The sequence below is a fragment of the Salvia splendens genome, chromosome 2 (genome assembly GCF_004379255.2).
Source record: "Salvia splendens isolate huo1 chromosome 2, SspV2, whole genome shotgun sequence".
In the NCBI taxonomy this organism is placed as follows: domain Eukaryota; kingdom Viridiplantae; phylum Streptophyta; class Magnoliopsida; order Lamiales; family Lamiaceae; genus Salvia; species Salvia splendens.
In genome coordinates, this window is record NC_056033.1 from 15,710,104 (window position 1) to 15,839,861 (window position 129,758).

The window sequence follows — 129,758 nt, forward strand, 5'->3', positions numbered from 1 at the left end:
CCTAGACAACTACACACTCATAAAAGAAAACATCACACAAAGAGAAAAACAAAACACAACAGATAAGCATGCACTAGTTTCAACTTTTTAGGCGACTGTCCCCATAAGCTCAAGTTCTCTCCGGTCGTTTACAATCTTCAAATCCTCCCCCTTCCTTCTGCTACCTAAACGGTCCGTCAGTTTGTCAAGATAGCCTATTGATTTTCCAGCGGTTAGGTTCGCTCGATCACTCATGCCTCACCAGGGATGTTAGGATCAAAACGCTCCAAAGTTAAAGTTACACCACTGATGCGCCGGGTTATGAGAGTTTCTCCTTTCTATCGTCTCCCTTTTTTTCTATATATTTTTTCATTCCTGGGTCAGGTAATTTTTACTTCCTGCCCTTAGGTAATTAATCTTCTTTTTCCCTCTTTTTTATATTTTCCCCCTGGACTTAGTCCAGCTTATACCTCCGATTTGTTATTTTATTCCTCCCCTGGACTTCGTCCAGCTTATACCTTATTTTTCTGGACTTTGTCCAGCTTATACCTCCAGTTCTGGACTTTGTCCAGCTTATTCCTCCATAACCCATTTTTCTCCTTTATACTCTACTCCCTAAGCATCAAGTGGCGGCCCATTTTTTTACATGTTAGCTCAAAGTGTTTAGGCTTATAACTCGCTCTTATAGTAGGACTGTACAGCTAGGTTATCTAAGGCATATTCTATCGTCCTTACTTCATTCGGACCGCTTTTAGTTTATTAAGGAAAAAGGCATCAAAGTTGACGTGTATCCTTCTTCAATCGCTCTAGCTAAGGGAATTTTGCCTTATTATCTCCACTAGCTCATGCAACATACAAACACAAAAACAACCATTACACCTAAGCTATACCTAAAGACTCTAAGACACAAAAACAGACACAATACTTACTCCCACCCCCTCCCACTTCACTCAAACTTGTCCCCAAGCTATCCTTGTGAAGGGGGGAAAAAGGGAAGTATGAACAGCAGACATAAACATTAAACACAAACAAAACGCACAGACAAAACAAACTTCTCACACTTAGACCGAACATCGGGCTAAGTGGGAGAATGCGCAACATACAAAACCAAGGCATGCAAAAACAGAACAACCCCTTCTCACACTTAGACCAAAGATTGGGCTAAGTGTGGGAAGGTACAACACATATAAACAAAAACAAAGCATGCTGGCACACATAAACATAAATAAAAAATGAAAAAGAAAAGAAAAGACAGAGAAAAAGTTACTTGGTTTGGGGGAATCAATTCGGGGTCTGGCCCCCGCGGGAGCCAGCCTTGAACGGGGCAGACGGCTGGGTCACTTTAGCTTTCTTCTTTGCCGCCAAATCCGGCGTCTCCTTCTCTGTCTCACTCGGTCTGGGGACTGTCTTCTTCATGATCATCGGTCTAGTAGAGGATGGGATAGTCTAGGGCTTCGACGCCTGAGGGGGTTTCTGAACAGATATACTTCCTGGACCCAGTGATTTGGAAACGCTGCCAGGTCCAGAAAGCGACTTCGGTGCGTCAGTGAATCTCTCACAAAACCACTTCGTCATCATCATCATTAGTGAGACGGCTTCTGCCATCCTATCAGTGTGCCGGGACGCCGTTGCCACCAGATCAGTAATACGCCGCTTGAGGGCCACAACCTCCTCTCTGACCTTCCCGACTTCCGTACTCTCTCAAAATCGACGTTGTCCCTTCCTTTACCCCGTATTTCTGCGGTGGTTGTTTCTGCGACAGTGGTAGCGGGTTCTGCAACGGCATGAACGGCCTCTGGTTGGGGTGGTGAAGCCTCTGAAATTTTTGGTGGTGGTGGTGCGGCAGATGTTGAAACGGCTGGTGTGGTTTTTCCCATCGTGGCGGCGAACATGGCGAACGCCTTCATCGCCTCCTCTGGCCCCCCAAGCTTCTGTAATAGGTCGGCCATGAACGCCGCCACGTTAGATTCGGCGGTTCCAGAGGTGCTTCATGTGTCCTTTGTGTTGTCCAGGGCAGATTCTGTAGAATTTTAACAAGAACTCGGAAGAAAATTGCTCCGATTAGGGTTAGAGAAAAATAGGGTTTGAGAGAGAAATTGGGGAATTTTTTTGTAGAGAGAGTGAATATGATATGGAAAATAAAGGCTAAATCACGGTTATAGCTTGTGGGTATGAGAGAGGACGGGTTGCAGGCAGTTGCAGGTGTGACGCTAGCAACCGTACGCCTCCCCATAAAGTTACCTTTTGAAATTCGAACCGGTGCTAACTCCCTCCAAAATTTTACTCCTCAACTCCGTACCCCATGTGAATATCTCTGCAATACCATACTTAGAAAAACGCCAAACTAAAAATGAAACGCCAGACTCTCAGGTCAAGGATATGACAGTATAAAAATTCCCCTAAGGAGTCTAGTATTCCGAAAAATATTTTTGGAAATTTTTTTTTTCTGATTTGTTTGGGTTTTCTTGATTTAAAGAAAGCGATTAAATATTTACAAATTTTGTTTCCAAGTGCCCTCAAGATTCCGTAGGTCAAGGTATATATAAAACCATCTTAGTCACCTGACCCAGGAATTCTCTGAGAACACTTCCTTCCCAGACCGGTTGGGCGATATCAGGGAGTGCGCGTAGCGGCACTTCGTCCACTACACACACTGCCCAGCTTGTAGTTCCTTGGTCCGGATATTCTTGTCATGCCAGAGTCTCGTCTTTTCTTTGTACCACATTGCCAATTCATATGACTCCAGCCTTAGCTCCTCCAACTCCTGTAGCTGCAATTTTCTCTCTTCTTCGCAGGATTGGGGTCTCATGTTGATCACCTTGACCGCCCAATATGCTCGGTGTTCTACTCCCACGGGCAAGTGGCACATTTTGCCAAACACAAGCCTGTAGGGTGACATCCTATAGGCGTCTTGTATGCTGTCCTGTAAGCCCATAGTGCATCTCCAAGCCTCTTGCTCCAGTCCTTCCTAGACGGATTAACCGTCTTCTCCAGTATCGCCTTTATCTCCCTGTTGGAGACCTCCGCTTGCCCATTTGATTGAGGATGGTACGGTGTGAAAATGCGGTGGTGAACTCCGTACTTTCTCATTAGAGCTTCAATAGTCCGGTTAGTGAAATGCGTCCCATTGTCAGAGCACTCTGTACCTGTTAAAGATGTTAGTTCTAAGAAATTTTGCTACCTCTTTAGCTTCACAAGATGTGGTCGCTTTGGCCTATATCCATTTCGAAACATAATCAACTGCCACAAGTATGTATGTATTTATGTATGAAGACGGAAATGGACCTATGAAGTCCATCCCCCAGACATCGAAGATCTCACAGACAATCACTGGGACTTGCGGCATTTCGTCTCTCCTGGAGATTCCCCCTGTCTGTTGACACCTTTCACAATTCTGACAGAACTCGAAGCATAGAAAATCACCGAGCTTTTCCCATCCACTCTTTGACCTAGCACCGCTCCCACTGCGTAGTCACTTGCGTCGCACATTATTTCAAACGGCAAACTCCAATCTGGTGCTCTGATAATGGGAGCAGAAACTAATCTATCCTTCAACAACTGAAAAGCTTTCTTGCACTCCTCATCGAATACAAAATCAACATCGTTATGCAACAAGTGAGTGAGTGGTTGAGCAATCCTTGCGAAATCCTTTATAAACCTCCTATAGAATCTTGCGTGCCCAAGGAATCCTCTCACTTCTTTCTGATTCGTCGGGTAAGGCAGTTTTGAGATAAGATCGATTTTTGCTTGATCTACCTGTATGCCTCTTTCTGATACCACATGCCCTAGGACAATTCCCTCAGGGACCATAAAGTGGCATTTCTCGAAATTCAAAACCAAATGCTTTTCCTGGCACCTCCTCAGCACTATATCCAAACTTGTCAAACATGAGTCAAATGAATTCCCGTACACAGTGAAGTCGTCCATAAAAATTTCGATGCAATCCTCCAGGAGGTCCGAGAAGATACTCATCATACACCGATGAAAAGTGTCTGGCTCATTGCACAGACCAAACGACATTCTTCTGTAAGCATACGTTCCAAAGGGACACGTGAAAGTTGTCTTCTCCTGGTCCTCGGGATCCACGTAGATTTGAAAATACCCACTATATCCGTCCAGGAAACAGAAATATTACTTGCCCGCCAACCTCTCCAACATCTGGTCAATGAAAGGTAACGGGAAGTGATCCTTCATAGTAGCCTCGTTCAGCTTCCGGTAGTCAATACACATCCTCCACTCAGTAACAAGTCGAGTTGGGACCAACTCATTCTTATCGTTCTTGACCACCTGTATTCTCGACTTCTTTGGTACCATATGTACTAGACTAACCCATTCACTGTCTGGTATGGAATAAATGATTCCTAGGGATAGTAGCTTTAATACTTCCTTCAGCACCTCTTCCCTCATGTTCGGATTCAACTTGCGTTGCGGGTCCCTACAGGCTTTTGCTCCTTCTTCTAGCCTAATATGATGCATGCACAAATCTGGACTGATTCCTACCAAGTCAGATAGTGTCCACCCAATAGCCTTCTTGTTCCTCCGAATTACCTTCAACAATTCATCTTCTTGTCCCTCGGTCAAGCTGCTGTTAATAATCACCGGGAAATTTTCATTCTCCTCTAGATACGCATACTTGAGCCCAGGTGGAAGTGTTTTCAACTCTTTCTTGGGGACATCCTTTTCCTGGGGTAAGGGATTTTTCTCTGTCGACTCAGTTGTTATTCCCTTCGTAGACTCAGTAGAATTTTCCATGCTCGCCACATATGGTGTCCTCCTTGATCTAACTAGCTCCGGGTTAGTGCAGAATTCCAGAATCGCTTCAGCTAGTTCTTCATCTGATAACTCACTCGTCTTCATGGCTTCACACCAACTGGCTACTTCTCTATCAATGGCCAGACTCATCTCGGAATTCTCGATCTGTACCTGCATTAATTCGGTCTCAAGATACTCCTGGACCAAGGGGTTAATAACATCTATAGCATGCAAATTTTCAACGTCAAGAGGTTTCTTCATTGCCTCATCGATGCTGAATGTATATTTCTCCCCATTGTAATCAAGGCAGATGGTGCCGTCGAAAACATCAATGATAGTCTGTAACGCCCATATTTTTTTATAGTACTTGGAATGACACCAAATTACTACGAGACAAATAATAATTTGTCTAAACGAAAGAAAACGAACAAAAATAAATATAGGAACTTGGACCGATCCATGTAATTATAAATAAAGTCCCAATGTCCTTTTTATTTTATTATGTTGGGCCATCAAATCCCCTTATATTTTAGCCCAACTCCACAAATAATGTGTTGGGCCAATTCACTCCTAGAAATTGTTGGGGCAAGCCCAAAATCTTCTTCCTTCTTTCTTCTTCTTCCTTGCGTCGGTTCTCTCACCATGGAGACCCTCCATCTTTCAACTCTTCCACCTTCAACCTTCCTCATTCAATCCTACAACCAAAGGACACACCATTTAAACATATCAATCCCTTCACTTCTCTCCTCACAACACACACCTTGCAACAAGAACAGAGAGAGAGAGGGAGATAGCCGAGAGAGGGAGCCGAGAGAGGGAGCCGAGAGAAGGAGAGGTAAAAGAAGTTGCTGCCATTTTTTTTTTCCACAACCAAGTTCAAGTCACTGAGGTATAATCTCTACCCATTTCCAAAGCATGAATTCTTAATATTTTGTTCACAGCATATTTCATACATCCACAAGTAATTTAATCAATCAATCGAACACCACAATTGAACCCCCACTGGGATTAATCGGAAAATGCATAGCTTTGTAATAGACTTATCTTTCGGGGTTTTGCGGGGCTGTTCGGGTTGGGTTCGGGACGTTTCGGGGCTGCGCGGTGGCTGTTCGGAGTTGTTTGGGGCTGCGCGGTGTCTGTTCGGAGGGAATCGGGGCTGTTCGTTTGGTTTCGGGGCTGCACGACCGCTGATGGAGCAGCGGCGAACAGCAGCCGCCGGCTCTGTGTAGACGGAACAGTGGCGAGCAGCGAGCAACGGCGACAGCAGCAGCGTCCTCCCGGTGACAGCAGCGATAGTATTAAACCGACGCAAGGACGTCGTGGTTGAGTAGTGAACGGAGCAGCGAGGCGGTGGCTTGAGAGATAAACCGGGCAGCAGTGACCTCTGATTTTGGGGAAGGCGACGGAATTAGGGGATTTCGCTTTTGCGGGATGTTTAGAAGAAGATAACAGAGGAGGAAGAAGATGATGTCGATGGTGGAGGGGGGGAGTATTGTGGGCTCCTTTTCTTTAATTGTTTGGGCTACTTGTTGGGCCTCACAAAATTTAAATGGAGGAATAAGGTGGGCTAAGTAAATAATTAATCTTTGGGCCAATATTTAATTGTGGGGAATTACTTAATTAATTCTTGATTAATGTCAAGGATGAATAAATTATCTCAAGTCCGAAATAATTAATTCGAAGGAAAGTATTCGGTGAAAGTGAGTTAAGCGCTTAATCAAAATCTTGGGATTAAATCCTATATCATGGAGGAAAATTTCGATGAGTCAACGAAGGAGTTATAAGCGTAAACGGCCGACCGGCGCCGCACGCGACTCCTTGGGCGGCCGCCGAATAATCGAAAATGCACAAAAACCGAGAAAACGAGATAAAAGACTTTAATCAGAGTGCATGCATTCTAACTGTCTTCTTTCTTGAGATTGATGTGTACTTCAATTATTTTTCAAAAAGGTGGTTCGCACGCTCGCTAAAGTTGGATCAAGAAGTTTGTTAAGGAAACTACTAAGCTTTTGAGATGGGCTTTATTACTTAAACTCCTTTATTTGCAATGATATGTATATGGTGAGATAAGGGTGATTTAAATGTTATGTCATGCCGTATTTTATGTTTTTAATTGCCTATCTGATTGTCTACTAGAATAATGTTCTACTAGACTTTGATGGTTAACGAATTCGGGTCTGATTAGGGAGTGAGTCCCTACTCAGACTAGTGCACTGATGGGGATCGTGAGCCGTCCCTTGGGTCGGCCGGTCCAGTGATCGAGTTTGTGGCTACATTCTCGTTTCACATGATGGTTCAGATATGGTACATGATGGAGGATGACGATGATGTTGGCATGCGCATGCACCTTTTTATGGAAATGATTTTAGCGGTTCTCGGCATTTTAAAGTAATACCCGAGTTTCACTCAACGGTGACTTGACATAACTTTACTGATGAAATGTATTTTGGGCATGAGTTCACTGAGTGCATCAAGTACTCAGCCCCTGCATATGTTTTCCCTATGTGCAGGTTGAGCGTGGATGGGGGACGGCGGATGTTGAGCATTTGGACAAAGACAGTATTCAATAAATGTTCCGGTTGCTATTGTGTCTTCATACATAGTAGTAGCTAACTCTCGATTGCTTCCGCTACGTCAAGTTTTTAGAACTCTTATGTTTCCTTAGTCTGTTGGACTATTTTCATATCAACTTTGTTGCTTAATGCTTTTCAACTATGATTTGGTAATAAAGTTTCATCCTTTGATCTATATGTCGTACCCCTTGATTGTTTCCCCTTTCTTCCCCGCTTCTTAATGCCCCCATTAGTCGCGACCCACCGTGCTTTCTATCCTTAGGGAGTGCGGTTGTGACATAGTCTTAGCGGTACGTAGGAAAGGTCTCCCTAAAAGTACTCCGCCAGACTCTGCAGACTCACTATCACTCATTTTAATCACATGTAAATCAGCTGGGTACAAGAAGTCATGTACCTTTACTATCACGTTCTCAAGCACTCCCTCGGGACAAATGCATGACCTGTCTGCCAATTGGATCACAACTTTCGTGTCTACCATGCCTACCCCTACTAACTTCTTGTATATAGACAGTGGTAACACATTTATGGATGCACCCAAGTCACACATAGCATGCTCAATTTTTACATCACCAATAGAGATGGGCAAAGTAAACATACCTGGGTCATTACATTTCGAAGGCATCCTCCTCTTTTGAATCACCGCGGAGACGTTCTCGCCTATCAAAATTTTTCCACTGGGTCTAGCCTTCCCAGCTATAAATTCCTTGATGAACTTGCTAAACACCGGCAATTTCAAAGCCTGTGAGAATGGTAGATTAATCTCCAGCTTCCCAAAAATATCCATGAAATCTACCGGCTCTTCCTTCTTCTTCTTGGCTTCCCCCCCAGTTTGAGAAAGGCTTCGGTCGCTTCCCTGCTCCTGTAGAACTTTCAGCCGAGAACTCTCCAGTTTCCTCCCCTACTGCCTCGTTCTCCAACTCCGGCTCTGGATCGAGGAAGAATGGTTCATTTGACCTAGGCAAGGATCTCTCCAAGTCTCGTGCCTTAAGGTCATCCTTGAGCAAGGAATTATCACCCTCTAAGTTCCTGTTGCCTTCCTTGGGATCTGTCGCTTCCTTCGTTCTTACTACTGGCCTCTCATATCCTTTCCCGGATCTCAAGGTAATCTGACTTATATTCGCTCTATCAGGTGGCCTAACTGAGGCGGGAATCTTTCCTTCATTTCCCCTCATATCACTCAAAGAGGTGGCTATCTGAGATAATTGCTTTGCCAGCATATCCATTGCTGCCTTTTGCTCCTGCTAAGCGTCTTGAAGCTTGTGCACTACGTCATTGTTCGATTGCAGGTTGTTTTGCATATGTTGTTGAGAACTAACGAGGCCGTGCACCATATCATCGATACTCTTTGGTGGCTTTGGCGGCTGACTGGGCCCTGGCCCTATACTCAGAGTCGGTCCACTCACTTGATTCTGACGAGCGTTTCCTTGACCTCCTGAAGAGTTGTTGTACTGATTTCCTGGACCCTGGTAATTGTTTTGAAAATTCCTTTGGTGCGGTGGTACATAAGAGTTCCCTTGATTGTTCTGATTTTTGTTTCCCCAGCTCGAGTGGTCTCCTTGGTTCCGATTGATCATTTGCCCTGCCCCTCTTGCTTCCTTCCTGACCAGTTACCTTGTCTCTCGGGCTGAGGTGCAAACTACTGATTCTGTTGTGGTGCTGGCTGGTTCTGTTCGTTGTCGGTCCATCTGAAATTTGGATGGTTCCTCCAAGGTGCATCTCTCTGTCTCCCTGGATTCCAGCTCCCATCGGGATTCCAACTTCCCATTGCATTGACTTGGGCCTGATAATCTCCTTCCTGGGTCCCGTAATATTGCTTAATTTGATTATCTCCTGGACCAGGAGATTTCTCCTTCCCTTGTGAAGCTAGTGGAATTGTCTTTTCAATAGCGTTCAAAAGAGCCTTCTCGAGCCTGTCAATCATTGCTTCTACTTTATCATCTTCTTGCTCTCTTATGGCATTCACCGATCCTCTCCTCACTGCATTCCTAGGGTTATCGTACGCCTTCTTAGCGTTGATCAACTTCCCCAAGATTTCTCTTGCTTCACTTCCTCTCTTTCTTGTGAAATTCCCCCCACTCGAGGAATTCATTAAGTCCTTCGACTCAGGAGTCGCCCCTTCGTAAAACTGAGAGTAGGTCTCTGCCTCTATCATTCGGTGATTCGGGCATGCATCCAACAACCCCTTGAATCTCGACCAATACTGACTCAAAGATTCGTCGTAATCTTGCTTACACTCTAATATTTCTTTTTTCAGTGCTTTCGTCTTGCTGGATGGGAAGAAATAATCTAAGAATTCTAACTTGAAATCCCTCCATGTGCGGATAGAATCCGGGGGCAACCTCAATAACCACGTGTTGACTTTCCCCTTCAAGGCAAACGGAATTGCACGTAGGCGATAATCCTCATCTGTTGCATCACTCGGCCTCTTCTGAATGCCACACAACTTACTGAATTCATTTAAGAACTCGTACGGACACTCATTTCTACGCCCAGAGAACGTTGGCAAGATGCCGAGTACGTTTGTCTTGATCTCAATAGTCCTCTGGCGTGGATTCGTCACTATAGCTTGAGCTGGTTCTCCATCTAAATGGGCGGTTAACGAACCGATCTCTGGATCTGGATCTACTGCTTGCGCCATGACTACTTCCTCTGTTTCTGACTTTGTTTCCGACTCTGTTGGTGACTTGGGATCCTCCCTTCTGGATGAACTCCAATCCTCTTCACTTTCCGAACCGAACGGAAATGGATCTCCCGTAGATAACCCTGATCTGGTGGTGACCGTGGATGCTGTGTCCTTGATCTGCCAAATAAATCTATCGTCCATCCACCCAGATGAGTTACTCCAGAATCCAGTCCGCGAGCCTCTGCTCATAAACTGAAAATAAAAGAAAAATAAATCAAAACTATGTATGCCAAAAACCTCTAAAAACAATCACAAAATACGTCATCCATCCCCGGCAGCGGCGCCATTTGAAGTGTCGCAGAGTTTGTTACGTGTTTTCGTTTGTTGTGAAATTGCGATGCTAGGTCGAGACACCAAGTCCTATGAATCCACTAGATCACTTGGTCTAGGAACTCAATGTAACAAGGAAAACTCTGTCGTTGTACACACAAACTCTCCTTCAAAGATCCCTCAACCCGAATACTATGGATTAGTATAGAGAAGCAGGGGTCGATCCCACGAAGATGGATACGTAAGAAAGCATTTAGAGACTCTTGACTAAGGCGGCTGCTGCCACGCAAACAGGGTTGAGGTATAACTACTACTAGACCTAGGCAGGAAATATAAACGCTAGACCTAGAAAGCTGTAAACATGCTGAGATCAAACATCATCAAGACTTCGGTGTATTAAGCTTACTTCCTAGACCGTGTAAACGACTATCTAATTTAGCTAGACAGAAAACAACTAACAGTGGGGACCATGACCCAAAATTAGCAAGTACGGCAGAAAAGCTGCAAATAACTAACTGAGCATTCAACTCACAACGGCATGCATTTCTTCAACGGAAATAAACACGAAGATGAAGGAAACAGAGCACATACCCAGATTCGAACAGAATGTAAAAGTTTGGTCGTCGGAAACTTACGACATATACTAGACGAAGAGAAATGAAAACTCGAAGACTAGTCATCAAAATAACCAACTCTGCTCAGATCTCACGTCGAATGCTTAATCCACTTCGGATCCAAGCAATTCGAAACCAACAACAACTTGATTCCACTCCATAACTTCCGATCTAACAGATCTACTCCGATCAACTCCAATTTCCAGCAATCGCACACAACTTAGCAACAACACCAAACTTAAATCTCCGATTCAACCACCAGCAAACTCTGATCACCCAGATTCAACCATTAACCTGCATAGTTCAGAAAACAATTGCGAAACGCATCCAACACTGGCAAACTAACGCAAACTCCAGAAAATCTCGACAGCCAAATCAGAATTCAACACCAATGTCATAATAGAAAATGAAACTTGCATTAAACACAGAAATATTCGGCAAAATCGGAAGGCCGAGCTTCGAACAGCGAAGCTCGGTGAAATACGAAATACGAAAGTAGTAAAGTGGAGCTTGTTTCTTCGCCCTCAACAGGACGGTATTACAACCCAATTTGAAAATACGAGAAAGCGGAAAATGAACCCAAGTGCGAAACCCCTGAATTTCCCTCTAAGAACCCAAGTGTATAGAAAATTGAACTAGCAGCAGACTGTTAGTGAGGCCTCCACCGAGAAGGTCCCTCCAGAATGCATGCAACCTTCCTTTTATAGACACGGACATAATCTTCTAGAACCTTCGTAGAAATCTCCATTCTACCCTTCAGTTCTGAGATTTACTCCTTCTTGCAATTTCTTTCACAATGTTCACTTATTCGCCAGTTTCCTCGGGTGTGTGATTGCCTCCTTCTTTTCCTAGACCTGGCGAATTTCTTCTATACACCTGGCTTAAGACATGTGTTAGACCCAGCAAATTCACGAATTTATCCCCTAGACCTATGCATGAAATTAGCCTTATCAGGCATCCTACTATAAGCGTACGTGACAAAAGGGCAAGTGAATGTTGTCTTGTCCTGATCCTCTGGGTTGACGTAAATCTGAAAGTAGCCACTGTAACCATCAAGAAAACAGAAGTATTGTTTCCCTGCTAACCTCTCCAGCATCTGGTCAATGAAAGGCAGGAGAAAGTGGTCTTTTCGAGTGGCTGTATTCAACTTCCTATAGTCGATGCACATTCTCCACCCCGTGACTAATCGCGTAGGTACGAGCTCATTCTTTTCATTCTTCACCACATGTATTCCCGACTTCTTCGGCACCACGTGAACCGGACTAACCCACTCACTATCTGGGATCGAGTAGATGATTCCCAAGGACAGTAACTTCAGTACCTCCTTCAAGACTTCTTCTCTCATGTTCAGGTTCAATTTCCTCTATGAGTCCCGGTAGGCCTTTGCGCCTTCTTCCAAGCGAATATGATGCATGCAGAGATCGGGACTGATTCCCACCAGAACTGATAAAGTCCACCTGATAGCTTTCTTATTATTTCTGAGCACTTCCAGTAATTTACCCTCCTGCTCCTGGGTCAGGTTGCTGTTGACTATCACAGGGAAAGTCTCATTCGCTTCTAGGTAAGCATACTTCAGGCCTGGTGGAAGTGTCTTCTACTCCTTCTTTGTTGAACTAGACTCCTGGGGCAGGGGTTTTTTTTCCATTTCACTTGTGGTTGACTCCTCTAGGTCGGGTAACTTTTCCACGCTGGCCAGATGGGTTGATCCCATTGATCTGGTAGACGTCGGACACTTACAGAACTCCACAATCGCCTCTGCTATCTCTTCATTTGTCAACTCCGGTGTGTTCATTGCTTCGCACCAACCTGCTACCTCCTTACCAATGGAATGGCTCAGTTCTGAATTATCAATCTGTTTCTGCATTAATTCAGTCTCAAGATATTCCTGGACCAAGAGGTTAATGATATCCACAGCATGAAGATTTTCCACATCTAAAGGATTTTTCATAGCCTCATCAATGTTAAATGTGAATTTCTCCCCATGATAATCTAGACAAATTGTTCCATCAAAAACATCAATTACGTTCTTAGCGGTGCGTAGAAATAGTCTACCTAAAAGCAGTCCGCTAGACTCAGCATATTCATTTTCACTCATCCTAATCACATGGAAATCGGCTGGATACAAGAAATCATGCAACTTAACAATCACATTTTCTAACACACCTTCTGGACTAATGCATGACCTATCCGCTAACTGAATCACCACTTTCGTGTCAACCATTCTTACTCCTACCAACTTCTTGTAGATGGAAAGCGGTAAAACATTTATCGAAGCTCGTAGGTCACACATAGCATGCTCAATTCTAATGTCCCCAATTGAAATAGGCAGAGTGAACATTCATGGGTCAGTGCGGTTTGATGGCATCCTCCGCTTCTGAATCACTGCTGAAACACTTTCTCCGATCAATATTTTGCCATTTGGTTTAGTCTTCTCGGCGATGAATTCTTTGATTAACTTGCTGAACAGAGGCAGCTTCAAAGCCTATAGGAACGGTAGGTTGATTTCCAGCTTGCCGAATGTTTCCATAAAGTCTATTGGATCATCTTTCTTTTTTCTAACTACCCCTCAGTAGGGAAATGGCTTCACTTGTTTGACCGTGTTGATGGAATCACCTTTGGAAGACTCTCCAGTCTCTTTCCTTACTTCTTCTTTCTCCACTTCAGTTCCTGGGTCTAGGAAAAATGGGTCAGCCATTCAGGGTACTGGTTTCCTCAAGTCACCGATCTGGATATCACCCTCTACTCTGGCTTCCCTTGTTTCCGTTTCTTTTGTCCCAGTGTCTTCCTTCTGATGGAGCATATCATATATTTCTTTGTTCACCTCAGTAGGTGTCCCTTCATCCATCATCATTGTCGGACCTTTGTACTCTCGTCCGGACCTAAGGGTGATTTGACTGATGTTGGCCTTATCGGGGGGCTTAACTGTTGCAGGAATTCTTCCTTCATTCTGTAACATCCCAAATTTTTTTTTTTCGATTTTTATTTTAATATGTCGATTGGAAATTTCATTTATGAAATTTAATTGTTGCTACTTGATTGAGTTGACTATGTGGAATAAATTGTCATGAGTGATTTGGAATGAAGTGTTATTTATATTATCCAATGTGGGGAGTCAATTTAAATAAAATCATGCATCTTGTTCTAGCAAAAAAAAAGTGGCTATTGTCGGCCCCTCCAATTAATGGGAATTTTATTCTTTCTTGGATTTAATTAATTGTTTTGAGATATTCATCCAAATTAAATCCAATTAAATCTTGCCACATTTTATTCCCTCACCCCAATTGAATTAAGAGTTGAATTATTTCCTTGTGGCTAATTAAGCCAATTTTCGGCCTCCCTATTTGTAGAGGAGAATATATTTGTTTCCTATTTTGTAGAATTCCTTTTATTCAATATCAAATTAATACCTAAGCCAAATTAATTGGGGATGTGAATATTTTCCTTCTATTGTGTCTCCATCCCACACGTTTTTGGCTTAACTTCCTTGTGGAAAACTTATTTAATTGTTGCCTATTTTGTGGGAGTCTTTTCCTATAAAGAAATTACCAAATTTAAATCATATTCTATTTAATTGAGAATTTAAATAATTTTCTTGTGCACACCATCAAGATTTTCGCCCCTCCCTCATTATTTCCTACTTGGAGATTTAATTTATTTTGTTCCCTTGTTTATGGAATATTCATCGTTTTATTTCCTAAATTGTGAATCTATTTCTCTCCAATTAAATACCAAATAAATTCCTTATTGAATTTCTAGCCATAATTTTCGAAATACTTGCCTTCCTTTTAATTGTGGGATTTTATTTATTGGCCTCTATTTTATTCCTCCACAATTAATTAATTAATTAATTGGATTAAACCTAGGACTATATATTCACCTAAACTAAACCCTAGCCCCCATCTCCCTCATAAATTTCGTGCCTCTCCTCTTCCTCTCCATATTCTCTCCAAAAATCCTCCATTCATCCTTGTTCTTGCATCCGTTGGAGTTTATTTTCAAGAGTCTCCGACGAATCGCCTTCATTCTTGTTTTCTACCGTTCGTTTTCTTGATTCAAGAAGGTATAACTAAGTTTTCTTCTCATCTCCTTCATTGAAACTTTAATCTTGAATCCTACATGCATATAGAGGGTGTAGGATTGATAGATCGCAAAATTAATCGGTGGGAAAGTGTGATTGCATGAGAACTTTGATAGTTATGCGTTTTTTATTAAGTTTATGTGAAGTTTGATTTGAATCATTGGTGAATGATGTGGGTTTATATGCAAACATGATTATGAGGAACTTTTAAGCATGATTGTGTGTTATAAGCATGAAAAATTGGTATTTGTTTGATTGAAGAAGAAACCCTAAATTCGAAATTATGAGCCTCAAATCTGTGACGTTCGAACAGTGGCTTCTGATGTGTGATTGACCTAGCAAAAGATCGAATTTTGATATGAAATTTTTACTGAGTGAATTTCAAGGTGTTTTCTGTATCTCGTGTGAATTTCAGCCCTTTTGGTCGAAAAATGAAATTTTAATAAATTTTTGAAGTTGACTGCGCAATTCTGCCAGAAACTTGTGTTCTCGCCAAGAAAGTTTCGTATTCTGTTTGACCAACCAAATTACCTCCGTTTGATGTGATTCTTGAACTATATGAATATATGAAGTGCCTTCTGAGTCGTGTAAAAGTTTCAGCCTTTTTGGGCATTGGATGAATTTACGGTGAATTTTTCAAATGAACTGCGCAGTGCTGCCAGAAATTTTATGTTCCGACCAGAGAGTTTAATTATTGATTTGACTGACTAAACGACGTGATTTCAGTGTGAAAATTTTCCTAGATGAACTTGAATGTGTCTTCTGTGTTTTAACCAAAATTTAGCTTCATATGAGGTCGGGTGAATTTTTAGTGATTTTTACAACACGGTCGCGCAGTTCTGCCAGTTTTCTGCCTTGATAAAATGACACTTATTTTCAAGTTTAAAAGTATTATATGATGTATGTATGTCCAAGGAACGTGCCTAATGATGTGATCACGTGTGATAAGTTGAAATATATTACGGTGTGTTTTTCCGTCTTTGTGAACGTTGGGTTGGGTTAATTGAGAGAAATGATAGGACATGCATAGTAGTATGATTTTTGTGGAAGGCTGACTTGTGTTGTCGTTGACAAGGGTGATTGTGTATTCGTGAACTCGAGGAACGAGAGTTGACATAAGTTGGATTGTGAATTGTTAAGCGAACGAGGTGGGCTTTCTTTTCAAATCTCTTTATTTTTCCGAAAATACTATGTGGCGTTATAAGGGTGGTTTAACTTGTTATGTCATACCATGGTTTGTTTTGATTGAGATTGTGTGCCTGATGCCTAGTTCGTCTGAGTTTACTCCGTTAGGCTATATGGCTGTGTTGTGAAACGAATTCGGGTCTGAGTAGGGCCGCAAACCCTATCAGGCTGTGTACACTGGTGGGATCATGAGCCGTCCTTGCTAGTCGGCCGGTCTCGTGGGCGAATAGTGTGGCCACACTTTCGTCGCACATGGAATGATGATTGTGATTGATGGATTGTTGAGAAAGTGGGGAGATTATTTGACTGGCCAGTCTATGAAATGTTTTTGTGTTCTCGATGATATTTCTTTAGTACATATAAAACTCGAGATCACTGGTATGGATGACATAACTGTATAAATGTTTTCGGCATGAGCCCATTGAGTACAACAAGTACTCAGCCCTGCATATTTTTTTTCTTATGTGCAGGTTGAGCGGGATGTTGCGGAGGATGTTGACTTGGTCTAAGAACTTAGGATGCGTTGTGTCGTCATACATAGGCGTTATCCTTGACTCTCTTTAAACCTTATTTCCGCTGCTATATTTTGAAACTATGTCTCAAGACTTAAATCTTTTTCGTACTATGTTTGAGTATGTTTGGTCGTGTTAAGTTTTAAACGAGTGTTTACTTTGTTATCTGAAAATGGTATTCCCGTGAATTAAACTAAATGTTTTTCTTAGAAGATGATTGGGTTTTTAATAATTATTTCTCTTCGCTGCTTTCTTTTAAAGGTATTTATTATGAGTCGTTTTTATTTAATAGAAAAGTTATAACTTTAAACTTCTTTAAACCAAAATGTTTCTCTTCCTTTAAGCTAATTTAGTTTTCATAAATGGTTATACTTGGTTAATGTTGTCCCTTGGTCGCGATCGTCGCGCTTGTTGTACCCCTAGTATGGGCGGTCGTGACAGAGTGGTATCAAAACTTTTACCTTAAAATTGAGATGTGGAAAAAAAATTTGGAAAGTGTGAAAGTGTAAAGAAATTTTGTTTCAAAAATTTTGATTATAATGTGAAGTTCGAAAGTGTTTTGCTATGGGATGTGAAAATGTGGTGTGTTTATCTTGAGGTATGAATGACGTAAATTGAAGTAGATGATGATCTATGAGATGATGAATTTTGTTGTGAACTTAGAGTACCTAAAATATAAGCCTAGTTGACCGCGCGAATCGTAGTTCTAAGTTGAAAACTTAACAATTGCTTTTCCGAGCAATGAAACGTACGAGAATATGAGAGTTTAGGCAAACGCTTAAGTCAAGGTGCGAGACAAGAAGAACCGATGCTAAGAGATATTTTCATGCAACGACGGGCGATCATACTCGCGATTTAAAATAGTATAGTTTAATCTTGCGTAAGTGGAAGCACGATGGAGATGATCTTCATACCCTGCTAAGGAGCACGAGGATGACAACAATATCCTACGAGGATAATCATTATGACATGCAGAGAACTTTATGAAGATATGGACTCCGACTATCATTATTAGTGGCAATGACACGTAGAATCTCAGCGTGGAATCCACAGTTCTTAGAGCGATGTTACCAGTCTCGGCTTGCGAAAGATGAACAAGGTGGTACGACTTTAATAGCTATAACAAACTATTTTAATCAACAGTTCTTACTTGGATTCTAAGAAGTTATTTCTCAGGACCTTTCAAATAACCATGAGCCCTTGTCTACTTAACGGCTTGTTTCATTCACCCCTTGCAAGTGATGCATATTATTTCTTTTCCTCCATTGAGTCATAACTCACTTTCAATTCTTGGAAAGTGGTGTTGCCTTCATAACTTTGGACAATTGGATTGATTGTAGTCTTCTTTGACTTATTATTTATACAAACAATATTTTGACTTTGTGAGCCTTTGCTATTGAACTTCATTCCTAAGACTGCTTGCAGTTATGTCCTTCAATACAATCACGTTTCGCAGACATGTTTTTTGTGGGATATTTCTCTTGGAACTTTTGTTCAACTTTTCATTTGGTCACCATGTCTGTGTCAAGTTCTTTCTTACAGAGTGAAATTCTTTTGGTTCAGTTCCACTATATGTATCCTTTCCATAATAGGACCTTTCTTTCTACAAAACAAAGTTAAGGCCTACATTTGTACCTTGCCTTAACAAACTTAATACACTTGATTTTTTATTCAAAAGCCCCTTTGACTTTGGTTATCTTTCACAAACTTATGAACACGTGAATCTATCATTCCATATTAAGATTTTCGTTGAACCATGATCTGTACTGCTTTGTGACAACTGCCTACATTTCTCAATCCTTACGCAACTAATCCTTTTTATCCTCAACTCTTTAAGTAATTATCCATTGATGTGTGGACCTTCCAAATTTGGTCGAACAACTGGATTATCTTTTGGTAGCCTACTATGAGAATTGACATTTATTTGATTCCATCTCATATTCATGACCTATCTTATGTTCTTTCAAGCTCCGTGCGGATGATCATAACCAATTGTTATATTTCAAAATCGGTCCATATCTAAGTTAAGACTGTTTGACTAAAGTTTGTGTTAGGAGAGTTAGGAGTAGTAGCTCGACTTTTACACGTCATGCATTTGGAGAACGTTGACATAATTTTGAGAATGGTTTTGCTTACCGAGAACCACGCAATGATTCGCTGTAAAGAGACACAGATTTCTTTTCAAACCCCTGGTGACGAGCCGGTCATCTTGTATGGAATCTCCATGAACCGACGAACCTCCATAATCTCTGCTATGCAAGCAACCTCGATGATAAGAAAAGGGCGTCCGGCATATTTTGTGTATTTGAACGGATAGGAGAAGAAGGAGTTGAAAGTGAAAGACGTGGCAGTAGTACGAGACTTTCCCGATGTGTTCCCTGAAACCTTACCTGGACCACCGCCTGACAGACAAGTGGAGTTTACCATCGACCTAGAACCCGGATCTGCGCCAGTGTCGAAGGCACCATAACGAATGGCCCCTAAAGAGTTGGCAGAGTTGAAGATTCAGTTGCAAGAAATGTTAGATTTGGGTTTTATTTGGCCTAGTGTGTCACCGTGGGGAGCGCCAGTGTTGTTCGTTAAGAAAAATGATGGCACGATGAGGATGTGCATTGAATATCGTGAGCTCAACAAGTGGACTTTGAAGATTAAGTACCCGCTACCAAGAATTGACGACTTGTTTGACCAACTGCGATGAGCGGGTGTATTCTCGAAAATGGACCTGAGGTCGGGATATCATCAACTAAAGGTCCGACGAGAGGATGTGCCTAAGACTGCTTTTCGCACTTGTTATGGCCATTATGAATTTGTCGTGATGCCATTTGGGCTGACCAACACCCCGGCCGTCTTCATGAACTTGATGAACCGAGTCTTCCACAAGTATCTCTACAAGTTCGTGTTAGTCTTCATCGACGATGTTTTAGTATACTCAAAGAACGAGGAGGAACATGGATGGCATCTACAAACAGTGTTGGAAACGTTGCGAAAGGAGAAGCTTTATGCCAAGTTTAGTAAGTGTGAGTTTTGGTTGACTCGAGTGAAATTTCTTGGTCATATTATGACGGCAAATGGAATTCAAGTTGACCCAGCAAAGGTGGAGGCCGTACAGAATTGGAAATCGCCGAAAACGCCGAGTGAAATCCGCAGTTTCTTGTGATTGGCGGGATACTATCGACATTTTCATTGAAGGATTCTCTAAGATTGCGAGACCGATGACGCAACTGTTAAAGAAATGAATCAAGGTGGTTTGGACGCCAGAGTGCGAGGCGAGTTTCCAACTGTTGAAAGAGAGATTGACTACAACACCAGTCCTAGCGGTACCAGAACCCGACAAGGACTTCGCCGTCTATACTGACGCGTCGAAAGTAGGACTAGGATGCGTGTTGATGCAGGATGGGAAGGTGATAGCATATAAATTTCTGACTCATGATTTGGAGTTAGCAGTAGTGGTGCATGCACTGAAAATTTGGAGACACCATCTCTATGGAGTGAGATGCGAGATATATATACAGATCACAAGAGTCTCAAGTACTTTTTCGAGCAGAAGGAGCTAAACATGCGACAGTGACGTTGGTTAGAGATTGTGAAAGATTATGATTGTGGTATTCACTATCACCCGGGCAAGGCAAACGTAGTAGCCGATGCTTTGAGTAGGAAGAACCAATCTCAACTGGCTTATTTCCTAACGCAAGAGGAAGCGTTGATTCACGAATTCGACAAGAAGAGATTGGAAATAGTGAAAGCGCCCGAGACAGTAGAAGCGAGATTGGCGACGCTAGTGATTGAGCCAGATTTGAGAACCAAGCTCATAGAAGCCCAGCGACGTGATGAGAAGTTGGAATAATTACGTGTGAAGGTGAGAGCCGAGAAGCTGGATCATTACCGTGAGGAGGCGGATAATGCTTTGACGTACGATGGACGATTGTGTGTGCCGAGCGATGAGGCGCTAAAAGATGAGATTTTGAGTGAAGCGCACGACACGCCTTACACCGCACACCCCGGAAGCACGAAGATGTATCGGGATTTGAAGCAACGGTTTTGGTGGAATGGAATGAAAGGGGACGTAGCGTCATATGTGGAACGATGTCTAGCATGCCAACAAGTGAAGGCCTTACACCAACAGCCATATGGAAAGTTACAACCGCTTGAAATTCCCGAATGGAAGTGGGAGCATCTAGCTATGGATTTCGTGACGGGTTTGCCAAAGTCACAAAGGGGTAACACCGCGATTTGGGTGATCATCGATCGACTTACTAAAAGCGCGCACTTCTTACCGATTAAGATTACTTATGGCGCGGACAAGTTAGCAAAGCTGTACGTGAATGAGATTGTGCGTTTGCATGGAGTGCCAAAGACTATTGTGTCCGACCGTGATACGAAGTTCACATCGAAGTTTTGGATGAGTTTGCAACGAGAATTGGGCACACAATTGAACTTCAGCACTGCTTATCACCCGCAATCAGATGGGCAGTCAGAGAGGACGATTCAGACGCTTGAGGGTATGTTGCGAGCCGTTGTCCTAGATCGAGGGGAAAGTTGGGAAACTGTTCTACCGTTGGTTGAATTCGCTTACAACAACAGCTACCAAGCAACGATCGATATGACTCCGTATGAAGCGTTGTATGGTAGGAAGTGTCAATCTCCACTTTATTGGGATGAAGTTGGCGAGAGAAGATGTTAGGACCCGACGCTATAAAGGAGATGACCGAAATTGTGCATCAAATCCGCGCAAGGATCAAGGAAGCTCAAGATAGGCAGTAGTCGTATGCTGACGTCCGTCGAACGGAAATCAAATTCGACGTTGGTGACAAAGTGTTCTTGAAAGTATCCCCGACGAAAGGAGTTGAGAGGTTTGTAGTAAAGGGCAAGCTGAAATCGCGTTTTGTAGGGCCGTACAAGATTATCGATGAAGTAGGTCCTGTAGCGTACCGTTTGGCGTTACCTCCCAGTTTTGGAAACGTGCACAACGTGTTCCAGGTATCGCAGTTGCGCAAGTACGTGTTCGACCCCAAGCATGTGATTCATCAAGAGAAAGTGATCCTGATCCCCGACATGAACTATGAGGAAAGGCCCGAGGCAATCCTAAATCGGAAGGTGCAAGAGTTGCGAAACAAGTCGATAGCATCCGTGAAAGTGTTGTGGAAACACTATGGTCCCAAGGAAGCCACGTGGGAGATAGAAGATAGAACGAAAGAAAAATACCCCGGGTTGCTTATGTGAGACGGTCAAAATTTCGGGACGAAATTTCTGTTATGAGGGGAAGGATGTAACATCACAAATTTTTTTTTCGATTTTTATTTTAATATGTCGATTGGAAATTTCATTTATGAAATTTAATTGTTGCTACTTGATTGAGTTGACTATGTGGAATAAATTGTCATGAGTGATTTGGAATGAAGTGTTATTTAAATTATCCAATGTGGGGAGTCAATTTAAATAAAATCATGCATCTTGTTCTAGCAAAAAAAAAAGTGGCTATTGTCGGCCCCTCCAATTAATGGGAATTTTATTCTTTCTTGGATTTAATTAATTGTTTTGAGATATTCATCCAAATTAAATCCAATTAAATCTTGCCACATTTTATTCCCTCACCCCAATTGAATTAAGAGTTGAATTATTTCCTTGTGGCTAATTAAGCCAATTTTCGGCCTCCCTATTTGTAGAGGAGAATATATTTGTTTCCTATTTTGTAGAATTCCTTTTATTCAATATCAAATTAATACCTAAGCCAAATTAATTGGGGATGTGAATATTTTCCTTCTATTGTGTCTCCATCCCACACGTTTTTGGCTTAACTTCCTTGTGAAAAACTTATTTAATTGTTGCCTATTTTGTGGGAGTCTTTTCCTATAAAGAAATTACCAAATTTAAATCATATTCTATTTAATTGAGAATTTAAATAATTTCCTTGTGCACACCATCAAGATTTTCGCCCCTCCCTCATTATTTCCTACTTGGAGATTTAATTTATTTTGTTCCCTTGTTTATGGAATATTCATCGTTTTATTTCCTAAATTGTGAATCTATTTCTCTCCAAGTAAATACCAAATAAATTCCTTATTGAATTTCTAGCCATAATTTTCGAAATACTTGCCTTCCTTTTAATTGTGGGATTTTATTTATTGGCCTCTATTTTATTCCTCCACAATTAATTAATTAATTAATTGGATTAAACCTAGGACTATATATTCACCTAAACTAAACCCTAGCCCCCATCTCCCTCATAAATTTTGTGCCTCTCCTCTTCCTCTCCATATTCTCTCCAAAAATCCTCCATTCATCCTTGTTCTTGCATCCGTTGGAGTTTATTTTCAAGAGTCTCCGACGAATCGCCTCCATTCTTATTTTCTACCGTTCGTTTTCTTGATTCAAGAAGGTAAAACTAAGTTTTCTTCTCATCTCCTTCATTGAAACTTTAATCTTGAATCCTACATGCATATAGAGGGTGTAGGATTGATAGATCGCAAAATTAATCGGTGGGAAAGTGTGATTGCATGAGAACTTTGATAGTTATGCGTTTTTGATTAAGTTTATGTGAAGTTTGATTTGAATCTTTGGTGAATGATGTGGGTTTATATGCAAACATGATTATGAGGAACTTTTAAGCATGATTGTGTGTTATAAGCATGAAAAATTGGTATTTGTTTGATTGAAGAAGAAACCCTAAATTCGAAATTATGAGCCTGAAATCTGTGACGTTCGAACAGTGTCTTCTGATGTGTGATTGACCTATCAAACGATCGAAGTTTGATATGAAATTTTTACTGAGTGAATTTCAAGGTGTTTTCTGTATCTCGTGTGAATTTCAGCCCTTTTGGTCGAAAAATGAAATTTTAATAAATTTTTAAAGTTGACTGCGCAATTCTGCCAGAAACTTGTGTTCTCGCCAAGAAAGTTTCGTATTCTGTTTGACCAACCAAATTACCTCCGTTTGATGTTATTCTTGAACTATATGAATATATGAAGTGCCTTCTGAGTCGTGTAAAAGTTTCAGCCTTTTTGGGCATTGGATGAATTTACGGTGAATTTTTCAAATAAACTGCGCAGTGCTGCCAGAAATTTTATGTTCCGACCAGAGAGTTTAATTATTGATTTGACTGCCTAAACGACGTGATTTCAGTGTGAAAATTTTCCTAGATGAACTTGAATGTGTCTTCTGTGTTGTAACCAAAATTTAGCTTCATATAAAGTCGGGTGAATTTTTAGTGATTTTTACAACACGGTCGCGCAGTTCTGCCAGTTTTCTGCCTTGATAAAATGACACTTATTTTCAAGTTTAAAAGTATTATATGATGTATGTATGTCCAAGGAACGTGCCTAATGATGTGATCACGTGTGATAAGTTGAAATATATTACGGTGTGTTTTTCCGTCTTTGTGAACGTTGGGTTGGGTTAATTGAGAAAAACGATGAGAGAGAAACGATAGGACATGCATAGTAGTATGATTTTTGTGGAAGGCTGACTTGTGTTGTCGTTGACAAGGGTGATTGTGTATTCGTGAACTCGAGGAACGAGAGTTGCCATAAGTTGGATTGTGAATTGTTAAGCGAACGAGGTGGGCTTTCTTTTCAAATCTCTTTATTTTTCCGAAAATACTATGTGGCGTTATAAGGGTGGTTTAACTTGTTATGTCATACCATGGTTTGTTTTGATTGAGATTATGTGCCTGATGCCTAGTTCGTCTGAGTTTACTCCGTTAGGCTATATGGCTGTGTTGTGAAACGAATTCGGGTCTGAGTAGGGCCGCAAACCCTATCAGGCTGTGTACACTGGTGGGATCATGAGCCGTCCTTGCTAGTCGGCCGGTCTCGTGGGCGAATAGTGTGGCCACACTTTCGTCGCACATGGAATGATGATTGTGATTGATGGATTGTTGAGAAAGTGAGGAGATTATTTGACTGGCCAGTCTATGAAATGTTTTTGTGTTCTCGGTGATATTTCTTTAGTACATATAAAACTCGAGATCACTGGTATGGATGACATAACTGTATAAATATTTTCGGCATGAGCCCATTGAGTACAACAAGTACTCAGCCCTGCATATTTTTTTTTTATGTGCAGGTTGAGCGGGATGTTGCGGAGGATGTTGAGTTGGTCTAAGAACTTAGGATGCGTTGTGTCGTCATACATAGGCGTTATCATTGACTCTCTTTAAACCTTATTTCCGCTGCTATATTTTGAAACTATGTCTCAAGACTTAAATCTTTTTCGTACTGTGTTTGAGTATGTTTGGTCGTGTTAAGTTTTAAACGAGTGTTTACTTTGTTATCTGAAAATGGTATTCCCGTGAATTAAACTAAATGTTTTTCTTAGAAGATGATTGGGTTTTTAATAATTATTTCTCTTCGCTGCTTTCTTTTAAAGGTATTTATTATGAGTCGTTTTTATTTAATAGAAAAGTTATAACTTTATACTTCTTTAAACCAAAATGTTTCTCTTCCTTTAAGCTAATTTAGTTTTCATAAATGGTTATACTTGGTTAATGTTATCCCTTGGTCGCGATCGTCGCGCTTGTTGTACCCCTAGTATGGGCGGTCGTGACACATTCCCACCCATTTCACTCAGGGAAGTGGCGATCTGGGATAATTGCTTCGCCAACATATCCATGGCTGCTTTGTGTTCCACCTGAGTTTCTTGAAACTTATGTACTACATCATTGTTGGACTACATATTATTCTGAAGATGCTGCTGCGAACTGACAAATCATTTACCATCTCATCGAGGCTCTTCGGCTGTCTGGAACCCGGCTGACTGGCACTCGGTCCTTGATGGTGGCTAGGTCCATGTCCCTGATTTGAATGGAAATTCCCTTGAGGCCCCTGATTGTTGTTGTACTGATTACCCGACCCTTGATTCCCCTGGTAATTGGGTTGAGGGTTTGAGTTATTGCCTTGGTAATTCCTCTGATGGGGTGACAGATAGGAATTCGCTGGATTATTCTGATTCATGCTTGCCCAGTTAGACCGGTTTCCATGATTCCAGTTGCCCCAATTGTTCTGCCCCTCCTGATTTCTTCCAGACCGGTTGGATTGATGTTCCGGTGGATTCGAATAGTTGGTATTTTGCTGCTGAGGTGGTGGATTCGGGTTACCTTCAGTCCATCTAAAGTTAGGATGATCCCTCCATGGGGCATCCCTTTGCTTTCCTGGGTTTCAGCTTCCATTCGGATTCCAACATCCTATTGAATTTGCCTGGGCTTGGAAATCTCCTTCCCCTAGTGGACCGTAGTATGGTTGAAGTTGCAATTCCTCTGGACCTGGCACATTTGCCTTCTCGGGTGGGGCGGGTTGATTACTTTTCTCTATAGCACTCAAGAGTTCCTTCTCTAATCTGTCAAATCGGGCCTCCACCTTCTCGTCGCCTTGCTCTATGATTGAATTAGTTGATCCTCTTCTGAGAATGGCACGTGGCTTCCTAGCATCAATCAGTCTTCCTAGAATCTCTCTAGCTTAGCTCACACGCTTCTTAGTGAAATTCCCCCCGCTCGAGGAGTTCATCAAATCTTTGGACTCTGGATTCGACCATTCGGTAGTTAGGACATGAGTCAAGCAGCCCTTTGAAGCGTGGCCAATATTGGCTTAAGCACTCATCATAATCCTGCATGCATGCTTGAATTTCCTTCTTGAGGGCATTAGTCTTGTTCGCGGGGAAAAAGTAGTCCAAGAAGACCAATTTGAAATCTGCCACGTGCGGATAGAATTGGTCGGTAACCTTAATAACAATGTGTTGGCCTCACCCTTCAGAGCAAATGGGAGCGCACGTAATCTGTAATCCTCCTCAGTCGAGTCATGGGGTCTCTTCTGAATACTGCAGAGCTTGCAAAACTCATGTAGAAATTCATATGGACACTCAATCTTCCGCTCGTAGAAATGCTGCATCACGGACATCACGTTTGTTTTGATGTCGATCGCCAGCTAGGCCTGGGTAATGACAATGGCTTGGGACGGATCGCCATCCAGATGGGCATTGAGCGAGCCAATCATCGGATCATTATCAATTACGTCCGCCATATCCCCTGTACTTCCTTCCTCTGTTTCTGAATTTGACTCTGGTTCCTTCTTGATTGGCGAGGTCGGGTCCTCTTCACTTCCTGAACTCAACTGGAAGGGGTCAGATGTTGTGAACCCGGATTTGGTGGTGACTGATAGAGGCAAGTACTTCCATAGGTTGCCAGCTGAACTGAGAGTCTCTCCAATTGGGCGTACAATTCCAGCATCTGCTCATAAACTGAAAACAAAAGGAAAAAGCAACAAATCAAAACAATATACACCAAACCACTCTAAACACAAACATAAATAACGCCATCATCCCCGGCAACGGCGCCATTTGGAGTAGCTAGAGAGAGCGTGTGCAATCGATGTATCACAATCCAATAGGTGCAGAGGATTCACTAGATCACAGGGTCTAGGAGATCATAAGTCTATCAAAAATGGTCGTTGGATACGCATTCCCTGCTTCAAAACCTTAACCCATCATACTATTGGCTAGTATATGGAAGTAAGGATCGATCCCACAGAGTGTTTGGGAAAGATCGGTTGTTGCCACGCAACTCATGGGTTAAGATTTCTTTAAAACTACTGGAGGCAAGAGAATTGAAAATACTAAACTAACTACTGGACCTAAGAAACAAGAAAAACACGTACGCATGCATGACTCGTCAATCGTAAAATTAACTAAGAACAAATTAAACAAACTACTAGGTCAAGTAAAAAGGTTTCCTAAAAAGGTTAGACAAAAGAGCAAGAATTAGCAGTGGGGCAGATTCCCGATTTAGCTATTGTGATAGGTAAAGCTGCAAAAGCAAACAAACAACGGATCTGGATCTAACTACCAACGATCTTCATCTTCTTCAGCAAATAAACATGAACATGAACTAAACAAAGCATTAAAAACAGAGCAAACTTAGATCGAACATCAAACATTATGATTAAGCAAAAAACTATCATATCTAAGCTACCAGGTCGAGTAAATCGAAAGCAATAGTAAAAACAACCATAACCATGCAGCTCCACGCCAGTACGTATCAAATCTTCAACTCCGGACAACAATTCACATCAGATCCCACCAATCCAAACTCGACCACATTCAGATCCATTTCCATCAACTCCGATTCAACAACAACACAACTCCGATTCAACCTCTCTCAACTCCGATTCAAACACCAATTACGAAAAACATCCAAATCAGTAAAAACCAACATCAAGAAACAAAACCGAAGTAAAACAGAAAAAAGAAACTTCCTTAACCACTGAAATAAGTTCAAGCACAAAAGCGGTCGCCGAGCTTCCGGTAAAGAAGTTCACTGCGAGGAATAAAACGATAGAAAAGTAAATGATTGTATCTTCGCCCCCGTGAGGACGGTGTTACACCACAGAAACTACACTAAACCGCCAAGTTTGCTCAGAATTATCCCATTGATGCCAAGTGCGTGTGTGAAATGAGCTAACTAAAGTGAAACTAATAAGTATGTGGAGCTTCTCTTCAAGATAGTTGCCCCTTTTATAGATGAGGCTCAGATCCCTAGGGCTTCTTTCTTCATGATTTGTCACTTTTGCCCTCTGAAATAGGATCTTTTAGAACTGCTCCTTGCTTCACTTTTGCTCCTTTTTCTCTTCCCCAGGTAATTTGTATGCATTTCCTGGGTCCGGCAGATTTTTCACGCACCTAATCTTACAAACACTTATTAGTTTATTGAATTTACAGAATTTAACTCCATAACCAATGCATGAAATGAGCCTTATCATTGCCGTATCCCGAGTCTCCATAGCCGGGGGAATCATCATCTCCACCTTGCATTTTTTAGACAATAAAAATTGTAGAGAGTGAAAATTAGTGTTGTTATTTGTGTGAAATGAAAAATGGGTGGAATGGAGTATATATAAGAATTTTTGACAAATATTAAAAAAAATTGTAGTTGGGCGGGCACCGCGGTCCCGCGCCAAAACGCCCTGACCAGGCCACCTGTGTGGCGCTCCCTTGGGCGAACCCCCCGTTGCGGCTCTGTGTGGCGCCAGCAATAGGGAGCCGTTGCCCAGCCACCCCCGGGTCGGGAGCCGCGGCTCCCCTATTGTGGACGCTCTTAGAGATGAAGAACAAGTGTGATTTATATGAGGGGAGGCGGGTCCGGGATTTCAATCACCCGTCGTACGAGGAATCAGACTGCCCGTACATGGACCAACAGCTGACGTGTCTCCGCCACGGCCGGACGGATAAGGACTATCGCTACTGGAGATGGCAACCTAACGCATGTTCTCTCCCTAGGTCCATTTTTTGGTCTATAGTACTATAGTACTCTCTCGGTCCCAATAAATATGAAACATTTGGTTTTAGGTGTATGATTTTAAGCAGTGTTTTTTTGTAAGTTAATGAAAAAAAAGTAAAGTAAGAAAGTACAGATGGAGTTTAATGGAATAATCCAAAAAGAAAAAATGTTTCATTTTTAATGGGACAGATAGAGTATAACTTTTAAAAATTTCTAATTTGAAGTGTTATAGAATATACACGATACGTTTTCTTTTATCTTATATTCTTATTATCTATGCATAGTAACAAAATCAATGCGAACGTTTCATACAGAATGTAGATGGATATAAATGGGTGTTAATGATTGTATATGATTTATTATATGAGGAAATTAATATTAATATATACTCCTCACATCCCATAAAAATAAGGACATATTTTTATTTTGGAATGACCTATAAAAATATCTCCTTTACTTTTGGTAATTTCTTCCTCTCTAATAAGGCGAGCCTTATTTTCCTTTAACAATAATATAATTACTTTTTCTTTCTATTTGTCTCTTACTTTAACAATTGTGCATTAATTCTCCTGCCGTCCCAGATATGCATATTTTCGTGGAACGGAGGGAGCATTAATGATGAAGAATACTTGCTGTAGTTTTAACGCAACAATGATGTTGGAAGAGCTTAGAGGGAAGAGAATGATTTTGGTAGGAGATTCTCCTTTGAGAGGTCAATTTACCTCATTGGTTTGTGTTCTTCACCGAGCCATACCACAACATGCTCAATCCTTGGGAAGTCATTCATTCCCTATCAATTTTCACAGCCAAGGTCTCTTTCCATTTACTTATCTATATATAGTAGTACTACATTCTTTAAATTATAGTAGTTCCATTTTGCACATAAATGAATATTGTGACATTATATTGCATGATAATTTATACATTAATCAGGATTATAATGCAACAATAGAGTACTATTGGACTCCATTTTTAGTAGAATCAAACGCAGATGACCCCAAAATGCACAAGGTGGATTACAGAATTATCCGAAATGCATCTATTGATAAGCATGGCCAATATTGGAAAGGAGCAGACATAATCCTCTTCAACACTTACATTTGGTGGGTCGAAGGCGTCAATGTATTATTGTAAGTCATTGTTTAATTTCAATTAAATCAAGATAAATCAAGATAAAGTTAGTACTATTATGGTGTGTTTGAATTGGTAGATAATAATATTTAAAGTGTATTTAATGGTCCAATCTAATGTTTGATATGTTGATTAAATTTTCTATATGGTATGTTCAATAGGTAAGGACCGTTGAATAAAGGCTGAAAAATTAAGTGATAATAATATGTGCAACACTATATCAATCTTAAACTACGTGAAATTTACTAATATAGCCCTCAACCTTGGAAGTATAGAAAAATACATAGGATAGTTTTGGAATTTCCTACTATAGTGTGGCTTTAAATAACAAACCAAACATGTGATATTAAGGACTATAGATAACATACCATCAATTCAAACACCACAAATAGAAATGGAAAACCAAGAAAAGCATTTCTACAAAATAATTGTGTTCTTATCTTAATGAAAGATAAACTTCAATTCAAACACACCCTATCAAGTCAGCACATCTTACCTACCACGCGGTCGTTTCGCTTATCAAGGAAAGGGTCTTTCGACGATGAAAAGAGGGAGACTGTTAAGTTATCGATGGAGACGGTTATCGCCTTGCGCTGAAGAAGTTGATAGAATGGATAAACGAGAATATTGATTCCAACAAAACAAGACTATTTTTCGCGGGCTTGTCAGTTACTCATCAAGGGTAATATAATGTTGCTTTAAACTTATCATGCCTCATTTTATATAGATGTTTTTTTATGCTTGCCACTTTAATTTGTGGACAAAGGAGCTTCAAATGGGGCGGAGCTCGAAAAGGCAAATGCTACAACGAGACAACGATGATCGAGGATCCAAGCTTCGTGGGAGCATCACCAAGCTTGTATCCCATAATTGATGAAGAATTAAGGTTCTGAAACTGGATTTGAAACATCTACAAAGCATTATGGACTGCTATTTCATCGAATATGAAGCGGAAAAATAGAATAAAATAACGTCAAACTAGTCTAACAAATTCATTATCAATATCAAATACGTCCTGAACATTTGAAAATCTAAGCATGGCCAGTGCCGATTGATATCAAAAAACCTATGGCAAACAACTATCCACCATAAAAAAACAGGTACCCACCATCCAAAAATCAGTACCACCATAAAAAAAAGTAGCTAAGAACAAAAACAAGTATTTAGAGTAATATGAACTAGGGTTCGTCGTCGTCCTCCTTGCTTTATCTTCTTCCTGTGCGACTTCGCAGCCGGCAACCGTCATCGTCGGCAACGGGACTTCTTCCATTTGCTTCGGTGGAAGAGAAATCAAACCATCACAATCAAGCTCCGACAAGTCCGCCATTGGAACGGAAGTAAAGATTCGGCTAGTCCAACTTATCTCCAACAACAATTACTCGATTTTGATTGGAATCGAACGACGGATTTTGGGTTTCGTCGAGAACGACGAGAGAGAAGAGAGAAAAGAAATCTGTTGGTTTGATTTGGTGGAGACCAAAAGTCGCGATATTTATTCGTTTTAATTAAATTTGAAATATGATTTTTTAACAAAATAATTAGAAAATAATTAAGCCTAATCCGGTCAACAAAACACTAATTGACAGTTGACCGATAGAAATTGACGGCGCCGTTAAAAAGGATTGGATCAACACGGATTTCATTTGTTATGGACCTGTTTTCCATAAAGTGAATGTTTTGGACCAAATTCGTATTTTGGTCATATGTTAAGGACCAAAATTGACCCTTACTCTAATAAAAACCAGCCAATTCAGAATTAATTCAATGGCAATATCGATTCAAAAATTATTGAAAAAAATATTGTCCGTTATCAACGTGCAAGGATTCATATCGCATATCTTGGTTCCTCGACGTGCAAGTTTCTGTTCCATTAAGATTGTGCAGAAGAGCTACTAAGAAAGCTTGTAACATAATATAATTAAGAAGATATTTTTAATGGGAATGAAAATCAGTATAACTATATGTAAGTAAAGTAATTAAATGTTGGGTAAAAACAAACAACAATAGAACTCATATGGTGTGTGGTTGAAAAATATTGGTTGCCCTTCTTGCAGGACAGAAAGAAATGATCGAGGTTAGCTAGCACGCTGGAAGACCGGGTGGAGGCGCCTCAAGTGTCTCCAGTTCGCCAACACCGTTGTCTACTAGGAAAGCCGTTGCTAGACCCCACCCGATGTGAACATCCAAGTGACAATGCATCAACCATACCCCTGTTTTGAGTTCCAAGTTTTTGTTAGAGCATTGGAAATTTATACACTGCTATGAATTAGTCTCATTCAAAACCAACCTGGATTGTCTGCCAAGAATCTGATTACTGTCCATCCACCAACAGGAACACTTGCTGTGTTCCGTAGAGGAGGATCTATGAGATTGAATTTGCCTGAATCACGACTTGGATTGAAATTTCCGAATCCTTCAGCAAGTATGTAGAAATCGTAGCCGTGGAGATGGATTGGGTGGTTTTCGGCTGTGAAGATGCTTGTTCCCTGTACAACCACCTGCACTGTTTCTCCGTATTTTAACTTGTAGAGTTTAGTCCCCGGAACAGGCTGCCAAAGTGAGCGGCTGACGTTCCCGGTGTAGTCATATCTTACGGGAGGGGTTGCTGGAAAGTCTGTGGTGAAGACACCAGGCACGCGCTGTTGATGCGCTTGAAGCAAGGATAAAGTGGATGGGAGTACGAAAGATACGTTGTTCATGCTGGCGGTAAAACGAGTGCCATTCGGACCCTGGCAGCTACTACTACTGGCGCCAGGCGGACAGTTGTTGAGGCCTAGTCCAACGGTGAAGAAGAGATTGTGGTCGATTTTAGTTGGTACTTCAACTCGTCTCGGGCTTCTGAAGCTGGTTGTGAAGGCTGTCGCGGTAGCAGTGTCGTTAAAACCCGGCATTCTTGGCATGACTGGCTTAACATTGGGACCTTTAGCCGGGCAGGGGGCGGATTTGTATTCTAGTATGGCTGTAGTTGTGGTGTTATCGAATGGGGCGCCTTGCGCACTAGCGTAGGCTTGTGCTGCGATGTAGTATCTCGCAGGCGGCTGATCAGCGGTGATTAGGACGTCAGTGGTCTGGCCTGGCCCGAGCATGAGCACTGAGGTGGTGAAGGGCTTAACGTAAGAGGCGTCAGCTGCAACCACCGTCAGCTTGTGATTGGCGACTTTCAAGAAGAGTTGCTGGTTCAGCGCGGCGTTCACAACTCTGACGAGATTCGTCTCGCCAGAGTCCAACGGCACTATCACTGTATCTGCATCATATGGATAATCAAATGTGTCATATGCAATTAGTTATTTCAAATTCTATCGTTTTCCATAAACCAACCTTTACTAGAGCAGTTGTAGAGGTCACCAGGCTGGCCATTGATAGTGTAAGCATCGGAAACGTTGGGAGCGGCTCCTGTTCTTGTGGCTTGTCTAATAACCGCGATCGGATCAGCATTCCACCATTCACCTGATCAACATTGACATTTAGTCACAATCTGAGCATTATTATTCAGAGGTGTAGTTACTTTTCTTACCAAGAAGAAGGGCAGTTTCGCGCTTTGGCTTTTGGAAGGGATACGAGTCTCCTTGTTTCGGGCGAATGATCAAAGCTCCATAGACTGTAGCCCTGATCCATGAGCTGTGCGCGTGCCACCAAAGAGTACCTTCTTGTCCTCGGATGGTGAACCGGTAAGTGTAACTCCCTCCCGGCCTTATAGGGCATTGAGTCACAAATTCCGGTCCATCAGCCCATCCGGTTGTAATCTGCCTCACACCATGCCTATGATAAATACGAAACAGTTAATCGCTTCATTTCAGATTACTGATTTTGATATAGACGTAATGGTTTATAAATAAGTACCAGTGAATGGTTACATTGTACTGGGCTGTGTTGACAACGTTAACCACGAGAGTATCGCCATTGTTAACTTCCAGGGTAGGCCCCGGGAACATTCCATTAACAGTGATCGCGTTCTGAGTCTTGCACAGCCTCTTCACTGGGGTTGTTTGCACCTGTTTCACAAGGCATATATAATAAAGCTCATGAATGAGCAAATGACATACGTGTTAGTTAGAAACATACGACGAAATCGTGGTAGCGGACTTTGGCATTTGCTGTGGAGAGGAGCAATAAGATGAAACAAGAGCAGAGAGAGATGCTGACTCCTCCCATCTTATTCACTTAATTAGATTGAACATTTGGGGTGTGAGAGAGTGGGAATTTCTATTATATAGTATACACAAGAATAGGGTGGATTTGAGGTTGGCAGATTAGGTTAAGATACTCAGATTATAGTTGTTGCACCCACTTGGTAAGAAATTTCCATTTTACAACTCCTGTTCTTGAGTTACAAATTTCTCATCTTCATTTTTCCCACCCAAAAATTGATCTTCTTAAATCTACAAAATTGCACACGCACATACAAATTAATATTTGTAGAATAACATATGTTTGAAGTGTGTGTATTAGTAGTATATTGAAATACGAAATGAGATATCGTTTTATGTTGGAAAACTTGTATTTTGGTGTCTTAAAATACCAAGTCAAACGATGATATAAGTTAGCTTATCTAAGTGTGGAAAAATAAGTTGGGGGTGAGGAGAGGCTATGGTACCGATGAAATTATTGGATTACTCTAAACCAAAACAAAACGACAAGTTAATTGTAAATATTTGTGTATTCTTGAAAATTTAGAGGTGATACGCAAAATCAACACTTTCAAATCAACTTCTTTGTTTCCTCCAAGTTAAATACACATGTTACACTATAAGGGAAAAGGGGGGAAATAGTGATATTAAAATAGACTAAAGGCCGATTTTGGTCCTTAACATATTGCGATTTTTTTTATTTTGATCCAAAACATTATCTTTTGAATTATACAGTCCCTCACAAATAAAAACATGTCACATTTGGTCCATTTTGGACGGTTCCGTCAAAAATTTGACGGTTAACGAATTTTAAACCTATTTTAACTGAATTAACAAGTTATAATTAATTTATTTAATTTACCAGAAAATAAAATATACAATTATTCAACAAAATTTTTTTATTATCGTTGTTTTTCTTCCTCACAAACTGAAATTAATGAAGCATCCCTCATCCCTCAAGTCAGCGCTCCTCCTCTACCCCTTTCTGTCAATTTTGCCGACCGCCGTTCACTGCCCTCATACCGACTCCAACGGGGCACTAACCGTGGCCGGCATGTGAGCCAAAACTCTCTCTGTTTCACCACTGCCGCTACTTCGCCTCACTTCTCATCTGGTCCATCGCCGGCGTGTGGCGGTGAGGCACCTCCCTCCTCTTTTCCCAGTTGCCCTCACTCTATCCCTCTCTCTCTCTCAACCCCACTGCAGCGCCTCTCGGACAGCCTATTCGAAACCACCCCCGTCTTCGGTGAGCGGTGGCACGCAGTGTTGGTCTCATTCCTCATCGCGAATCAGAGATGAAGCTCAACTGTGGCAGTTCAGCCAACGCTGTCGTGTCCTTCGTGCTTCAGCCGTGGGGTGCTGCCTACCGTCAGTCCCTAACTCCTCGCTGGTTCTCTCTCCATAGCCACTGCTATTCGAACAGCCGGCTCGCATCTTGGTCCGACAGCCCCCAAACTTCGATTAAAGGTTCGTTCTTAGCGACGGGGGATCCCCGAACTTGCGTGCTGACTTGAGGGAGGATCAATTTTATTATGCATGTTAATAAATATATTTTATTATGCATGTTTTATTAAATATATGGAGTGGGATCAATAATCTTTTGTTGCATCATAAAACAAAGTGTAATCTTTACACTCCCTTAGTTGACCGTCACGAACGCACCGTCACGAACGTATAAATAAACGTAAGTAGGGACTAAACTTTTACAATTTTACTTAAAAATAAACTGTTAGGTATTTTAGATTATTAATAAGAGTTTTTATATAATGATATGCATAAAATATGAATAAATTATAAACTTTATAATAGAAAAAAAAATGAATTTATTAGAGGCTAAAGCCCCTCCTCTCCTATACATGTAGTTCCGTCCGTAACATCAATAGGCTTCAAGATCCGAACACAAATAATAAATAAAAACTTATAATAAGACAAAAGAGAAAATGTAGTTTTTGTTAAGGATGTATTTATCAAAAATAGAAAAAAAGAAGGACTAATAATAATAATAATAATAATAACAATAATAATAATAATAATAATAATAATAATAATAATAATAATAATAATAAAAGTAAAAGAGAAATAAAGTAAGTGTAAATAATTAGTTATGTTGAAATACTGACTAATAGGATAATGATCAATTGCTAACTAATTAGCAATCTTAAATTAAGATCAAATTTTTAGCTATTAGATTAAGAGATCTAGTGGTTAAAAATAATGTCATTGTGTATTATATTTTAAATAAAAAATTATTAAATAAATTTAAAGAGTTTTAATGTCAATTCTTATATATAGTAGTTAAAATTAACTACTTTCTTTTTCCTCAAAATCATCTTAAAATTTTAAATTTATGTAACTCTCTCGATTTAAATTGTTTTTTCGTAAAAAAATATATCAAATTAAAGGTGATTTCATAAGGATTCTAACAAGATCGTAATTGCATATGTTCCGACGATGATTGAATGATGAAATTTTATAATTTTAATTTTCGTATATGTTGATTAACACATTTTATATCAACAAATGCATCAAACAATCTCAATATAATGTATGTACAATATCAATAAAACTGTGTTGATATTTTATGGTACTTGTGTTGAGATTTTTATGTCATTATGTTGATATAAAAAATTTGTGAAAATTATTATGTTATAACAGATTGATTATTTTACCTTTTTGTGATATTTTATCTACTATTTATAGATTTAATCTACGAGCTTTAATTTCATCCACTCATTTTAAGATCTAATGGTATAAAATTGGTCTTAATTGTGGATTGGATACTATATGCATTTTATTTTAACATAACCTATGACTAATATACACAGATATGTACTTACATTAGTTGTCTTACATATAAACATAACACATACTCATTTAACATCATGCAGAATGAATAAATGAATAAACAACGAATTGCAATTTTACATTCAACAAGTTCCAGTCATATCATAAATTGCGAAAAAAATCACAGTTCTTATAACAATTTTTATTAATAGTATATACTGTAAAGTTGAATCAAAAGAGAATACGAGACTAAAACCATAAACAGGTATGTAAATAGTTGTATGTCCTTAACTTCATGCCATGAGCATCTATCTCGGCTGAAACTTGAAATACTCTCATTATTACTAAATTTTTGAAAAATGCGACTGTTATAAAAAAATATACTCCTCCCAGGTTAAGCGTTTAAATTAAATTATTTGAAATTTATTAAAAGTTTTAATAAATTTTCAAAAGACAAATATGGGAAAATATGACAAAATTTTCAAAAGTTCAAGGTAAATGGTATTCATAATAATTTCAATAATTTGCTCAACCAATATATAGTTTCACTTTCAAAGTATTTTGGAGTTTTATTGTTAATGAAAAGTAAAATCAAGAATCATGGACGCCTCCCATATTTCTTATCAAATTGTAGTGAAGGCTATTCGTGAAATAGGTGGATGGTTAGCCAAATGGAATTAATTTTTTCTCAAACAAATTGAACTTCAAATTTTGGTGTCAGCTCGATATCGGTTGAACAAACTTTTACACTGCATTTCATTTCAAAATTTTCCCAATAGTAATCTGGAAATAATTAAACATGTTCACAAAGGACGAGGGAAATCCGTGAATTGATCTAAATGACTAATAATAGTAATATCCAATTTCAAATTTTGTGCTGATTTAGTTCCAACCCAATCTATATATAACTGGCATAAATTTAGAATTTTGTAAATTTTTTTGAAAAGGGTGTACAACGTAACTAATGCGAATTTTATTCAATTTTCACAATGAAATAACTCAAATATTAAAATGAAATCCACCCTATAAACGTGGTTGTTAAGTGACAAAAAAATATAGACTAAACACCAGATGGATTTCGCTGAACAAGAAAGGAGAATGCATGAAACTTTGTTGCATGAAACTTCAAATACACAATAAGATTAATTCGTCAAAATAAAGTCGTTAAAGCTAAAGTGCTAAAAAAAACCCCTAAAGTGGTAAAAAGAAAAGTTATAAAATTGACAAAGCAACAACGGAAATAATCATAAAACCTATTCAAAGAAAGGTGTAATTAATGTTCCACAAGCGCTGACCGACAAAGATAGTCGATTATTTCTTACCAAAGGAAGTTGTTTTCCGATAAATTATTTGACTTTATATTAAATGAAGATGTGTAGTTGTCACGTTGAAGAGATTGATGGTGTATTTAATGTCTATTTTTGATAAGATTTCAAGTGTGACAAACTTTGTGTGACATACGAAAATGGTAAAATGGGACAAACTTTAGGAGATAGAAGGAGTATAATTCATAACTTAGCTAATTGTAATTTATTCCACGAATAATAGATAAGAATTTCAAGCTAAGTCTACTATTAGAGTAAAAAAGATACTCCCCATGTCCCATGTTACTCGCATTTTTCTATTTAGGTTGTAACTTTGGCATTGAATTTTTAATATAATGAAATTAGTATTTTAAGTTTAATGAGAAATCACTTAATAAGGAAACACCTAATTAAATAGATATAATATAAGTAGTTTGGAACGAGTCGAAATAGAAAAGTGCGAGTAACATAGGACTGAGAGAAAATTAATTAATTAAGTCAATGGCAGACTTTAATTAATTAATGAACATTTATATCTTAAGTGCGAAAAATAATTAAATCAAACAGGAAGCCCGTATTACTTGTAATTTCAAATTTGGATGGACAACAACATTATTTTATGGTAGTGGTTGATAATAATATTTTATTATAATTTATGTTAAATTGGGGCTCAATTTAATTATTTAGAATCAAATAAGTGTGATCCAAATCCAAACTCCATAGATCCCTGACTCAAACAATATATCATAATAAGTAGATGAATAAATGAGAGACCGATGTAATGAATTACTCCTTATGGCATACTAAAACTATCATGATATTCTACTTCCTCCGTCTCCAAAGAGTATGAACTACTCCCTCCGTCCCTGAAAATTTGTCACATATTTCCTTTTTCGTCCGTCCCTAAAAATTTGTCACATTTCACTTTTACCATTTTTGGTAGTGGACCCTACATTCCACTAACTCATTCTCACTCACATTTTATTATAAAACTAATATATAAAAGTAGGACCTACATGCCACTAACTTTTCAACCCACTTTCTATTACATTTTTTAAAACCCGTGTCGGGTCAAATGGTGCCAAAATTTAAGGGACGGAGGGAGTATTTCCTTTTTTGTCCGTCTCTAAAGAGTATGAACTTTCTAATTTTAAAAAATTCAAACAACATACTACCCATAGATTTCATTTTATTTACAACTTATATCATTATCATTAACACTTATACAATTATAATAATATGGGCTTCACTCTCCACTAACATTATTTTCACTACTTTTTCTCCATCTCTCTTACTTTTTCCCTTATTTATTAAAAACCCAAAGTTCATATAAATTGATATGTTTACCAAACATACCAATTAAAAATATAAATACATACTCCTACAAATCAAAATCTCAATGCGGTTTTGAAAAAAGAAATGGCACTTTCATCATTTATTGCTTGCGACTGCGAATTAAATTAATAAATTCTCACATGGTTTGTTACAAAAATACTTTGACTTGCAAACGGAATCTCAAAAGCAAACCAAACCACATCATGTCTTCAACCAAATCTCTGAGAATAGGGATGATTGGATTCGGCCCTTTCGCTCAGTTTTTGGCAAAAACTATGATAAGGCAAGGCCATATTATTACCGCAACCTCCAGATCAGATTACACACACCTCTGCACTCAACTGGGCATCTCATTTTTCAGGCACATATATATATACATAACAATTGATGATATATTACTTGAGAGAGACATAATTGATGTGCTGAGCAGTATAACATCGTTGCCAGATTCAAGGAATGCACTTACATCTCTGGTTTTAGTCAACAAATAATCCCAAATCACATGGTATCAACATCGATTGATTCACGAAAATGATCAATACAAAAATTCATCTCAATACACTAAATACTGACCTTGAGATTTTCCCCAAAAACACGGAGGGACAGTTTTAGGTTATAGTAGTATAAAATTCGGGTCTGAGGTCATAAAATCATTTTAGATAATAACCTAAAAATACACTAACACTGGTCTAAAAATGACTTCCATACTTGGTCCTGTTAAGATTGAGTTTTGCATAGATCAAAACTCAATTGATACATATATAATAATGAGGGAACATCTTTTTTGGTCCACGAACTTTACCAAAGTATCATTTTAGGTCCGTGAACTTTGAAAATATCATTTAAGGTCCACCAACTATGAGTTAATATCATTTGAAGTACTTTTTACTATTTCCAAGTTTTTTTGGACAAAAATACCCTCAATGCCTTAAATGGTGTATATTTTTAATAAATTTATCATATACTCATATTTTTTTTATAAATATCTTTACAATATATTTTTGATAAATTTTCTAAATATAATTTGACCTTCAATATTATCATTTAATTTTGTGACATGCAAGAAAAGATCTTTATTCAATTTTTTATTATTAAAGAAAAGTTCTTTATTCAATTTAAATAAAATTAATATAAAAAATTGAAGAAGCAATTTTACTTGCATGTCACAAAATTAAGTGATAATATTTAAGGTCAAATTATATTTAGAAAATTTGTCAAAAATATATTGTAAAGATATTTATAAAAAAATATGAGTATATGATAAATTTATTAAAAATATATACAATTTAAGGTATTGAGGGTATTTTCGTCCAAAAAAACTTGGAAATAGTAAAAAGTACTTCAAATGATATTAATCTATAGTTGGTGGACCTCAAATGATATTTTCAAAGTTCACGGACCTAAAATGATACTTTGGCAAAGTTCGTGGACCAAAAAAGATGTTCCCTCATTATTATATATGTATCAATTGAGTTTTGATCTATGCAAAACTCAATCTTAACAGGATCAAGTATGGAAGTCATTTTTAGACCAGTGTTAGTGTATTTTTAGGTCATTATCTAAAATGATTTTATGACCTCAAACCCGAATTTTATACTACTATAACCTAAAACTGTCCCTCCGTGTTTTTGGGGCAAATCTCAAGGTCAGTATTTAGTGTATTGAGATGAATTTTTGTATTAATCATTTTCGTGAATCAGTCGATGTTGATACCATGTGATTTGGGATTATTTGTTGACTAAAACCAGAGATGTAAGTGCATTCCTTGAATCTGGCAACGATGTTATACTGCTCAGCACATCAATTATGTCTCTCTCTCTCAAGTAATCAAGGCCTTGCCTTTGGAATGCTTGAAACAACCAATGCTCTTCGTTGATGTTCTCTCAGTTAAAGAACACCCCAGAGATCTCATGCTCCAAGTTTGCATATCATTTTCTTTTACTGCTATTGCTTTGCTAAGTGTGGGTTACACAAAATCCTTAATCATGTACATTGTCAATAGGTATTGCCCCATGATTCGGATCCAATGTTTGGCCCGGAGAGTGGCAAAAATGGGTGGAAAGATCTTCCTTTCATGTTTGACAAGGTCCGGATAAGGAACGAGGCTGCTTGTTCTGATTTTCTGCAGATTTTCGCAACTGAGGTTGGACATGAATTTAATAAGATTATCGTCGTTAGGCATGGATAATGGGAGTTATATTCGTGCAAACAGGGTTGCAAAATGATGGAGATGAGTTGTGAAGAGGATGATGAGTTCTCTGGTAGAAGTCAATTCCTCACCCACACCCTTGGCAGGTAATAATATGTTTTGAGATTCAAGCAAATCAGGAAGAGAGTTTAGTTTAAGTTTTTATGGAACAGGGTATTGGCGGAAATGGAGGTCGAGCCAACACCAAGGGGTTTCAGAAGCTAGTTCAAGTGGTACAGTAGTAAACATGTTTAGTGTTCTTGCCTTGCTTTGTTATATATCGAAGCTAATAGATTAAAACCAATGCAGAAGGAGAGTACGTCCAGAGACAGTTTCGACCTCTTCAGTGGCCTGTTTGTTCATAACAGATTCGCCCAACAACAGGTAATGGGTATGATTTCTCTTCTTCGTATTCGACAATTTGGGTGCAGCTGAGAAACTTGGAGCTTGCACTTGCTTCGATAAAGCTAAAGCTGGAGAGTAGGGGTGAAGAGCAGGAACAAAGCTGACTCGCTAGTTCGATCCATGTATTCAACGAAAACTTCAACTCGTGTGTATCTGAGATTATTCAAAGCCACCAAAATTGGTAGATACCAATTGAAATGCTTCAGGAGAGCTTATTTCAACAAGTTACTCCCTCCGTCCACGAATAGGAGTCCCGGTTCTCCTTACTATTTTTGGACATTATTCATACCCTCATTTTATTACTCTATTTACACCCATGCCATTACTTTTACACCCCCTCCCACCCTCTCACTCCCTTCAATCATTCCCCCTCTTCGACATTTATTCTCTCTCTCGCTCTCTCACGCGGAACCCTGGTTCTCTACTCGTCTCCTCCTCCTCGTCGAATAGGAGTCCCGTTTCGCCTCCTCCTCCTCCTCCTCTCTTGGACTAGATGGATCGCACACCTCCGGAAACCCTAACCCCTCTCTCTCTCCGAGAATCAATCGGAAACCCTAACACCAGCCGCCTCTTCCTATGTCGGCTTGTTAAATTCTCTAAATTCTGTCTCACATCGACTTGGTGAAGATCCCATCTAATCTATATAAGTGTGGATAACCCTCCCCCTTATGAGACCTTTTAAGGGGTGAGTGGCCCATTTCTAATATGGTATCAGAGCGGGCCCAAGTCGATGATGGTTTTCTCTTTATCTCTTATCTACCTCACGAGTGGAAGACCGATGTCCTTTCCGGCCCACATCGATGATGGTTTCTCTTGCATTGCCTACCCACGTGATGGAAGACCGATGTCCTTTCCGGCCCACACGTGAGGGGGTGTGTTAAATTCTCTAAATTCTGTCCCACATCGACTTGGTGAAGATCCCATCTAATCTATATAAGTGTGGATAACCCTCCCCCTATGAGGCCTTTTAAGGGGTGAGTGACCCATTTCTAATATCCTGCTCGAGAGTGGATGTTTGACACCTCGGAGGGGACGATCTCGGCTCCTATTGCCACTCATACCGTTACAATACCCACATACTCATGGGAGAAGACTGATACCCAGGAGACCGTGGTTCCTAAAACCCCTGAGCTCGAATTGGCTTCGTGGATGGAATCCCAGTCCTCGGTGCTCCCTGAAACTCCGGATCTCGAAGCCATTTCTAAGGGTTTCGACCTGCAGAGGAACTCTTTTTTAAGAAATTTCAATTCTGTATAACTCAAACTCTTACACGCGGCTTTTAGAAATTGCTATCATTAAAATGAATATGTTGAGTTCTTTAGGCATAAAAAACGGCGACCTAAAATGAACAGAGGATGATACTTGCATAGCGGGATCAACATGTACAGTTATTTTATCAAGCATAGTTTGAAAATTTGTCATGTGTCTAACCTAGGTTCCCCAGTATGAGAAAGAAATCATATTTACGAGTAATGTATTGTCTGATAGCTGGTCGGAAATCCTATGTTCCAGCAACCCTGCTATTATCTGCAAGACAAAAAAGAATATTGATCTCAGCACTATAGGTGAACTGATTATGTTCACGGCTCATTGGGTGAAGAGAAGCTTCGTATCTCTTGTTTTACCAAGTTCATATGTGTTTAGTATTTTGTTGAATTTCACTGAAACATCAAGAATCATGCATGCATCACTCTTGTATATATATCCAGTTGTATCTCCATCCCTCTCTACCTTGCAATCGGTCCACTCACCAGAGTGGTATCAGAGCCACGTTCAGTGGCAAGGTATGTAATAAACAATGTAATATTATCTAGAGTTTTGTGTTATTTGATATTTGTATTTTCTTGCTTATTTTAATTTTGTTGCACTTTTTTATCCTTTCTTTTCCGGTCTTCTGCCTCGAGAATTTATTCCTTGAGAAAACGGCTTTGGCCACTCGTCGCGTTGCCTGAATAGCATCCTGTTGAGCCGTGAGGGCATTTTGGATGTTGGCATAAATCATTGACTGTTTATCAAGCCATGAATTCTTTAAGCAGAATATTGTCGAAAAATAAGGATAATTTTGGAAGCAGTGCTTCTAGTTCTAGTAGTAATAAAGAAATAATAATTTCAAAATTTTTTGAAAAATCAATTCAAAACTGGAAAATTCCAATTGAACCTTCTGTTTATAAACGGAAAGGAATTTTTGATATATCTCCTTGCGATTATATCGTAAAAACTGTTGAAGAATCCCTTACATTAGGAACAGGATTTAGCTCTTTTAAACTTCTTTCTAAATCTTTAATTGAAAAACATAGGAAGAATTTCAAATTCCTCCATCTTGGACTAGTTCAAATTGGACTAAAACCTGCAACTAGAATTGGTTTAAACACCTCTGCTTTAATTGCAGTCCGTGACAAAAGACATATTAAGTTTCATGATTCTTTGTTAGGAATTGTAGAAACTAGTCTTTGCGATGGACCGATTTACTTTAGTTACTTTCCCAACTTTGTGTTGTCTTTAACAGACATGACCTTAATGCATGCTTTGTGCTTAGATATTAAAACTGAAGGTTTTAATATGACTAATGAAGCAAAAAAATGTTATTCTTACATACAGAATACAATATAAAGTGATGAATACTGTTTTTCCAAGATGTAAAGAAATTTCTCATGGGTCTGAAAATCAGACTACTCTCTTTATTACTAATTTAGAAAAGAGTAATGTTAAGATTCCCCAGACTATTACTTGGGATCAGGTTTGAAAAATGGCTCCTTGAAAAAGCCATAGAACCTGAAAAACCAGAACCAAGAAAACTTGCAGACATTATTGAACACCCAAACGGTGATGTCGAAATTAGGTTTTCTGATACAAGAATAGCTCGTCTAAATTTAATACAGCCAAGTAGAGTATCTACCTCTTCTGTTCTTTTGTCCGACTTTGAAAAGGAAAATATTAGAGGAACAGCTTTCTCTCCTTCGGGAATAAATCGTTTTGAATATAAAGTTGAAATTCCTTCTTCTAGTGCTTCCAGGAGAAATTCTCCTACTTCTTCTGACATGGGCTGGAGTGATTACTCCATAAATACCCTTACAAAGGATGAAAATCCTTTTGAAGGAGAAGCTCTAAAATCGTTTAATTCGAAAGATAATTCTGTCAAACGAAAATGGTTTTATTTAAAAGGTCAGAATAGCCAAGAAAAATGGATCAATCTTTATAAAAAATTCCTAAAAAAGGATATTGGTTGCTTTCTTTTTTTTTTCCTCAAACACCATCACGGCGGGGGGTTAAGGCGGACCCCCAACCTGTATATATCAAAAATCACCAAAGGAACATACATCAGACGAGCCCAAAAGTGACTCGGTCCGCACGAGAGATACAAATCACAAGAGCTAACAAAGCTACTATGGTATCCCCACAGACCGGGTACTAACCATCTAACTAAAGAGAGAATAAGCATAACAAAGCTATACATCATAAAAAGAACAAGGATGATGGCCAAATGCGGGCCAAATCCAAAGGAAATCAAAACCACGAACCAAGTAAAGTAGTCATCCATCTCGATATCTGAATCTGAAGTTCGGATAGCCCAACTGGTCCATCCTGACGAGCGACTTCAAATACCGAGGCCCTGAATCCGCATCAAAGAAGGTGATGGCAGGGGTCTGGACCCCCCTACCTGCCAAAAAGTCTGCTGGTCGGTTGCCCTCTCGATAGATGTGAGAGAACATAAACTGTATCTGTGCGAGCAAAGTACGAATGCGAGCCATATGATGTCTCACATCCGCTGCTCCTCCGCGTCCTGAAGTGAACACCGCGACCACTGCTGCCGCATCCATCTCGACCCAAACTGCGATGAGAACTGCATAGCCAGTGTCAGCCCGTGAAGAAGAGCTAAAAGCTCCGCCTCGAAGGCCGACCCAGCTACGAGAGGCGTACAAAAGGCCCCCAAGAGAGAACCATCTGAGCCCCGAACCACTCCCCCACCGCCTGCCTGACCCGTCGAGCTAGTAAAGGCCCCGTCGGTGTTCAGCTTCACCCAAGGATCGTCGGGTGGATGCCAAAGCACTTGCAGGGACCTCAGAACTCGCCTGCGAGGAGGAGCCAAAGGCATGAAGTCAACGGCCGGGGTGCAACCGCGCCAATGAAGGGGGAGTAGCACACCCGCCGCCACCAAGATCCGCAGGTGCCGAACAACCTGCCAAATAACATGTGAAGAACGAAAAGAAATGCCGCGATGCTTGCAGCTATTCCTCTCCGTCCAGATAAACCAGTATACCAAACAGGGAATAATGAAGCTGATGTGCAAGGCGGTGGCCCTGTGAGAGGACCTCCACCAAAATCCTAATCTATGTGCAATATCAGTGCACGTGTGAATGTGTGTGCTGATGTAAGGGAACCAGCCATCAAAGTAATCCCAAACCGATCTCGCCAGAGGACTCGACACAAACAAATGCTGAAACGACTCGACTGAAATAGAAGAGACACAACAGAGACACTTGGATGCTAGAGAGATACCACATGCCTGAACATAACACTCAACAGGGAGCCTCTGGAGGAGGAGGCGCCAGATGAAGACAAAGATGGTAGGGGTCAGCCCAGCATTCCAAACCATGCGAAGTCCGCAATGTCTAGGGGACCGTGTCCGGATGAGCTCCCAAGCTGAGGCCGTCGAGAACTCGCCATCGCCAGTGAGGCTCCATCGCATCACATCTCGCCTGCCCACCTCAATCGGTACAGCCCTGATAAGATCCAACACATGCAAAGGCACACCATACAAAGCCAAGTAATCATGCAGTTTATCAACATGCCAAGTATGATCATGCCAGAACCAAGAAACCTCAACGGCAGGAAGATCAGTCCCGGGCAGACAATAGGTCCTAAGGGGAAGGTCCCCGACCCACACGTCGTCCCAGAAACTAATCCGCCCTTCACCGAGGGACCATCTAATGAGACCATGCACCTGACCCCTAATACCAGTGAGGCGACGCCAAATAGAACTATCATGCACAGAGTAAGGGGAAATAAAAGCACGCCCAGCATGGAAACAGTACTTGCGCATAGTGAACTGCGCCCAAAGTGAATCCTGTGCGAGGAGTCTCCACCAGAGCCTGATGCTGAAAGCTTTGACGACCTCGCTGAAACGACGGACGCCGAGGCCTCCCTCATCCAACGGCAAGCAAATCTTCTTCTTCCAGCTAACCCAGTGAATCTTCCTCTGCTCCCCAACCGTGCCCCAAAAGAACCAGGCCAAGATCTGCTCCAACTCCCTCATCCAATACTCAAACGGCTTCAGGACCTGGAAGATGTGAAGAGGGATGGTGACAAGGGTGCTCTTGATCAGAGCGAGTCGCCCTCCAAGAGAAAGATGTATGTGAGACCAGCTGTGAATCCGGTCCACCATCTTCTGTCGGATATCTAAAAGATAGCCGGCCTTCAGCCCCCCTTATAGATAGGGACACCAAGGTAAGTGAAAGGGAGGAGTCCCTGCTCGAATCCACTCGCCTCTGCCACCTCAGCCGCCCAAGCGTCGAACTTCTCAAAGAGGTAGAAATGACTCTTTCCCCTGTTCACCATCTGACCCGACACGACAGAATAGTGCTCGAGACAATGAACCAGCCTCTCCACGACTGTCTGTGCGCCCTGAGCCGCCCAAGCGTCGAACTTTTTTGAGTTTATTGAAAAATTTTACGCTCTTCATAAAAGGAAATTTCCCGATTTTGAAGATAAAAATTTTGTTTCAAACATTAGCTCTTCCTATAAGCAATTTGTGACTATTTCGGGGAAAATTGTCAAAAGCATCCATCCTCCCGAAGTAAATCTTTCTTTTAAATACAATGAAGAGGATATAATTGCTGCTCCTTATAGAAAAAGGGATAGGGGGAAAAATTGAGGATATAATTTCACAAAATAATTATACCAATCTATACCTCAAAACCGTAGGAGAACAGTTGAGTAGAATTGAGAAAATCCCTAAAACTCATGTGGAAAAGACCTCTGTGAAGAGAGACGATAAGGTTTTATTTAAACCTATGTCTTCTGAAAAATTAAAATTAAAGGTAATTCCAAACCCCTCTTCAGAAATGATAGAAGAGTTAGGAAAGAGACTTAAAAGTCTCAATATTGAGGAAAACAATTGTGCTCCTTTAAATCAAGGAGAAGGATTGACGTCTGAATCAGATCAAGAAGATTAAAGTTTAGATGCTTCAAGCGAATCTGATAAACAGACAGACCTTACTGATAATCAAATAGATCAGTTTAAAAAATTAAGCATAGAAGGGAAAAATAATCCTTTTGAAATCAATAAGATATCATCTTCTTATAAGAAGAGAATGGTCTATAATATTCCGGCAAAGCCTTATTATCATAAGCCAACACCAGTTGACATGCAACTTGAGCAATTTGTTGAATATAATGCATGTTCTTATGATGGAAAATCCATTAATGAATGGAATATAGACGGATTATCTGAATATCAAATTCAAGCAGTCATTAATTATATGACTATGTATGCTTCGGCTTGCAGAGTTAATGGTACTAATGACAGGACCATTGCTCAAGCGATTGTCCAAGGGTTTACTGACCAACTAAAAGGTTGGTGGGATTTTTGTTTTAATGAAACAACTAAACAACAGATTCTATCTGATGTTAAGGTTGAAAACAGGAATGACACTCTTGTCAATATTCCTGATAGTGTTAATACACTACTATACACTATAACCAAACATTTTATAGGAGAAGTCTCTTTACAGCTTGATAAAACTCAAGAACAATTGATGAATCTTAGATGTCATAATCTCTCTCAGTACATGTGGTACAAAGATGTTTTCTTTTCCAAAGTTTTTACGAGAGAAGATTGCCATCAAGATTTCTGGAAAGAAAAATTCTTATTAGGATTGCCACACTTCTTTGCTGAAAGGGTCCGAAATAGGATTAAGCAAAAGAATAATGGGGAAATTCTCTACCATATCTATACATATGGATATTTATCTTCAGAAATAATTTCTGAAGGAATCAATATATGTAGTGAAATAAAACTTCACAAACAAGTACAAATAGAAAATGTACTTAGAAAAAAGATTATCGGTGCCTTCTGTGAACAAATTGGAGTACAGCCGATTAATCAGGAAAGCTCTAAAAGAGTAAAAAATAGAGAAAAGTTTAGAAAACCCTACAAGTATAGGGAAAATGAGTTTAGAAAAATCAGAAGGAAGAAAAAATACAAAAACTCATTTTTATTAAGGAAAGAGAGTATCCTTCCAAAAGGAGTAAAACTCCGGTATGCTATAAATGCCATAGGCCAAGGCATTACGCTAACAAGTGTAAAATAAAAAAGAAAATCAATAGTCTATCTATTGATGAAGGATTAAAAAGATCCTTAGAAAAAATTCTCTTATCTGATTCTAACGAAGAAGAAGATTTGAAAATTTTAATTTTTAAAAGTCTAAATGCGAATAAAAACATGAACTTATAAAATAAATAAATAAACTATTCTATATTTCTATTTCATCGGTGATTACTTTATTAATTATTCCTAATTAATAAACCCGCTGCAAACCAAGTTCTTCGTCGGTCATCTCTCACACCTCCAAAAAGTGAAAAACACACACACACCACGCGATATTTCTCTCCTTTTCTTCTGCTCCCTCTCCACAGTGTATATATTATTTTCAGCGATTCAACATTCATGTAAGGTCTTAGCAATTCAACATTCATGTCAGATTTTATGAGTTAGTTTTGATTTTTTTTATGTTGACGATTTTGCGCTGAATCTGAGCCGTTGAAATCGACGATTCCACCACCAATGCTACTCAGATCTCTTCAATTTAGTCCGTCTGCTTACCTTTCGTTGAGCCCTAGTAGATCCGTGCAGGATTCTCAGTGAACTCGCCGTAGAAATTCTCCGATTTTCGATAGGATCTGGGGATTGCGTAATATTTGAGGATTTGTGAATTGAATTTGGTTGAAGATGGTGGCGGCGAAATCCCAGGGGCGGCTGTTCACGATCGGGCTGGTGGCGTCGTGGTACTCGTCGAACATTGGGGTTTTGCTGCTGAACAAGTATTTGCTGAGCAATTACGGGTTCAAGTACCCGATTTTCCTGACGATGTGCCACATGACGGCGTGCTCGTTGCTCAGCTACATCGCGATCGCGTGGATGAAGATGGTGCCGATGCAGACGATAAGATCTAGGGTTCAGTTCATGAAGATCTCGGCGCTCAGCTTGATTTTCTGCGCTTCGGTTGTCAGCGGCAACATCTCACTCAAGTACTTGCCGGTGAGCTTCAATCAGGCGATTGGCGCCACCACGCCTTTTTTCACTGCGGTGTTTGCCTACTTGATGACGCTCAAGAGGGAAGCGTGGTTGACTTATTTAACGTTGGTTCCTGTTGTTACTGGAGTTGTCATCGCGAGTGGGGTATGCCTCTTTCCTTTGATTCAAGTTTGGTTTGGTGAATTTGATTTGTTTATTGGCATTTTAATTTCTCCGTTGTACGGGTTCATTGGATGAGGTTTCTATGGGGAAAATATGAGCAAAAGAATGATCTCCTGTTATGTGTTGCAATGAACCTGTCGAACAATTGTTCTGCTAGTTTAGGGCGTGTTTTTTATTAAATGCCCCTCTTTTTGCATTTAGGGAAAATGAGCTTCTTTTGTGTTCTCATCAAACTGATGTCGATCAATTTAGGTACTATTAATAAGTAATTTGTGTATTTAAAGCCTTGTATTCTCTGCTGGTGGAGGCTGCTTTGTCTGGATCAGATAGATCATTTTTCTGGGGCCATTATGATTATGATGTTTCCATGATACCATTTTGTGCGAGTGATGTCGTTGAAGTAAGGTTGCCTGATAAGTATTTAAGAGTCATGTTGATTCTAATTTCCTCAGCACATAACTTTTTTTCATTTTACTATGTGCCAGTGACACATTTTGTTCTAATTGTCTACCTCTTTAATTGGTGTAGGGCGAACCTAGTTTCCATTTATTCGGGTTTATCATGTGTATTGGTGCAACAGCTGCGAGGGCTCTCAAGTCAGTGGTTCAGGGTATTTTGCTTTCTTCTGAAGGGTAATGATTCTATATTCACGCATAGGGCTAAGTTGACAATGTGCTATATTATTACATTTGGATTCTGAAAGTCCTCCTTCTGTTTGAAGGGAAAAACTGAATTCAATGAATCTGCTCCTCTACATGGCTCCCATAGCTGTAGTATTTCTACTTCCTGTAACACTCCTCATGGAAGAAAATGTTGTTGGTATCACATTGGCCCTGGCAAGAGAGGATATCAAAATTATATGGTTATTGCTGTTCAATTCTGCACTTGCATATTTTGTGAATTTGACCAATTTCCTGGTCACGAAACACACCAGTGCCCTCACTCTTCAGGTACTTCTTTCCCAGTAAAAGTACTCTTGTTGGGTTATATGTATTAATTTTCTTTCCCAGTAAAAGTACTTCGTTTACTCTTGTTGCTTTGAGCCTTTGTTTTCTTTATCTGCTGATCTCCGTTTTCAACTATTGCCTATCTGTAAAATCCAAGCTAACCGTGCCAGCAACATTTTTTCTGCATTTATATATTCATTTAATTGGAGAATAATATGCCCAAGGCTGGTTTGTACCAGTTATACACTTTGATAATGACTTGTGGATTCCTTCAGGTTCTTGGAAATGCTAAAGGGGCAGTGGCAGTTGTAGTCTCCATATTAATTTTCAAGAACCCCGTCTCTGTGACTGGAATGCTTGGATATTCGTTGACAGTATTGGGCGTTATCCTGTACAGTGAAGCCAAGAAGCGTACTAAATGAAGGAACACATTGAGTCTTTGAGCCATAACCATCTATGTTTTGATATGAAAAGGTGATACTGTTGACTACCGATGCTTTGCTTCGGGCGTATGAAATTTTGGCCAGGAAGGCGTGGGTGGGGGTGGGTGAGGGCTCCAAACACCTCATTAGCTGTGTAGGAGTTTTTATTGCATACAATCTCGGTTACTAAATCAGATCCTTTTTTTAATCACTCTATTCTTTCCTCAACTCAGACACTATATGTCACTATTATAATTCTTTTTACATCAATCAATTAGTGAAAAGAAATTGAAGTTGTGGTTATACATACATTTTTCTTTGGGGTTCAAAATGATGTCTCCGTGACTCTTTATGAGTTAGTAATGTATCTAAAACAGAAGCAATGTTATCCATTCTGAACACTTTGTTATGGACATGTTTTTTTTAAAAGATAATACTATATGGTAGGAGTAATAATACAAGAGTTATGTGGCACCTGATTGAAATGGTCTCACTTTTGTGGTATAAAATCCTATGGTGATTTCACTGTAGCCAATTATCATAAAGGATTGATAGATACCCTATTTTGGGATATACAAAAAGCTGTGTGGTTTGAAACATAATTTAACATCTAGATTCCCGCCAAATTACCTTCAACACCAATTTAATGTAGAAATTCACATAGAAAATGGCAGTGATCGGAATCTCAAAAAAGCTGGTGAATGAAATCTCAATGACATCTAACAACAATCCAAAATTCACAAAAAAAGAACATCAAATGTTACACAACTCCAATCACAAACAGGAATCATCTCAATTTTTGAATAGGATATCGAAAATCTCAAGAGCTACTTTACAATTGAGTAAAATGAGCAGAATGCAAACCAGAAAAACCAGGCGAACCAAGCTTGGGCCAAGATTCGGCGACGAATAGGAGAAATGGATCCTGTACTTCATGGTCATGTTAGGGTACATGATCCCCCACTGTTTCCCTCCCACTCCCAAGGTGCGGCCGCCCATCGCTGCATCACTGGTTGTACCATTCGTATTGTTGAAGGTACTCTTCTCATCAAATAACTCATACACATACGCCTCCGCCGCGCCTTCCTTCCTCAGAGGCGTTCCCAATCCAGATCGCAGATGCCTCAGCAGACCTCCCAAGTACATCTCGGCGTAGTTTCCTTCCTGCGCCTCCGATTCGCTCGGCCAGCCGGTCTCCGTCACGATCACCGGCACGTTCTCCTGCCCTGACACCGCCATGGCCGCGACGATTGCGTCTACCATCATGTCGAACAGGTTCCGGTATCTCACTCCGGTGACCACGTCATCGCGGAAATTGAACGGATTCTCCTGGAATAGAACGAATCCGAGCGGAATTTCGGAGTTGATGCTGAAGATGTTGTAGGGGTAGAGGTTGATGAGGAAGGATGAGTTGGTTTCGTCGAGGAACTCGAGCAAGGGGCGAACGACGAGCGATCCGATCGGTTCCTGGAATTCGGCTGCGGAGGGGGGAAACGACGTCGTCATGATGTCGATGAAGGAGAATGTGGTGGAAACGGAGATTGTGCGGATGCCGAGGTCGAATAGGGCGAGGCGGAGGTTGCGCATCGCAGGGAGGAGGACGGCGGAGGGATCGACGGCGGCGGAGGTGGTGGTGATGACGTCGGCGCCGGCGGAGATGATTGAGATGTGAGTGCGGGGGTGGTAGGGGAGGACGTGCGAGTGGAGCCAGAGAGCGGCGGCCGAACGGTTGGCGGCGAAGGAGGGGATGAGGTGGTTGGGGGCGGTGAGGAGGAGTGTGATGTTGGTGTAGGCGAAGGCGCGGACGGCGGCAGGCGACGGATCGAGGAGGCGGACGGCGGAGACGCAGAGGGATTGGAGCGTGGAGACCACGCGCTCCGGCGGGGGGAGGTTGGGGAGGGAGGGGTTGTAAGTGACGCCTACGGTGGTGGCGGCGGCGGCGGAGTGGAAAAGGAGGAGGATGGAGGTGATGAGGAGGAGAGAAGGCATTTTCGCCATGTGTGGGTCTCTGTTTTGTGGGAGAAGAGAGGTTTAATGCGCACTGCAGCGGCGTATGTTAGCTGTGGTGCCAAAATTCGGTTATTTTCTGTTTGAAAGAGAGAGAGAGATGCGCCAAATTCAGTTATTCAGTCTCTTTTAGTTGAGCTAATTTTTCACTCTCTCTTATAAATCATCTTCTTGAAACTTTTATTTTCAAAATTCGCTCAAACTTTTCAAAATCATCTCTCTCTCTTGTTTACTACTGATAGTGATAGTAGCAATGGCTGACGATGAGCCGGAGAAAGGGTCTACGACGGAAGAAAGCAGCGAGGCGGAGAAAGGGGATACGACGGAGGAAAGCAGCGACGCGGAGAAAGGGAATACGACAGAAGAACGCAGTGAGGCGGAGAAAGGGTCTGCGACAGTAGAAGAGAACACCGCTAATCTCTTAGAAAGGTGAGAGACATTTTTCATCCCCCTTTCTTGATTAACCGAAAATTGGCGCTAATCTCTTTGCTTCGTCGTTTGACAGATACTCGGAGCAGACGGTGCTTCAATTGCTACAAGAAGTAGATAAATCAGCTGCACCGAAAATTGACTGGCATGAAATGGTGAAGAACACTAGGACTGGGATTTCCAACGCAAGGGAGTATCAAATGCTTTGGCGCCATCTAGCCTATGGCCACGATCTAGCCGATCAATTGGATGATTCAAACCCTTTGGTGAGTTATAATTCCCCTATTTAAATTGACTGCTTGTTTCTGATTTCTTGTTTTTGAATGTAGGACGATGATAGTGATTTAGAGAAAGAAATTGAGGCTGATCCAGAGGCTAGCCCTAAGTCTAAAGCAGAGGCAGCAGCATGTGTCAATGTTAGTAGCCTTACTTTCTCAATTCTTGGTTTCCATATTCTTACTATTGAGTATTTATTTGATCTTTTGTAGATACTAATGTTAGTACTTATCAATATTTGTCACCAAATTTAATCAAATGTAATATAATGATGGTCCAATGCAGGTTTTAGCTACTTCTGAATATCCAATAATTCATGAGCCAAACTTGTTGACTGTAGAAGCTCCATTGACAATGAAAGTAGCAAAGTGGAAGAGGCATGCTGATAGTTCCCGTCCTGATACGATAGTGGAGAAACATGTTACGATTACTGTTCCCCTACCAAACGACGAATTATCTGCAAGTGAGACATCAGGAGCTGATGCTTCCTCTCCAAGAAAAACAAGGGTGGTTTGGACTGCAGTAGATGATTTGAGACTCACCAATTCAGTGCGAAAATATGGTGAAAACTGGGATCTCATTTCGAGTGTAAATTTCAAACATGAAAGAACGGCACATGAGCTATCTCGGGTGGGTACCATTAACGCTTTTGTAGGCACTATTTGTTTAAGTATATAGGCACACAATGAAAAATGGATGATGCATACATTTCATCTGCTTTGGGAACGCATATATCATCTTGGTAAATTGTCAACTTCTTTATGTTGCTTCTTCTCAACTATGCTTAGGATTTATGCTGTATATTATATTTGATGCTTCATCTGTCATTCTAGGTAATAATGAAAATTTGCAATTATCTTTACATTAAGCTACTGCCATTGTCTCATACAGATTTATGTATTCATAACATCTTTTTCTATTGTTATTTAACCGGAATACAATTAACTTGTCAGAAATGGGCTGCTATCAAGAGGAAAAGGGCAAGTGCAAGACTTTCTCCTGGTCGTAGGGCTTCTACTCGGGCCATTAATCTAGTCCTAGCGCGACGTCGTCAGATGAGTACTAGTAAGTCTCTGCAATAACTTTGTTTATATGGGACAGCATGAAATACTTTGGTAAGTTTCTCATTATAATTTCTCTAATATTTGTCTATATGAATCTGAAATAGCTTCTGCAGCAGCACCAAATCCTACTTCAACGTTCGATGTCAATGCAGTTGGTGGGAGTGGCAGCATATCTAGCCCATCATGTTCTCAGGATGCTGTTGTTCCTGTCCACATTACTACTGGACCTAGTCCACTGACAACTGCACCCATGGCGAATCAACCATCCAGTAGCCCAACAGAGGCACAAACTAAATCTTTTATGGTTCCAGTCTTTGAGCATAGTGCTGCTGAGGGAAACCCTGATGGAGATCAAGCTTCTTCTTCTCTCGATCAAACTCTGGACCTTAACCAAGCTTTACGAAGCCTGGCAACAGACGACACTGGTAATTTCTACTACCTTATGCTTTAAAGATGCTAACAATTATGGTGAGTGGTGAGTTGCAAATAATGATAGGTGTTATTGATCTGCAAGGTGATCAAGTTTCTATGTCCTCTTCTCATCTCCCTCAAACTATGGACCTTGACGTAGCTTTAACAAGCCAGGGAGCAGAAGACACTGGTAATTTCTACTAGCCAATGATCTTACAAGTATGATGAGTTGCAAATATTGATATGTTTAATTGATCTGCAAGGTGAAAAGCATGGTGATACCAGCAATAGCAGCATAGATAAGCCGGATGCTTAAAGCTTTCAAGGTAACATGGATGGCCCGGTCCTGCTCTCTCTCTCTCTCTCTCACACACACTATATATATACCTCTTAAAAATTTCTTTACTCGTTTACATTAATTTTTGCAGGCAGGAAAGCACTGGTGAGAGAGAAGATAAGAAAAGAAATGTGCACAATTTGTGATGGAAAACAATATACCTTGAAATGTGATTGTAGTAGAATAGTACTCCCCTAGCTGGTTCTTTTGCTCAGCTGAGTTTTAGCTTACCAGTTTTATGATTCAAGAGAAAACGAATCTCAAGTGAAACGAATCAAGCTATTGCATTTGATGTCACCAGCTTTACAATTCTTCCAAATTTTTGTGTTGTGCATTTGATGTCACTAGCTTGATCATGAGTTCCAATTATCAAATACCTGCTTTTTTTTTTGCTGCCAAACTGTTTTCTTTGTTTGTTTTCAGTAGAGAGGGAGAAGAAAATAATGCATATATTCATTGTAAATGCCAGTTTGAACTTTGTCATTGTAGTTTCCAAAGCATTTCTTGTGCTAGGAATCATCTTGCAATCTCAGATACAACCGCGTATTCGCGAACACGATATGCCACTACAAAACCAAGCTGTCCTACTAGATATTTCTTGGCTCGAAACTATAATTTTCTTTCAAGAAATTCTATGGAAAAGGCAAAAGAGGTGATGAAATGGCATAGATCAGTAGGAGGCATTGTTGATGCACCAATAGACAAGGTGTGGGACATGGTTTCCTCAAGCAGCAAACTACAGGAATGGATGCCGATGGTGGAAACATGCACTGATCTATCCGGGCAGGAAGGCGTTGCAGGCTACACAAGGCTAGTCTCGGGGTTCATGTTCCCACAAAAAGACGAGGACAGGTCATGGATCAAGGAAAGGCTCGTTGCCATGGACTCCGAGTCCCACACTTACACGTATGAGTTGGAAGCAAGCAATGTAGGCCTTGATGGATCTTCAAACTCACTCAACCTCACATACTACGGCTATGGCTCGACTCTGGTCGAGTGGAAATTCAAGATCAAACCACTCGAAGGCGTCTCCGAGGAGCAGATAATGGACTACTTGGGATATCTGTATAAGTCTTGTATCAATAGAATTGAGGGCGCTATTGAGATCGCATCTAGAAACTGCTTCCACCAAGAATTTGCTTGCAACGGACAAAAATGATGTGCAACTTCGTTGTGTTAACATTTTTCGTCGACAAAAATACATGGTTAAAATAAAAAATCGCGCCAGGTAGGGGTCAAACCTACGACTTTCTGCTTAGGAAACAGACGCTCTATCCACTGAGCTACAGGCGCTTCTTATAAGCTTCGTAGCAAATGATTTTAATTTAATGTGAGTTGAATAAGTTGGTGGAATGTGAGGGGCCTAATTGCTATTTATGGTAAAAGGGAAATATGACTCTTATTATGGACGGAACGAAATGACAAAATATAACTCTTATATATTGAAAGAAATACAGTGGATCGCACATCACACGAGTGAGTGAGTTACATAGTTATAATAAAATGAGAGTAGAGGAGTTAGTGGAACGTGTGATCCATTTATTAAAAATAGTAGAAAGTAATTTAGACAATTATTCGCAGATGAACGCAGGAAAAAAAACGAAAGATAATTACTCATGGACATAAAAGAAAATACTATGTGACAATTAATTGAAAACGATAATGCAACCATTCATCTCTTTGATAACCAAATCAACAACCTAACATTGTAACCATGCAAAATAGAATCCACAAGAAATAAAAAAAAATCGACAAACGAAATAAAACAATTCACATGAAGATCTCCGCGTAATAATTATGATGATTATATTGACATCCATGTTAATCAATTAAATATAATTCAATTAACAGAATTATTTACTTGCTCCAAAATTATTTTCCATCCGTCTTCCCTATAGCTTTATACTGATAATAACGGTGCAAAAAAAAGGATTCGAAAAAAGAATATTCATTCGCCCCTAATAAAATCTTAGTAATCGTAGAATCTTGCTCTAGTGGCAATATAATTGGTATACAAATAGTTTGGAATCATTAATTATAATGCCAATTGAGTTGCGCCATTTTATTTTTTAAAGGCAAACGAATCTTTGTCTAGTTAATCATACTCTCTCCGCTCCTTGTTAATAGAGACATTTCTTTTCAGCACAGAGTTTAAGAATAATTTGTTAAATGAATGGTGGAAAAAGTAAGAGAAAATAAAGTAAGAGAGAATAAAGTAAAAGTGAGAATTATTTTTTGTCAAAAATAGAAATGACTCAATTAACTTGAAACTTCCCAAAATAGAAAATTACTCTATTAACATGGAACGGAGAGAGTAATATATACTCACTCCGTCCCATAGAAATATGGTAATTGAGGATGACATGGGCTTTAATGCGTGATTTGTATAGTAAGAAGACTAAAGAAAAAGTAGTTGAAATAATGTAGTAGATAATGGGGTTCCATAAATGATTAAGTAAAAGCAAAGCAGAAAAAGTTGTCATAAATGGATATCGGCTAGGATGTCAATCGGGCCGGCCCGTCGGGTTTCAGGCCAACCCTACTCTGGTTGCGGGTCAAGTGGGTGAGAGCTAATCGGGTTGCGATTTCTTTCGGGTTATAAAAGCTCAGCCCTAACCCTAAAAGCTCGGGTTTCGGGCTAGCCCAGTGGGTTAATCGGGTTGCTACCGATAATATTAACATGCGATCAATCCAATAAATAATGATTAAAATTACTAATATTCATACAATGTAAAACATTTAATTATGATATATTTAAGATATATGCTTAAACTCAATCATAAACATGATCAAAAACTAATATTTGAGATATTTCGTAGAATTTTAATGCATGTTTTAGAAATTTAAATATTTTTTTTGTGAATTTGAAGATTTTAATTTATTTATCAATTATTATATTAATAAAAATTCAATATATAATTTGTATATTTAATATAAAATTGAAAGTTATTTTTTTAGTTAAAATTAATCAATGAAATGTCGAATTAGGAGTAAAAAAATAGAATGATAGAAATTTTATCGGGTTTTCGGATCTGGCCCTAATGGGTTGCGGGTTAATCGGGTGTGGGCTAATCGGGTTTTGATTTTATCGGGCTAGAAATTTCCAACCCTAACCCTATAAATTTGACGGGCTTTTCTGGCCAGCCCATGGGTTACGGGCTACATTGACATCCCTAATATCGACTATTTGCATAAGACGGACGACAAAAAGAAATTCGGCTTTTTCTGGGATGGAGGGTGTATGTAAATTATACTAGTAATAATGAATGTGATGTCAAATTTAGGATTTCTACTAAAATCAATGATATGAATTGAAATATCATGGGTATGTACTTTATTTTTGGAAATGGAATCCAGCTGAATGTGATTTAGGTTACACTTTTATACTCTCAACTTGAATAAGATATTCCGGTATCTTTTTTGCCCACTTGATCTCCCCCTTTTTATTGATTTAATTTCTACTTTTAATGGAAATGGCATAAAGAAAAAGTTGAATGGCATATCTCCATATAGCTAGCTTGTGATGGTTGATGGTTTGTTTTCACAAAGAGTGGTATATATATTTCCCTTGCAACTCCAAAACCACCTATGTATGTTTGGAGCTATAATACTATCATTATTACTACTAGAAAATAGAACAGGAATACAAATTTTGCTGTAATATCTCTCCCTAATCTATATGCATGTTTTTTCAAAGATTCTGTTTCTTTTAAAGATTCTCCTCTTGGAAAAGTTGGGATTCTTGATTCCCATTAAAAGATTCTCTGTGTTTAGCATAGATAGTTTATATTAATCTTACAACATTTCATTGTGAAGAAGGTAGAAAGAGGTGATGTGTGTGAAGAATATGATGTCAATGAAGTCAAGGTGGACAAACGAGGAAAACAGGACATTCGAGAGCGCGCTTGCCTTATTCGAGGAGGAGAGCCCCGAGAGATGGTTCAAGATTGCGGCCATGATCCCGACCAAATCCGTGTACGATGTGATAGATCAATACACACAGTTGGTTTCGGATGTGAGTGATATCGAAGCCGGTTTAGTTCCCATTCCTGCATACTTGTCTTTCAATCTCTCTCCAAACAGATCCTCGCCTTCCCACCGCAAGAAAGGCCTCCCTTGGACCGAGTCCGAGCACAGGTACATCTCGCTATTTGAGTCTAAATACATGAACTTTTTTACCTAATTCTCATTTACCACATCAACTTAAAACTAGTAGTATTAATTGTTTTGATTTTCACACTTTTGTTAATATGAGTTGAAAATGATGTACTGAATTAATAATATAGTTGGAAGTCTACAACATGTTAACTAATAATGATGACCTTAGTATGTTACTCCATTTTGTCACAATAACATTAATTCATTGAAATTTGGTAATACTATGAAAAATCAGAATAATTGAAAGTTCATGTATTTATTGACAAATTTTAACGTATGATCAATTTAATTTTATTTTCTTCTTTTCCACTAATTTTGCAGGCGTTTCCTATTAGGGCTTGAAAAGCATGGCAAAGGTGACTGGAAAAACATATCACGAAACTTCGTGGTGTCGAAAACTCCAACACAAGTGGCTAGCCATGCTCAGAAGTACTATATGAGGCAGCTCAACGGAGACAAAGACAAACGGAGGCCGAGCATCCACGACATCTCTATTCATCTCACCGGAGATTCTCAATGTTTTCATGACTACAACAACCAAGGGGACTTGATGATGCTTTTCGACTCCGGTTATAGCCATGGATATCCCTACACAGACTCCTTATATATATAGTGCATACTTTAAATTAGGTTGTGTATTGAAATGCTCTTCTCAAAAGTGACTAGGCGACTTGAATTATATATATCCACACATGCTTAAGTTGTAGTAGTATAATTCTTATGAAGAAATAATTGATAACTATCTCTAAGTATAATATTATGTTCATCACTTTTGGTTGTTTAGACAATATGTTTTGAAGTTTATTACTCCTTTTTTCAGCTCAAAATACATTTTTAGTATCTACTAAAAATGAGAATCAATAACCATATTTCATGTCTTAGTAATAGCTTTAATAGTAATCCCTTTTTATATTAAATAAAATACTCTAGCTCCAAGACCAACAAAACAAGACAAAAACCTCAAACAAAACCCAACAACCAACAATAAACAACGAAACGCAAGAACAACAAGACCATCAAAGATGGGTACTTCCAGACAGTCAAGCAAACAACAAACACCTCAGCACACAAGGCGATAATTCAAAGAGCCTCAAGAAAACAATACAACAAGCCACAACTACTAAATCGAATCAACATACTCGGATTAATCAACTTAAAGTGTGTTCTACCACCTTGTCGATCATTCTCAAGCATTCCTCAAGCCCTCCTTGAAGAAAAGAAAGTTAAAAAAGTTTCTGACACCACCCTTTAATCCACGTGGTCACGTATTAATCTGCCAAAATAGTGATTTCTTTTCTATCTCTCAATTGGGTTGGTAATTTTGAAAAGTAACTTTGTTCCTTAGGCCATCCACAACGGGGCGGACGATAGCTCGCCCGATGCAAAATAGTGATTTCTTTTCTATCTCTCAATTGGGTTGGTAATTTTGAAAAGTAACTTTGTTCCTTAGGCCATCCACAATGGGGCGGACGATAGCGCGCCTGATGCATCGGGAGCGCTATCGTCCGCCACTGTAGCACCGCGGACGACGGACGATGCGTCGTCCACGGGCGTGGACGATAGGGCATCGTCCGCGTCATCGTCCGCCCACTGTGGGCGACATGAACGATGGCACGCGTTTTAGTTTTTTTTTTAAAAAAATTCAAAAATTTTGTTATATATATACCCCAGCTTCACTTTTCATTTGTAACTTTTCGATTAACTTTTAAACTCTCAAATTACGCTATAAAATGGATGTTGGTGGATACTCAAGTCCTAGTAGCCCGATGTTTGGAGATGGCGCACGGTGGCCGGGTACACAACCTGGCGAATATCGTTCGTTCGACGCCAACACGCAGTACGATTCGGACTTCAGTACGGATTCGTACGGTCTCTCCGACATGGAACCGTCTCCAACTCGCCCTGCCGCCGCTTCCCGTCGCGCCGTCGCCGCCGACACTGCCTCTGTCCCGGCCAGAAAGAAGCGGACCAAGCACCGGGCGCACAAGTTGCCACCTCCGACAAGTTGTGAAGAGTACGCCCCCGGCCGTACGAACTACTAGCCGGATGAAACCCTCGTCTTGGTGAGGTGTTGGGTGGATATATCGGAGGACCCGATATTCACGAACAACCAGAAGCAGCTCGCGTACTGGGAGCGCATCGCTGAGCGCTACAATGAGGCGAAGCCGCCGAGCGCATACAAGCGCCAACGGGAGCAGCTCCGCAAGCACTGGGATCAGGTGAAGAAGCAAGTCAACCTGTTCGCGGCGGAGTACGAGAAGTGCTCGAGGGATCAGGGAAGCGGCAAGAGCTTGAGCGACGTGCGCGATAGAGCGTTGTTGTCGTACCAGTCCATGTACGGCGACTTCAAGCCTTTCAACAACGCTCTATCGCGCACGTCGCTCAACGCTCTTGAGGGACAAGCAGAAGTTCCAAGGCGGGATTCTGCACTCCGGTGCGGCAAAGAGGACGAAGACAACCGACACTGGTGGTTACACAACCAGCGAAAGCGAAACTCGTCCGGTGGACCTCAACCAGACGTGCACGGAGGAAGAGAGTTCCGGCACACCGATGTCCTCCCGGCGACGTCCCATAGGCGTCAAGGCTGCGAAGAACAAGGGGAAGGCGAAGGTGACATCCTCCTCGGCCGCCGCCCCCCCATCGCTGATCCCGACCCCGGCGACGATACAGGCGACACTTGCCTACGCGGATTTGGCAACGGCCTCGATGGCGCGGACGTTGTTGGATACGCACGACGCCCTTATGAAGTGTACGGATCCGGCCCAAGCCGAGCGCCTCCAGAGGTTGAGCGATGAGTTGAGCCGGAAGTTGGGGCTTTTGTAGGATAGTCATTTTTTTTATTTATAACTCGTGTAACTTTTTTTTTAAAATCAATGAATTTTTTGCCGTTCTTTTAGTTAATCGTTGTGTTTTTAATGAGTTTGCATTTATATATTTGAAAACATTTAAATTAAATACCAAACAATAGTAAAATGCTTAGGGCGCTCCACTGCAGGTGGAAGGACATGAGGATAAAATGTTGACGTGACAGTGCATAGGGCGGCTTTAAGGCGCGCCTTAGGGCGCCCCACTGTGGATGGCCTTATATCCCAAATAAACCAATCTAAGATAGAGAACATATTGAGGCAATATGTAAAATTCAAATATATCAATGAAAAGTTCGTGGTGGTAACTTTCTAATGGTACTATAATACCTCATGCCAGCCTGGAACTGATGTTACTTCATTAAACTTACACTAAGCTTGATTTGTTTCGATTGAGATGTTAAAAAGCACCACTTTGCCAACTTAAAATCAAACTAGATTTACGATTGCATAAAACAAAATTTTTTTTTATTTCTCTATCGTTTACTTTCCTGGGAAAAAGAAGGGACGAAATTAATGGAAAAATTCTTTTTCTAGTAAAGCATGTTAATTGAATTCCATTTTAATGAAGAAGATTAGATTTATTCTGAATGGGGGAGTGACGCACAAGGGTTATGCGTCGTTATTAATGCAACGCACAACCCTTATGCTTCTTTGGTTAATGACGCACAAGGGTTATGTGTCGTTGAACGACGCATAAGGGTTATGCGTCTTACCCTAATGATGCATAACCCTTGTGCGTCACACTGGTTAGTATTCTTGCCTGTCACGTGGGTGACCTGGGTTCGATCCCTGGCAACAACGCAATTTTTTAAGTGATTAGTATTTGGTAAAAATGAGTTATTCTAAACATTTGTTTTTGGCAAATACATATTACTCTTATTGTCTATGTTTATCACCCTCGATTACTTTAAAATCAACACAAACTTTAAAAAGTAACTATAATTATAACAAAACCATTAAATGAAATATACTTAAATTCATAATTAATCTTATTCCACGATACTATAATTAATTTCTGAAATAATAAAAATTATGAAGTTTGATTCCATTGAAACAAAATCAAAAGCATGCCCTCTTTTAAATAAAATTCCCACAACGTGTAAAAAAAATAATGCGAAATATCTTATAAATGCATTAATATGACACAAAAACTTGTGTGAGTCTATTTAAGCATTGAAATAGATAAAACATCGGTGACTCCAAAAATTGTTAGATTCCATCTTTTAAATGGAGTTTGGCCAAGTCAAAGCCATTATACAAATGAAATTATTTGAGACATGTTTGTAACAAAAGAAGCTTATGCGAAGTGTCTATCAAATTCATAAAATAATTCCAATTAACTTCTTTAATTAATTCTTTTATAAGAGTAATATGTATTTGCCAAAAATAAATGTTTAGAATAACTCATTTTTATCAAATACTAATCACTTAAACAAATGCACTGTTGCCAGGGATCAAACCCGGGTCACCCACGTGATAGGCAGGAATACTAACCAGTGTGACGCACAAGGGTTATGCATCATTAGGGTAAGACGCATAACCCTTATGCGTCGTTCAACGACGCATAACCCTTGTGCGTCATTAACCAAAGACGCATAAGGGTTGTGCGTTTCATTAATAACGACGCATAACCCTTATGTTTCACTCCCTCTTCCGGAATAAATCTAATCTCCTTCATTAAAATGGAATTCCATTATTCGGCTAGAACAAAAGTAGAAAGACCTCCGAAATTAATCAATCGCTATATGGTCTTGTCTTTTCTCTATTACCTTTATTTCCTCCAAAGAAAATATTTAAAGGATTGTTGTCACAGTACTATTTTTAGGCTGAGAATAATCATTTAGTGAGTATCATTAAAGCTAAACATGAATTTACCGTATGCAATTATTCGTAATAAATTGTTTTTTATAATATAAAAGTTCAACATTGTCTCTCATGAATTCGTGTTATAGGAGAATTAGTATCTTTCTGTTGTATTTTAAATTAAGTAGCTTTTGAAATTTTAGTTTTTATTTTTGTAAAATTTTATTACTTTATTTTAATTTTAAAACATGAATTTTTTTATAAATATATGAAATTGAAGATTAATAAAAAATGACGAATTAAAAAAAAAGTAAATGATGAACCATAAATAATAAGTGTCTGATTCAAATGTTGTGGTAAAAATTGTTGGTGTTTGAGCTAAGATATGAAGTGCAACCTAAGATATGAAGTGCACGGATATTAGAAATCTACTACACATATCAAAACAAAAACAAAAACAAAAACAAAAACAAAAACAAAAACAAAAACAAAAAAATGGATATGCTACTACATATCATTTGTAAACATGAGTATCATCATACATCCTCATATGAGTACATATTTAGTGTTATTTATTTTGTTTTATACATAGAGTTTTATTTTAATACATGAAATTTTTTAAATTTAACTTTATAAATTTCATAAAAATCAAAACTCTGAGTTATAGAAAAAATGGACAAATCACACTCTAATTTTCATGATTTTTGTAAAATGAAAAATGCCAATAACATGGACAGATAAAGTATATAAAACCAAAAATTGTGAGAGTTTCAGAATTTATTGCGAGAGTTTCAGAATTCACTCTTACATTCCCACAAACTCGACTGAATTCTGCATGTGATAAATCAAAACCAAATTTATGATACTAACACAATGAAACGTGGAAAGTAATCAACTCCCAAGTCCTAACCATATACACTTTTACAGTGTGTTTTTGATAGCACAACAGAGCTAATAAAGAGTTGGTCACTGAGGAAGAGCAGAGGCAAGTGCGGTTGCCTCATTGTGTGACAGATCTACGGATCGCGGAAAGCTCTAGGGTCGAGAGGAGTGACAGTACTCGGGAAGTCAGTTCTTTGCCCCGCAAGGGAATAATAAGCAAGAATATGAGCAGGGTCCTCGACAATTGCTAGCCCTTGTCTCTCTGCATCGTGAACAATGTGTCGTGTGGCTGGTATCAACTCGATATTCCAGTATGGCCTTGCCATCGCTAAGAGATCTCGACCATCACTAAATGCATTGTACCCTTGCACCCAAAAGTATCTAAGAGCAGACAACTGAAGAGCAGCTGTAGCTAGCGCACGTTCGCTGAAACAACATCCTCTCATCTCGAGCTTTTGGAGGCTCGGGCAACCCTTAGAGAACTCCAAAAGACCTTCATCAGACTCCCCAACATAACCGAGAAGCATCCATGTCACTTTAGGACTATACTGCCCTATATAACTGAGGCCTACATCTGTCAGCCCCCCTTTACGGAGATACAAAGCAAACCTTATGAGTTTGTCGCAACCTATTAACAGAGATCGAACTCCATTGTCAAGAGGTAAATCTGTTATGTGTTCTTCTCTGTCGAGTAAGACCAGCCGGAAGTCACATAGATTTTTTGAGTGTGTACCCAGGCATTCCAATGCTGCATTTGTAATATCGGACACATATACCGCTAAGTATTCCAGTTCAAGGCAACCTTGAGCCAAAGCGATTAGTCCTCTCTGTGAGACCACACCTTCAACATCTTCCATATCTTGCTCATCAGCTCCCCGCTCTATTCTAAGCCTTTTCATGCTTCTGCAGTATCGAGCAAGAACTTCCAAGCCCCTATCTCCAAGAACATTTCTTGCCTGTTGCATATAAATCAAACGAAATTTAAATTAAAAATTGATAAATATAAGTGATCAGCATCAAGTTTAACAAAGGGAACCAAAGCAGGAAGGGAAACGGCATACTACAATGAGAAAATTGTTACATAAAAAGCGTAAAAAGTTAACCTCGAGAACTTCCAAATTTGGACATAGTTGTAAAATCTGACAGTGGCCTTCAGTGTCGAGCATGGCATAAAGGAGATCCAACTTCTTAAGCTTCGCGGCAATAGGATACACAACTGGAAGTTCTGCTCTTCCCAAATAAGTAAGCCCCAAACGGCACAATTTTGGGGGGAACGTAATTGAACTATACCTTTCCAATTGCTCAGAAGCAGCAACTTCACCATTCTGAGCTGGAGGCTCAGTTACAGAGCCACCAGCAAACTCTTCCAGTGAACAAGTATTTCTGAAAAACTCAACTAGCTTCGAAATATCACAATCACTGATTTTCACAGAGGTCAAAGACGGGCATCTCCTCGCTAGCAAGTCAATGTCTTCAGATCTAACTCTCTTGAGATCAGTCATGAAAAAGTTTAGGTTTTCAAGAGCAGTATTGTTTGAAGAAAGCTGATGCAGCCACTCTCCATCAAGCTCAGTTATCATGCTCTCTTCCATATAAAAAGTTCTCAGATTCCTATTTAAAAAGCACACCATTAAGTTTGGCATAAACAAAGTTTCATATCGAAACAGAAATTCCGTGATCTCAAATATAAGCCCCGTTATCTCTACAATCCCGATCGTGATTACGAGTTCAAGAAATTAGTGTGTTAAGAAACTGTAGCATATATGAAATGAAATGAAATGAAAAGAAACATTGACCCCAAATTACCATCAATCAACATTACACTAAGGAGAAAAAAAGTTAAGTCACACTTTTTTCTCAAAAAGTGTAATAAGACAGTATACTTAGACTGTCCACAATGGTGGCCCTTGAAGGCCACGAAATGTGGCTCTCCATGGCCCTCCGCAATGGTAAATAAACAAAAAACAACAAGGGCCACGAAATGTGGCCCTCTCCAAAAAAAAAAAAAAATTTGTTTACATTTTTTTAATTATGTTTTTTAATTTAACTACAACAAATTTAATTAGCCTAATAATTTGGAAAATAAATATAATTTAATAAAAAAGCGAATTAAAGACAAATTTGGGAGGATTGGAAGTGCTAAGACGGGTTGTTGATCGCGTCCATATTCGGCCGGTAGTCATCGAACCCCGATTATTGGCGAACCACGTTCCTCTGCTGATGGGAGGATGACTGAACCCGGTATTGCGGCGATTGTGGACTCCACATCTGATTTGGGAAGTTGCCGTATCCCGAGTCTCCATACCTCGGGGAATCACCATCTCCACCTTGCATCTTCGGTAGGATTTTAATTAGGGTTTTGAAGTGTTCAAGTGTAAAATGGAGAGAAAAAAATGGAAATGGAAATGGTAGGATTTATAAAAGAATTTTCAAAAATTTTAAAAAAAAATTTAAAATTTCGCGGCCCAGCCGCCGTTTCGTGGCTCCCTGCAGTGGTGGGCAGCGGCTCACACGGCTCAGCCGCGTGAAGGCAGCGGCTCACACGGATCTCTCGTGGCTCTCGGCCCTCAGCCGCGATTCGTGGCTCTCTGCAGTGGAGGCCGCGCACCCGAGCCCCGGGCCGCGGCTCCCCCACTGTGGACACTCTTATGCCTTCCCCATCAAGCTCAGTCAGTTATCATGCTCTCTTCTTTATAAAAAGTTCTCAGATTTCTATTGAAAAGCAAAACTTTTAAGTTTGGGATGCACAAAGTGTAACATACAGAAAAGTATTGCAAATTCAATATGTCAATAACGATAAGATCTGAGAAAAAACATGAAAAATCCTTACCATGATTCAGTAACATATCTAGCAAAAAATTGACCCCAAATTACTATCAATCAACATTGAAAAAAAGAGTAAAAGTAAGTCAAACTTTTGTGTGAAAAAGTGAATTCAAATAATTGAGCTCCAGCAATTAATTAAAAATCGAAAAAATAAAAGAAGAAATCGGCGATTTGAACCTGCAGGCGCGGCCGATGTGCAACAGGCCGTCGGTGCTGAAACCGGAGCACCGATCGAGCTTCAAAACCTCGAGGACAGCGGCGGCGGGGGAGGAGGCGAGCAGCTTGAGATCGGAATCGGAGACAATCATGCGGCGGAAGTGAAGCGCCTTCATCCTGGAGAAGGATCTGGCGACCTCGTGGACCCAGGGGGCAGCGTAGCCGCCCCAGTCCTCGCCGATGAGGTTGAACATGGCGGCGCGGGGCTTGCCCTTGATTTTGAGCGATTCGAGGTGAGGGAAGCGGCGGGAGAGCTGCGCGGGAGAGGCGGTGTAGCAGAGGGCGACGGTGACGTGCTTGCGCGTGATGGCGTCGATCTGGTACCAGCGCTTGCAGACGAGGGAGAGCTCGTGGCGGTGGAGCGCGTAGGGGAGGACGCAGTCCCAAACGGTGTCGTCTGGTCCGGCGGCGGCGGAGAAGCTAGGGATTCGTCGTGGAGTCGTGGAATTGGCCATTTTGGGAGAGGGAATTGATCAGAGTCAGAGAAAGGGAAAGTGATGCTTTTGTTTTGTGAATTGTGACCAATCTCAAGATTCCATTCTTCCACACCTGACGACTTCATCAATCAACATCCATCATTATCATTTCAATCTCGCAATTAGCAAATCGTAGGAAAAAAACATTTCTTTTTTGTTAGAATGTCGACTGGAACAAGATCTTACAAGAATTTGTAACTAACAAATTGAGATGAAAACAATTCAAGAACACGAAGATATAAGCGGTTCGGCGTAAGCCTACGTCCACTGACAGAATGAGAAGGAATTCATTGATGATCAACTATAGATACAATGAAGAAGAACATTCTCATATCGAATACAAACGGGAACTATGAATACTCATTTTCTCTCCCTCAATCTCACTCGAAACACGACCTGGTTTCGAGAGCACATAGCACATATTGCAATTTGTATTCTCTCTGATGAAGTTGTTCACTCTTACTGATCTCTGCGGCTTGCATCAGTATTTATAGGAAGAGTAATTCGAGCTCAATGCTTCAAGATCAGTTGCATCTTGATAACCACTCTTTACACTCGGTTGTAACCGCCGTCAACCGCTCTTCACTAACCGTTGCAACTGACTTTTCTGCTGCAAACTTCCAACCCCCACCCTTGATCATTTCTCAATTATTGAAGTGTTTTATCAACTCAAAATATCCTAGCAATCCCTCGGCATGGGCGTCTCTGGTGGCGAAGACAACATTAGACATAGTCGCGGCTCAGGTCTACAATGGCCCATGCGTCACTTACATCAGTAAAGAGGTTTACTGGCTGCAACTCAAGATGGTGAGTTCAGTGGCGGAGCCTACATCGTCGGAATAGAGTAGCGAGTTGCCGCGGAGAAAGGTGACGTGGTGGTTTTGAGCTATTGGGAATTTCGAGACCAAAGACTACCAGGAAGGATTGCGAGCAAACCAATCTTGGCAGAAATTCAAAAATCACTTATGAGAGATGTGTGATATCTCTAGGGATTATCAACTCCAGTTCTGAACAGGGAAGATTCAGGTGAGGTGGAGGTTTTATCGTCCGGTGGAGGCGTTGTAGCTGGTCAAGGAAGTGATGTAGGAGAATCTGGGGATGATTCTCGGAGTCAGAATAATTGTATACTAACAAGAAAAGTCAAGATTGGCGCTAAGCAATAATGTTGCAGACAATGAGATCAACAAGTTCAAAGGTTATATGAACTTAGTAAATTTGAGGGGAAGATGATCAAGGATGGAGTGGCCGGACAGAGGTCATAGAAGAGAGAATGAAGTGTTTGAGTCATCTCAAAAGGTGGAGGATTGTTAGGATATTTTGAGCTGATAAAACACTCCAACAATTCAAGAAACTTGATCAAGGGGATTCAGTGATGAAGTAACTTGATCAAGGGTGGCGGTTGGAAGTTTGCAACAGAAAAGTTAGTTGCAACGATTAGAAAAGAGCGGTTGCAAGATGCAGTTACTTGAAACTGATCTTGAATCTTTCTATAAATATTGCTACAAGCCGCATAGATAGCAAGAGAGAACAACTTCATCAGAGAGAATACAAATTGCAATCTGTGCTATGTGCTCTTGAAACCAGGTCGTGTTTCGAGTGAGATTGAGGGAGAGAAAATGAGTGTTCATAGTTCTCGTTTGTATCCGATATGAGAGTGTTCTTCTTCATTGTATCTATAATTGATCATCAATATATCCTTCTCATTCTGTCAGTGGACGTAGGCTTAAGCCGAACCACTTATATCTTCGTGTTCTTGAATCGTTTTCATCTCAATTTGTGAGTTACAAATTCTTGTATGATCTTGCTCCAATCGAGGTTCTAACATTTTTTGTATTTGACGAAATGAAATCATTCACTCCACACCTATTTTTCCAAGTCTGAACACCGAAAAATAAAGATAGAGTATAAACGAAAAAAATACAAAAAAAAAAGAATAAATAGATAATTGAATAAAATAAAAATAATTTGATATTTTTAAATGACTCAATTTAGTTCGGACATCCCAAAAAGGAATACAACTCAACTTAATTGAGAGGAAAAGAGTACTATTGAATATTTATCGTCCCAAGGAAAATGGTCCCCTTCCTCGGGTGATACGAAAATTTTATGCAATTTCATTTTGTGTACCAAATGGAGAGAGTAAAATAAAAAAGAAAAAATAAAGTAAAGATAAAAGATATTTTCATTTTCTATAATGCTATGCGGCCATATTATTGTCAGCCATAAACTAGCTTTATACAGAAAATAAATTGATTTTTTTATAAGTTCCGATTCAATGCTATTTACTTTTACTTTTATATCCCTGTATTATTCTCCCGCCTACATGCTGACATAGGGGCGCTTCTTTTATCATTTTCATTCTCTCTCGTCACTTTCCTCCATTCATTTCCCTCCCTCGCATTCCTTCCCTCTCAACTCTTCTTTTTACTTTTTGATTTTTTTTGTTTTGTCTAAAAATTTTAAATAGATTTTGTAAAAGTTTACGTGAAATTATCAAGTGTTTTACATTTATTTTCAAATTATTTATTTTCAGATTATGTAAAAAAATGGAAAGATTTATTTAGGATAAGTAGGGAATGTTTATGTGTTTTAATAAATGCCTAAAAACATCCACAATGGCGGATGTCCTAGCGGACGTCCGACCGGAGAGCGGGTCGTCCGTCCTAGACGTCCACTATTGGGGCGGACGAGCGCGCGAAGGATGAGCCATACGGACGACCTCTCGTCCGTCGGATTTCTACGTCGTCCGTCGTCTCGTCCGTTCCGCTCGTCCGCTATTGTGGGTCCTCGACGGACGAGAGCATTTTTTATTATTTATTTTTTTTATGAATTTTTTTTTTTATTTCAACTCTATATATCCGGCTCGTTGCATTTCATTTCATTTGGACTTCATAACCCCCGTTCGGCTAGCGGCAAACTATAAAGATTCAATGCATATTAGACTTTGTTTAAATTGTTGTTTTTTTGTTGCATTATATTATTTTAATTTTTTTTATTTAATAAAATTATTATTGCACTTTCTCCGCTCGTATTCGTGTCGAAATTTTAATTCTGTAATTGCGTATTTGTGAATTTGTGAATTTTTATTACTGTGCTTGTCCGCCGGAATGTCCTAGTGCGTGTCCAATATTGTGTAGTGGGATGTCCTAGTGATGTGGCAGTGGGATGGAAAGTCCTAGTGACGTGGCAGAAGATGTTTTTGGAAAGTCCTAGTGCTAGTTCATTGTTTGTTTGTTTTTTTGTTTCATTACTCCTTGTGGCCAGGTTATAGTAGTATCGTCTTCCGTAGATATTGGATTCAAAGCTGAATATATGCTTTTGAACAAACGAACAAAAAAATTTATTGACATCTTCGGCATAATTTAAAGAAAAACAAATGCTCAAGCTTATAATTTAGCACTAACTTAATCTATAAATCAATTAGAATGAATTTATTTTCAGCACATTGAGTAGAAGATAAATTGAATCAAATATAAAAAATATTCCCAATTGATCAATTGGATATAAAATGTAATTAAAATCTCATATTTAATTTAGGATCAAAGATCAATGAGTGTATCAAATTAATCTAATATTTGATTGAGTTAAAGAGTAGATAAATTGAAAACTCAATTGCTTTAAATCTAAAATTTGGTTCAATTAACCTTAACATTCAATTGATTGATTTTATTTTATCAATCTAAATATCCAATTGATACAATTGGATATAAAAAAAACTTGAATAGTTGAATCAAATCTAAATGCCCATTTAATTTAATGTTTTAACTTATTCAGTTAAATCTAATACGGGGTACTAAACTTAATTGTTTAATTGAATAGTCAACTTAACTTTCATCCAACTATTTTGATTAGCAAGGAAATTTCTAATGTAATTGGTGGTTGACTAAATAAGAATTTGAATGTTGTTAGTTTAATTATAAGAAAATATAGAGATCAATTATTAAATAAGAATTTGAATGTGATTAAGTTCTCTATCATTACAAAACTAATAGATTAAACTTTGAATTATTTTCATCTAACTATTAGTAAAAAATTTATAATGAAATTAAAGTCTGATTAAGTTACAATATAAATGTGCTTAAATTCTAATATCATAAGATGGTCAGATTAATTTTGATTATTTTCATCCATCTATTTAAATTGTTATAGAAATTCTAATGATATTAGTGCTTGGTTAAATAATATTTTTAACGTGATTAAGATCTAATATCACAAAATAAATATATAGACCAGTTAGCAAATTATTCTCATCCAACTATTTTATTTTAAAAATAATTATAATAACATTAGTGTTTGATTAAACAAATCTTTTAATGTACTTAAGACCTAATAAGAAAAGGGGTAGATCAAGCACTGAATTATTTTCATCCAATTATTGGGTTTGTAAAAAATCCCTAGTGACATTAGTGTTTTATTAAAAAAATTTATGTGCTTAAGATATCAGAAAATAGATATACTAGTGAATTTTTTATTAAACTATTTGATTCACAAAATGATCCTAATACTATTAGTGTAAATAAATTTTTAATATGGTCAAGATCTAATATCCCAACATAGACACATAAATTAATGAATTATATTCATCCTACTATTTGATATGTAAAATAAATTCTAAAGACATTAGCATTTGAAATAATAGAACAATGAGTTAATTATTCGCATCCAACTATTTGATTTGTATAAGAAATTCTAATGACATTAGTGTATGATTAAACAGATCTCTTAAAGTGCTTAAGATCAAATATCATAAAAATAGATAGATCAAATACTGAATTATTTTCATCCAACTATTTGATTTGCAAAAAAAAAATCTAATGAAATAAGTGTTTTACTGCATAATTTTATATGTTCTTAACATGTACTTTCACAAAATAGGAAGATCAATTAGTGTTTGATTAAATTATTTTTTTATTGTGGTCTTATACTTTCAAAACATAGATATATAAAGTAATGAATTTTTTTCATTCAATTATTTGATTGGTAAAAGAAATTTTAATGATATTAGTGTTTGATTAAATATTTATTTTATGTGATGAAGATATAATATCACAAGATAAATAGAACAGTTAATGAATTATTAAAAGAAATTCTAATATCATTAATATTTGATTAAGTTGATTTTTTAATATGATTAAATCTCTATGAATATACATATACATAATAGTAATAATAAAATGAAATATGCCAATGAAAAAGAAGTTTTCTCCGTATTTATACGCCACCTCTTGTATTAAATGATGATTATATTTTTAGGAAATGAATTACTGTAATAGCTACTGTAATGTAATTTGATTTGTTAATTTTTAATGTTAATAAATATTATCGTCATGAATGTAAAAGATTTTGTATTGATTTCTACCACTGAAACTCTAAAATGTGTAATAAATGCATAACTTTAATTTAAATTTTCAAAATTAAAAAGAGGATATTTTGGAGGGGGATTCTATGTAATATAACCGAAAGGATGGTGGAGGGTTAATGAAGTCATTTTAAGTTATCCACTAACTACAGTCTACTCCCTCCGTTCCATAGTAATAGAGTCATTTTGTCATTTTGGTACGTTCCATAGGAATAGAGTCATTTTCATTTTTAGTAAAAGTCAACACATTTTTCCACACCTACTTTACTTTCTCTTCATCTCTCTATCTTTTTCATTTTCCACTTTATTCTCCATTTACTTAACTCACCTAACACAATTTTTTCTTAATCTCCGTGCCGAAAAGAAACGTCTCAATTACTATGGAACGGAGAGAGTATATTTTAATATATAATTGATACTACAATTTACTAATATAATTTTATGTGGCTGACTATAATGTGGCCATTTAGCACCACTCTTTCATTTTTAGCAATGAGTCAATGATGTAGACAAACTAAAAAAGGAATGTGTATTTATTTTTATTGGGATGGAAGGAGTAGTAGAATAAAATTAATACTCTCTCCATCGCGACTAAGATGACACATTTCTTGGCCGACACGGGATTTTAGGAATTATTTGGTTAATGTGTTTAATTGGAAAGGGAAAATGTGGATATAACTATTAAAACTGAAAGAAAAAGAAAGATGAATATTTTAACATGAGTGAGAAAAATGGTTGAACGTATTAATCCAAAAAAAATGTTTATGTGTCATTATATTTGGGATAAACTAAAAAGGAAAATGTATTAGTAGCTTCCTAGATACTTCCTCCGTCCCTCAAGAATATGCACTATTTTCCTTTTAGTCCGTCCCACAAGAATATACACTTTCTAATTTTAGAAAGTTTTTTCTCTCTAATAAGGTGGGACTCATTCTCCACTAACAATACTTTATTTACTTTTTCTCTCTACCTCTCTCTTACTTTACTAATTTTACATTAAAACTCGTGTAAACCCCAAAGTGCATATTCTTTGGGACAGAGGGCGTATAATTTATACTGGCCTGCTGGCGGCTGGCCCATTCCTGTATCCAATTATACTGGCCGGCTGCCCCCCACAAATAAACGCAAATCTACTTATTTTCAAAGTTTTTAAGAAGTAATTATTTTGTCAATATTTTTATACCGGTTATTAGGCCTGTCAAAATGGATATCGGGAATTGGATATCCAATATCCGAATCCGAAATATCGGGTAATTGGATACCCGAAATCTGATTTTTCGGGTTGTGGGATCGGGTTCGGGTATAGGAATTTTGAATTATTACGTATCGGGTAATCCGATACCTGATCGGGTATACCCAAATTACCAGATTTTTTAAAATTAATCAAATTTAATAAATTATTTATTTATTTTATTATTTAAAAAATTCAAATGTACTCCTGAAATCCTTCATTCTTAAGTTTCATTTCTAATAATTTTTAGTAGTTTTTTTTATCTTAAACTCGAACTACTTCAAGTTTGTATCAAATTAGAACTACAAGTTTGTATTTCTAAGAGCATCCACAATGGCGGCGAGCGGACCGGCTAGCCGATTCCCGGCGCTGGCCGGTCCACTCGCCGAACCATTGCAGCCGGCCAGCGCCAAATCGGCGAGCGCACGCCGATTCCCGAGTGCTGGCCGATGCGCTCGCCGATCGGCTGGCCGCCATTGCAGGCTCCCGATCGGCGAGCGACGGGCCAGCCGATTTATATACGCGATTTGCACGTCAATTTCATTCTCACCACTTGTTTTAACGAGTTTTCTCTTTACATTAATTTTTGTACAATAGTAACAACGCGAAATGAGTAGTGCGGGTGGTAGTAGTGGTGGTAGTGGTGGGGATGCTGAGGAGTACGAACGGCGAATGAACGAAGAGTTGGAGGCCTATACGTCCCGTGAGATAAACCGACTGATACAAAGGGCCTTACAGCCGACGGTACCTCGACCTCGACCCGTTGTCCACCGCCGAGCAGTGATTGAGCAGGATCACGTAGCTGCACATCAGCGGCTATATGAAGACTACTTCGCACCGGAGCCGCGGTTCAACGCCAACCTTTTCAGGCGGCGTTTTAGGATGAGCAGGACCCTGTTTATGCGTATTGTTGACGCTTTGGAGCGTCGATACATGTGTTTCCGCTTCAGGCACGATGCGGCTGGCAGACACGGCCACACACCTATTCAAAAGTGCACTGCGGCAATCAGGTTGTTGGCCTACAGGCTACAGAGGCGCGGCAGACATGTGGGACGAGTACCTCCACATCGGTGAGACGACTGTCCTTGAATGTATGAAGTATTTCTGTCAGGGCGTGGTTGAAATATTCCGTGATCAGTACCTTCGAAGCCCTACCCCTGAAGATTGCCAGGAGCTGATGCAGATGCACGGGGAAAAGCATGGGTTCCCGGGTATGTTAGGCAGCATAGATTGTATGCATTGGGAGTGGAAGAACTGCCCCGCTGCCTGGAAAGGGTTCTACACGACCTGCTACAAGGGAAAGAATCACACGATGATCCTCGAGGCCGTAGCTGATTACCGGCTTTGGATTTGGCATGCATATTTTGGGGTAGCCAGGTCGAACAACGACCTCAACTCGTCGCCCCTTTTCAACGAGCAGTGCCACGATGTCGGTCCGGCCATCAGTTTTATCGCCAACGGGAACCAACATGATATGTGCTACTACTTGGCGGATGGGATATACCCTAGGTGGTCCGTCTTTGTGAAGATGATTAGATGCGCATCAGATGAGAGGAAGGCCTACTTTGCGGAACGGCAGGAGTCGGCGTGCAAGGATGTGGAGCGCGCATTTGGTGTGCTCCAGTCTCGATGGGCGGCAATTAGGGGTCCAAGCATTTGTGGCATGTCGACTGCATTGCTGATATAATGTACGCATGTATTATCATGCACAACATGATTATCGAAGATGAAGGTGTAAAACTAACTAGTTGGGCTAACGACGATAATGAAGCCGGTCCAAGCCACGGCGTGGCCGCCCCCAACGTACGAAGTGAGGTACCTCACGATGAAGTCGGCCGCTTCCAAGCACATGCCGATATGCGCCAAGTGGAAACTCATATTCGACTCCAAAAGGATTTAATTGAAGAGTTGTGGGCGCGGAGGATTGCACGGCGTTAGTTTTTTTTTAATTATGTAATTTTTTTTAATGTACCTTTTTTAATTAAATAAAATTATTGCATTTTCCCGTATCTGTGTCGTAAGTTGAATTCCGTATTTTGTGTGATTGTTATTTTTATAATTTTATTTATTGTGGCTAGCCTATGACTAGGCTATTGCTTGTCTAGTTGCTTGTCCTGATGATGTGACAGGAGGAGTTTTTAGTGCTCATGACTTGACACGAGGAATTTGTGGCTAGGCTATGGCCATTGTGGATGCCCTAATACCCAATATCCATATTCCTCCCACCCATAGTTATAACCTCGTGAACAGCTTAAAAGCCTCAACTTTTAGTTAGGCGGATTAAGCAAATTAAGAATTGCAACAAACACTACTACATCACAAAATCAAAGCGAGATGCTAAATGTCAATAGAAAGAGATGCTAAATGTCAATAGAAAGACTGCATTTTTCTTTTCATTTCATTTCTCAAAAACTGGATAATTACATTAAGCCCCAAGCTGATAGATATAGTTAGTATTACATAGGCATCTCCTCCCATTTTCTATATATTTCGATGAATACCAGACAACTACAAAACTCAAAAGAGACAACTATCAGTCTACAGCTTCTTTGAAATTAGATGGATCTGAGGTAGATTCCCTCTCAGTTTGATCACTGCTACCAATATCGGACAACAGAACGAGCCCCAAAGCAGACATGCTACTAGCTTCAACATCCTTGGTTCCGATGTATAGACCCCGGCTTCCTGCAGCAACTATGTTATGGCTATCGATGCTGCTGCTTAGGACAGAAGGCAATACCTCTAGCAGTCGCGGATGGGGTTGGTTGGAGCTGTTGATGAGCATCCGGAGCGTTTCCCTAGCGCTTTGTTCCACCATAGATTCACCAGTTGGGAGTAGAGGATCAACAAGATTAGGATTCAATGGAGGGATAGAGGTAGACATAGCAGGACCAGCGCTGACTAAATACCCTTGGCCTGACGAGCAGACGTCAATTACAGGAATGTGAACAATAGGTTCGCAAATTAAAGGTGTGAACGTTGGGATTTGCTGTGACGATGGTAATCTAACCAGAGGCTCTGGGAGGAAGCTAGGAAAATCAAAAGGTGGAAGCTCTGCTAGATCTAGCAGTGGTTTTGAGGTTCCGAGAGCTGATGATGATAACACAGACGAAAGGGGAGGCAGAGAAAAGGATTCGGTGGATGAAATGGGACCTTGCAGAGATGATGCAACGGGAGGACACCAGCAGTAGTGAGGAGAAAAAGGAGATGGACTCGACGAAAGAATTTGTGGTTCGGGTCTTGAAAGCGGTAGCTCCCCAGAATTTCCATATGCTTCCAAGAAATTTAAAGTTAATGAAGGAAACTCGAGAGTTCCATCCCCATTCACCAGAGTAAGTTTATCTTTCAGAAAGAAATCACTACTTTTTGATGAAGCCTCAAGTAAGCTGCCAATACCTGGAACATTATTCTCACCACGACGCTTCAATTTTTCTCTGGCGGCACTCCTTATGTCAGACAAACTTTTTTGCAGGCCATCTTTGAACGAACTCGATCTAGGACTTAAACAGCCCTGATAAATGAGGTTTGTCTTTGATCCTTGACTGCCATATTGCCTGATGCGTGAACTCATTAAACTATTGGCTGATGAATGAGGACTATGATGTTCGGAAGAATTGGCTGAGCCATCTGAAGGACTAACCGATAGCACGCCACTCACTTGAGCATTATTTGCCACTGATCCAGTAAGGTATGACCGAAGATGGCTCACAAAAGAGTTGAGTCGTGACTTGCTAATTCCAGTTAGTTCAGCAAGTGAAGGTTTCTGAGCTAGCAAATCTTTCAACTGTTCAGACAAGAAAATTAAAGTTAAGAAATGTCCAGAATCCAGATACATAGATCAACATGAAACAAGGCTTTTGATATTCGATTCCCACCTTTCCAAGCAATTCATACCCCACAAACATAGATTTTTCTGAGGACCAAAAATAAGAAACCACGCCATCTGAGGTCTTCACAAAGAAGGACCTTCCAGACTTGTCAGCAGGGATCTCCTCAATTTCCACATCGGTACACTGAGCCTCAGTACTTAATGTTGCCAGCCTCTCCTCAGAACCATCATCTCCATTAAATGATATTCTCAAATCTGATGTTGGCAGAAGGGTGAGACATAAATTGCCCCTATTTTACAACAAACATACATACAGTTCAGAAACAACAATCAGCACATGTAGAAACTAGTAATAAGAAACTACAGTAAGAAACCATGTTCTAATTTACAAGTAATATAAGCTTCAGGGGACCCAGTTCTGATTTGTCCTGAGCTTTTGTGGAAATCCAACTTTATAATCATTCCTCATACCCCATCTAACTAAAATCGACACACCCTCACATTTTGAACATTTGCAGTACGTCCGTCTATGTTCTGATTCCTTCAGGAAACAGTTTCAATGCATTTAGACTATGAGCTCACAGCTCAGTTTATTCATGGAGCAGATCAAAACCAAACATGCCACATAGTATTATTTTGATTTTGCTAAAATTAAGTGTGACATTAACATGGTAATTGGTAACCAAATATTTCTTAGCTTGAAAAGTATATTTGTAAAAAAGAAATAATTTCAGCCCGAGAAAAAGGTAAATTCTTACCACTGCCTAAGTTACTAAGTAACACAACAGTATAGCAATAGAGAGGGGTTCTGAATGTGACAATTTTGAAAGACCAACTTAAAAGTACTAAACATCACTTCAAAATGTCAAGATTTATTAACCAAACAATTTCATGAAGTACTAAACATCACTAAGAAATGTCGAGATTTATTAAGCAAATAATTTCATGTGCATGATAATTTCTATAATCAATTAATTAAAACAATCAATTACAAGCAATATGGTCTTACGGAACAGGAAAGATAGAGAAAAAGTTAACATAGTGGATACATAAATATACACATTATACAGCTGAATCACATTTAAAAGCAGTAACAGGCATCAAAAGCAGACACACTGATATAATATACAGTAAGTCAACAAACTCTTGTAGAGCATGATATAATGTAAAAGCATGAAGCTACCTTTACTTCTTCTTAATTCAGAGATCATAATAGTCTACGTCCATTTACCTACAAGTAAAAAGATGTTTTCACTTGGAAGGATGAAAAATGTTTACCATCAACAATCTAAAATACAGCACCCTAGTTATTTACATACGAAATTATACAGGATTAAGATACATTTATTTCTATTTGCTAGAGAAACATCACTTGCATCAGGGATAGTATCATGGAATAAGGACAGAATAGGACAAAAAACACAGAAGCCATAATAGCTTGATCCAAGCCGGAACAATAGTTTCGGTGAATGAACAACTCATGATCAGTCATTAGATATATACAAGGGTCATCAGATATGAAAAGACTGCTGCCACGATCCCCACTGAACCACAAAGATAATCATATTTTCACACAAACCTTCCCTGGTGTTGCCACATGTCCAAGGCACCTCCTAGATATGAACAATTCATATCAAGAGACAAGGGTCTAAGACAGAATCCAGCATTTACTGCCCATCAAGAGGCGAAAACAAATTTCTGAAATTTAAATGTAAAGGCACTCAATGTGAACTCAAAGGGATCAAGATGTCAACCAACCACTTTGTGTACAAGGAGATAAATGTGTTATCTCATCAAATGAAAGTAATATCATCCTATAAACTAAAATCAGCACTGTGAAGCATAGAGGAAAAAAAAGAAAGTTAGGCCTAGGAGTGCTGAGATAAAATTAGAAGATAATATTTATTCTACTACACATAAGAAAGAGAAATATAAGCATGCACAATTAATACAGCCGCGACATAATAGTATATGATTAGCCACAGAAATCGCTCACAATGAAAAAAAGTAAATTAGTGTAATTGTGTGGCTTATAAGTAACAATTTGTGTGTCCATTGACTGACATTATCACTTTCCAGCATCTCCCAAACTACTATCTTCGTTCCACTATCCACTGCTAAGTTCTTATCTATTTTATATTGTTACCAAATCTCTACAAATACACAATTTCTTTAGTCTCAGCAAGTTGGTAGCCAATTAACAAGCTTACAAATCTATTGCACTAGCATGTGATTGGGCATAACAGATATTATCATTAAGATTATTTTTCAATTGATTATGGATACTTCCAATAATTGATTTCTTATTGATATACAAATTGCTTATTTGGAGAAAACAGTGAACATACGTCACAGAAATAACTACCCAACTTGTTAGGCTTTTGGTATCTAGTGTACAGTTCAACATTACGGATATGAACAATCTTTTATATGCTCAAACTATTAATAAATAGAAGCGATTTTCGCGCATACGATAAAATGATAATATTGCCAGGACTGAACCACAATCGCCCTAACGGAACAGATGCTCTTGCAAACTTACCTTACAGATGTCGGACACAGAAACGTTCCTTGCTTGTTGATCTTTCCGACCCGGAGAGAAACCAGCGGTGCGCACAAGCACCTGGCCAACATGCCAACCTCTGACGGCTCAAAGTGCTGTTGAACAAAAAGGAGTAAGCGTCAATTACACGAACCATTCAAAAGCTTGAGTATCACTCTCTCTAATTCTAAAACATGAAAATGTCAAAGGTGCAAAATAACTGGACATACACAAATTCCTCCTTGAAATTGAATGCACATAAATACCTGACTAAGGTGAGATAGTAGACCATCCTCAGCCATGGCAGCGGAGGCGTTCCGCTTGAGCAAAGGCTTCAACCTCTCATCCGCTCGGCAAGCCCCCGTCACCTGCAAATCCAATGCGCGAAGCCATTGGATAACCCCCTCTTCTCTCCCGCTCCTCTGCAGCAGCAGATCGGCATCCCTATCCTCCACCAAAATATCTGTCAACCTCCGCGTGACCGACAGATTCGCAAGCGTCGCCGCCTCGTCGTGGCTGGAAGAGACATCGATGGAACTTCCCCCGCCGGAAACCTGATCGGCGCGATCCACGTCGTCGAATTGCCGATCCTCCGCCGATTGCTGTTCGTCGGAATTCGACATTTCTGAAATCTCAAAAATATTTTGATCAATCCGGATGGATAGTGCTGCGACGATCGTAATTTCCAATGAGGTGAACAAATTTGATTTGAAGGCGTAGCGTGAAGACCGAGAATGTGATTTTAGAGAGAGAAAAATATCTCCTATATTTAGGCTTGGCTGCACCAACCTCAAAATGCAGGGATAAGAGGTCTCCATGTTTTATTTGTAGCAACGACGGACTTGAGAAAACAAATTAAATCCGGCTCTATTTCTGCTCGGTTCCGCAAATACACGTCATATGGGACCCACTTGATATATGCGGGACCCTTAAAATACCGCGCCACATCAGCGAGTGGGGTCTCTCTCTGATGCGAACGAGGGGGATTTGATTTATTACTTTGTGGAAAAGAAATTTTACAATAATTGCTGTAGGCTGTACGGTACACAACCAAATAACTTTGTTAACTTAATTGGGAAGAGAAAAATAATACTCTCTCCGTCCTATAGAAATAAATAATTTGGGGTTGACACAGATTTTAATATATACTAATTCCGTTCAACATTAAATATCATATTTAATATAGACACAGATTTTAAGAAATGTAAAGAAAAATTGATTGAATAAATTAGTAGACTACTTATATATATTATTTTTATAATAAAATGTGAGTAAAATTGGTTGGTGGAATGTGGGGTCTACTTACCATTTAAAGTAAAAAGTGAAATGTGACTCTTATTGTGGGACGACCGAAATGACAAAATGTGACACTTAATGTGGGATGGAGGTAATAATTGAAAAGTAAGATATAATGAGGAAAAAAAATAGTTGAAATTATGTAGTGGATAGTGAGACCATAAATGATAAAGTAAAAAAAGTAGAAAAATGTTCTTATAAATAGATATGAAATATTTCTATGAGACAGACGAAAAAAGAAATATGACATATTTTTATAAGATAGAGGGAGTAAGACCTTTCTCTCTTTATATTAAGATTAATAAAAAATGTGTATTCCTTTCGTCCACAAAAAATAGAGCACATTTGCCATTTTTTGTTGTCCATGAAAAATAGAGCACATTTAAAAATGAAAGTTTTTAACAACTTCTCTCTTATTTTTTTCTCTTCTCTCTTACTAATAAGATGGACCCCACATTTCACTAACACTACTTATCTCTTACTTTTTTTTCTCTCTTACTTTACCAATTATACATTAAAATTAGTATCATTCACAATGTATCCTATTTTTAATGGACGGAGGGAGTATAATATATTAAATAAAAAATATAATAAAGTAGAATAGAATAGTGAGAAAAATGTGTTACATTTCACCTAACAAAAGAAATGACTCTACTTATTGGATTATTTATATTTTCTAATATTATGCATTGAATATATTTTTACAACATAAATTAAAAGGTAAACCTTATACAAATTCTTTAAACTTCAGACTATAAACTAAATTATTTAGCGAAAAATAAAATTACAATGGTGCAGTGCGTAATAGGAGTACTATTTGAGTTTATTTTATGGGTGAAACTATGCGGCCCATTATGGCTGGCTATAATAGGTACATAAGAGACAAATAATAAATTAATAAATCAATTTAATGCTTATGTGTCTTTATGGTTAGCCATGATCATTTAACATCACTCTTGTTTTATATTTGGACTCAACTTAGTCAATATTTTCCATGAACACATTTAGAGCATCTCCAGTGGTCGGCGAGTCAGCGGCTCGCCGATTTTTGGCGCTCGCCGAACTATTGCAGCCGGCGAGCGCCAAATCAGCGAGAATTTCGGCGAGGCTACGCCGATTCCCGGGTGCTCGCCGATTCTCTCGCCGATCTGCTCGCCGCTATTGCAGCCTTCCGATCGGCGAGGAACAGGCGAGCGAATTTTTTTTAATTTTCGAAACACTATATATACGCGATTTGCACGACATTTTCATTCGCACCACTTGTTTTAACGAGTACTCTCTCTATCTTAATTTCTGTACAAGATCAACAACAACGCGAAATGAGTAACGCGGGTGGTAGTAGTAGTGGTAGTGGTGGGGATGCTGAGGAGTACGAACGGCGTTTGAATGAACATTTGGATGCCTATACGTCCCGAGAGATAGACCGGCTGCTACAACGGGCCTCGCAACCGGCGGTACCTCAACCTCGACCCGTTGTCCACCGCCGAGCAGTGATTGACCGGGATCACGTAGCTGCACATCAGCGGCTATACGAAGACTACTTCGCACCGGAGCCGCGGTTTAACGCCAACCTTTTCAAGCGGCGTTTTAAGATGAGCAGTGTTTATGCGTATTGTCGACGCTTTGGAGCGTCGATATCTGTGTTTCCGCTTCAGGCACGATGCGGCTGGCAGACCCGACCACACACATATTCAAAAGTGCACTGCGGCAATCAGGCAGCTGGCCTACGGAGGCGTGGCAGACATGTGGGACGAGTACCTCCACATCGGCGAGACGACTTCCCTTGAATGTATGAAGTATTTTTGTCAGGGCGTGGTTGAAATATTCGGTGAGCAGTATCTTCGAAGCCCAACCCCCGAAGACTGCCAGGAGCTGATGCAAATGCACGGGGAGAAGCATGGGTTCCCGGGTATGTTAGGCAGCATAGATTGTATGCATTGGGAGTGGAAGAACTGCCCTGCTGCTTGGAAAGGGTTCTACACGACCGGCTACAAGGGAAAAAAATCCCACGATGATCCTCGAGGCCGTAGCTGATTACCGGCTATGGATTTGGCATTCGTATTTTGGGGTAGCCGGTTCGAACAACGACCTCAACGTCCTCAACTCGTCGCCCCTTTTCAACGAGCAGTGCCAGGGTGTCGGTCCGGCCATCAGTTTTGTCGCCAACGGCAACCAACATGATATGGACAACTACTTGGCGGATGGGATATACCCTAGGTGGCCCGTCTTTGTGAAGACGATCCGATGCGCATCAGATGAGAGGAAGGCCTACTTTGCGGCACGACAGGAGTCGGCGCGCAATGACGTGGAGCGCGCATTTGGTGTGCTCTAGTCTCGATGAGCGGCAGTTAGGGGTCCAACGCGTTTGTGGCATGTCGACTGCATTGCTGATATAATGTATGTCTGTATTATCATGCACAACATGATTGTCGAAGATGAAGGTGTACAACTGACTAGTTGGGCCAACGACGATAATGAAGCCAGTCCAAGCCACGGCGCGGCCGCCCCCAACGTACGAAGCGGGGTACCTCACGATGAAGCCGGCCGCCTCCAAGCACATGCCGACATGCGCCAAGTGGATGCTCATATTCGACTCCAAAAGGATTTAATTGAAGAGTTGTGGGCGCGGAGGACTGCACGACGATAGGTTTTTTTTAATTATGTAATTTTGTTAAATTATGTAATTTTTTTATTATGTAATTTTGTTAAATTATGTACCTTTTTTTTAATTTAAATGAAATTATCGAATTTTCCCGTATATGTGGCGTGAATTTAATTACGTATTTTGTGTGATTGTTAATTATTTATTTTTAGTGCTGATGATGTGGCAAGGTTGTGGCTGGGCTATTGCTTGTCCAGTTGCTTGTCCAGCTGATGTGGCAGGAGGAATTTAGTGCTGCTGATGTGGCATGGCTGGGCTATTGCTTGTCCGCCGACCACTGTGGATGCTCTTATGGGTGATCAACTACGAGCATCCACATCCGTGCTCTTGACAACGAGCACGGATATGGGCCCGAACCCACTTTTTCTGTCTGCTTTTAGGCAAGAGCACAACACCCACATCCGTGCTCTTCCGCAAGGACGAGCACAATGGTCTCACCATTCCATTATTCAATTTAAATAAAAACTTTTCCACAAAATTAAAATACATTAACACCCGGAATAATATTACAAAATACATTAAAAATTAAAAATTACATAATAAAAATCCTAAAAAATAAAAATTACATAATTAAAATCATAAAAAATAAAAATTACATAATTAAACTCCTAATCAATAAAAAAATACATAATTCAACTCCTAAAATAAAAAAAACACTACTCGTGGCCGAATTTCGCCCAAATGTGTTTGATTAGGTCTTCTTGTAGCTCAACGTGGGTTCGGGTATCGCGCATTGTGTGCCTTGTTTCGATCCTCTCACCACCGTCGTATGCACACCTCGGCGTGGGGGAAACCTCGCGCTTGAGCTTCCGGCTTCATCCTCGTCATAAAAGCTAGCCGCCCTCGGTCCTTCGTCGGCTATAATCATGTTGTTTAAGATAATACACGTGTACATGATGTCGGCGATATTTTTCACGTACCACAGCCGAGACGGGGCCTTCACAATGTTGAATCGGGCTTGAAGGACCCCAAAGGCTCTTTCGACGTCTTTCCGCGCGGACTCTTGACGCTGCGCAAAAAGAATTCGTCTCGGGTCTTACGGGTTGTTGAGCGTCTTCACGAAAGTCGACCACCTTGGGTAGATACCATCTGCGAGATAGTAACCCATGTGGTATATATTTCCGTTGACGGTGAAGTCGATCGTCGGTGCTACACCATTCAACACATCATTGAAGAGGGGTGAAGAATAGATCACGTTCAAGTCGTTGTTGGATCCGGCAACACCGAAATATGCATGCCAAATCCATAGGCGGTAGTCGGCGACCGCTTCAAGGATAAGTGTTGGGCCGCCGCCTCTGTGGCCGCTTAAGTGTTGCTCCATCCAAGCAGTCGGACAATTCTTCCACCTCCAATGCATGCAGTCAATGCTGTCAAACATACCGGGAAAGCCATGGACTGTTTCGTGAAGACGAAGCAACCGTTGGCAATCATCGGTGGTGGGTGCCCGGAGGAATTCATCACCGAAAGCTGAACGAACGCCCTCGCAAAAATTTTTAAGACAAAGGATTCCAGTGGACTCACCGACATGCAAATACTCGTCAAAGAGGTCGGTCGTTTGCCCAGTAACGAGTTGTCGGATGGCACACGTACACTTCTGCAACGCCGAGAGACTTTGCCGACCGGCTGCATCTGGACCTGTTTGGAAGTATTCAATACGGGCAGACAATGTGTTGACAATACGCATAAACAAGCGCTTTGACATGCTAAAACGACGCCTAAAGTAATCTTCCAGAAACGGCGGCTGGTCGGAAAAATAGTCGGCAACGAGCCTTTCGTGGGCTCCCTCCCGGTCACGATGAATGTAGCGGCGAGTTGATCTAGTTGGTTGAGGAGGAGGGGCAGGGGTATTCACTGCTACATATGCTTCATAAGCGGCACGATGTTGTTCGTAGTATTCTTGTTCTTCGCGCCCCGCTTCCGCAATGAGATGGGTGAAATCCATTTGAGGTTTTGAGTGAGAGATGAAGGTGTAGATAAGTTGTATGAAAAATATGAATGAGAGATGAATGACAGATGATTTGATGTGAAAAATGGATGATAAATGTGTGTATTTATAGATGATTTTGGGGGAAAAAATAAAAAAAATAAAAAAATACAGAAAAACGGGCAAAAAAACGGCCATTTTTTTGGATTGTGAAAAAATATATATATTTTTGGTATTATTTTTGATTTTTTTTAAAAAAATAAATAAATATGATTTTCCAACAGATATATCGTTGGCCAATCAGAAATCGCCACGTCGCCTGCTCGCTGGCACGGACGTGCTTGATGCGTCGAGCAGCGCCGTGGTAGCGGCGGACAGCGTCTCCGTGCCGCTGGCACGGACGGACGCTTCCCTGCTCGCCGATGTGGATGCTATAAATGAATTGATCGGTTGGAGAACACATTTGTCTTCCTGGGATCCACGATGTTTTCCATGAACACTAGGAGTAATATTTAGATGATAGAGTCGCAAGTCGATCACATTGCTATATTTGTAGGCATTTTAACTACAGCGAAATAAAGAATAATGTAAAACAGCCTAAGAATTGGAGCAAGAAATAGATCAGTATTGTACAGCTTAGGAGTGGGTCATCCTCATCCTATGATTGAGCCAAAGATACCAGAGAGGCAGAGACTCTAGTCATTTTTACTATCCAAGAAAAGAAGTGAATGGAAGAAAGAGCAAAAACACACAAGCAATTTTTTATATTAAGCATAAAAGGTTCGTAAGCATACGACCATTAAAAGTCAAACTGCAAAAATTAAAAATAGAAAACATAACTGTTGGAACATTTCAATATGGTCCATTAAAAATAGAAAACATAACTGTTGGAACATTTCAATATGGTCCAACATGATCGTCTAAAGATTGTATAATATTTATAACTATTTATTAATTGTCCGATTACGTGATCTACTAAGGTTATATAACTTATAGGGTCAACGATTATCTATAAAAGTATGAGGACTACTGTGCAGATACTACTTTGGATAACTTTAATTTTATTATGGGTAAAATTAGAGTTATGATGAAGTTAGAGACTTATTCATAAATACATGGTTATGGTTCCCAAGTGCAACCTATAAATAAGTCAATAGAACCTCATTACTATTGATTAGACGTATAATACATAATACAGATTCTCTGTCAAAATGTTGACACTTGGAAGACTATTTCCCTACTTCAGAATCATGAAAAACACAAAACACCATGAATCTGAATCCATGTACACTTCCTCTTTATGTTTATCAATTGTATTCGATATGTATGATTTATGTGAATTATTAATTTGATTCCAATAATTGGTGTCAGAGCTAATACATGTTGGAACGAATTGATAATTTGTTTATTTATGATTCTTTCATTGTTTGGATCCAATTTAGACTATCCAAAAAAAAAGTGAACTAAAGAAAGAGCAAAAACAGACATACAATTTTTTTATATTAAGCAGAAAAAGTTTGTACGCATGCGACAATCAAAAGTTAGACACAAGCAGTCAAAAATCAAACCGCAAAAACCGCAAATTAAGAGATGGTTAAGAGACGGATAAGAGATGGAGGGTTATAGGTTCTGTCTCTTAGTTAAGAAATGGAGTGAAAAGTATAATGGGGCCATGAATAGTTAAAGGATGATACGGTTAAGAGACGGATAAGAGACAGCGTTGCGGATGGCCTTATTAAAGTTTTGAAGAGAGGTGCCCACAATTGGACAATCAGCGGAGTATATGTTTATTGGTTAGTAACGCACACATAAATATTCCTTTGATAGACACTCTCCAACAAATTTTGAACATATTTAGCGATTTATACTCTTTTTTTTCGTATCTTATATAGTAAGCCACCAATGTTTACGAGAAATGATTATTGCTTAGTAGGGTTATGTTCTATTGCTTATAGCATCATAATCTAAAATTAAGATTAAATCTCCATCATTAGATTTTAAAATGAGTGGATGAGATTAAATCTTACAAATTTCAATAAATAATAGACAAAATATCAACAACAGGGTAAGATCATCATTCTATTATCATATCATAATTTTCGTGTTTTTTTATATCAATATAGTGTATTACAAATATCAACACAATGATATGGATATTTCAACACAAGTACACGAAAATATCAACATTGTCTTATTGAGATTTTACATGCATTATGTTGAGATTTTACGTGCATTATATTGAGATTTACTTGCATTATGTGAGATTCTACATACATTATATTGAGATTTTTTGATGTATTTGTTGATAAAAATCTGTTTATCAAAATATACGAAAACTAAAATAAAAATCATCAAATTCCATCATCCGAACGTCGTCGGAACATATGCAATTGAGATCTCGTCAGAATCCTTATAAAATTACCTTTAAATTGATATATTTTTTGCGAAAAATAATTTAAATCGAGTGAGTTACGTAAATTTAAAGTTTTGGAATAATTTTTATAAGAGAGAATTGACATTAATGCTCTTTAATTTTATTTAATAATTATTTAAAATATAATCTCATTATATCAACCATTAAATCTCTTAATCTAATGATTAAAAATTAGTCTTAATTTTAAATTATTAATTAATTAGCAATTAATCAGATCCCGTATAAGACCACTACTAGGGTTGGAACGGTACGGTATACCGCGCCGAAATGGCCATACCGCATACCGTACCGTACCGTGCGGTATGACCAAAAACCATACCTTTACCGTACCGCTTTTGTCGGTATACCGTATTTGCGGTATACCGTGTTATTTGCGGTATATACCGTAAATTTGCGGTATGATGCGGTATAACGCGGTATACTGCGGTATATACAAAATGCATACATTTACCGTACCTAAAACTGTTGGTACGGTATGATACCGTACCGAAAAGTATGGTATACCGAAAATTCAGTATTTTTGATATTTTTTCGGTACGATAAGTGCGGTATTTCGGTATATTTTCTGAGCCCTAACCACTACTAGTAAATTGATAATCTGAGTATGCACTGAGTCACTAACACGTCAGATAAATTACAAAAGAGTTAATAATCATAGAAATTGAGGGACTGCTTACATAAAAAAAAAGATTATTCTATCATATATCTATAATATACTACTACTGATGTATTTCTTGAACACTTAGATTATATTTAATGCATGCGTTCTTCAATTTTACCCAATTCATGTCAACTGAAACACCACTGTAGCAAAAGCGTTTGGTAAATTGCAGCCGGGTGGGTTGGTGTGGGTTTCACTTCCTCAATACTATTTTTTGGCTCTACCAAACTGCCTAAACAATTGTCCATACACATGGGGAAAAGCCCAATAAGTGTAAAAGAATTAAAAATATCTATTTTTCTACAAATTTAAGGTAGTAGGAACATTGGAGAAAAAAAAATCATAAAAACAATGATAAAGTTGTGTCAACATTCTTTAATTATTTTAACAACTAATCCTTACTTAAATAAGATTTGATGATACGTCTAATTATAAAAAACATTTACTAAGACATCATTTCATTTCTCTTTCATCGTTACTTATCGCCAATGGCTAGCCAACCGAATTGAACACCAAGAATTCATCACTTCTCATTCTTCAGCTGACGTTGACAATTTCATATTTAAACTTTTTTGAATGATAATTTCATTTCAATTTTTACGTGCTTGTCTGAATCTCTCCGGAGTTGTAGAGAGAATGTTAAGACAGAAAATCGGCCACAGATTGAGATTTTTGATAAGCCACTAAGGGACTGTTCAGCTTGCAAAATTATATCTCGAGATTAAATACGAAGTGTGTTTGGTTCATGAAATTGATCACACAACTCAATCTTAAATGGATAATAATCATTTGATAATTAGACGTAACTAATTCTCTCTAACTAAAATAATCTCACAATTTAATTCTATATTATATCTTGATATTATTTTATTTAAGAAAATTGAACACCAACAAAAAAGTTAAAATTTCACAGTAAACTAATATTTTAGAATAGAATAAAGATAAGCGTAAAATTTCACAGTAAACTAATATTTTAGAATAGAATAAAGATAAGCGTACATAATTTACATATGCATATAGAGTCTCCAAATTTAAAATTTGATTGAAATAAATTACAAATTAATTTTATTATTAGTTATATTATTCTATAGTAATAAAAGAGAAAAAATGTATGGAAAGTTTATGATAAGTTTTCACATGATTTAAAGTTTGATACGAAACAATTATATAATATTCAATAAAAAATAATTTTTTTCTTAATATGGATATTAGTTTAATTTTAATAATTTTCTAAATTGTTAAAGAATGATAATATGTAATTCATTTTAAATTTATTACTAATATTTATAAATCAATTTTCAATAAAACTTATCTAAGAAGTTCATGTATATACAATTTACATGGTAAATGACTCGGTTTGTTAACTAACACAATCATGAAATGTAATTTAGGATTAAATAGTGCAATTATTTTAGTTGGAGTAGGTGACTTGACTAATTATCACATGATTAAGACTGAGTTGCAATACTCAATCTCATGAACCAAACACAATATATATATATATATATATATATATATATATATATATATATATATATATATATATATAATCTCAAAATATAATCTTGCAAACCGAAATGAATATAGTATCAGACGTGTCAAAATAATTTTGTATTAAGAATATGAATTTTAAAATAACCAATGTAAACATACACAGATTGATGCTAACTTCATGCAATAATATCATGGATCAGCTGAAACATAAACACAAAACAAGAAAAACCATGGAATTTAAATCTGTAAAATTCTTCCCATCATTACTTGTGCTAATTTAATCAGAGTTTTATCAGCAATCCTGCTCAGATTTTGATCACCATATTTTCAATACAAAACCCATTCACTCTCACTTTGACACTGTTCTACCATGTAAACTAGTCCGCATGAATGCAATCCCACTGGTATATGTTACAAGTTGAAATTCATTTGCTCTTTTTAGATTCTTTGTTATAATCATTTAGCAGTCCCTCGACGTCCTTCCAGAAAAATCCCTCCACCAAAACTCCATCCTTCGTGAACCTATTTAAGGATGCAAACAGAATTAGTACCGGGTATGTTGTTCGGCTATGGCTGGGAAAGTCGAGAGATTACCACTTAGCAACACTTTTGGTGAATTCAACTGATGGCTTTGCAGTTATCGACTGGGGGTCTGCGCTGGCTATGGTAAGTGTATACATGTCTGAGAATCTTGGCATCTTAGAAGTCACTACTAACCCAGTAGAATTGAAAGAATCCTGTTGAAACAAGTCAGCAGATATGTTTCAGTTTCTCTATGCATACAAAATAAAATGTAAATAGTGATATGAAAAAAATCGAGTAGGGAATCATGATTTATGAATCTTTTCTTCTTCTAAAATAAGAATTTTATTGTGCAATTATTACAGAGTGAAACATAGACACCGAGGCACTCTAGAAAGATCCCTACAGTAAGCTTCTTATATAAGTTTATCTCAACCTGGTTACTCCGGACAACCTACAAGATAATTTATTAAACAAATCTAACCAAATCTTTCACAGATTGGAACAAAACTCTGTTTTGATATTGTTGTGCCAGACTTTTAAATTAATTTCTTTGAACAGTACGCCTTCTTTGAACAGTATGCCTCGAAGATAACTTGGAAGGCATGATATAATCACCATGCTAAACCCTAAACCTCGGCTCAAATGAAAAAAAATAGGCTAATAGATAGTGTACTAATGATCATTGATTGTTCATATTAGACTTGCTGTACATTCAATTTCCAGACATAAGAAACACAGGATGAGAAGAAAGTCATTCTTTAACATAAATATGCAAATATGCAATCAGGAGGGAAATAAAAATAAAGTGAAAATAAGCAAACTAATGGGATTTCCTAACCTTAATGGATGGATTCCCATAAACAACTAAAATAAGAAGACAATACAATAACAGGAAGGTTTAACAACTTCTATTAATACTTAAAGTTCATCTAAGATTTTCTTCTATAACAGAGGCAGGATAAAAAGGGGACCAGAAACAACATCTTGAGCTCTTAAAATATTAACAATTTAACATCAGACCGTTTAAGTCTAAGAGGGATTTGAACTTCAATAGGATGATGAACTTAAAAGTAAAAAACAAACAAATATAAGATGAGCATATATCCAAGAAAAAGGACATGTAAACCAGTTATACAAGCTAAAGTTTCATTTAACAATTAACAGTAGAGAAGAAGCAATATCGAGATACAAATCTTAAGAAAGATTAATAGCATATGTTCAATCCATGTAAGCTAATACATGATCCAAAACACTAACCACGACCCTAGCAAAGCTAATACAAACAGTTTACTATGCAAATCTCAAGAACTAGACCAGGTAATCTGGATACTATACAGAAACCAGAATGTTTCCCAGTTTTGAAATTAATATTTTTGCTCGGGTAAAGGTAACACCACATATACTACAAACTTATGAAGCATGTATATCAGTGGGAAACTACAAAGACAGTGAGAAGCTGTGAAGAGTATTTCATTTGTGGTATAAGAGCAAATATAAAACTAGTTACTAGATGCGGGATGAGTATGACATTTCTTCTTAGGATGTACTTATAGTCAAATGCAGGGGAAACCAAGCTGAGAAAGAAGGCCAGCATTTTCTTATGCAAAATCTGATATCGATTTAAACCAACTTAGGTTAAAAAATATGAGTATCCTAAATTCCTAATGCTCTGCAGCTCTGGATGTATGCATCCATTTTCGATAGGGTTCAAGACTATGTGAGATAAAGAAAAGCCCTTTTAGCCCCCAGGAACCTAAGGCAATCTGACAATTTAATTTAACGTAAAATACAGCACATGAAAGAGAAAAGTTAGAGCTTACAGGTGGAGGATAGGTGAATAGAATGGCGTTCTTTTCCTTCGTGTTTATAATCAGTTGCAATATCCCATTGAACAAAACATACTTGCCAGTGTCAAGGATCAAAAAACAGTACAGTTCTCAAACAGAGATACATGAATCCTCAAATGAGTAATAACCCTTCACGCTCTTCGGTGAATTAGATATTTAAATGTAAAGGCAACATTCCTTTTTGTTATGTTTTAGAGAAACAATAGAAGAAAAATAACATAACGCATGAAGGTTGTATTTTTCCCTATCAGTCATTATAGAAATGCTCTTTTCAATTATCAATCAAACCAATCTAACAAAGCCGCGAATGAAACAAAAGAAAAGGGGAAAATCGATCACTAACCCCAATTCCAGAAAAATCTAAAAAAAATCAAAATTAACAAATCAGGCCAATGAGAAAGGATATAAAACGATGCAACCGATGAGGAAGTTCTGATTATCAGGGAACTTCTTGTTGTAGAACTGCGCAAAGAGGGCAATAACAATGATGATCGCCCCAATCAGTAACCGAATGCGACTCATCCTTACATCTTCAGGATAACCTTTGCTCGTCACGATCTACAACCAGAATAAGATAAAATCCAGTCAAATCTAAGTCAATTTCAAATCAAACCATTCAATCGGGTAGAAAAAAACAAAATTTCAGTAAAATCACCACAATTGATCGTGAAAATGCGTAAGAAATCGCAAACCTCAGTGACAGACTCATCAAGAATGTGTTTGATGGAATTGTGATCGAGCAGATTGGTCTTCTTCGGGCTCTTATTGGCGGGATTTTCCACTTTCTTCTCCTGCATTTTCTCTGATTTCACGATTCTAGGGTTATTTGGCGGAAGAGAAATTGATTTTACGGTTACCGTGTGTACGACTGCAGGGAGAAACAGACGAGGTGAAGATAATTTTCATAGTTGGGCCGGGCTTTATTCGGGTCGACCCGTATGAGATGGGCTTATAGATTAATGAATGTAGAGCTCCTCTTTGTACAATTCATTAACGTCAATTTGCTGTGATACAGTCAAAGCATCATAACATTATTTATCTATTAAATGTTGGAAGTAATGGTGTAATTACATATTTTATATAAAGTATTTTACCTTTGTTTTAATTTAGTATAAAAAATATTAAATTTACATATTACATACACAAAACAAAGTTTACTAAGAGTTTTAACTTAATACATTCCATTCAATATTTTAAATACCGTTAGTCAGTTTATAATTTGTCCAACTTATGAGCATAATTATAGAATAATTAGAAATTTAATATAATTAATCATTCTAAAAAGTAACAGTCAATATCAATTTTTCCAGCAATTGATCGTGGTTTAAAAAATTTGTCTCTCAATATGCTCTATTTCTTTTATAATGTTCTTTGTAGAACATAGTACAAAATATATCCATATTTCATCTTTATAAAATGATTAATTTGAGATTCGAACAGTTAATAAGTTAATATTTATTTTTTTACAAAAAAAACAATATTTTTTAGTTATATTATCCATTGTTATATGAGAAAGCTTAGACAATAAAATCAATTCGTTAATTTGATGGTGAAGAGTGGTGAAATTTTTCTCTGTATTTTTCATTTTTGTGAGTAATAAAAATAACTATTTGATATAATTAATGAAATGTTTTAATTAAAAACTTTTTGTACAAATTTGAAACTTTTTGTACAAATCTGAAACACTGGTGAAAGTTTTTGTATGTATGATATAATTAAAAGTAACGGTGTTAGTGGGGACTTGACGGAATGTATTAACTTAAAATATTTAGTAAACTTTTTGTATGTAATATGTAAATTTAATACTTTTTGTACTAAATTGAAACAAAAGTAAAATATTTTGTATGAACCATATAATTACCCCGGAAGTAATTGAACATAAATTGAAGTGCATAATATATTACTCCTTCCGTCCCGACCTAAGCGAAACGTTTCTATTTTGACACAAGAATTTAGGTAGTGGTGTTTGAATTAAATTATTAATAGTAAGGGCATCCACAATAAGAATAGTCCAGCCATAGCCCAGCCATAGCCTAGCGACAAACTCCTCCTGCCACATCATCAGCACTAAAAATCCTCCTGCCACATCATTAGGACAAGCAAATAGCTCAGCAATAACCTAGCCACATCACTCAAAATTATATAAAACAAATAATTGACAATCACACAAAATACGGAATTAAATTTACAACACAGATACGGGAAAATTCAATAATAATATTAAAATTTTAAAAAGTACATTAATTAAAAAACACACTTCATTAAAATTAAAATAACATTACAACATCCTCATTAATGAGTTTGTCCCACATCGAAAGTGGAACATAAAACATTCAAGGATGTCTCTATAAAAGAGAAACAACCAAGAATGAGTTTGTCTCACATCGAAAGTGGAACATAAAACATTCAAGGATGTCTCTATAAAAGAGAAACAACCAAGAATGAGTTTGTCCCACATCGAAAGTGGAACATAAAACATTCAAGGATGTCTCTATAAAAGAGAAACAACCAAGAATGAGTTTCATAAAAAAAGCATTAAATAAAAAAAATTAAAATTTCCGCTCGCCGATCGGGAGCCTGCAATAGCGGCTAGCCGATCGGCGTGTGTTCGCCGATTTGGCGCTCGCCGACTGCAATAGTTCGGCGAGCGGACCGGCGAGCCGATGCGCTCGCCGCTATTGGAGATGCTCTAAAGTAGGAGAGAGTAGTAAGAAAGAGAAAGAGATAATAAAGTAAGCGAGATAAGGGGATAAAGTAGGAGAGAAGAGTGAGTTGATTGCTGCCAAAAAAGGAAACGTCTCACTTAGGTTGGGACATACCAAAAAGGAAAATGTCTCACTTAGATTGGGACGGAGGGAGTATAAAAGACGACTTAGACTAAAATAAAAATTCCAAAATTTGAATTTATATATTTTCCAACAAATTTTTTTAATATATTCTAGAAAATTCTTAGTTCGGAGTAAATAGTTTTGTAACAAATATATTCCAGCCATACCATTAGATATGAAACATTTGGTTCCAGCACGAGATTTTATGTATGGTTATTTTATGAATTGATGAAAAGAGAATAAAGTAAGAGATAAAAAAAAATAAAGAGCATTGTTTCCATTTTTATAAACGTACCATTTTTAATGGAACAACTCAAATAGAAAAACGTTTCATTTATAATGAGACGGATGACGTATTTAAGAAAGTGCTTAAATCCACGAAACCCACTTAAAAATATGGATATTTTAGCCTTTTAGATTAATATTGAATACGTTACATTACATTGTTCGATAGTAGCACGATGATCAATAATCTGAGACTAATTTGAACATCAATTTTCTGTCCACGTTACAGACATGGCGGACTAGTGTACATTTATATTTATTATAATGTATCCATTTTGGGATTCCAGTAGTAGAAGTTTTCCGGCGGCAGTAACTTACCGACACAGCATCACATCACCGTTGTTTCAGTTTCACCGGATCACTCGATAACAACCATCTGCTACCCTTGACAAGTTCTTCCTTCACCATAAAAAGCACAGCAGCTGCAAGCACGCTTTGCACGATTTTTGTACTCATGCCCTTATAGAAACCGTAGCAACCTTCATATCTTATCATCTTTACGATGGCATCCAAGGTGCCTGCACATTGTCGAATAGCACCACTCAATTAATCTACCCTATGTAAAATGTTTGGATTTGAGCTTGTATGTTTCTGATGGGAGAGTCCAGAATGCAGCCACAAATACAAACCTCTGTATTGATGCCTTTTGTCTGCAGCTATTTGCTTTGCTTGAAGCCGCGACTGCCAGAAGAGAAACCTCAAGTTATGTTAAATAACCCAAGGAAACAGCCACTATACATCAGAAATTGCTCGAATTTATGCAGACTATGCATTCCCATGAATACTAACTGCTAAATATATAATGTGGAGCCGACTTATAGAATAGGCTGATCATGTAGAAATTCTGCAATTAAATTTTAAGTGTTACCTTGACGACCAGAAGAGGATATGTCACTACTGTAGCTCCAAGTTTTGCCATAGCTCCCAACAAAAATATCTAACCATAATGACGTAGTAATCTTTAAGAACCAATAGACCAATAATATATGAAAATCCAAATCTGGATATTAGATCAACTGGAGAAATTAAAAAAAAAAAACCTCAAAGGCAGTGACATTACTGTTGCCCTTATTGCTTGAAAGCCGTCGCTTCTTCAGCTTCTTCAAGAGAGTCTCATACAGCATAAACTGTATTGAAGGATTGCTTACCTGAGACGACATCAATGATTATCAATATATAAGAAAGCAAAAGCACAGACTTAGAGAGTAATTTTGCACATACCATGATCAGTGTTGGTAAAACACCTCTCCAAAATCCAAAGACTCCCCCTTCACCATAAACTTCTTGAATCTGAGGATAAGAACATACTCATGGAGCGGAAGGAATAAGAATATTGTGCTTGTACATGATACACAGTCTAAATTCATTTAAAGTCAAAGCCATATAGAAGCATCGTTATCAGAATTTACTAATAATAAGTTTATCGAGGCAAAATATGATAAAATTAATTAAGGTCATCAAATTTGAAGGGCACTGAGGAAGTGAGGATATGAGAGACGTAGTATGAGAGGAGAAGCAGTTTTTTTTATTAAACTATACATACTTAAAAATTAATGGTCAAACCACAAAAGTCACGTAAAGGGTAAAGGAACAGATGTAAAACAACAGAATATATATCAAATCTACCTATTTGGGTTCATGGAAATCCACCACAGAAAAATTTACTTTCCAACTCAAAGGAGAGTAGATTAAAACACCAAAAACGATAAATCAATTCAAGTAATAGGTCTACACCCGGACTTTATGGTGAACCTGACCAAACAAATGAGGCAACCTCTATGAATACCAGCATTTTCTGACAAAGTCACAAATATAACTCTGGGTCCAATATGAGTTGAAGAGTCATAATGAGTAAACACTTCATATATGTGAATGAGTGAAACACTTCATGTGCAAATATTATATTCTAATTAAAAAACTCAAATTGTGTACATACCGCAAGGCTAGTACCAAAGGGAGGAGGTTCCACTGCAGAAGGAATTACATCCTCAGGGGACAGCAAACCCGTAGAATTTGGTTGGCTTTTCTTTGTGTGTGTCTACAATTTTCACCAAGAATAAACTAAATACATGCCAAACAAAAACTTCAAGTAGCTTCTTTGAACATTTAATCATAGTTGATCAATTGATGTTCAGTTGTCAGTTAATGCTGGGAATCTTTTAGCACCACTCAAACAGTTAATGCAGAGAAATTTTCATCAAATTTAGCAAAGATACAGGATGAATGATGACCTGCATGCGAGTCACAACTACCCAAATAGGATTTGTCAGCAGCACGTTTACACACCTGTTAAAAAGGAAAAGTTCTTTAATGTCATCAGTCACCTTGTGCAAAATGAATTGTACTTCCAAATACTATTACCCAGCCATAGCAGCAACTACAAGCGATGAGAGCATTCCAACTGATCCATCACCAAAGCCATTTCTCTTTCGCTCAAGAGCAGTAGCTTCGGCCTTGTTCCTGAATATTTGATAGAAATAATAGTAAACACCCTGTAAAATAAGAGTAGCAGTTACATAAGAACCAGACATCTTGATTACAAATTTTTTACTCATAGCTACCAAGGACATCTGGAAAAACAAAACCATGAATTTATACTTCATCTAGTATTTCACAAATTCGTGGAGTCTATTAACTATTATACTTTTCATAGTAGTTCTAAAGATTTAACATCAGAGATTTATGATAACAATTTGCATTTGTGCACATATTTATTCTAACTGTGTCCCTGTTATTATTATGGATATCCCTGTTATTACTATGGATATGTTTGGAAGTAAACACAGATAATCACAAATATAAATGAGACGACCACATGAACTGTTTATCAGTTTGATACTATGCGTATCAATGTCTGGAGGTAATGTCAAGCCACGAGTTTCACGACATAATTTTTGGCCGAACAATATACAATGAGAGAGCCGTTATATTTAGAGGCAATATAGAGAAGTTAATCCTAATCACACTACGAAACATATCATAAGAAAATATATCATAAGTACACAACTCATAAGTAAAAAAATCCTAGACATGATAGAAAGCATATTGGAGCTTGACAACTCTCAAGTAACCACATCTTCTTGATCTGCACCCTACATCCACTTAGCATCGCCTAAGCTTGTGGCCGCACTGGAAGCCTGCATGCGCGTGACATTGATGGCCCTGCTAGCACCTGTTGGCACCGACCGGGCAAACTGCTTTTCTCCCACTGTTCAGCCGCCTGACAGAACTGTGCTCGGCTTGCACCCTAAGTATGTGGACCCTACATGACTATACGCTTGAGCCTGCGTCGTGCCACAACCATTGACGCCGGCACCCACTGACCCGTGCACGTCGCCTAAATGCGCACCAACACACTGACCCTGCAAGTTGTTAATGCTGACCTCGATTGTTGCACCCCACCACCAAGTAGTTGATGCGCCTTGTCATGTCTCCCATTGGCTGCAGTGCCTTCTGGCACAATGTCAACTGCTCGCATTGATGCCTCCCGAGGCATACCAAGGGCCTTCGGCTTCTGATGCTCCGATCCCCTGACATCCATAGCACCTGTCCACCTGCCGAGGCCTGCTGAGAGCCTTCGATCCCCAACGCCCTGCGATCCGACGTCCAGCACCCCTTCACATGTCGGGGTGCCCTCAGCACCCGACCTCGCGTCTCCCATGGGCCCGATGCCCAAACGTTGCTGCTGCCCTGCATGTATGCCGCCCACAGCCCCAGCACACCCGGCCGGCTGCAGTGCCCTTCGCCTGTGGCCTACGTCCACACACATCCTGCCGAGGGCACCCACACCCTGGCTTCACCCCTGCCAACATGCGACGCACTACTCCTACTCCTTCCGTTGCTGAGAGCCACAGAGGGACGTCGGGTCTCCATGACCGACAACTATCGAGGGTAATCTCTCCAAGCTTTCCCCCGTGACCATGCGTTTCCATCTCTATTGCTTGTCCCTAGTCACACACCCTTGGAAAAAACAGCACCCGATGTTAGTGTTGCCCACGGTTCGAAAACCGCCGGTTCCGGTTAGGTCGAAGTTGGAACCGGAACCGGACCGTGAGGCTATTTCACGGTTCCGGTTCCGGTTCCGGTTCGGAACTCCGGCGGTTTACACGGTTCCGGTTCGAAAACCGGCGGTTTCGCGGTTCGATTTTTTTAAAAAAAAATTGAAATTTGGACTTATACAATAAATTGGAACAAGACAATGGATAATTTAAATTGAAATAAGACGAATAAGGTGAAAATGATATCAATTTTATTGAATTTGAGTTGTAACGGACAACAATACATATACAAGTAGCACTTGAGTAATTAAATGGAAGCACAATAGCACAAATGAGAAATTGGAGACAAAGAGAGGGAATTGAGAGATTGAAGAGAGAAACTCTTATTAACACAAGAGTGAGGTGAATGTAATGAGGATAGAGGGGGGTATTTATAGATAAAAATGGGGGAAAATGGAAGAATTTGAATTTGAAATCCGAAAATAAAAATTTGAATATGTCGGAAAACCGGCGGTTTTGGCGGTAAGCCGCCGGTTTCGACGACAAAACTGCCGGTTCGATCAACAAACCGTCTGCCAAAAGCTGCGCCATGTCGGTCAACAAAAGCTTCCGCTCCAAAAACCGCCGGAACCGGCCAGTATTAACGCATGAAAAGCTGCCCCTCAGGCATCCTCCCTGACGCCTTGGTTTCCGCCGGTTAACCGGCGGTTCCGAACCGTCCCGAACCAGCGGTTCAGTGACGGTTCCGGTTCGAAAAATCTTGAACCTGAACCGGACCGCGGTTCGAATTGCGAAGGTTCTGGTTTGAGGAAATCGCCACGGTTCCGGTTCGGAACCGGAACCGGTGGGCATCTCTACCCGATGTGCACTGTCAACAACTTCAGTCTTCGGCTTGTACCCTAGGGGGGCTGTCTATGTTCTTCGTGATTTCTCTCACTCGAACCTTAGGCTATGATACCATTTATTGGTAAATAAACACAGATACTCACGAATATAAACGAGACGAACACATAAATTGTTTACCTAGTTCAATACTATGTATATCCACGTCTGAGGGAGATGTCAAACCAAAGATTTCACTATATAATTTTTTGTCGCAAATTTACAATGAGATAACATCTCTCTATATATACGCAATATAGAGAACCATAATTCTGGTCATATTAGGAAACATATCATAAGGAAATAAGTATATCCTAAGGAAACAAATCCAAGCCAGGATAGGAAACATATTCGGTCTAAAATACATCAAGCTCCATACTCCAACAAAATATTATTCTGGCTAGACACACTCCAATAATATCATTTTTTCTAAGAAATATCCAACACACTAATAACAATTTCTTACCCAATAAATACCAAATGCTTTTCAATATATCCTGAGGCCAATTTCCACCATTCAAAAATCTGACCAGATTCACATGTGGCATTTTTGCCCCAATAAAAGAACCGATGTGCAAAATTTGGGTGTCCCATATCACCAAAATGACATCACTTTATATAGCTTATTTGGGGGAAAAATCAACAATCTCAAGATACCCCCTTCAATTTCAAGAAAACAAAAGAAAATATCTTTTTCATCACCCAGCTTGCCGCGATACCCCTTTCCCTCGGCTCTACCATCACACTCATGAGTGGTGCCACAACTGCATTGGAGACCCCTCAGACAATAACCTAGATCACCCCAAACACGACCCTGTGTAAGAGATGTTATTGGGCTTAAATCATTTGGCCTGTAAATTATGGGACATACAAATATTCCTCCTGATATTCAAGAGTTTTTTCTAAGTAAAAAATTGATTACATCACCTCTCCTTGATCTGAAAGTACACGCCCACCAGAAATTTCTGCTTTAGCTATACTATTTCATTGGAGCTTATACTAAAAGTGCAGTTGGACAAAGTGCATGAATTAATTAGTTGAACAAAGGTAGATGGTAATTTTTACTGTGAGCCAAATATGGTCTCATAATGTGTTTTTTGTCTCATTGTATACATCAATACAGCAATTCATTGATTTTATTTCATTAGTTCTCTCCTTACATCTACAAAAGAGAGACAAAAGAAGCACGAGCTAGGGCCACTAACCAGGGTATTTGAACAATCTAATTAACCTTTGTTTTAGATAGGGCCAACTCCAAGCTTTAAGAGTAGGATACAGGTTAGACAATAGAGTATCTACATCGTATAATAGCTAGGTAAAATAATAGAGCATCTTCATCGTGGAATAGATTGGTAAAATAATACTATTAGGCTATCCACAATGGCGCCTAGCGCACCGCCTAGCCGAGCGCCGGCGCTAGGCGAACCATTGCAGCTTCCGAAAACCGCCGAGCGGTTTTTCGGAATTAAAAATCGCCTAGCGCTAGGCGGTCGACGGGCGCTGGGCGATCCGCTCGGCGCCATTGCAGCGTCGGGATCGCCCAGCGCATCGCCCAGCGGTTTTTTTGTTTTTTTTTTTAAATTTTCGAGACAGTATATATACGCGATAATGAAGCCGGTCCAAGCCACGGCGTGGCCGTCCCCAACGCACGGAGTGAGGTACCTCACGATGAAGCCGGCCTCCTCCAAGCACATGCCGACATGCGCCAAACGGAAGCTTATATTCGACTCCAAAAGGATTTAATTGAAGAGTTATGGGTGCGGAGGACTGCTCGGACTCCAAAAGGATTTTTAGTATTGATGATGTGGCAGGAGGAGTTTGTGGCTGGGCTGTGGCTGGGCTATCACCACCGTGGATACCCTTACTAGTATATCTTTACACAGCTCAGTTTGATTTTTCGAGGCAGAAGAATTATACTTTATTCCATTATGCCTATCAACAACCAAAATGAAGGCCAATTATAACACGCAAATACCGACGGCACACCATTCAATGAGCGGGACCACATTCACCAAACAATATTGTTTAGCCTTTTCGTCGGGCTTCAGTCTTCATCATATGTTGGCAGCTCGTATAAGTTACATTTAATAATTTACGGAAATGGAACAATTCAACAATTTGCAGCAATTTTAATAATACCTAAATTTCTTTAACAAAAAATAAATACTTCCCCAAAGTTATTATCCATAATTCCAATCAAGATATGCAAAACCGTAGCTCTTTTTCTACGTTTATTGTGTAGGCCATCAAAAATACAAAAAAAAAACTAGAAAGCTATACATGATCACACTAAAATCACAGAACCGAGGAAAAAGGAAGAGGTGAAAAAAAGTAAAATTAAAATAAAAACCTGACCTGAGAAGCAGCAGTGCCGACGAGCGACGGCGCTAATCCTCCGTATAGCCGCTCCCACCCTTCCTGCTTTACAACCTGCATTTGATCTCAAGGTTCCATTATGCAGAAAATGAAACATTCAATTTAGAAGATCAACAGTAGAATTTGAAAATTGGACCACAGGAGAGAGAGATGACCTGATACATTTGTTCTAAAGTCCCAATTTTCCTCCTCTCCTTCTTCGGATCTCTCTCTGTTTGTTGCCGAGTATTTACCTAGCAAAACGAAGGATCGTGAACATACTCACTTCACTAAATCCAATACCTCAATAGAACAAAGTTAACTGCACAATTTAGAGATCAAACTGAAAGTAAAAGGGAAAAAAATATATATGATGAAAAAAAAATTAAAAAAAAATCATTACAGTTTGGAGAGGATATGTAATGAGCTGAGCAATTATTCCGCCGCCGGCGCCGGCGAGGCCGTTGATCAAAGCGTCGGACATAATTCGGAAAACTGAAGGACTGAATTTGGGGAAATGAAAGAGAGATCTAGAGCGAGAAGGAAAAAAATAGAGTTGAGTATCTCCGAATTTGGAAGGTTGCGTGCTTAAATTGTTGAAAAACACGCGGAAAGTGCCTGCTCTCTTCTCTTCAACACCAAAATCACAATCACATGGATAAATTGATTAATCATATTTCTTCTTTATGACTAAAGAGGGGTTTAATTTTCAATTCCTTTCATAACCCATTTACGCTGGGTTTAGTAGATATGTTAACTAGTCCATTTGTCCGTAGTATAAAAAAAACATATAATCGCTCGTTTCTTATTAATTTAATAAAATTAGTAAAATGGAAGGAAAAGTTTATCACTGAAAAATAGGGTTCATCTTTTTAGAGGTAGAAATTTTCTTAAATAAAAAATTTTATTAGTAGAGAGAAGTGGTTGAAAACTTTCCTTTATTAAATGTGCTATATTTTTCATGGACGGAGAGAATATACAACTAGTAAAGTAAGAGAGATGAGATAAAATAAGAGAGAAAGAAAAAAGTAGTGATAGTAGTGTTGTGGATTGTGGGGTTCATATTATCACTTCCTCCGTTTCATATTAATAGAATCATTTTGCCATTTTGGTACGTTTCATAATAGTAGAGTCATTTCTCTTTTTTATACTTCCCCCCCCCTCTATTACTTTATTCTCTCTACTTTTTCTTCTCTCCTATCTTTTTATTTAATACATTACACACTTTTTTCTTAATCTTTGTGCCGAAAATGAATGTCTTCACAACTATGGAACGGGGGGTTTAGTATTTAGTAGTGTGTAATTGGCTAAAAACTTTACATATTTAGACATGGTCTAATTTGGGGGACGACAAAAAATAGTAAAACTAGTCTATTTTTTAAGAAGGAGGGACGGTGTGATATTAAACTCCTTCCCTTAAAAATTGAAACTATTTTCATTTTACTCTGTCTCTTAAAAATAATTTTTTTTTTAATTTTCTATTTAGGAAATGGACCCCACAATCCACTAACACCACTTTCACTACTTTTTCTCTCCACCCCCTTACTTTATCCATTTTTCTCTCACTCTCTCTTACTTTAACAATTGTACATTAAAACTCGTACCGTTTCAAATGTTTTAATTTTGCAAAACCAGAGGTAGTAAAATTTATCACGATAAACCTGTTGTTTGGTAGTTAAGATAACTAGGGGATACCACTTGTCATACATGTTATTTACTCCCGAGAGCTATGACACGAAATATGCAAGGAGGCATATCCGTGTTTGTTAGGATATGTTCGAAAAGGAAGAAGTGTGGCATGGGAGAACCAAACAATGAAGGTGACTCTCAAAATCGAGGTTGAGCGTGGGCAGAAGGTGACTGAGTGGCTCGGATGGACACAACTCACTTGACTGAGTCGCGGTCTTTGGTGAGCAACGCATTCCACTCGGCCGAGTGGTGCAGATGCAAGACCCTCACTCGATCGAGTAAGGGATACTGGAAGATGGTGCGAGATGACCACTCGGCCGTGTAGGGGATACCCACTCAACCGAGTGAGGAGGCCAGGCACAATACATATAGGTTAACTCGGCCAAGTGAGGAGGCCAAGCGCGAGACAGATAGGCTCACTTGACAAATTAGCCTACCACAGTTAGCCACTTGGTCGTGTCACGTGCACTGCCAGTTATGAAAATGATCTTTTTGATATCACTTTTTGAGTCTTTTTCTTAGATTTTGCTTACTACTGTATTAAATTTCCATATGTTTTTCCTCATTCGTGGAAGAACATATTCTATCAAATTTTAGTTTGAGGATTAGTAAAAAAATGTATGCATCTTCAGCTAACTGTTGTTAAATTTGTGGAGCTAATGTGGTACTTGTCTTATTAAAGTCGCGCATAGTATTACCATTCTCATTTAAATTGAGGTTCTAAGGTCCTATGACTAGGCTTGCTTGTTCAGTTATTAAATTCTCAGTTATCCAGGGTCAAACGAGTTTCAACCGAAGATATGAAGAAACGAGAATTGGAGAACCGGTTTTGGTTTGGTCCCAATCACAAGATTTATTTTGTTTATGAAAAAGCTTAGGGTTTAGAGACCACGGATGATATTTATGCAATATCAATGGATAAAAATGTAGTCTTCACTACATTAATCTTTCTATTGTAACTATTTATCATTATTTTTCAAAAACGAGTGCAAATAAGAAATGTGTCCACACTAATGGAACGCAGGGAGTATCATGTAGATGTGTTGGGTCTAAACAATGATATGTCGTTACAAAATTGACATCAATTTAAAAATTTGTGATTTTTCAAAATGAATGTGATTTTTTAAAAATTGAAATTGGCCTCAAACTTTATGGTTTTATAAAATTTCAAGTACTGCTATCTCGTGGAAAATCGGGATTAATTAGTCGTGTTTGAAAAAAAAAGGTAGAATTTCAATGTTTTAGGATCAATTTAAAAGTTTATGGGTAAAACTAATAGAAAGATGAGAATAGTTGGGCGCTTTGATTAAAATCCAAATTAACCGTATCTTAATGGGCTTTTCAGATAGGGCTTTATTGGGTCTATTGATTTAAATTATACTATGGTTTTCTTAAGTCCAAAAATCTCCACAATTTTCTAATACTTAGACAATATGATTAGTAGAGCCTTTCGTGTTTTTCCTAAGTATGTTTGAACACTTTAAAGAGTTGGCTTGTGCTCCATTAATTCCAAGGTAAATACTCCCTTCATCCCTGAAAATTTGTTACATTTTATTTTCTGCACTCATTTTAGAAAAATAATAGTAAATAGTAAAGTAGAAAGATTAAAGTAAGAGAGAGAATAATATTGAGAAGACTTTTATCTACGTTATTTTCTCTTATTTTACCATCTCTCGACTTGAGCTATTTATTATCATTTTTCTAAAACGAGAGTAGATAATGAAATGTGAAATTTTTAAGGACGGAGGGAATATTTTCTATGTCCAGCCCTCGTGCATTTTTTTTACCGAAAGAAGAAAAACTTAGGGCGGGTTCATTTTTCCATATTTCATTTCTGCCGATTTGGGCCCGTCAAGATTTGGGTATTAGTTTTGGAAAGATTTATATTACTAAGAGCATCCACTAAGCGGCGCGCAGGCGTCCCGCGTCCCGTGTCGACGAGACACACGCCTATGCGACGTGGCGCGACCCGGCGTCGTGCGCGACGCCCACTTGCCGGCCCGCGAGTGGGCGTCGTCACGTGCTGACGCAATAAATATTTTTTTAAAAAAAAATTCGAATTTTTTAAAAAATACACCCTCTGTCCGCGAATTGGAGTCCCGTTTTTCCATTTTGGTCCATCCGCGAATAGGAGTCCCGGTTCATAATTACCATAAATGGTAAAGAGACCCCACATTCCACTAACTCGTTCCACTCACATATCATTTAAAACTAATATATACAAGTGGGACCTCTATTCCACTAACTTTCTTCCACCCACTTTTCTTAACATTTCTTAAAATCCGTGCCGGAAATAAATGGGACTCCTATTCGCAGACGGAGGGAGTAAAAAATAAAAAATAAAATTAAAAAAATTCTAACTGTAATAATACCGTTTTTTTGTTTTTTTGTTTTAATTTTTATTTTAAATTAATTTTTTTACTCTATAAATACTCCTACACTCATCCTCATTTCACACACAACTATACATCTACTCTTCTATCATCTCAATTTCCTCTCAAATTTCCTCTCAAATTTCCTCTCATCACAAGATGTCCGGCGAAGGCAACTACGGCGGCTCCGGCTCCGGCGGGTGGGATCGCAACGCCTTCGGCGATTGGGAGACCATGATCAACACACTGGGCGGTTCCAGTGCGTCGACGCCGGGGACCCAGGGTTCGGCGACGCCGGGGGTACCAACAACCCAACTTTGACGTTGATGCATATGCCCGTCCCTTCGCCCCGTGGTATTCACAGGGATTATCCCAGATCCGGGAGGATTTTCCCGTTGATCCAACGCCGGGAGTAGGCCGAGGCGGTGGAGGTGGACGAGGCGGTGTACAACCCCAGTCGGGCGAGGAGGAGGATGAGGAAGAAGAGGAAGAGGATGAAGATCTAGGCCGGCATCCGTACAGCAACCACGAAACGCTGGCGGTGTACAGCGCCTGGATCACCGTCTCGTACGATCCCATCGTCGGGAATCAACAACCCCGGAAGTATTTCTGGGAAAAGGTTTACGAGGTCTACCACCAGATAAAGCCGAAAGGCTCCCGCAAGCGCAAATATAAAATGCTCCGCTCTCACTTTGACTGAGTCGACCGACATGTCAAAAAATTCTGCGGCCTCTACTCGGCCGAAGCGGCGAGCTACCAAAGCGGCGCCACGGCAACCGACATTTTGACGTCCGCTTTGCGCCCCTACTACCAGGACACCCGTCAACAATTCAGATTTGTTGATGTTTGGCAGGCCGTGAAGGACTAGGAACGGTGGGCCGGCGGTTTCCGCTCTAGCTCTGGCTCAAACTCGAAGCGCACGAAGCATACGTCGAGTGACCAATACTCGTCTGGTGGTGACACTGCTGAGGGCATCAGCCCACATGAGGCTGAATCGCAGGAGTTTGTGGGTACGGTCGGCGATGCTGGAGGATCCAGCCGTGGGCGCCGTCGGCCGCAAGGGACGAAGCCGGCGAAAGCGGCTAGAGCAAGGAAGGGCCGAGGCGAATCAAGCCAGGCGGCCTCGGGATCGGGCTCGCGGGGAGGCTCGGACACACTTATGGTGGCTTACATGACCGCCACAATGGAGGACACTTCCCGCTTCTTGCACGCCCAATTCGCGGCCTGGTGGAACGGAATTGTGCATATGGCAGCACAACTTGGCCTTCCGACTCCCCCTCAACCTCGACCGCCTTCGGAGGATGATTAGTCGGCGAAGTAGTTTTTTTATTTTCTTTAAATTTGTATTTTAAATTATGTTGTGTGTTTTTGTATGTTGTGTATTTTTTTATGTTGTGTGTTTTTTAATAAAGTGTGTTTGTTTTAATTGAATTGGGTTGGAAAAAAAATAAAAAATTAAATTAAATGAATAGTAATTTAAGGGACGGAATAAGGGACGGTTAAGGGACAGAGGGTTGCAGATTCCGTCCCTTAGTTAAGGAATGAAGGAATAAAGTACAGTGGGGCCCTCAAATCGTAGTTTAAGGGATGGTAGGGGGACGGTGGAGGGACAGCGTAGTGGATGGCCTAAGGTGTTCAGCATACTAGATATAAATTCAATATGCAACAAAGATTTAAATGACAATGACCATTTTACCCTCCACCATTCGTAACCGGATGTGCTGTAGAGCGTGAGAGCAAGCACAGTTGTGCCGACGGAGATGAAACCGCCCTTTTTCCGATGGTGGCGCTGGTCTACTTTCTTTTTTTATCATCGAAAATCCAATATTCATTTAAACGATTCATAAGCAACAATTTTACACAATCAAAAACGAGAATTAATCCTATCACCAGCTGATACTAAAATCAAATCAATACCAGAACAACCAATTTTTTTTTCAATTGCTATGCACGAAAAAAAATTTCACCTCAAACCCAAAATAATTTACCATTAAAGAAACAATCCCAAGCTAGAATACAGACTCATGCTAATTCCTCAACATATTCCTCTTTATTAGCACTTGGTTTTTTCTTCAACTCTTCAATTGGTTTTCCATCATGGCCTTGAGATTGCGAATAAATCTGGAAGGAAATATGGAATTCAATGGCATCTTTGTAGGTCTATGATACGATCACATATCTTAGGAAATCCCAATTATTTAATTATCTTTTGATTTACTGTATCTTTCCATTATATGTTTAGACATTTGTTTCTTATTCGATAAGTTAGGTTAGTAGTATTATAGTATTATAAATAGGAGACCTTGTTATCATTTTAATCAATCAATGAATATATTATTTTGGCCAAGTTCCTTGCGTAATGCTTTGATTCCTTAATTCCCTACGCTACCTGCTGCCCGACGGAATCTCTCCGCGCACAGTCGGAACGTATATCTGATCTGTAGTCGTTGCCCGACGGGTTGGAACCCGCGCACAACCGCCCAGATCCTTATCCCCGCCGACCTTCACGAGTGCCAGATTATCTTTATCTTGTTATTTTCTGTTTTATCGGTTCGTTAGGGATTTAGGTCCTTAAAAACTGGTGCTTTCATCCCGTGCTCATCCTCCGTCTTCGTTCATCCATAACCCCCAAATAAATCACCAATATATATTTTTTTAAAATCAGCCTACCCCTCCAAACAGAAACACAAATTGTCTATTTTATACCCTCCATCTTCCTTCTTAACATCATTCCATGGCTGCTCTCCGGAGCTGTTGGGATCCGCCATATCGGTCTCACCACCAGCAATTGGTGCAGTCGAGGCGGTCACCCGGGGACCTGCTAGAACAGAGACGATCGAGGGGAGTCCGGCCCTATGACCTACCTCAGCCACCACACCTCCGAGTGATGCCTTCTCACCTCGAGATGCCACAACAGCAAACCTACAAGCAGCCACCGTACTACACCGGCATGGGGCGTTATGAACAACTGATCGATCTATTGGATGCTGCTACCTCCAAGTTGGAATCACGTTGGGAAGAAATCGATTGTCGTGTCACAAAATTACAGGCGTCAAAAGCCGCATATGTACAACAGCCTTATGCCCTTCGATTCCGGAGTTAACAACGCTGCCTGGCCACCACCACCGCCCAGGAGTCGACGCGTCGTCCAACCTGATGGGCTCCGCCATTCCGAACACAATACACGCCTACACCGTCTCAACATCCGTCGCTTGTGCAGTCCCACATGCCTACTTGCTGGGACCTCCCGGCCAGCAGTAATCACGAGGAATTCTGACCCATGATCAGCCCTACCGTGTGCCCCCTTATGAACAACCACGATCCCCACTCGATGTGTATACTGCCCGGCAGCGAGACTGCCAGCAGCCATAGAACCGGAACCAACACTTCACGTTCCCAAGCTTCCATTCACCAACACAACCGCAGCTCGTGCTCGACCAAAAGCCACCGCCGCAGCTCGTGCTTGATTAGCAGCTACCGCCAAGTCACCGCTGCTTAGCAGTGCCACCACCCACTGCTGCTGCACCGCCGCCACCACTACGATCAGATCTTCCGCTAAAGTAGCCAAGTACAACATCTACTATTGAGCTTTCGCCCTACTATTGCTTGAGAATTGTGTTTATCGTTTGTCATTTGACAAGCAAGGCCAATTTAGACTTGGTAGTAGTAATTAGGATGCATGGGTTGTTGAATATACTAATGCACATATGGTTCAATATAATTGTTTACTTATTGATGGAGACAATATTGTGCAAATTATTTGAACGTGTTGTTATAAACAAGAGATCACGAGGTGGTCGCAATGGTCTCCGACGTGAACCATGGTAACAATCCAAATGAATGGTTTGTTGATACGGGTGCCACATGTCATGTTTGCTCTAAGAGAAGCGTTTTTTCTACTTACAAATTTGTTGGAGGTAGAAAAGTACGCATGGGAAACTAAGCCTCTTCTAAGGTGGTTGGTGTGGGTAATGTGTTCCTAAAATTAGGATCTGGAAAAGTTCTTATCCTTAAGGATGTGCTGCATGTCCCAGACGTCCGGAATAATTTGGTGTCAGACCCACTTCTAGTAAATCATGGATTTTCACTAGAATTTGAGTGTGAAAAGGTTATATTGACCGAGTATGAAAAGTTCATAGGTGAAGGCCGCCTAGTGAATGGACTTTTTGAGCTGAATGTTACGGTCTTTCACCGTGGAAAAGGAATAGGCAATAAGGAATATGACACATCCTCTTATTTGCTTGAGAGCTCTGATTTATGGCATAATAGATTGAGACATATAAATCTAAATGCTATAAAAAGATTAGTAAATCTTAATTTACTAAAAGTAGATAAGTTTAACTGACAAGAAAGATGTGAAGTGTGTGTTGAAGCCAAAATGGCTAAGCTGCCGTTCCATTCGGTAGAGCGAAGCACAAAACCTCTTGAGTTGATCCATACAGACGTATGTGATTTGAAATCTGTGCAAACAAGAGGTGGTAAAAAGTATTTCATCACGTTTATAGATGATTGCATAATGTATTGTTACACTTATTTATTAAGAAGTAAAGATGAGGCAATTGAAACGTTCAAAGACTTCAAAAATGAAGCCGAAAATCAACTTAATTGTCGAATTAAGTGTGTTCAAAGTGATAGAGGTGGTGAGTATGTAGCACCGTTTGGTGAATTATATTTGCAGAATTATGCCATGCAAGTGGTATAATTCACCAAACCACAGCTCCATATTCTCCTCAGTCGAATGGTGTTGCTGAATGCAAAAATCGAACACTTAAAGAGATGATGAATGCTTTGTTGATAAATTCAGGTTTACCCAAGAACATGTGGGGGGGAGGCTGTGTTAACGGCAAATTATATCTTGAACAAGATTCCACTAAAAAATAGGAATGTGACTCCTTAGGAGTTGTGGAAAGGGAAGAAACCTTCGTATTCATACCTCAAAGTGTGGGGGTGCTTAGCGAAGGTAGAAGTGCCACCTCCGAAACAAGTTGCAATAGGCCATAAAACAGTCGATTGCATCTTTATTGACCATGCACTTAATTGAGTGAGAAATTGATGCAACAGAAAGGTTGGAATTTGATCTCAGTTGGTAAATTAGATTGAATATATTGTAGTAACACATAAAAAAATAAAGTACTAGTAGTTTAAGTTAGAAGTGGATTATAATACATTACTCCCTCTGTCCGCGAATAGGAGTCTCGTTTTACCATTTTAGTCCGTCTGCGAATAGGAGTCTCAGTTCATTTTTATCATAAATGGTAATAGGGTCTCATATTCCACTAACTTATTTCACTCATATTTCATTTAAACTATATACAAGTGAGACTCATATTTCACTGACTCATTTCCATCAACTTTTCTTAATATCCATTCTCCAAGGAATGAGACTCGCACGGAGGGAGTATAAAGTATTAGTACTACATAATCTACTGGTTCGGATCCCAAAAGAATTAGACGTGAATATCTTTGGTTAGTCCAAAATATGAAGGCGAGATATTGCGCCATTCAAGGATAATCTTTAAGCTCGTTTCCCATCGTCTGGGATTTGCAACTGAATCTCAAGAGTATCCATCGTAATCTCACCAGGTAATCATGCCCCCGCCACCATTTCTATTTTTAATCTTATTTCCTATAAAAATAGTACTAGTGGTATATATTTATCCAACTGATTTTTAATCTCACCAGTCAATATAGAATATGATTCACCTTATTAATTTTTTTTATAAAATATAGAAGTTAACTATTTTTTATAAAACATAAGTATCAAATAAAAAAGTTTCTAATTTTATAAGATAAATAAAATAAATAAGTATTTACTAAGGCCCCTCAATACTTTTGAAATCTCTCTCCATTATAAAAGAATACGTACTTTGCGTTCGATATGAGTTTTAATATAAAATTCATAAAGATAGAGAGATGTACAAAGAAGAAGTAATTAAAGTATTATTCATGGAGAATGCGTCCCACCACATTACAAAAAAAAGTTTCCAAAATTAGAAAAAACATATTCTGGTGGGACGAATTAAAAATAAAAGAGTGCATATTTTTATGGGGCGGAGAGTATAATTTTGTAATTGTCTCTCAAATTTGCAAAAAAAAAGATATCAGTATCTCACGTTCAGAGCACGACATAAATAAATTATCATACTCCCTTCGTCCCAAGATAGTTGAGTCATATATCTTTTTGAACTGTCCCAAGGTAGTTGAATCAATTTTTTTTAGCAAAAACTTTATTCTCTCTCATACTTTACTCTCTTCATCTCTATTACTTTATTTCCTCTTTTTACTTTACTCTCAACCTTAAACTTTAACACATCAATTTCTTAAATCTCATAAAAAAAAATACTCCAACTCCACCCGCTATATATATACGCCTTCCACTTCCACTTGAAGAAGCAAGCAGAGAAGATTATACTAGAGTAGAGAGAGAGAAGCACAGCAAAGCAAAGCAAACATGGTTCCGCAGCCTCCTCTTCCATTAGTCTCCCAATGCACCGCAAATCCACTCTCCCCGATCTCCCCCTCTCCGTTTCCGACCTCCCCATGCTCTCATGCCACTACATCCAAAAAGGCTGCCTCTCCCACTTCCCCCTACTCGCGGGCCGTCTCTCCACCGATTCCCACGGCCACGTCCACATCGCTTGCAACGACGCGGGCGCCCATTTCTCGCACGTGCGCGACTTGCTCCCCCACGCCGACGACGTGTCCCCCTAATTCAACCGCTTTTTCCCCTGCGACCTCGCTGTCAGCCACCGCGGCCATTCCCGCCCGATCCTCGCGGTCCGGCTCACCGAGCTAGCCGACGGCTGTTGGTTTCTGGGATTACAAGAGATAATAGTAGGGCGTAATACAACCCAAAAGAATGAATACAAATGGAAAACTGAACTGAAATTACAACTGAAAATTGAAACAACTAAACCGTGAAGTTTGATAGCCGAGTCGAGGAGGCCTCTTCCCGCAAGACGAGATATGCCCCTGTAGTGCTCTCGGTTTGGCGTGTCGTCCCCAAAGGTAAAACGGCTACGTCTCTGGTGAAGCAGCACCGCTATCAGCAGAGCTCCAGCGAACTGGATGGAGGAGAGGGTAGAGCTTCGACAGAAAGACAATGCAGAGAGGGAGAGAGTTTATGATGCAAATGCTTGTGAATGTTGTGCTGAGATGCATGGAATGGCTAGCCTATTTATAGGCTCAGTCCACTGCTGGGGGGTCAACAGCCATGATGGCTGTCATCATTGCGAGAGTGTAACTGCCGAACGTTACGAGAGCTTGTGGCAGGCGTGTGCCTTTCGCGTGTGGAGTGTGTGGATTTCTCACGTGGCAGCCGTGTAGGCTTTGACTGAGCCACGCTTGACAATAAGTCAAGCCACTTGGATTGCTGACTCGGCGGTGGTCTAAAAAGATTAGTAATGGTCCAGACCCAAGCCCAAAGACCAATTGCCAAGATCCAAGTCCAAGTCCGAGATTGGGATCGAGATCAGGATCGGGACTGGGCCTGCGACCGCGACCACGACCACGACCACGTGCACGGGCTCGGACGGGCGGGCGGCAGCGGTGGCGCGCGAGTGTGGGCTCTTTCACCCATCTTGGTCCACTATAATTATTAAGTAGCATAATGTCACTTAATTTAAACACATTAAAAGATGTGTTACTTCTCCAATATGGGATAATTAACATTAGTTAATTATTCCCTAAGCTCAAACTCCAAGCTTTAATTAAAAGCTAATTATGTCCAACTTTAATCCACTATTTCTCACTCACCGGAAATCGAATTTGAGAAAGTGAATATACTACATTTATCTACGTAAAATGTAGATCGACGCTGTATCATTTAATTTCACAAAATTAAATGTCTCGTCACATTTATTATTTGGTCAAAATCCATTGACCGGGCATATTTAATCCATGATTTTTACAATCCCCCACATGAGTGGAAATAGCCGAATGCATATGCATGCAGACACAAGCTCAACCCTCGAGAGGTATATAAGCATAAGGATAGGTAGTTGTTGGCTTTGAACCCTCCATAGTCGACAGCATCGGATACACAGGTGGCTTAGTAGCGCGATGCTTTGAACTAATCCCCCACAACGTGCACCGAGACAATGGTGTTAACACTTAAACACCTCAACCTCATCCGTTCTCACGTTTTGTGTCCATTGCGGTCTTGGACATCACTTTGGATTCATAAGTGCGTTTTATGAAGCGACCACACTTCGCACTTACATAGGTGATTCTTAGTCAAGTACCTTGCCATACTTGGTCTCTTTGAGAACTCCATCTCTTTGAGATCCTTAAGAACCATTAAAAGTCATAGACTTAGCCTTTACCACTAGGCAAGTTCTCCAACACTGTATTGCTCTCTAGGGAATAGATATAGTTGAGTGTTTCTCATGAACTCTCATAGCTTAGTTGTCCCTTTGAACCAAGTTCTTGGGATCTCCAGTCATCATGGTTGGGTTACCACTATGATAATTCTTTAGTTTGTGGATTTCAAACTCATTCCCTCTAGCAATTTATTCATTTGATCACGGTGTAACCCTTTGGTCAGCGGATCCGCTAGATTATCTATTGACTTCACGTAGTCAATTGTAATCACCGCTGTTGTGATCAAATGTCTCACGGTGTTATGTCGTCGACGTATATGTCGAGACTTACCATTATAGAAGTCATTGTTTGCCCTTCCAATAGCTGCTTGGCTATCGCAGTGGATCAGCACTGGTGGCACTGGCTTAGACCAACATGGAATGTCTTCAAGGAAGTTTTTAAGCCACTCGGCTTCCTCACCCGCCTTGTCTAAGGCGATGAATTCCGATTCCATGGTTGATCGGGCTATACATGTCTGTTTTGTGGATTTCCACGATACAGCACTACCCCCAATAGTAAAGACGTATCCACTTGTTGAAAGTGAGTCTCTATTGTCGGATATCCAATTTGCATCACAGTACCCTTCAAGTACCGGGGGTATCTCGAGGAGTGTAGCCCAAGATTTTGAGTATGTTTTAAATATCTCAAAACCCTCTCAAGAGCTCTCCAATGCTCTTTGCTTGGATTGCTCGTGTAACGACTCAACTTGTTCATGGCACAAGCAATGTCAGGTGGAGTGCAATTAGTTAAGTACATAATGCATCTGATGACCCGTGCATACTCTTCTTGTGCAACTGGCTCGCCTTTGTTCTTGCTCAAGTGAACGTCGAGTTCAATTGAAGTCTTAACCGGCGCGCCATCATAGGCTTTGAATTTATTCAATATCTTCTCAACATAATGCGATTGTGTTAAGATGATTCCATCAGACGTTCTTAGAATCTTCATTTCAAGAATTACATCGGCTAGACCCATGTCTTTCATGTCAAAGTTTCTCTTTAACATGACCTTTATATCGTTAATTACTTGAGTGTTGCTACCCAAGATTAACATATCATCAACGTATAGACACACTATAACATGACCGTTATTAGTGCTCTTGATGTAGACACATTTGTCGCACTCGTTGATCTTGAACCCATTTGATAACATCACATTATAAAATTTCAAGTGTCATTGCAATGGCACTTGTTTCAATCCATATAGAGACTTTACGAGCTTGCATACCTTTTTCTCTTGTCCAGGTACTACAAACCCTTCGGGTTGTTCCATATAGATTTCATCTTCTAGTTCACCATTTAGAAACGCGGTCTTTACATCCATTTGATGAATCTCAAGATTGTGCAATGCAGCAATAGCGAGAAGCACTCGGATAGATGTAATCCTTGTTACAGGTGAGTAGGTATCGAAGAAGTCATGTCCTTCCTTTTGTTTAAAACCCTTTACTACTAATCGGGCTTTATACTTATCCACTGTTCCATCGGCCTTAAATTTGCATTTAAGTACCCATTTGCAACCTAGAGGTTTCGCACCTTCAGGTAGATCTACCAACACCCAAGTGTGGTTTAGCAAAATTGAATCAATTTCGCTTTGAACAGCTTCTCTCCAATGCAACTCGTCTGGGCCATCGAAGGCTACTTTTATAGATGTCGGTTCTTCATCTAACATAAAAGCAATGTAGTCAGGACCAAATGTTTTTGGTGTTCTGACCCTACTACCACGTCTTAGTACTGTATCATTTGGATCGGGCCTTGCACGCTTGCGTGATTTAGGTTCCTCATCCACTGATTTAGAACTAGTGGCTTCAATCTCCATTGGTTTAGAACTAGTGGCTTCTTCTTCAATTCTTGTCTCAGAATTGGTTAAGACTTTTTCCTTGTCTTTGCAAGGAAATGTATTTTCGAGAAATACAGCATTCCTTGACTCAATTGTTGTTCCTACAGTAATAGTCGATATTTCAGACTTGTGAACAACAAATCAATATGCACTACTATTAAGTGCATATCCAATGAAGATGCAATCAACCGTTTTAGGTCTGATTGTAACTTCTTTGGGCGGAGGAACCATCACCTTAGCCAAACACCCCCACACTTTGAGGTATTTGTAGGATGTCTTCCTTCCCTTCCACAACTCACAAGGAGTAACATCTTTTCCTTTGAGAGTGATCTTATTCAAGATATAATTGGCTGTCAATACAGCTTCCCCCCACATGTTATGTGGTAATCCTGAAGTCAGAAGCAGTGCATTCATCATCTCTTTTAGAGTTCGATTTTTGCATTCTGCAACACCATTAGATTGCGGTGAATATGGTGCAGTCGTTTGATGAATTATACCACTTGCGTTGCATAACTCCTCAAACGGGGCTACATATTCGCCTACTCTATCGCTTCGAATCGTTTTGATTTTACAACCAAGTTGATTCTCAACTTCGTTCTTATAATTTTTGAACGCTTCTATTGCTTCATCTTTACTTCTTAAAAGATAAATGTAGCAATACCTTGTGCAATCATCTATGAAAGTGATAAAGTACTTTTTACCACCTCTAGTTTGCACCATCTTTAAATCACATACGTCCGTGTGAATTAATTCAAGGGGTTTTGTGCTTCGTTCCACCGAGTGAAACGGCAACTTAGTCATTTTTGCTTCAAGACAAATTTCACATTTATCTTGGATATCCAATTCATTAGCCTTTAGTAAATCAAAATTCACTAATCTTTTAATGGCTTTTGAATTCACATGTCCCAATCTACAATGCCACAAATTTGAACACTCAGTCAAGTAAGAGGAAGTAGATGCTTTATTATTAGCCAAAGGCTTCGCAACACTGCGAGTTGCCACATTAAGTTTGAAAAGCCCGTCGGTTACATAACCTTTCCCGAGGAATTTTCCAAACTTATACAATACAAACCTATCATACTCAAATACAAGTTTAAACCCCTTATTAACTAGTATTGATCCTGACACTAGGTTCTTGCGGATGTCCGGGACATGCAGCACATCCTTCAGCGTTATTGTGACGCCAGGCGTCATCATGAGGATCACATTTCCGATGCCAAGGACTTCAGAGGATACTTGATTCCCCATGTTGATCTTCCTCCCTTCAACAGCAGTGTAGGAGGCAAACTTGCTCCTATCTGAGCAGACATGAGCAGTAGCGCCGGTGTCAATGTACCAGCCACCCTTGTTATCAACAAGGTTAACCTCTTCAGTGACTACAGCAATGAGATCGTTTTCATCCCAGTTCTTGAACTCCTTCTCAACGACGTGGGCAGCCGGCTTCTTCTTCTTGCTGCGGCAGTCCTTTGCAAAGTGGCCCGGTTTGCCACATTTGTAGCAATCACATTCAAACTTCTTTGTAGGCTGCTTTCCCTTCCCTTTGTCATTTAGACGATTTAGGCGAGGGCATTTGTTGGAGGGACCGCCCCGCTCCAACAGATTGGCTTTGGCTTCAAGTGGGGTGAAGCCCTTAGCCTTTTGGTCGCTTTGAGCACATCATCCTCAATGCGCAATTTCACGATCAAGTCTTCAAGGGTCATCTACTTTCACTTGTGCTTGAGATAGCTCTTGAAGTCCTTCCAACTAGGAGGAAGCTTGTCAATGATCGTGCACCTTAGGAATTTATCGGGCAAAGTCATCCCTTCAGCCACTAATGCGTGGATGATCATTTGGAGCTCTTGAACTTGCTCCATGATGGGTCGAGAATCGACCATCTTGTAGTCCATAAACTTGGATGCTACAACTTGTTCAGTACCTGCAGCATTATCTATGCTATACTTCTTTTCTAGGCTTTCCCACATTTGTTTAGATGTGGTTACATTGGAGTATACATTGTAGAGGCTATCATCTAATGCACTTAAAATAAAAATTTTACATAGATAATCCCCTTTTCTCCAAGCTTCATAGTCCGCCATGACTTCGAGCCTAGTCTCTTGATCACTTGGCGCGGGCGGCTCGTTTTCCGTGAGGAAGTTGGCGACTCCCAGTGTTGTCAAATAGAGCAACATCTTTTGGTACCACCTTTTGAAGTCAGATCCTCCAAACTTTGGTGGCTTCTCGGCAGGTGGCATCATTCTTGGTGTCAAAGGTGTCGCACTTGGTCCATGGAAGGAACCAATTCCGTTGCCTCCGAAGGAGCCAACAACATGGTTAGGCATAGAGCCCCCACCATTCATGTTAGGCATAGAGCCCGTCATGGTCATGTTGGGCATAGAGCCCGTCATGTTCATATTGGTCCCGGAGGAGCCAATACCCGTGTTGATCCCGAAGGAACCACCACCCGTGTGAGACCCGAAGGCCCCAGCACCTGTGTGAGACCCAAAGGCCCCAGCACTTGATCCATTAAAGGATCTGAAGGAACCACTAAAAGTGGAACCAACCGATCCACTCGAGGTGGATCCGCCAGTGTGCCCAAAGGGGTTAACGAACTCCCAAGGGGTTGTTGATGAAGATGGGTAGCGCCCTGGAGTGGGCATCATCGTCGGAATCGACGAAGTGTTGACCGGTCCAGTGGTCGCCATGTTGGAGGAAATGGTGGCGGCGGAGGTGGCAGCAGCGGTGTTAGATTCAGTCGACATCTCCAGCAAAGGTGTTAAAGGTTTCGAAAGTTTTAATTTCAGTTAAGTCCAAATTCCTTCAAAAGCAAGTTCTATCTCGTCTTGCGATTGTTGGTTTCTGGGATTACAAGAGATAACAGTAGGGCGTAATACAACCCAAAAGAATGAATACAAATAGAAAACTGAACTGAAATTACAACTGAAAATTGAAACAATTAAACCGTGAAGTTTGATAGCCGATTCGAGGAGGCCTCTTCCCGCAAGACGAGATATGCCCCTGTAGTGCTCTCGGTTTGGCGTGTCGTCCCCAAAGGTAAAACGGCTACGTCTCTGGTGAAGCAGCACCGCTATCAGCAGAGCTCCGGGGAACTGGATGGAGGAGAGGGCAGAGCTTCGACAGAAAGACAATGCAGAGAGGGAGGGAGTTTATGATGCAAATGCTTGTGAATGTTGTGCTGAGATGCATGAAATGGCTAGCCTATTTATAGGCTCAGTCCACTGCTGGGGGTCAACAGCCATGATGGTTGTCATCATTGCGAGAGTGTAACTACCGAACGTTACGAGAGCTTGTGGCAGGCGTGTGCCTTTCGCGTGTGGATTTCTCACGTGGTAGCCGTGTAGACTTTGACTGAGCCACGCTTGACAATGTGTCAAGCCACTTGGATTGCTGACTCGGAGGTGGTCTAAAAAGATTAGTAATGGTCTAGACCCAAGCCCAATTGCCAATTGCCAAGATCCAAGATCCAAGTCCAAGTCCGAGATCGAGATCGGGAAAGACCAATTGCCAAGATCCAAGTCCAAGTCCGAGATCGGGACCGGGACCGGGCCCAGGCCCGAGACCACGACCACGACCACGACCACGTGCACGTGCACGTGCATGGGCTCGGGCGGGCGAGCGGCGGCGGCGCGCCCGTGTGCGCGCGTATGTGGGATAATTAACATTAGTTAATTATTCCCTAAGCTTAAACTCCAAGCTTTAATTAAAAGCTAAGTATGCCCAACTTTAATCTACTATTTCTCACTCACCGGAAATCGGATTTGAAAAAGTGAATATACTACATTTATCTACGTAAAATGTAGATCGACGCTATATCATTTAATTTCAAAAAATTAAATGTCTCGTCATATTTATTATTTGGTCAAAATCCATTGACCGGGCATATTTAATCCATGATTTTTACAACGGCTTCTTCCTCGCGTGCGTCGTCAATCACGCCGTCGCGGATGGGACCTCGTTCTGGAATTTCTTCAACACCTTCACCGACCTCAGCCGTGGCGTGAGCCGAATTTCCAGGGAGCCGGATTTCAGCCGCGACTCGATTTTTATGTCTCCGGCGGTGCTCAGGCTGTCGGAGGTCACCTTCTCCGGCGACGCGCCGCTGAGGGAGCGGATTTTCAGATTCAGCGGTGAATCGATTCAGAAGCTTAAATCAGTCGTCATCAATGCGGAACTTGGAGCCGGAATCGACATCGCCGAGCTGATGGGGAAGCAGAGCAACGACAAGTTAATAATTGCGGCGAAATCGGTGGAGATTTCATTGTTCCAATCGCTGTGTGCGCTGCTGTCGGATCACCGCACTTTGTTTCTTTATTTTAATATTAAATTTAATTTTATTTAATTAAATTTTAAATTTTAAAATTTTAAATATCAATAAATTTTTTTAATTAAAACCATTAATTTATGGACACTATAAATATTGATTAAAATTATTAATTTTTGTTATTTAATATAATATTCAGCTGAATTGAAAAAGTACAGAAAAATAATATTAATCATGATGGACAAATAAGAGCCATTCTACTTAGCCTCCGTTCGGTTGTTATAATTGCTTGTGATTAAATATTATGAAGTTAACTAAAAATTTGATACTACTAAAATTTTTATATAGGAGTATTTTTGTTTAAATTTTCTAGTTAATTTTGATTTTTACAAATAAATAAACAAAAATTATAGTAGTCTTACATTAGATGCATATTTATTTCAGAATAAATCATGTTATATGATCTATTTATGATTAAAACTATTAAATATTGATTAAAACTAAGTTGGCGTCGGCATACCTTATTGATTAAATATTAGACACTATCAAATATTGATTAAAAATATTAATTTTTATTATTTAATAATTTTAATAATTAATAAAAAATTATTGATATTTAAAAATCTAAATTATAATTTTAATTTTATAAAATTAAATCTAATATTGAAATCAAGAAACAAAGTGAAGATGGCAAAAGGGAAGAAGAATGATAATTTTGAAATAAAATCTTATTTAGTATATCACTGAAATAATATCAAATTTAAAAAGTTTAAAGGGTAAAAACACCAAATTGCCCAACACCCCAAAAGGGTATTTTTGGGTAAAAAAGCCAAAAGGACCATTTTTGAAATAAACCCTTAGTCCAGGGATTTCTGACGATATTTTTAAAATCCAGGGACTATGGGCGAGATAAACTCATAGTCCAGGGACTATTTTTGTAGTTCACTCTTTAATTTGACATGTATATTAAAAAATGAGTGAACTACGCAAATGGTACCTGAACTATGCGTTTTGCACGCAAATGGTACCTAAACTTTAAAAATGTCGTGGGTGGTACCTGAACTAAAGTATAATCACATTTTTTATACTTTTTCACTTTTCAGTCTAATTTTCCACCAAAAATACCCTCAAAGCATGGATGGCATTTTTGTCTATACAAAAAAATCGGTCACTGTCACACTTTTGCTTTCGAGAATATGTTCACTTTTTCATTCCAAGTACCCTCTCTCTCTTCTCTCTATCTCTGTTTTAGGTATAACGTGTGTATGTGTTAATTCTTCTTCTTCCTCCTCCTCCCTCTTCGTGTTTTTTCATTAATGTCTACTGCATCAGTAAATTACTCGGGTGAAGGGGGAAATAGTTGTAGGTGGCCGTCGGTTTCAGGAGGAAGAAGGGGAGTGGGAATGGAGGGATGGGGGTGAGTTTCAGAGAGAGACGAGAGGTCAGGTGAGATGAGAGAGAAGGCCATATTAGAAATTAAGTTGCCGTGTAGAAGTCAAAAGGGTTTTTATGAGTTAGAAAGTTAATATTTCAACTAAATATTATACTAGTATACTAATTATAACTAGTATCATACCCACAGACTAAGATATTTCTAAAACATTGCCTATTATTTTTGTTATTAATGAAATTGATTAGTGATTATTTATTAATTCAATTAATATAATTATTGAATCTTAATTGACTCATAATTAAAGGAATTGATTCGTAATTGATTAGAAACAGTATGAAAATTGTAAAAAAATATTAGTAGTAGTAACAAAACACATACAACTAAAACATACTAATAAACTTGAAATAATTCATACAACAAATTATAAAAACTTTGGAGAACTCTCAGTCATAACAAAAGGATAAGGAGCATTTGAAACTACTATCATTCAAATTCGGTAATTTATAAAATACAAATCTAATTTATAATTACTACATTTTAATGATCAATAAACATATCATAAAATACAAATTCTAGACGCTCACCAACACTTTGAAATCCAAAGATGGATCTAACCTTCTTAACAACACCGTTATCCTCCTCCATCCATGGTGGCAATTTACCCTGACATGCCCCGATCACCATACGTTAGATCTTCATTTCTTTCACCTCCATCTTCACTTCATCACCATGCCAGCTAGCTTTAAGCACATTCTTCAATAACTATCTCCTTCAAGCTCCTACTTGAATTACATTTATACTACATATGAAACTGCCGTATAAGATTCTAAATTTGTATCTAAAATTATTTTTTTAAATTTAAGTAATTGCAATGATACCCAAAATTTATAAATTATCAAAGTTATGCCCAAAACTCGCCTTTTATATTAGTATAGATTTATGGAGTATTACATATTTGGTTCATTCCGACACACAATCGGACAAAAAGTATTTAAGTGTATCTCCGAATCACATCCACCTGCATATTCTGAAAAGCAAGATTGTGACAATGACTGATTTTTTTTGTAAGGACAAAAATACCCTCCATGCTTTGATGGCATTTTTGGTGGAAAATTAGACTGAAAAGTGAAAAAGTATAAAAAATGTGATTATATTTTAGTTCAGGTACCACCAATGATATTTTTATAGTTTAGGTACCATTTGCGTGCAAAACGTATAGTTCAAGGACCATTTGTGTAGTTCACTCTCAAAAAATTGTTTGACTTTGTGAAAGAAAAAAGTTAGTGAGATATGAGGTCCGTATATTAAAAAGTGGAGTAAAGTAAATGATTTTATTAATAATAAATAAATAAAAATGACAAAATGACTATTTAAATAGTGGACAGATAGAATATTTATAAACTTATATCCCCTTGAAGAAGATAACAATTTTTTTTCGATTTGCAGAATACGGCTAATCCTGTTTGATCGGGTTTGCGGATTAAGGCCGAAAGTTTCTCAACGGGTAACGGGGTTTGAACCCGTGACCTCAAGGTCACCACAGCTCCGTGCTGCCAACTGCGCTGCGACCCGTTGGTGAAGAGATAACAATTTAATTCAATTGAAGAAAATGTTTCCAAATTCCAAGCCGTCTTATCCGTTCCCACCGGTCTACTTGGGCCATTGGATCCATGTTGTCTTCCAAGCCCATACGCGTCCACCCCCCCCAAATAGATATCTGTACTTTTATTTGATTAATTTATAATCTGAATCAATATTTTAAATTATTTTAGTCCGTGCACGGATATAATATTAGTTAATTATTAATAGTACTATATTAAAAGTACTAAACTACTACAATTTATGTTTTTCTTCTTTATTTTTAATTTTCTCACAACTCAAATAAGTAGGGGTGAGCAAAAAAACCGGAAACCGAATATCCGAACCGAACCAAACGGAAATTTTGAAATTCGGTTCGGTTTTTCGGTTCGGTTCGGTTTTGAAAATACAAAAATTTCGGTTTTTCGGTTCGGTTCGGTTCGGGCAAAGAAAAAAACCGAAAAACCGAATAACCGAATTATATATATATTCTATTAATTTAATATATTATATTATATATAATATATAGTATATTATTTTAATAAATTCTACTATATTATATATATTATATGTTTTATTAATTTTATATTATATATAAATATTCTATTAGTATATATAAAATAAAATAAATTACACACATATATATATTAATATTATATTTATTTTTTCGGGTTTTTCGGTTTTTTAAGTTCGGTTTTCGGTTTTTCGGTTTCGGTTTTTCGGTTTTTCGGGTTCGGTTCGGTTTGGATTTTGAACTAAATTCGGTTTTTCGGTTTTGGTTCGGTTTTGACAAAAAACCGAACCGAAACCCGAATGCACACCCCTACAAATAAGTAACATAGTTATTATTGTTAGTCTTTACATAACTAAAGTTTAATGTTATATTTTATTTTTATATTTACATAAGTTATCATGAAGTTGAATATATTTGATTAATCGTCATTTGGGTTTATACTAAAATATAAATTAAAGAAGTATATTTCAATCATTTTTTAATCTATCTTTTTCATAGTTACTAAATTTATTGTACAATATTCATAAATTAGTATATAATCAATCCTAACTAAAACAGTCAAATTTTGAAATTGGTATATAATTTTCAATTGATTAAATTAATTTAGTTTTGGTTAGCTAAAAAGAGTAAAGTTTGGAAATATAATTTTGAAACTATCACTCTATCGGTAGGATTGATTATATACTAACACCAAACGGGTAAATTATAAACCTTATAATAATAAAAGGTTCATTTGGATTAAAAATAGTGTGTGCATTGTAAAATAAAACTACGAATTGATACTAACACAAAATGGGCAAATTCTAAACCTTGAAAATAGTGGGTGCATTTATTAGTTCTAATCATGAATAATCCATTAAAATACAATAAATTACTGAAAAATGAAGATATACTAGTAAACAGGGAGAATAAAAGCACTGAAGAAAACAAATACACGTGGCATCGTTCATTTAACACCGCAGCAATCCGTGCTGTGTTACTCTACCGTAGAGGATCCGCACCCCAAAATTATTGCATGCCAATGATACATAGATAGGACTTAGGAGTACTTCATTTTCTTCAATAATTACCAATAAATTTCTTTTTCACTTATAACTATTGAATTTAAAATAATCATTCTAAATTAGAATTAGGAAGACTGATTCAAATAAAACCTAATTGATAGTTAAAAAGCTCTATCTATCCCATAATTAATTTAATAAATAAATCGACGGACTCCTATGCGATAATTAACCCTATGTATAGATTATCCTTTCAAGGCTAGCTAAGTATTTACCTTGTTATACGTATCGTGAATTCGAGTTCCTTCGTTCAAAATCTCGCGTTTTAATTTGAAAGAGCATCTAGACTCAGTTTGCATCAATGGCCGAAAAGGACGAAGGACGAGCGATCGGGATCGATTTGGGCACAACATATTCGTGCGTGGCAACATGGCAAGTGGGCAACCACACCACACCCTCTTGCGTGTAAGACCACCCCCATCGGTGACTTTGAGATGGGGGCAAACACATAAGACAAAATAGAAAGAAATAAAAATTAAGTAAAAATTAAATAATCCAACCCAACCTTGGCCCAACATAAAGTGGAGGGCAAATGACACATGTCCATTTTCTATTGGCTCAATGTATTATTATTTTTACTTTTTTTATTTACTATTAATTATTGATTAATCACTACTTTATTTATGTACATGTTTTAGAATTGTATACTATAAATATGAAATCTAAATATTTTAGATAATCACATTTTGAATATTTTGAACATTGTGAATTTATGATATTTTTATTACTTTTAGTTATTAATTCAATTTATTTAATTATCATTATATTTGTCTTTATATATCATTTCAAAACTCATGTGAATTATTCTTCCAAACATTCATGTTAGC

At 39.1% G+C, this 129,758-nt stretch overlaps 10 protein-coding genes, 1 non-coding gene and 1 pseudogene across 13 annotated transcripts; 5 read left to right on the forward strand and 7 right to left on the reverse strand.

The window, feature by feature from the left end:
- Positions 1-31,969: 31,969 nt before the first annotated feature.
- LOC121768171 (laccase-12-like) lies at positions 31,970-34,201 on the reverse strand. Its single transcript, XM_042164558.1, has 6 exons — positions 34,103-34,201; positions 33,881-34,032; positions 33,555-33,799; positions 33,359-33,487; positions 32,328-33,284; positions 31,970-32,250 (listed from the first exon to the last, which is right to left on the reverse strand). The coding sequence occupies exons 1-6, from the start codon at positions 34,190-34,192 to the stop codon at positions 32,120-32,122; spliced, it is 1,704 nt and encodes a 567-aa protein (XP_042020492.1). The 5' UTR covers positions 34,193-34,201; the 3' UTR covers positions 31,970-32,119.
- Positions 34,202-39,793: 5,592 nt separating this feature from the next.
- LOC121774603 lies at positions 39,794-42,287 on the forward strand (annotated as a pseudogene).
- Positions 42,288-49,710: 7,423 nt separating this feature from the next.
- On the forward strand, positions 49,711-52,271 carry LOC121761941 (probable sugar phosphate/phosphate translocator At3g11320). The gene is made up of 4 exons (XM_042157657.1): positions 49,711-50,581; positions 51,128-51,231; positions 51,321-51,549; positions 51,822-52,271. Exons 1-4 carry the CDS (start codon positions 50,132-50,134, stop codon positions 51,966-51,968), a joined length of 930 nt encoding a protein of 309 aa, XP_042013591.1. The 5' UTR covers positions 49,711-50,131; the 3' UTR covers positions 51,969-52,271.
- A 399-nt stretch (positions 52,272-52,670) lies between these two features.
- Positions 52,671-54,004, reverse strand: LOC121761965 (glucan endo-1,3-beta-glucosidase 13-like). Its single transcript, XM_042157683.1, has one exon. It carries the CDS (start codon positions 53,964-53,966, stop codon positions 52,761-52,763), a length of 1,206 nt encoding a protein of 401 aa, XP_042013617.1. The 5' UTR covers positions 53,967-54,004; the 3' UTR covers positions 52,671-52,760.
- Positions 54,005-54,228: 224 nt separating this feature from the next.
- On the forward strand, positions 54,229-56,824 carry LOC121761950. Of its 2 annotated transcripts, none has more exons than XM_042157667.1 (9): positions 54,229-54,404; positions 54,481-54,670; positions 54,734-54,820; positions 54,966-55,310; positions 55,634-55,745; positions 55,849-56,169; positions 56,241-56,345; positions 56,419-56,481; positions 56,584-56,824. In XM_042157667.1, the coding sequence occupies exons 1-8, from the start codon at positions 54,229-54,231 to the stop codon at positions 56,469-56,471; spliced, it is 1,389 nt and encodes a 462-aa protein (XP_042013601.1). In that variant the 3' UTR covers positions 56,472-56,481; positions 56,584-56,824. The 2 variants fall into 2 exon arrangements, with proteins under 2 accessions (XP_042013601.1, XP_042013608.1); XM_042157674.1 differs by having other exon boundaries at positions 56,259-56,345.
- A 298-nt stretch (positions 56,825-57,122) lies between these two features.
- On the forward strand, positions 57,123-57,651 carry LOC121774610. Its single transcript, XM_042171475.1, has one exon. The coding sequence runs from the start codon at positions 57,127-57,129 to the stop codon at positions 57,649-57,651; it is 525 nt and encodes a 174-aa protein (XP_042027409.1). The 5' UTR covers positions 57,123-57,126.
- A 61-nt stretch (positions 57,652-57,712) lies between these two features.
- TRNAR-CCU lies at positions 57,713-57,785 on the reverse strand. The gene has a single exon. It is a non-coding gene; the product is annotated as a tRNA-Arg (tRNA).
- A 2,269-nt stretch (positions 57,786-60,054) lies between these two features.
- LOC121766440 (transcription factor DIVARICATA-like) lies at positions 60,055-61,405 on the forward strand. Its single transcript, XM_042162726.1, has 2 exons — positions 60,055-60,629; positions 60,972-61,405. Exons 1-2 carry the CDS (start codon positions 60,325-60,327, stop codon positions 61,261-61,263), a joined length of 597 nt encoding a protein of 198 aa, XP_042018660.1. The 5' UTR covers positions 60,055-60,324; the 3' UTR covers positions 61,264-61,405.
- A 4,660-nt stretch (positions 61,406-66,065) lies between these two features.
- LOC121790038 (coronatine-insensitive protein 1-like) lies at positions 66,066-69,911 on the reverse strand. Its single transcript, XM_042188339.1, has 3 exons — positions 69,206-69,911; positions 67,306-67,813; positions 66,066-67,158 (listed from the first exon to the last, which is right to left on the reverse strand). The coding sequence occupies exons 1-3, from the start codon at positions 69,697-69,699 to the stop codon at positions 66,337-66,339; spliced, it is 1,824 nt and encodes a 607-aa protein (XP_042044273.1). The 5' UTR covers positions 69,700-69,911; the 3' UTR covers positions 66,066-66,336.
- An 8,766-nt stretch (positions 69,912-78,677) lies between these two features.
- Positions 78,678-83,465, reverse strand: LOC121790048. The gene is made up of 4 exons (XM_042188346.1): positions 82,948-83,465; positions 82,682-82,797; positions 80,186-80,429; positions 78,678-80,094 (listed from the first exon to the last, which is right to left on the reverse strand). The coding sequence occupies exons 1-4, from the start codon at positions 83,302-83,304 to the stop codon at positions 78,844-78,846; spliced, it is 1,968 nt and encodes a 655-aa protein (XP_042044280.1). The 5' UTR covers positions 83,305-83,465; the 3' UTR covers positions 78,678-78,843.
- A 9,923-nt stretch (positions 83,466-93,388) lies between these two features.
- LOC121761973 (probable signal peptidase complex subunit 2) lies at positions 93,389-96,396 on the reverse strand. The gene is made up of 5 exons (XM_042157694.1): positions 96,217-96,396; positions 95,931-96,082; positions 95,498-95,579; positions 93,747-93,889; positions 93,389-93,674 (listed from the first exon to the last, which is right to left on the reverse strand). Exons 1-5 carry the CDS (start codon positions 96,319-96,321, stop codon positions 93,578-93,580), a joined length of 579 nt encoding a protein of 192 aa, XP_042013628.1. The 5' UTR covers positions 96,322-96,396; the 3' UTR covers positions 93,389-93,577.
- Positions 96,397-98,740: 2,344 nt separating this feature from the next.
- LOC121790059 (peroxisomal nicotinamide adenine dinucleotide carrier-like) lies at positions 98,741-106,620 on the reverse strand. 2 transcript variants are annotated; one of them, XM_042188355.1, is made up of 11 exons: positions 106,276-106,617; positions 106,049-106,126; positions 105,873-105,947; positions 100,999-101,129; positions 100,869-100,923; positions 100,574-100,675; positions 99,859-99,927; positions 99,678-99,785; positions 99,506-99,574; positions 99,267-99,318; positions 98,741-99,155 (listed from the first exon to the last, which is right to left on the reverse strand). In XM_042188355.1, exons 1-11 carry the CDS (start codon positions 106,354-106,356, stop codon positions 98,971-98,973), a joined length of 1,005 nt encoding a protein of 334 aa, XP_042044289.1. In that variant the 5' UTR covers positions 106,357-106,617; the 3' UTR covers positions 98,741-98,970. The 2 variants fall into 2 exon arrangements, with proteins under 2 accessions (XP_042044289.1, XP_042044296.1); XM_042188362.1 differs by having other exon boundaries at positions 98,978-99,155; positions 99,698-99,785; positions 106,276-106,620.
- Between the last annotated feature and the right edge of the window lie 23,138 nt (positions 106,621-129,758).

Bases quoted from the DNA above. Each gene is read 5' to 3' on its own strand.
- LOC121790038 (XM_042188339.1), bottom strand. From the start codon at position 69,699: ATGGCCAATTCCACGACTCCACGACGAATCCCTAGCTTCTCCGCCGCC. The intron at 67,814-69,205 runs GTTCAAATCGCC...CTTTTTAAATAG, and splicing joins CACATCGGCCGCGCCTGCAG to GAATCTGAGAACTTTTTATA. The intron at 67,159-67,305 runs GTTAACTTTTTA...TATATGCAACAG, and splicing joins CAAATTTGGAAGTTCTCGAG to GCAAGAAATGTTCTTGGAGA.
- LOC121768171 (XM_042164558.1), bottom strand. From the start codon at position 34,192: ATGGGAGGAGTCAGCATCTCTCTCTGCTCTTGTTTCATCTTATTGCTC. The intron at 34,033-34,102 runs GTATGTTTCTAA...CTTGTGAAACAG, and splicing joins TCCGCTACCACGATTTCGTC to GTGCAAACAACCCCAGTGAA. The intron at 32,251-32,327 runs GTTGGTTTTGAA...AACTCAAAACAG, and splicing joins ATTCTTGGCAGACAATCCAG to GGGTATGGTTGATGCATTGT.
- LOC121790059 (XM_042188355.1), bottom strand. From the start codon at position 106,356: ATGTCCGACGCTTTGATCAACGGCCTCGCCGGCGCCGGCGGCGGAATA. The intron at 106,127-106,275 runs GTAATGATTTTT...TCGTTTTGCTAG, and splicing joins TTACATATCCTCTCCAAACT to GTAAATACTCGGCAACAAAC. The intron at 101,130-105,872 runs GTCAGGTTTTTA...CTTATTTTACAG, and splicing joins TCGGCACTGCTGCTTCTCAG to GGTGTTTACTATTATTTCTA.
- LOC121761941 (XM_042157657.1), top strand. From the start codon at position 50,132: ATGGTGGCGGCGAAATCCCAGGGGCGGCTGTTCACGATCGGGCTGGTG. The intron at 50,582-51,127 runs GTATGCCTCTTT...TAATTGGTGTAG, and splicing joins GAGTTGTCATCGCGAGTGGG to GGCGAACCTAGTTTCCATTT. The intron at 51,232-51,320 runs GTAATGATTCTA...TTCTGTTTGAAG, and splicing joins ATTTTGCTTTCTTCTGAAGG to GGAAAAACTGAATTCAATGA.
- LOC121761973 (XM_042157694.1), bottom strand. From the start codon at position 96,321: ATGCAGGAGAAGAAAGTGGAAAATCCCGCCAATAAGAGCCCGAAGAAG. The intron at 93,890-95,497 runs GTAAGCTCTAAC...TTGTTTCAACAG, and splicing joins TATTCACCTATCCTCCACCT to GATTCTTTCAATTCTACTGG. The intron at 93,675-93,746 runs GTAATCTCTCGA...ATCCTTAAATAG, and splicing joins ACCAAAAGTGTTGCTAAGTG to GTTCACGAAGGATGGAGTTT.
- LOC121766440 (XM_042162726.1), top strand. From the start codon at position 60,325: ATGTGTGTGAAGAATATGATGTCAATGAAGTCAAGGTGGACAAACGAG. The intron at 60,630-60,971 runs GTACATCTCGCT...CTAATTTTGCAG, and splicing joins TGGACCGAGTCCGAGCACAG to GCGTTTCCTATTAGGGCTTG.
- LOC121790048 (XM_042188346.1), bottom strand. From the start codon at position 83,304: ATGTCGAATTCCGACGAACAGCAATCGGCGGAGGATCGGCAATTCGAC. The intron at 82,798-82,947 runs GTATTTATGTGC...TTTGTTCAACAG, and splicing joins TACTATCTCACCTTAGTCAG to CACTTTGAGCCGTCAGAGGT. The intron at 80,095-80,185 runs GTGGGAATCGAA...TTGTCTGAACAG, and splicing joins GGTATGAATTGCTTGGAAAG to TTGAAAGATTTGCTAGCTCA.
- LOC121774610 (XM_042171475.1), top strand. From the start codon at position 57,127: ATGGAAAAGGCAAAAGAGGTGATGAAATGGCATAGATCAGTAGGAGGC.
- LOC121761965 (XM_042157683.1), bottom strand. From the start codon at position 53,966: ATGGCGAAAATGCCTTCTCTCCTCCTCATCACCTCCATCCTCCTCCTT.
- LOC121761950 (XM_042157667.1), top strand. From the start codon at position 54,229: ATGGCTGACGATGAGCCGGAGAAAGGGTCTACGACGGAAGAAAGCAGC. The intron at 54,821-54,965 runs GTTAGTAGCCTT...GGTCCAATGCAG, and splicing joins AGGCAGCAGCATGTGTCAAT to GTTTTAGCTACTTCTGAATA. The intron at 56,170-56,240 runs GTAATTTCTACT...AAATAATGATAG, and splicing joins CCTGGCAACAGACGACACTG to GTGTTATTGATCTGCAAGGT.